This window comes from Adiantum capillus-veneris, chromosome 8 (genome assembly GCF_014529385.1).
Source record: "Adiantum capillus-veneris isolate H3 chromosome 8, ASM1452938v2, whole genome shotgun sequence".
Taxonomy (NCBI): Eukaryota; Viridiplantae; Streptophyta; class Polypodiopsida; order Polypodiales; family Pteridaceae; genus Adiantum; species Adiantum capillus-veneris.
Genome location: NC_140938.1, coordinates 1,828,608 through 1,972,786, shown reverse-complemented (window position 1 = coordinate 1,972,786; position 144,179 = coordinate 1,828,608). Strand labels below are relative to the sequence as shown.

The following is a 144,179-nucleotide window of genomic DNA, read 5'->3' as shown; positions in this document are numbered from 1 at the left end:
CAGACAGAGACATATGAATTATTCTCGCCAAGGCACTGAAGAGTGGAACACCATCATATAGTTAAAATAAGCATCATATAATTAAAATAAGTTGTTTACATGATTAGGTAGGGAATCAAACCTGCACACACACACACACAGTACAACTTGCATCACACTAGTACAATTTATCATGTGCTAGTGCATATGTATTTAACTATATTATTTAGTGCATAATTATTTAAATCTTTCCTCAATCTTCAACCACATTAGAGCCAGAGATGTCGACTAGGTTGATTGTGCGTTTGCAGACAAGCAAACGGTCAAACTCCGCCTGTAAAGCGGCCCTTCGAGAGCTATCTATGTACCCCCATGTCTCCCACTTGCCCAGAGCTTCTCGCATTGTCTCAAAGCCATCATTGAGTTCCTGGTCTCCGGTGTTGCGAGCGCGATTAAGGTGGTTGAACATCCGGATCGCCTTGTTTGTGTCACGCTCTCTCTGTGTAAACGTCTTCTTTTGTTCAAGCGGTGCATTGGGGGGGAGTTTGTGAAGCTCTTCATGGATTTTTGCAACTACCTCATTACCAGTAGTTGCATATCCTATAGGCATTGTATAAGTACAGGGAAAATGAAAAAATCTCTCTTGATTAGCACCTCCGATTCACTTGTGCAACATATGGTGCTTGCCTTGTAACATTTATATAGGATAAAGCACCATGCTCTCAAAAAGCATTGATAGTGATGGAAGAGTGGCATGTGTTAGTGACATGAGGGGTCCCACGCAGCATATGCTAACTGCTAAATTGGAGCGTGCAATAATATATGCATGATTTGTCAATATGAATATTATAATTCTCTACTACTCCACCACTAACTTTTAAAGTGGGGTGTGCAATAAAATATTCATGATTTGTCACTACGATTATTATTCCCCTATAAGATTTATAAGCATCTAAAAGTGCAATGAGTAGACAACACTAACTGCCTCTCTAAGGGCTCGGGAAACACTATGATTATTATTCTTCTATGAATACTATAGGCATATAATAGTGCAATGAGTAACCACCACTAATTGCCTCTCTAAGGGCTCGGAAAACATTATTTGTGGACCCGGCTTTGGAACCTTTTCACACGCATATGAACAGGCAAACTCTCTCTCTCTCTCTCTCTCTCTCTCTCTCTCTCTCTCTCTCTCTCTCTCTCTCTCTCACACACACACACACACACACACACACACACACACACACACGTGAGTAGAAAACGTGCACACAACCTACTTCTTCACAACAAAACTCCACTTTCATCTCAATTAAAATGTGGGATATTTATAAAATATATAAATTAAACCAACACATAAACAATTCTATACCAAGATACTAAATGAAATAATTTGAACCGGCTTGAGAACCTTCTTGCCCAAACTTGAGCCGGACTTTTTTCATTTTGAACCTATCTTTCCTCTCTCCCCCTCATCTCCCACTCTCTCTCTCTCTCTCTCTCTCTCTCTCTCTCACACACACACACACACACACACACACATGTGAGTAGAAAACGTGCACACAACCTCCTTCTTCACAACAAAACTCCACTTTTACTTAACTCCACTTTCATCTCAATTAAAATGTAGGATATTTATAAAATATATACATTAAACCAACACATAAACAATTTTATACCAAGTTACTAAATGAAATAATTTGAACCGGCTTGAGAACCTTCTTGCCCAAACTTTAGCCGGACTTTTTTCATTTTGAACCTATCTTTCCTCTCTCCCCCTCATCTCCCACTCTCTCTCTCTCTCTCTCTCTCTCTCTCTCTCTCTCTCTCTTGTTGTCGGTACTCTCACACCCCGATCCTATCTCTATTTCACAAGTATGTTTTTCTCTCTCCGTCTAATCCTTCTTCTCTCTCCTTCCCTCGGTACTTATTTAACATACCACAATGCCACCTTAGAGAGCATACATATGAGTGGAATCCATGCTTCTATAAACTCGAAAAAGCATCACATGTAGCAAAAAAACACGAATTGATTAACTCGCAAATAAAATTAACCCCTCCACAAACTGTAAAGCCGATGAATCAGTGGAAAGTTGAATCTCAAAAAACTCCACCACAACAGTTCATCAACCGAAAACCAAAATACTAATGGAGAGTTAAATCTCAGCAACCGTCATCATGCAGGTACATTTGAACAACCAAATCTAGAGATACCATCAATCTCTTTTTGCAGAAATAGAAACACAACCAACTGAAGGACAGGCATAAATTTTTCAGTTCCAGGTACCAATCACAGAGGAGGAACAAGTGCCAATAATCCAGCTCTCTAAAGCTGAAGAAGATGAACTTAAAGAGCAGATTGTTCAAGAAGTGGATGTTGAATGGAAAGTGTCTATGGATTGGGAGTTGAGAGTCCTTCACCCTGTCAATGTGACTAAGCTCACTCCCAATCAAATCAATTCTCTGTGAAATCAACATTCATTGCCTTATCCTTTGATAAAGGTGGAGCTATTGCAAGTAAAAGAAAGACTTTACAAGGATATGCAAGAACAGGGATCAAATGCTCTCCATCCCACATGGAGGAAAGTTTGGCTCAACAAAAACTCAAGGTATTTTATCTTGTTTACAAGGGCACCCTCATCAATTCAAAAGGACCCAACATTCTGTCATGTATCAAGGGTAACGACATGGCAAGCACATGAAGCACTAAGAAATAAAAGACCGACTTGGCTTGACTACCCAAAACTGCCAGCTCCAAAGTAAGGACCGACAACTGAAGAATACATGGTGAAAACCCTAATGGGCGCCATGAACTTTTTCAAGAGCCTCCCTGACCTCTTGTGTGCAATTCTATTTAAAATTTGCAGAATGCTTCTCAAATGTATCCAAGTTTTTCATGAGCTTGAACAAGCAGGAGCCCCATGGATGTCCTTTTTAGAAGGTAACCAAGGCTTATGCTATGATTTAAGTGGGCAACCTTCAGAAGAAGTCCTTTACGGCTTCTATGCCAGATGCATGTTCTTGCCATCGAGCAATATGTTGGCATTTGAAGAAGCTTTTTACACCGGGTTCTTCACATGGCGTACAAAGATTTTTGGACTAGTGATCAGTAATTTAATTGCACTCAGTAATTTAACTAACTGTAAGGTTTGTCGGATATTCAGCCAAAGAACTAAAGAATAAAGTTACTATTCAGCTTTTGCAAGTCCTTGAGAAAGAACGGTGCATCCGATATCAAAAAGCGCTTCATCGCCTCGCCAGCCGTCAACACGAACACTACTTCAGTCCATGAAAATGTGTCTAGGGACGACACAGTCGACGAGGGGGGGACAACAAGCTAACCTAACATTTTTTGGGAGCTTTATTGTAAAAACACTTATTCTTTTGATAAATTGAGAATGGTGTAACTCCTATTTGACGAGTGGATATTGTAATCTACAAGTCGAAGCTATAAGCTTCGAGATTGTATCAGTTTATCCTTGATTAGAGCTCCCAGATGATTAGTTTTTGACCTAAGAAGCCTTGGCTGAGGTCTAAAGGCCAATTTTGTAAAGTTATTATTAAGTTTTTGGATAGGAAATACACAGCGTGAGCTAACGGCGCTCTCCTCTCTCCTTCTCCTGCTTCTATCTCTCTTGTCGGTTGTCACATTGCAATGTTGTCTGTTGCATTGCAACCACAGGTAAGAGCTCTACACATTGACGTAAATAAATTATGATAAATTGTAGCATTTGACGTCGCCCACCCGTGGCCTGATTTCATCATAAGTAGGAATTTAAGCTAGAAAATCACAAAGTAAGTATAGGCGGGGTATTGGGGCATCATTGCTAAGCATGTAGATTCATTCAGGGTCAGAAACGACTAGGTCAAAATCTCACTACTGTTAATAATTGTCTTTTTTGTACTTCATAGAAAGTGATATTTGAGACTATAAGCATGTGTGTTTAGGTCTCATATACTTTTCTTAGAAGTTTCATAGCATTTGGATGTCGTTTGATGTTATAACGATCATGGTTTGCCTACCAATTGGCGATTAGCTTTTGATGACTTAGGTAATTTGAGTGTAGCTTGTGTTAAATGCGAGTTGTCTCTTGTTTGCCAAAAGATTGACACCCTCTTGTAGCCTCCATGCACTAGTCAAATCAACTTCATCCCATGGATTAACAATTATGTTCGTGATTCTCGCTTTGTCTGCAATAAGATAAGAGTGAGGTTAGGAAACCCATCCACAAAGGTAGAGGTAGAGCAAGAGCACTTCTTTAGCATGTACCTCAAAGTATGAGGATTTATGTCAAAATGGACCTTTTATATGAATCTGACCCATTCACACATGGGTGTCCACACTGGCCGATCATAGCAAAAGTAATGTAAAAATGAGATAAGTGGTGCACCTCTCATCGGCAATCACCTATGCACCTATACGACTGGCAAGCCTGGTCCCTGACTCAAATAAAGTGATAAGGCGTTTTTCAAAGGTGATACGGTGTCCGTAAGTGTAGGGTGCCCGTAAAGTGGTTAACATGCCTCCCTTCCTGATGTATAGTTTGTCCTCGCAAGCTAGTGAGATGAAGCCCATTCATTGAGTTGGAAAACATCTGAGTTTGTAGTCTTTAGCTTTCTTCAATCACTACAAAATCAACCAAAAATGGCACAGTAATTGCATTTGCATAGAACATATATAATTAAAAAGCATATGCAGTGAATAGGCACACAAATTGATTGGTAACAAAATATTAAACAATTTTGCAGCAGTAAACATTAAACTATAATATAATCAAACGCATAAGCACTTGTGAATGTCAAAAAGTAAACAAGTCTAGGGTCACTAATTTCACGGTCGAGAGGCATTAGAGGTTAACTATTGATACCATGGACAAGCTTTTCAATTCTCTCTAGTCAATTAAGTTGTTTAATTGCGAAAGCAAAGTGTTTTATGTCCGAGGGCTGACTAGAGGCTATACCTAGAAGACCTTCTAGTTAAGCTACGATAAAAGGAATAATTAATATCCACTTTATAAGAAGTACGATAAGCCTATAGAGCTGACTTCAGCTTCAAACCCCAATCTGTGTGATGAGCTTCCACTGTTTTGGTCAAGATAGAAATTAAAGTCTTGTTAGTGCTCTTAGCTTGGCCATTTGTTTGTGGATAATAAGATGTAGACTTATGGTGGGCTATCATGAAGTTTTTGGTGAGTTCCTTATCACTACACTTATAAAATAAGTACCATTATCGCTCACAATCTCAAAGGGACAACCAAATCACGTAATAATGTTCTCAAAGAGAAACTTAGCAGTTGACCTTGCATCAGCCTTGCATGTCACCTTGGCTTCCTCCCACTTTGTCTCATAGTCAGTGGCAATAATAATATATCGAGATTGAATGTTACGAGCTATCGGACTAATTGGGCCTACAAAGTCTATAGGATGTAAGGACGTCTTATCCTTTTGTTGTGTGATCTTGTAACGTTAGCAGTCATCACACCCTTTTGCAAAAAGTGATGCATCCTTGAATAAGGTAGGCCACCAATAGTCTCATTGCAACACCTTCCTAGCAGTTAGTTACCCGATTCCAGTAGGGGATTCACGATTGGGTATGCGAGACAAATGATCCACCATGACGTCTTTTATTGGTCTCACCACAATGATAAAATCAAACTCAAGAAGAATTAATAACCATCATGTAATTCTTCCCGTGGAACAAGGTTTATTTACTAGATACAACAATGCTTGATTATCCACATAGAAAACAAATTTGTTAGCAAGAAGGTAGTAGCAAAATTTCTTTACTACGTAAATCATAGCTAAACCTTCCCGCTCTATAGTGGTGTAGATCCTCTCAGCATCATTTAATCGATGACTTGCAAAGCTAATGGGGTAGTCCAATTTATGTTCTCCTGATTAAGCTAGCACCCAATAGCAAATTTTGATGCATCAATATGCACATGAAAAAGTACATTCCAATCGGACACTCATAGATTGGGAGCATTTGTTAAGGCCTTTTTTAATAACTCATAATCATGGTCACACTCCGCGGTCCAGTGGAACTCAATAAGAAGCTTGTACAATGGGCGAGCTATCTCAACAAAGTTTAAAATAAACCGTCGATAATAACCAACATAGCCCATGAACCTTTGAACTCCTTTATAGTTTGTGGGTGGTGGAAAACTGGAAATGGCTTTAATTTTGCTCTCATCTGTGGAAATTCCATTTTTGGACACTATATGCCCTAAAATGACTCCATGTTTAACCCAAAATTGGCATTTGAAAGGGTTTAATGAGATGCGATACAATCTACACTTTTGATAAACATGATAGATGTTCTTTTCAAGAAGAATAAACACAAAGGTCATTTAAAAAAGCTTCTCAAAACTCCCTCAAATATTCCCTAAAAGAAGTGTTTGGAAGGTCGCAAGGGCATTGGTTAAGCTAAAAACCATAACACAAAATGCGAAAACTCCAAATTTGGTGATAAAATAATTTTTAGCTTGGTCCTCTAGTGTAATTTTGATTTGTTTGCAGTCAGAGTACCCATCTAAAAAGCTATAAGCTTCCTTCCCTGCAACTCTTTCAAGCACATGTTCCGAATATGGCAAGGGGTAATGGTCTCAACTAGTGGTGGCATTGACCTTCTTGAGATCCATGCACACTCTGATTTTTCCATTCTTATTTGGCACGATAACTATTGGAGACACCCATTCTGAGTGCTCAATAGGGTATATGAATTTGCATTTGACAAGCTTTTCAATCTCTTCTTGAACAATCTTTGCATACGTAGGATTCATTGGGTAGGGTCGTTGTTGGACTGGTTTAGTCATGCTATTCATGGGAATTGTGTGTTGCACCACGAAAGGTGGAACACCTTTCATATCATGATATGTCCAAGCAAATATGTCCTTAAATTTCTTGAGAAGCTTCTTAAGTACATATTCCTTAGTCTCTGTCAGATCTTGGGCAATAAACTTCCATTCATAGGTGTTCTCTAGGCTTTTGTATGCACAACCTTACGCTCCTCCATGGTATAGGATTTGAAATACTCAGGTGCAGGATGTAAATCTGTGGGGTCTTGTTGTTCTATGGACTGTGATTTCTCTTCCACTTCCTTTTGTTTTTGAGCTAGCTCTCAATTTTGTCGTCTCCTTACAGTATGGCTCAACTTTGGCTTCTCTATAGCTTCTAGCTATGCGATGTCAATGGATTGTGGACTGCACCACGTGATGCTTTGAAGGTATTCACCCCAATTATCTACCAACTTACGATGAGTATCACATTCCCCCATATAACTGAGCCATTCTGTGGTAGATTTATTTTCATTTATCCTACCACGTACATTGGCTCGATATTTTCGCCTCTTGTGTCTCTTACTCCTCTTGTCTAATTTTTTATTATAGCCGATCTCCAATGAAGAGTCACTAGATGAATCGCTACTCGTGTCTCCTCCTCTCTCAGATAGATTGTCATCTAAGGTACCACTGGGCCCTGAATGGTTTGTACCCAGATTTGCATTAAGATTTAACTCAGATTCTTTGTCCTCATAGTCAATTTCAATTGATGATTCTGACTCCAAATCGTGTGGCCTATAGTCTTTTAAGATGCTACTAGTTTCAATGTCAGTCAAGACTTCATCTGTAGGTCATCAGGAGCTATATGCATTACTCCTATCATATTTAAAGGTACAAGTTGTGCCATTTCATCCCCCTCATGTGTTATCTAGGTCATCCCCCTATTTATCCAAGTGTCTATGGTTGTTGCTAGGTGGACCCAATCCACATTGTTAGACTCAGTTATCCCACTCAGTCATCTCATTGTTAGACTCAGTCATCCCATGCAGAACATCCATAAAAGGGGAATCTTCCCCAACATGAGTGTCCTTTTTACACGTGTAACAATACTGCAATGGGGCCGAGTGAATTGTGGTGTCAAATCTATGATCAATTATAAATCTGTTTCCTAGAGGATGTGCTCGACCAGTTACAAGATCAACTCAAATGACAGAGTCTTGGAACTGCAAGTAGACATGGTTTTTAGACCGATCGTGCACCATTTTTGCTTCTCTCATGAAAGGACGTCCTAAGATCATCTCAGATGACATAGTGTGCTTGGAAAAATCCATAATAATGAAGGTGTGCCTTATTTTGTGTCCAAAGACCTTGATCTCGAGATCTTCTAGCATCCCAATAGGTTTAACAATAGTCCCATTGGCCATCTTTACCACTATGTTTGTAGTTCCAGGGTGAGGTCTTCCCATAGATTCCCATCAATTTCTAGATACAATGCTAACCCAGCGCCACCATCAAGGATTCCCTTCATAGTTAATCCCTTGGTAGTGATTGGTATGGTCGCATTGGATTCATCGCCTTCAAAGTATTGTCCCAACTTGCTAACAGGTATTTCAACAACAGAATCCTCATCTAGGTTGGGTTGTGCATCTAAATGTTCCTCCTCTATTGGCAACTCCCTAGCTCCATCCATCTGGGAAAATTGTGGTAGCCCAACTTTCAGTTCTCCATTGAGGAAATCTCAAAGAGCTAAGAATAGCTCGGGGTCCCCATATAGTTTAGACATGGTGGTTCTAACTTCTGAAGCCATGAAATCTATCAATTTGGAAATATTTAAGGGGACTTTTGGGCTTCAGTCCCTTGACATGGGGAAGATGGGATCTCCATTTCTTCGATAGGCTTAGGTAATCCCTTTGTAAACATTCTCTCCAACAAGAAGGGAGTACGCCCACTTCCCAATAACTTAAAGTCACTTTCTTCTTGGATGACACTAGGTATGGCTAGTGGTCTATGGTCTTTGTGAGGTTGATTTCGGGTAGGGAACATTGTATCGGTAATATGGATCTGCCTAGGCTCTAGATCCCTTTGGGTCTCTTCTACCAAACTCATTAATTGCTTGACTCTCTCAATCTCCTTTGTAGGATTTGGGCAAGTTCCTATCTTCTTCTTGAAGGAGTACGAGCGGAAGTGCGACGCGAGAGAGAGTGCGAGAAGAAGAGCACGACGATATAGTGAACTCACTCTACTGTAATGTGTAGAGCATAGTGAGTTCTTATTAGGTTTTTACAAAAGAATATGTGTACATACCTGGCAGCCCGCCCACTTACCTGGGCGACCACATTGGGCTTTATACCCCAACAACCTCCCACTTAAAGTCCAATGTGGTACTTTAAGTGTGAGAGAAGCTACTATACAAGCTAATATACAACAGATGTACTACCCTACACCTAACTGCTTGCGAAAATGCGCAAAGCTCTCTGAGGGAAGTCCTTTTGTAAGTAGATCAGCAGGATTTTTTGTGGTGTGAACTTTGACAAGCTGAAGTTGCTTATCCTCGAGCATTTCCCTGATGAAATGATACTTCACATCCACATGCTTTGTCTTTGAGTGATAAACTGGATTGCGAGCCAATTGTATAGCACTTTGACTATCACAATATAACACAGGCATCTCTTCTTTGATTCCCAAATCTCTTACTAGTCGATTAAGCCAAATTGATTCTTTGCATGCCTCTGATGCTGCAACATATTCAGCCTCTGTAGTCGACTGAGTAACACAATCTTGTAATCTAGAACGCCATGATACTGCTCCACCAACCAATGTAAAGACATACCCTGACGTAGACCTTCGGTTGTCTAAGTCACCTGCATAATCTGAGTCTGTAAAACCCTTTACACTTAGCTCCTGACTCCCATAGCATATACGCATACTCTTTGTAGCTTTCAGGTATCTCAATATTCCTTTCACTGCCTCCCAATGTTTCTTGCCTGGGTTTGACATGTATCGACTTACTACTCCCACTGCAAATGCAATGTCTAGGCGACTTTTCTTTTGTACTTTGTACTTTTCTTTGGTCCTTCCCCTGACAACTAAGGATGTTCCTTTGCCTTTGTCCATTGTTTTTCTATTGGTTTCTACTAAGCAGACTTCCTTCTACACCTGCTATGTTCAAACCATCTGGAGGTGTAGAATTACTCAAAGCTGTGCGAAAAGTGTCCCATTTTTCCGGCAATGTGATCAACAGGAACATAGCTCTAACAGGTTCATCAAACTTGACACCTTGAACTGACAACTGACTATAAATGGTGTTGAATTCATTCAGATGATTGGACATAGCGGTCCCTTCTTTCATCTTCAAGTCAACAAGCTTTTTAAGCGAGTATATCTGTGAAGCTGCACTGTGCTTCTCATAAAGATCACTCAGCTTTATCCATGCTTGATAAGCCGACATCTCGTCTGCTACATTGAAGTAAACGCTTTCTGCCAAAGTCAGCATAATGGTAGAAAGTGCCAATTCATCCATTTCGTTCCATTCATCTTCATCCATATCTTTTGGTTTTATCCCCTTGAGCTTTATAGGTTTTATCTGCTTCTTTTGTACCAACACGTGCCAAATCTGCTTCTTCCACAATGGGAAATTGGTTCCATCCAGCTTCTTGAGATTGTAAAGAGCACTATCTTGTGATCCAGCCATAGCTACGCTTCACAGTAGTTTACTTTTCTGGGAAAAATTCGGCAGAGTTTCCGCTGTAAACTGACCTCTGAACCAATATCAACCTGTCAAATGAACCAAGAAAGCTTCAGATTCTGTAGAAATTTTGGTAGAGTCTCCTTTGTAAAATGGCTCTGGTGTACTAAAAACAGGCAAAAAACAGCTCAAAAAACACTGTGTCTCTGACACTGTAAGCTGCAGGTAAACCGGTCCTGCACCTGTACTGTCTCTCACTGTCCTATAAGCATAGACTGCGACAATGCCTCAACGGCAGTAAAGCAAAGATGCAATCCCAACTGTCTAACTCACAGTCAATACATCCTAGCTGAGGGATCGCTCCAAGACCTGTATCACCGAAAGGATCTCAACATTCGAGAATCCCCCAGCTCAATAAAACCTCACTCGACCCTCAACAAAGGCTGCACTAAATCTGACAGTACATAGACTTCCCACAAAGTCATATATCCACAAATTTCCCACTGTATGCTGTAACCGCTGCGGCGGTTGTTTGCTACGTGACTCACAGCCAGCAAACCCTCAACACACATACATCATCTCTGACAATACATCCCATGTGGAAGTACCTGCAATGTCAGGATGAAATCTGGAATATCAAGCAGCAAACACAAGCTACCTGATGAACTAGTGGATGTTGCCTACAGTCTGTGTGTAGATGCGCCCGTGTCGTATGTGACATGCCTCCAAGAACTGTGAGCCGTCCTTTGATGTGTAGACAGTCACAAATCAACACTCTGGGAGTGTCGATATCCTCAGCACCTGCAGTCGTAGGCCGAAAACCCCAAATTTGCAAAGTCGGATCTGCACCCGTCGAGACCACGTAGTCGAAAATGGCTTGCGCAGACCTTTGTCGAAGCCGAACGGTGGCCGAGATGACCTCAAAATGAAATTATGACAACACCAAGCCCTTTGGGCTTGCCCACGAGATTTGGGGCCGTGTCTTCGCCTGTCAAATTTCACTCCAATCTGAGTTGGTGACTCTAGCCTCCTGCAGTGCTGCCCCGAGCCTCGATCTGAGCTCTGATACCAGTTGAAGGAGTACGAGCGGAAGTGCGACGCGAGAGAGAGTGCGAGAAGAAGAGCACGACGATATGGTGAACTCGCTCTACTGTGATGTGTAGAGCATAGTGAGTTCTTATTAGGTTTTTACAAAAGAATATGTGTACATACCTGGCGGCCCGCCCACTTACCTGGGCGACCACATTGGGCTTTATACCCCAACACTTCTGGGGTTCCTTGGGTCCTGGCCATTGTGGCTCATGATGATCTTCCTTGTTTTTTTCTTTTGTTTTAGTCTCCATGGTCTCACTTGAATCAGCGTCGTTCATATATACAGGGTCATCACCAGTCCCTATGTTGGTCTTTGAACTGGGGTCTGACTTCGCTGCTTTTTGCGATCTTTTCCTTCGTGTTTTCTTCTACTTCGGATATTGGGCAATTGATGTTGTGTCTCTTTCTTCAAGAATATAATTTTGGTTTTGGAGCATTGATCGTGTGAGTACATTTACTGGTACTACAGGTGTACTTTGTGATGGCTCCTCTATAACGCAATTAAGTTCAATGTTGTGATCTTTGGTGCATTTGGATTATTAGGACATTGGGCAATCAAATGATATATGCCACATCGATTACACATGAGTATCCGCATTGTAGTTGTATTTGTTTGATTGGTTTGCATTAGTGTGGAATTCTTTTGTAGTCTAACAGGACACTCGGCTACACGATGTGGACCCCCACGCTCGTAGCATTGAAGAGGTGGTCTCTTGGAAGTGAAATTGATATTTTGGCCTCTTGCTGCAAGAAAAGATACTTGATAGACAGGTTTGACTCATCCCTAATAGTCCTCCATGTAGTATTATGGACTTTCTTAAAGTGCATCAATCCCATAGGCAACATTAGGGTCTAAATCATCCTCGCAATCCACACAAGCCATAGATGACTCACAACCCACTTGATTCACAGAAGTGATTCTCGGATGTGGGGTTGCGGTCCTAGCACTGGAGGTGGTAATGGTGTTGCCTGAACAGCATTTTGGGCCCTAGGGGCCATGTGTTCTGATAATTGTTCAAGAGGTGGGGCTGACATCACTCAAGGTGTGTCCATCCATGCTAAGGTTGGTCTATTGGCTGTCGCACGTTTAAATACTATGCAATCCTCGGCTTGATGACCATACCTCTCACACGCATTGCAATTCCCATTAAATTTTACTCTAAATGTAGGACATTCACGGGCACTATGTGGACCAAAGCAAATTGAGCACAATTGTTGCTCCCTTCTTGGATACATATGATTGTTTTGTGGAGCACGATTGTCTCTAAGACTTTCTTGAATCACCTTGGTGAGATCTGCTAAAGTCATCTCAGATATCTTTGGCTCTTTAGCAATAGGCTTTATGGTCATTGGATCATGTCGTGGTGCTTGCGAGCTAGTAGATTTAGGCTCAACGATACTCTTTCTCCTTGAATCATTAAATTGTCCTCCAATTGGATCGCACTGGTGGTGACTGCTTCCCAAGTGGTGATACCTCTAATGACTAAGCCATTGTAGATATCCTCATGTTGTAGTATCCTAATGAATTTATTGAGAAATTTGTTATTATTGAAGCACTCATTTGGATTACAACGAGAATTCAAATGCTTCAAGCGACCAATAAGGTATCTCACGAACTCCCCTTCCTCTCGTTGGGCTTTCTGGAGCTGAGATGCTACACCTGAAAGCACTCCCTCCCGTATGTACTCTTTCAAGAACAGTCTCCTAAGAGTAGGGTAAATCGTTTTCTCTTCCACCCCTAGGGTCCTATACCAATCCCCAACCTTCCCACTCAAGGCCAAGCTTAAAGCATCACTCTTATGTAGGTCATTGTGTTTTCCTAGGGAATCGCATATTTATTCAAATACTTTGATATGCTTTCTCACATCCCCGTCTCCACAAAATCTTTGTGTGAGCTTGGCTATTTGTATTGCCTTACTTCTGTTAGGAAATAAGACGTAGCTAAATAGATATTTGAGTAGATTACTTAATGGAGAGAGATAGATTTCACACACAAGAGATTATAGAGTAGAGAGAGAGATAGAGTACACACGATATACGTGGTTCACCCAATGTGGGCTACATCCACGGGAAAGCAGCCACTCAATGGCTTTAGTACTTCAAAATAAGAAGTACTTTACAAAGGGATTATACCCTTAATGGAGCTCCCGCCTTGCTTCACTCTCACCACCTCACTCTCAGCTTGTTGCATCAACTTCACACTATATGAAATGTGTGTAGAAATGGCCTCCTTTTATAGGCCAAAAGGGCTGCCCTCTCATGAGAGAGGCATCCATGTGTAGCCGCCCTTGTGTAGATAAGTCCAAATCGGACCCTCCAATCCGCCCATGTCTGGCCGCCCTTGAGAAGACAAGTCCGCTTTTGAATTCGGCCACCGGCCATTGAGTTCCGACCACCGGCCACCGGCCATTGACTACCAGCCACCGGCCAACCGACAGTTGTTTTCCGACCACTTTTCGGCCGTCGTTCGGCCATAATATTCCGGCAAAAAGGAATATTCCGGCGAGGGAAAAAAAAGTCCCCGAGGCCCCCAAAGTTGCCCTTGATTCTTGGCCGTGAAAATTTTGGTTTTGGGCGAGTGATTTTCCTTCACGCACGATGGCTTCTCCTCATAATGAGGGCCTTACAAATGTGCGCTTTTACCACAAAAAATTACAAGGGTAAATCAGGCTCCATACTTAACAACTTCTAGGCTCTCTATCAAGCATGTTACACATATTTTTAGTAATAAATCGACCAATAGCTTGTTGCCAAGTCACACAAGTGAGCATGTATAGTAGAGATAGGCACTATCGGGACTACATTTGGAATAGGGGTTAGGCTACGGGTGATCCTCGGGTCCCAATCTAGGTACGATGTTGTGCCATGTGGTGGTCCAAACTTCATATTTGTGACCCTGAGCATAACAGATGTGGGATGTGACATGCTAACGCTAGTTGGTATGGTCCCATTGAAATAAGGGCTTGGATGTTGTGTTAGTGGAGCATAAGTTGTTGAAACAATGGGAGGGGTAGGAGCTACATGAGCACGAGGACCCATAGGAGCATATGATTGATACGCACTTGTAGGTATTGTTGTAGGCATTGGGCCACCATGTAGCAGTGCTTTACTAGTAAATGAGGTCCATGACGTTTTTTTTGCCATGCCCATCACTGGGGTAGGCATGGTAGCTGTCGCGTCATCAAGAGAAAGTTGAGCTAAACTTGGAAAGGTAAAGCTATCGCTTATGGACTTAGATTGTATTAAGACCCCTGGCGAAACAACATATGGAGGATCCATCGAGCTTACTGAGGGAGTCTCCATTTGTGATAAAGTAGGTTTCTTAGAATTCCCTGTACCCAAGAATCTCATGAGACCCGTTGAAGGCATGTGGATCCCCTTGTTCTGCCTTTCCAGCTCAATAACCCTATGGATGACATCACAAACTCTTTTCTAATGCTCCTCTACGCTAGTAGCACCCGATGTGGATTGTAGGACATCTAACCAACCCACATGATAGGTGTGACCTGTGTATAGGTCGGTTAAAGTCTCCGTTTGTAGTTCATACTTCCAATTTTCATTTAGAAACACTCCATCTAGGATTGAGGTGTTAGGAGTGTCCTTTGAACTAGATGCAATGTGGCTCTCTATGGGTTAACCCTTTATGGTTGCTAATTCAAAAGCACTCGATTGCTGGACTAGCATGGATGTTGACATAGGGGCCTTCGCCTTTAGGTCTCCCCGTTGCTCTATCTTGCGCAAGCTCTTGATTTCTTTTTCCCTAGCTGCAATGATATATCACTCAACCTCTTGCACTTCGGCAAGGCTTCTACCATTAGGTAATATAACCTTGGAGGGGAATAGCTCTAAAGAGTCAGGGAGTGCATTGAATGGAGTATTCACATGCACACTCTCCAGGAGCGCGGGGTTTACATTGGTCATGAACAGTGAACTTACCCACCCACCCCCTTCATTTATATTGCTAGCTCCATGTTCGGAGCGAGTGGCTCTACCAAGAGTCTATTTCAAGTGGCTAAACACGCTCGGCCTGGACCGTGGACCCATGGCATACATGTCTTGTCTTGAACTATCGGGATTGAGTGTCAGGTAACCTTCCATGATGTTGTAGTCAAAGAAAGAGTCGCTAGATGCAATATGTGGGTCTTGAGTGGGTGTTCCCGCCGCTGAGGGCCTAGAGCCTAATGTGGAGGAATAATGGGTGCCCGCATAAATGAAGACACTCTCTATATGATCATCCTCTAGCACATGACCATAGCATAGGTGCATGTGACCTCAACACCCTAGAAGTGTTGGTGAGTGCCTGTGAAGGCTGCTCACCTAGTTGTTTGGGTGTTTCTCAATGTTTTGTTTTTTTGTCCTTTTTTCTAACCAAGCCACATAATATAGCATGTGATAGCTAAAAACAAGCATCTTGATTAGAGGGACGTGCGATGCTTTACAGCCCTCAATTTGATTACTTAAAGCCCTTGGAATCCTTTAAAAAAGGCTTTTTCTAATCGAGAAGAAGGCTAAAATTAGTAAGCTCAAGGGTGTAAGTGTGAAGGGAAGGGTGGAGGACTTGAAGGATTTGTCCCACATGCCCTCCCTTCACTTGAGGGGGTAGTCTTTATATATATAGTGGTGTCTATTCTATATCATAAGACTGACGACTAAGGCTTGGGCTTGGGCTTGGGCTTGGGGGACGATCCCGATCCCTTCCTTTTAATACAAGATTTTTTATTTTTTCCTTTTGTTTTTAAATTTTCTTTTTGGGTCTCATATTTTTCAAGCTTTTTTTCTCTTGAGAAAAAACTTTTTCCGCAAAAACTTTATGTGGATAAGGTGAGGTTGTGTTGCGTGGGTATCGAGCTCACGCACACAGAGCCTGTCTCATGCGGGTGCATAGCTACACTTTGTAGCTCTGTCTAAGCTACCTACAGCTAGCAGAGCTAACAAACACTAATTAGCACTGCACACACACTGCCTAACACAACACACTATCAAAATAATCAACCTGCTCACTATCTGCATTACATAACTACACTAACTACTAATAGACCTACTAAAACATGCACCTTACAGAGCATACCAGATCTAACAAAACCTGCACACTTAATAGAGCTAACAAAACGTCAATGGTATATTGCACCAATCGTGTCGGCGGTAATCCTGATGGTAAATCATTAGGAAAAACATCGTGAAATTCCTTTAATAAATTTTGTAAGTCACTAGCAGCCTTTGCTTGTTGAGAAATATCCATTGGTGGAAGAGGTGAGAGAGAAGCATGCGGCGTTGAGGAATCTTCCACAGATTCAATATTGGAAAGAAAGTGAGACAATGAGTAACACAAGAAAACTTTATCTATTTCATTATCAGAAACGAGCTGCAGAAGCTCGGATGTACATATTAGTGGTGAGGAAGGCACATCCTTCTCTCCTAACAACAACACATGTTCACCATGGGATTCAAACATCAAGATGTTGTGCTCGTAGCTACGCTTCAGTGATGGTCGTAGGCTATGCAACCATTCCAAGTACCACGTCTGCCCTCTCCATGTTCATAACCTAAAAATCCAAGGATGTGGAATAGCCTTGTATTTCCAACAGTACAGCTCGGACTTGAGTATCCCATATTTTGGCATCATAAAAATTCATCATTGCTACCTTGTAGCGGTGGGAACTCGGAGTTTGGGGCAATCTGAGTTTTTTCACTAATGCATAGTTAATGAAATTGTGAGTGGCACCGTCATCTACCAAGATGCGCACCTTGTGCCCTTGAAGAGATCCGTGCATACGCACTAACTCATGTGGACCGAAGGTCTGTTGCCACATGGAAGCTGTGATACAGCATTCATGCACCACCTCGGTGTGTGTTACTTCCACCATAAAGAATCGTGAGGAAAACTCAAGAGGCAGCAGTTGCACCGTGTGCACTGCTTTCTCCTTGCCGTGAGTAGTAGATTTCCCCTTGGGACAATCCTTTTTGCCGTGGCCGCTTCCTAAGCATTAAAAACATAACTTCTCTTTTTTAGCCTTATCAAAGTCCTCGGGAGAGAGAGGACCTTAGGATCCTCCTCCCAACCTCCCATTATAAAGGCAGGCTCCTAGCCCTTGCCCTAGTTGGATCCCCTGTCCACACTGCCTAGCTTGGCCCTTGGCCATAGTCCGTGACTCCCTGGCCTTGCCCTTGTCCTGACAAAAGGTTCGTGCGAGCCGGCCACTGGCCATTTAGAAAGGCCCTAGGTATAAATTTCAATAACTTTAATGTAAGGGGAGGCTTATCTTCAGAAGAGAAAGAGCTCTGCTTTACGTACGCTCAAGCTACAAAGCTGCTCCAACTTGTAATCAACTTTTCTAACGATTGGGTAATTAGTTTTCAATTTCAAAACTTGTATTGTGTTCCTCTCTTTTTGCTCTTTCATTTAAGTGAAAGCATTATCATTTTTTTGTGGTTCGCGACTACGCGTTTGTGAGCCTTAATTGTAGATTTGAGTGCTTAAATCACTGTTTTTAGTCATTTTGACCATAAGAGAGCGTTCTTAGACCATAGGGCAACAATTTTGGAGGGATCTGTTGCACTTTTCAGGACCTTTTTCATGATGGATCGTGATTTTGATACCTTGTTTGATTGCAACCAGACTTGTTAGGATAGTGCCCCTAGGTGTCCTAGACCTCTTCCTAAAGTTTCGTTGCATTTCTAGTCCATTCGAGTGCCGAAATGATGTGATGACCTAGAGCTATGAGAAAAGACATAGGTAGATTTCCATGATCATTGAGTGTTGGTTTGCTTGTTGAGTGTGCACGTATGTCGCACGTGTCAATGCAAGGAACTTACTGATACAGTGTGTGTGAGCCACAAATGGCTCCAAGCACACAACAAGCCTAAACTAGTAAGCTCAAAGATGGCGATGGTGTGTCACTCACCGCTCTACGCTTGCTATCATGGAGGATTTCTCGCCGCGAAGAAGAGGGAGACGCCGATACGCCGCACTCAATCGCCTCGCCGCCGTCGTGCCGCCGCAAGCTCAATCGCACTCTCTCTCTCTCTCTCTCTCTCTCTCTCTCTCTCTCCTCTCTCTTCTCTCTCGCATACACACACACACAAGGAGATGAAGAAGAAAAAGATGGAGATGGAGCAAGAGCACTCTTCAATTGCACAAATGAGAGAATGAGTGAATTTTAGGTTTAGTTGACTTTTATATGAGCTTGCCCCATTCACACTTGGGCGCCCATGCTTAGCCAACTAATCCCTTGAATGTTCCAGTTAGAGTGCGCCTCTCATCGCCGATCACTCTTACCCTTTTCCTATTGGACTGATAAGCCCCGTACCTTACTCTACCAATAAATAATATGGCATCCGTTTAAGGTGATAGGAATGTGCATGAGGGTTAACATTGAGTTAGTGTGTTTGCTTGTTAAGGTTCACTTCTTGAAATTGACGATCTCAAAGTGTTTCCGTACCCCATCCGAGTCACTTCTCTGAGTATTGACATTATGTTAGTGCTCGATAGCTATGCTATAGACGTCCGTTGCGACGAGCCACTAACATTGGTGCCGTTGCCAGGGATATGATCCTTAGATGGTGAGTGACCTAGTGTGTATTTAGAGCGTTCTTTTTTGAAGATTTGTCTCTCCATTCCATTTTCACCTTAGCAGTGAAGCAACTAGACATGGGGTTTAGTGCTTGGTAGACTCTAAAAGTCAAGGATTTGCTAGATCTATCCTCGAGAGGTAAAGAGGGTTGTGAGTGAGATAGCCAAAAGAGTTTCATTCTTTGATTTTCTCTATGCTTTTAGAGTGCTGTTCCATTTTCCATTTCAACTTTATATTGTACCGTTCTATTTGTTTTTGTTTCATGTTTCAATTCTATACTTAGAGGTAGGGTAAGTAGAAACTACCATTATCAAATATTGGCTAAAAGATTGAGGGAAAAAAGGGTGAAACCATATTTTGGTCGAGATGACCATAACTCTGAAATTCGGAAAATTAGATGGTAGAGACATCCAAAGTGATCCAAATTCAAAAATTTGTGGATCAAGGGCATCAAGCATACTCTCTAGAACCAATCTGAGAAGTTTGACCAGATTATGTGGAGGAACATGGATCGCGATCCATGTACCCCAGAGACCATTCTGGCAGAAAAGTGACTAGTGACACTGTGCATCAATGGAAAATTGCTCTGATCAAGTTTGCTTGAAAGAAAAACTCAAAAATCACATCAAAATTGACAATTAGGGCAAAAACAGCAAAACAGGCATTTCACACACAAAATTTGGGGTTTTTGAACTTTTTGGGATCCAAATTCCAAAAGAGGTGAGATTTGGCATCTACAGGGAATAGAGAACCGGCAAAATAAAATTCATGAAAAAATGCTGTGAAACATGGATCGCGATCCATGTACCTTTTGACATTTGGGACTAATATTTGACAAGTACATCCCTGATAACTAGTGGAACAACTTTGCCAAAAGAGATCAAAGAAAAAAATTGCAAAAAGTTGATCAAAACACCGTGCCAGATAGCCAAAAACCACAGGGTAGACAAAAAAACTCACTTTTGACTGGGAAAAGTTGGCCAAATTCAAAAAGATCTGGGGAAGAGTATCACCATAACATGGACTATAAGATGACCAAGTTTCATGTCAAAATGAGGTCAAGCATGGATCGCAATCCATATACCTCATCCAAAAAAAATTGGTTGAGATTTGAGCAGTAGGTAGCTGGTATCATTTGGAACAACTTTCCCAAAATAACTATATGCAAAAAAGCTGTAAAAAGTGGTCAAAAGAGCAAAAAACAGAACATTGTCAAAATTGTCACAACGCAAACTGTAGAAGTCTGTTTTGATTGGGCAAAACTGATCCAAATTCAGAATTTTTTTGTGGAGCAAGCTACAAAGATCATAAGCTATCAGTAGATCAAAGATCAAGTCCAAAAGTGGTGGAACATGGATCGCGATCCATGTACCCCTAAGAATTTTTGGATAGAAGCTTCTCCAATCTGTAGAGCAGAGACCATTGTAAACAAAAGTCTCCAAAGAATCATTGTCAAAAAAATCCAAAAAACTCATCAAAAGTCTCAAAAATAGTTCAAGGTGAAAATCCTAAAACAAACCTGTGAATTGACTTTTTCGTGATCTAGAGTGATCAAAATAATACAAAAACCACTTAGCAGTGATCAGTAGACCAAGGGGAAGGTGTGTGCCAAGTTTTAGTACCTTCTGAAACATACGTACATGGATCGTAATCCATGTTCCTCTATCACAAATTGATACCAAACTTGCACCATAGCTAGCAGACATCACAAGGAGTCTAGTGGTCTTTGCAAAACTGAATTTGGATATTAAAAACCAAGTCAAAAGCCCAAAACTGTCAAGTACTCTTACAAAGTGCTAGAACTGATCTAATTTTCAATCCAAAGGTCCATTTTCAAAAAAATTGATACCATGACCTCCTAATCATGTTGATTCTGATGGTACCAAGAAAACTCAATTTGGGCTCCAAACATGGATCGCGATCCATGTACCCATAGTGACAACTTGACTTGAAACTTTCCAGATCATTACTGCATACATAAGGAAACATATCTCCAAGTCCAATTTTAGAAAAAAAAAATCAACAAATTTGGGTCAAAAGAAAGCAAAACAGGTGACAGATTGAAAATCGCTCTGCAAACCTAGTCTTGGCCATTTGACCTGTCAAAACAAATCCAAATCCAAAAAGATATGAGATTTAGCTTGTGGACATAGTCAGAAATAAACTCCTTAGAGATCAAGTCCAGATGGTTGAACATGGATCGCAATCCATGTACCTCAACTTCAGAATTTGATGAGAATTGCTACAGAGCATGCATATAACCTCGACTACATACTGTCAAAAATTGGGAAAATTTCGAGAAAAAAATTTGACAAAGGAAAATGGATCGCAATCCATGAACCGCAGCATAGTGGGGGTATCTGACTTGGTGATCTTGTAAACATACTTGAGAACATCCCGAATCTCAAGTTTGAGCTAAAAATGCCTTCTAGACACCAATATACAAGCCAAAGGTCCTATGTTTTGGTCATGAGACTGTCTTGAGTGTTGTTTCAAGTGCAGTTCACTAAAAGTGCTCTAACTTTTGATAGACAACTCTAAATTGAGTCAGGTATACCTAGGAAGAAAGCTTGGTTTTAGAGCTGAATTTTTCTAGGTTTCCTAATTCCAAAAAAATTGGGTTCCCAGAACTAGTTTCCAGAGACCAAAGGATCCCAAAGATCTGATGAGGGACAAAAAGGGATAAGTTGCACTAAGCCAAAGTGGGCTTGTAAGAGAGTACCTTGAGAGTTTTGACTGAGCCTTAACCATAACAAATCATCCACCACCAGGGTTTTCTACTCCACTCAGAGACATGAAAAACGTAACAAACACTGCAATGCCGACAACAAGGTGATTAGGAGAATACCTAGAGGAGAGGTCCCCTAATCAACAAACCAAATGTGAGATTCATCAAAACCAACGAAGCCATGAGAGTTCCAATGGATTATGCTCATTAGGGCTTGTATAGGTTCACAAATGGAGATTCATATATCTTCTACAAGTGTGTAGAACCCAATGTTGGAGAGTTGACCACCCATAAGAACCTTTATGCATTCACGTATACAGATGCCAACAGAGTGCAAGTTTTAATGGTAGATAAGTATGGACGTGAGTACATACTTGTCAATCCAATTGAATTAGAATGATATACATACAAGGGTACTCCAATATTTACTTACTTTTAGCCAAAAACAATGCCAAAGTACACATCAGAGAGGATTCCACGGGGATTTTCTCCAAGACGAGAGGTGAGACCTAGAGACATCTTTCCAAGAGACCACGACTTGGTTAGATTGGTGACTAGATCACAATGATTAAGACCATACCAAGTGGCTCAATGTGTCAAGACAAAGTACAGTGGGTCAGGGGATCCGTATACTCATGTCTCACTCTTCAAACAAGTTTTGAGAGCTGAATAGATTGAGGATTTCCATACTCAGTATGATGGATTTGGATTGACATTAGAAGGAACGGCTTTGACGTGGTTCCAACCACTAAACAAAGATGATTTCTCTAACATAGCACAACTTTTACAAGAGTTTGTAGAGGAGTTCTCAAAAAGAAGAATCAAACACAACACAGATGAAAAAGTGAAGGAAGCTCTGCTTTGCTTCAAACAATACATAGACAGATGTTCTGTGAGAGAGTTACCGCAAGATGAAAGATTAGCAGTTCTCTTCATAGAGGGCTTGAGGAATGAAACTCTCAAAAAGGACCTACATTTGAAAGGATGCACGACGTTTGAGCAGCCATTCCCATAGGAGTTATTTGAACCCTTTGGATAGGATCAAATACTAGCGACTCTTGATGTTTGTGTAAATGATGCAACCAACACCAAATTTTGCGATGAAGATGGCTTTGACATAACTCCCTTATTTACGATAAAGGTGTTGAAGGAAGCTAACGAGGTTTGTAAGTGTGAAAGCAAAAAAAGAGAGACAGATGGCTACGTCACGAGGCATGATACCAAGTTGCACACGAAGGGAGCAGAGCAACAACGAGAATATGTCATCATTGACATACTTGAAGAATCAACAATTTTTTTTTCAAAGAAACTGACTCCAGAAAGAGTGCAAATGAAAGCAGATGAAGGAGCAAAGTTTCCAAGTTCATCAAATGCTCAACAAACGCAAGATCAAGACAAGAACATGGATAAGGAAGAAGGTCAATTGTCTCCCAGGACGATCAAATTTAGCATATGCGGAGAAACAGGAGTCAAAACCACATGTTCAGTTGTGATAGATCCAAAAGCAAAAAAGAATCTAATGACTTATGGGACGTGGATCATGATAGGAAAGCCACCAATCAAAAAGTTAGTGGAGATAGTGTACACACGTTCAAAAATACCGATTCCTAACTTTGGCTTGGTAGAAGCCGTACTCAAGTTGAGTACTGGGGAGTACAATGATACTTTCCACATAATTGGATCCCATCATATCAAAGAGAGTATAATCATGATAGAAAGATAGAGGAACATCTTCTTTCGACAACAATCAAAAATTTCAACAACAACAACGGTAAGACTCCATGAAGCTTCTCAAAGAAATCACCAACCATCACGGAAAAAGGTAAATCAAAGGTAAACGTTGAAGTATATCAACCTCGCAAGACGACTTTACCCTCAACGATCTTCCATCAAACTTCTCGCGAAACCTCTACATCAAGATCCAAACCATCAACAATGCAATGGAAACCGAAGCAAAAAGTCTATCAACAACCAAAGTTTCCATCACATCAAAGCATTAGGAAGAAGCTAAAGAGAATCAACCAAGTGTTAGTATCCAAAGAGCAGAAGCAAGTCAAAGCCCAATTTGGATACATAAGACACAAGTTGAACCTAAGCAACAAAAGGTGATAGGGTGGGTAGCATCAAATGAGTCAATCACTGCTCAAGGCTATTTCCAAGGAAACATTAATATTTGGGCCAAGAAGATAGCCTGGATGTATTCAGCTCAAGAAAGAGTTTCTAGAAGGAGCGAGCCAAGCTATCATCAGAATACAAACAACTCGCGCAAGAGAAGGAGCAACAACAAAATGCAAACAAAAAGATATTCCAAACAAGCAACACGACAAGTATGGGTGCCAAAGTCGGGACTTCAATAAAGCTAGCTAACACAAACAAGTGCAGCAGCGGATAATTCCAATCAAGCTACTCGAAGCACAAGGATTTTGTGAAGGTAACACACAAATATGGTTACCAAAAATTGTAGCTCAACCTGGAAAAATGAAAATCAATCAAGAAGCACAAGGATCCACCCAAAGGCACACAATCAATAAGTAGAGCCAACAACCAACCACCACTAAGGATGCTACAACCTCCAGATGGATACCTTGTCATCAACTACAAAATCAAGGCTTCTAGAATGGAAATCATCAAATATGGCTACCGAAGCCTAGTGTCCATCAAGTCATCAAGCAAAAGAAGCAAATGCAAAAGACGGTCACATGCGGACCAAAGACAAGGTGGGTTCCAAAATCGCTCGTGGAAACTCAATCACAGAGAACCCACACATCTCGATAACCGCTTCTCATGCGAGATAAAGCAAAGGCTACATCAGTCCCTACAAGAGCTGAAGGACTTGTTTCACAAAGCAGTGTGAACATACGACAAGAAAGTCAATAGGACCCAAAATTTGCCAACCTACTTGAAAAAATGGTGGCATCCAAAGACCAACACAATGGAAGATGCCTAAATTTCCAAAACTTATGGAATTGGGTTTCTGGCCTTGAACAGGTACGTCCAAGTCGCCATTAAAAATATATGGCATTACAGTCAGAGTCAGGCAGTTGACCCACTAAATCAGCGAGGCATTATTCCCAAACCTAAATGTAATACTCTCTGTGGTCTAAGCATCTTATCTATTCTAGGTATTGCTCAAGCTGGAAGAGTTGAGCATATTTATGTTGTGTCACTCATGCTGGTATAGGTGAGCATAAGAGTCGAAGTCGTTGTGGTATAGTGGTAAGTGAAAAAGGAAGTCCAAAAGACCCTCATACACTCAGCACAGTGAGGTATGAGTGGAGAAGCTTCTACATCAAAACCCCTTCTTGGAAATGTGGAAGCTATTGAGATGTCCTTTGATATCACATGTGCTACATTTGTTCCTTGATGCACCAATATACTCCATCTTCCACACTGCATGCTTTTGAAAATTTCTCATAAGCATATAGTGTCATAAAATATAATATCTAACTTTACCAAATGATTTTCTCGTATTAAACTGATCATTTAATGTGGGAGAATAAACGGGAACTAGAGTTAGAATAGAGACTTGTGCTTCTGGACCTATCTCAACACGGGACCAAAAGGAGAGATGGTTGCATCTCAATAGGGGTCCAAAAGGAGATGGTCTATAAAAGAGCAATGTGCAACAAGCACTTCTAGACTTACCTCAGCAGGGGACCAAGAGGAGAGATGGTTACATCTCAATAAGGGTCCAAAAGGAGGTAGTCTATCAAAGAGCAATGTGAAACTAATGGAGCTTAAAAGACCTTAGGGTTAGCTTCATTAAAGACCTCCAATGGTTAGTGGTAAAAGTCCTTTGACCTTAGGCAAGCTAGGGTTGAGCTTGAGGTAGGAACCCGACCTAAACTTACCTTTCACCTTAGGCAAGCTAGGGTTGAGCTTGAGGTGGGTACCCGACCTAAACTTGCCTTTGACCTTAGGCAAGCTAGGGTTGAGCTTGAGGTGGGAACTCCACCTAAGCTGCTTGTCATGCTTGATGGCTACGGTACTTGAGGTACTTGTCATACTTAATGAGGAAGGTGCTTGAGAAGCTTCCTATGCATGGGGGGTAAGGTGCTTGAGTCAAAAAGAGACCCTACAAACTTAATGAGGGAGTTGCTTGAGAAGCTTTCTATGCATGGGGGGTAAGGTGCTTGAGTCAAAAAGAGACCCTACAAACTTAATGAGAAAGTTTCTTGAGAAGATTCCTATGCAAGAAAGTCCCAAAGTTAGGGGAATCTTTGACCTAACCTTCCACTCACCCAAAGGGCACCCCTTTTCTAAAAGGGCACATGGGACACATGTCAGACCCTCCCTATGTTTAACCACATGGTGTGCTTGAATGCTATCGGTTGGGCTAAAGAGGGGTCCAATGAGCTTCTAGTTCCATCCAACAAATATCTAGATATTTTCAAGCTCTCTCTCTCTCTCTCTCTCTCTCTCTAAGGGGTAAGGAGGACACTTGTCAAAAGACTGCCCATGTACTTGATTGCATGCTTCATGTGATTGGCTATGGGGAGAGGGGTCCAATGAGCTTGTAGCATGTGGAAAAGTTGCAACTCGCCCCAAGCAAGCAAGGGGGGTACTGGGGGGATATACACCACACACACACACACACACTCACTCATTTTGTGGATTGATTCTCACTTGGTGAAAGTAGAGGAACTCCACCTCCTTCTCCAAGCTTGTGAGAAGTAAGAGCCTACACCAATACTATTGGCTATGGAATGCCAATACAACCAAGAGCAATGCTTCAATGCTTAAGCTTGCCATCTTCTCCATCTTCATTACTATGCTATTATGTATGCTAGCAAGAAGAGCGATGATAAGTGAGGAACTACTTCTTTCTCCTATGGAATGTTTCTTCTTCGTCTTCCCTATCCTCATTCCCCACTAGCTCTCTTCACCTTCAAAGGTGTTTGAGGCCTTGGGCTTGAGGCTTAGGATAGTTAATGCTTTCTACAAAGTTTATGTTATGTTTGTGATGCATGAAGCTTTCCATCTTCATTGCATCACCAAGGTCACAAGGAACACGAAGATTGTATTGTACTAAGTCTCTCTTGATGGGAGAAACTATAATACAAATGCCTATTGGAGGGGGGACCGGCTTCGTATGAATCCGGTCCTCAATTGTTGTCATGTTTTCTAAACTCTCTCTCTTGCAAAAGTATTGTTCATGCCAAGTTAACTAAGTACCATGTTTATGTTGCTACCATCAATCAAGTTCACCCGTTATGCTCTCAAAGTAATTTCACAAAAGTGCTTTACCTAATTTCCTAATTCCGCTACTCTAAAAGTTCATAGGCCATTTTCATTACATTGGTATCATAGCATTTGGTTTCTCTTTTCTTTCTTAAGAAGAGAGGTCCTTAAGTACCCTCTTAATGGTTGATTTGGTTAATTATATTAGGGTAAGCGGGACTGGGATCTATTATCGATTGTGTTGAGCCCACTATGTGGGATATGGTGCACACCTCGGAAGCTTTGGTCTTAATAATGGAGTCTTTTTAGACTTGCCTATGGCTTTACCATTATTGAGCCATAAGAAGTTCGAAAGGAGCTATCCCTCGACAACTTCGCTATGTTAAACTCACTCCACTACTCTCTATAATTAACCAATTCGATGTGTGGGTGTAGATACTTAAGTGCCTATTTTCAAAGGCTAAGAGGAGTAGCAACTAAGGTTTTGAATTGCCAAAGCATACACTAAGTAACACTAAGTTTAATTAACATGGCTGACAATAACCAAGAGAGTAGAATGAACATTCATAACTTTGATTTTGCACATGAAGGTGTTAATGATTATGCCCCCATGTTTGTTAATTATCTTGTTACTAGGTTGCAACAAGCTATGGGAAACCCCTCTTTGCAAGTCGAAGTTACTCAACAACTTCGTGCTTATGGGATTTCCTTTCCTCTCAAAGAGGAGAGAGAGCTTAAGAGGCCTCTTGGTGAGACCCCCAAAAGAAGACTCTCTCCCATACGAGAGGAGGAATCTAAGAAGGAGAAAGCAATGACTCCCTAAGTTCTTCAAAAGATGTGGCTCCATGAAGATGGTGGTTTAGATGATCGACATGTCCTCCCAAGAGGAAACGGTTAACCCATAGTCCTTCTTCTTGTCGCTCTAAAAGGGAACAGAGGTAACAAAGGAAGAAAAGGGCAAGAAAGAGGTCACCCTCTTCTCTTTCTTCTTCTCCTTCCTCCTCTATCGATGAAAGTTGTGGCTATTCTCCTAGATAATACAAGAGGGGAGGACATCGCAAATCTTACCCTGCATGGCGAAGGTCACAAAAGCTAAAGAAGTTCAAAGAGGAAGGAAAGAGTATCTCTTTTCTCACCTATGATGGCACCTTTGGTGCTACCGAAAAATTATTGGCCTTCATCCAACAATTTGATGCGGCCTTTGGAAACGAGGGCTTCACGGAGTCCTCCAAGCACACCATGTAGCTATGCACTTCCAAAAATCGGCTCGTCAATGGTGGGCTAGCCTTCGTGGCAACGGTGAAGCTCCAAAGACATGGAAAACTCTACAAGTTTCCAACATGAAGCAATTCCTTGCAAGTGATGCAAATGACAAAATGCTTACCAAATGGTGAAATTTAAAGCTTCTCTCTCATGAATCTATCCACAAATATGTGGACAAGTTTTGGGATTTACATCTCAAGGCTACTATCTTTCAAAAGATAGACTTTTTCGAGCAAAAGCAACAATTCTGTGCGAGATTACCCAAAGAGATGACCAAGTATGTCAACTCTCAACAACCTGGTTCTATCACCAAAGTAATCCACCACACCATGGTTGCTTCGCGCATCAATTTCCAACAAGGGGCTAGATGGAATGGCAAGCCCATGGAAAATAAAGACAAAAGTGATGCCAAGGGGTAAACCGATGTCCAAAGTTCTTACCAAGGCTATTCCAACAACAACAACAATCGGTCCAAGGAGAAGGGAGTTTACAAAGGTAAATATAAACTCTCTTCTAAAGAGTTAGAAGCTTTTCATAAGGACCACAAATGTTTTAAGTGTGGGGAGCAAGGCCATGGTTATCGTCCTTGCCCCAATAGAATTGCCCAAAATGAGACTCCTAGAGCCTCTATGTTTGAAGCTCCAAAAGAGGATGCTCATTGCCAAAAGGATTTCTCCTTTCCTATGCTTGGGAAAAGATGCAAGAGCATGATGTCTTTATTTTGTTTGACCCTGGTTCAACTCCACGGAATTGACCACCAAGCTAGGCATACAAGCCCACGAGATGGGAGATGCCGATGGATCTATCAAGGGACAAGACATCTCAGTTACTCCCTTAATTGAAAAAAGGAGGCTTCATGTCCAAAGGTATGTGGACAAAAAGTATTTCTTCATCTCCCCTCTCAAACATGAGAATGTTATCGTTGGGCCACCATGGTTTAATCGCATGGCCTCCAACATGAATTTCCTTGAAAGGAGAATCTACTCCACCTACAGGGAAAAGAGCATGTACATAGATGCTAATGAGTCGGGGAACACCATATCCTTACAATAAAAGGAATCAAGAGGAATTAGAGTTGTCTAATTTCCTAAATGGATCCCAAGATATTTTCATTGATGACATCCCTAGTGAGATACCTCTAAAATGAGGGATGATCACCATGCAATTGAGCTCCTACAAGGAAGTTCAGTGCCTAACAAGCCTCCTTATCAAGTTTCACAAGCTCAACAAGAGGAGATCATGAGGCAAGTGCATGAGTTGGTGGAAAAAGGGATGGTGAGGTCTAGCTCCTCTCCATTTTGTTCAACATTGCTTTTAGTGCATAAGAAAGACGACACATATCACATGTGTGTCGACTATAGAGCACTAAATAAGAGTACTATCAAAAATAGATTTCCCATGCCGTGAGTAGAAGATCTATTTGATAATTTACAAGTTTTGGCATGACAAATGCTCCAAACGCATTCAAACTCATGATGGACAAAAAACTTCAGGCCATTCAAATTCTCTTGAGGAGTACAAGGGACACCTCCAGGTAATCTTTCAAGTTGTGAGAGAGAATAAGCTTTTCATTAATTTTAAAAAAAAGTGAATTTTTCATACAAGAGATTCAATATTTAGGTCACATTATCTCTAATGATGGCACTCGTATGGATCCAACAAAGTTAGAGATAATAAAATAATGGCCTAATCCAAGGAATCTACAGGAGGTACGAAGCTTCATAGGTATGTGTGCATATTATAGATGCTTCATAGAAAAAATTCTTGCTAATAGATAGCCCATTACATGACTTTAAAAAAAAAAAAAAAGTTAAGTATTCATGGACTTCAAAAGTGCAAGAAGCTTTTGAGAAGCTTATCTCTCAATGTGTGCTCACACTACTAGATCTCTCAAAGCCATTTGAGGTCCAATGTGATGCTTGTGGTGATTGCCTTAGAGCTATTTTTCTCCAAGAAGGACATGCCATAGCATATGAGAGTCAAAGACTCAACTTCAATAAGTTGGACAAATACGAAAAAGAGCTACTAGCTATTCTATATGCCCTAAACATGTTGAAACACTATCTCTTGGGAACTCCATTCATCGTACAAATGGATCACAAAGCCTCAAGAACTTCATGACGCAAACCAAGCTCTCCGACAAACAAATGAGGTACGCAAATTTTCTTTTTCAATTTAAATTTCATATTGCTCACATGGCTAACAAGCACAATCAAGTGGTCGATGCACTTTCACAACGACCAAGGGTAAATGTGGTGACTATAGCAACTCACAATGATCTATCTTTTATGATAGATGAGTATGCTACTTAGGGAAGAAAAAAAGAACCATTCACCTTGAGGGATGGTTATCTTCCAAACGGCAATAGGCTATGTGTTACTCACCCATACAATAAGAAAGTCATGTATGAATCCCATACTTCTTCTTATGCGGGGCAAAGAGGAAATCCATAATCTACTCTTCAAGGAGTAGAAATGTATTTCTGTTGGTCTACCATGAAAAGTAAACATACAAGAGTATGTTTCAAAATGGGTGGTATACTAAAAGTTGAAATTTGATCGAGGGAAGCAACTTGGATTGTTTCAGTCGACAGGCTTAACAAGAAAACACACTCTATGCCTGTCAAAAAGACTATTAAGGCACATCAAATGGCAACCCTCTTCAGATCTCAAATTTTGAAGCATCATGGCTTTCCGACACTATGGAGATCCTAGAATGACCATTAAGTTCTAGAAGGGTCTCTTTGAGAATCTAGAAAGTAGATTAAATTTCTCTTTCGGCCTATCATCCACAAATGGATGACCAAAGTGAAATAACTAAATCTAACAATTCTTGATATACTAAAAGCCTATGTCATGGAAGTAGATCAATGTTCTCAATGATAGAAGTACCTACCTCCTATAGAGTATGCATACAATGATATTGTACATACTTCTATGGAGAAAGTACCTTTTGAGGTTAAAGAAGGAAGATCCATAAGTCCCTTAGTACTTAAAGTACATGGGAAGATCTTTGCTGCTAATGAATATAGCGGAGACCTAGAAGAATCTTTTCCAAAGATTAAAGGGGTTATATCTATCCCACAGGAAAGGCAAAAAGGGTTGCTGCACAGAAGAGCCTTAGCCTTTAAGGAAAATGATTGGGTCTTGCTAAAGTTTCTCAAGGCTCATCTGAGGCATACTACGGGCAAGAATCCTACAGACCACCAAGAGTCTGATGCTAAACTAGCAAAAAGATACTATGGTCCTTCAAATTCTTAAAGCCAGTCAATGAGATGGCTTATCAATTGAAGTTGCCCAACCATTAGCTCATGCACAATGTTTTCCGTGAGAACCTACATAAGCCTTACAAAGGAGCACCATCAAAAGAAGCAATAGTTGCAGACCCTCCAAAAATCGAAGATCAAGAAGAAGTACTTCAATCTAAGTCCATCCTATAACATGAAGACAAGGTATTAAGAAACGGTAAGATTATCTGACGATATCTTATTAAGTTAAAGAATTATCCTTTTAAAGATGCTAAATGGATGCAAAGAACATAGCTTAAGGATAATGTGAACCTTGTCAATGCTTACAATGTTGCACTAGAGTAAGCATATGAAAATGCATTTTAAACGAAAAATGTTTTTGTCTTATAAGACTAATTCTCTTTTTATTGTGCACAAATTTAAGTAGTATGCATACTAAGAATCATGTTTGGGATGACGATGTCTCTCAAACACCATGTAGAATTTGTCACTCTACTTGGGAGGATGAAATGGACTAAAGAGCAGACATGCTTGTGGCAGCTACATCTCCCAAGCACCAAATGGATTAGTCATCCATCTTGGAATGATGTCGAAGGGTAAAAAGGGATCCTCTACCCGCTAAGTAACATGGACTAATGACTAGGCTTTATCTTCTCTACCTCATAGTCGAGGACGACTATGATTTCAAGAGAGAGGTAATGTCATAAAATATATATCTAACTTTACCAAATGATTTTCTCGTATTAAACTGATCATTTAATGTAGGAGAATAAACGGAAACTAGAGTTACAATAGAGACATGTGCTTCTGGACCTATCTCAACATGGGACCAAAAGGAGAGATGGTTGCATCTCAATAGGGGTCCAAAAGGAGATGGTCTATCAAAGAGCAATGTACAATAAGCGCTTCTAAACTTACCTCAGCAGGGGACCAGGAGGAGAGATGGTTACATCTCAATAAGGGTCCAAAAGGAGGTAGTCTATCAAAGAGCAATGTACAACTAATTGGAGCTTAAAAGACCTTAGGGTTAGCTTCATTAAAGACCTCCAATGGTTAGTGTTAAAAGTCCTTTGACCTTAGGCAAACTAGGGCTGAGGAGCTACCCGAACTAAACTTAACTTTCACCTTAAGCAAGTAGGACCGAGCTTGAGGTGGGAACCGGACCTAAACTTGCCTTTGACCTTACGCAAGCTAGGACTGAGCTTGAGGTGGGAACTCCACCTAAGGTGCTTGTCATGTTTGATGACTAAGGTACTTGAGGTACTTGTCATACTTAATGAGGTAAGTGCTTGAGAAGCTTCCTATGCATGGGGGATAAGGTGCTTGAGTCAAAAAGAGACCCTATAAACTTAATGAGGAAGTTTCTTGAGAAGCTTCCTATGCATGAAAGTCCCAAAGTTAGGGAAATCTTTGACCTAACCTTCCACTCACCCAAAGGGCACCCCTTTTCTAAAAGGACACATGGGACACATGTCAGACTCTCCCTATGCTTAACCACATGGTGTGCTTGAATGCTATTGGTTGGGCTAAAGAGGGGTCCAATGAGCTTCCAGTTCCATCCACAAATATCTAGATATTTTCATGCTCTCTCTCTCTCTCTCTCTCTCTCTCTCTCTCTCTAAGGGGTAAGGAGGACACTTGTCAAAAGACTACCCATGCACTTGACTGCATGCTGCATGTGATTGCCTAGGGGGAGAGGGGTCCAATGAGCTTGCAGCATGTGGAAAAGTTGCAACTCGCCCCAAGCAAGCAAGGGGGGTGCTGGGGGGATATACACCACACACACACACACACACACACATACACACACTCATTTTGTGGATTGATTCTCACTTGGTGAAAGTAAAGGAACTCCACCTCCTTCTCCAAGCTTGAGAGAAGTAAGAGCCTACACCAACACTCTTGGCTATGGAATGCAAATCCAACCAAGAGCTATGCTTCAATGCTTAATCTTGCCATCTTCTCCATCTTCATTACTATGATATTATGTATGCTAGCATGAAGAGTGATGATAAGTGAGAAACTATTTCTTTCTCCTATGGAACGTTTCTTCCTCCTCTTCCCTACCTTCATTCCCCGCTAGCTCTCTCCACCTTCGAAGGTGTTTGAGGCCTTGGGATTGAGGCTTGGGATAGTTAATGCTTTCTACAAAGTTTATGTTATGTTTGTGATGCATGAAGCTTTTCATCTTCATTGCATCACCAAGGTCACAAGGAACACGAAGATTGTATTGTACCAAGTCTCTCTTGATGGGAGAAACTATAATACAAATGCCTATTGGAGGGGGGACCGGCTTCGTATGAATCCAATCCTCAATTGTTGTCATGTTCTCTAAACTCTCTCTCTTGCAAAAGTATTGTTCATGCCAAGTTAACTAAGTACCATGTTTATGTTGCTACCATCAATCAAGTTCACCCGTTATGCTCTCAAAGTAATTTCACAAAAGTGCTTCACCTAATTTCCTAATTCCGCTACTCTCAAAGTTCATAGGCCATTTTCATTACATATAGAGTGTCCCATAATTCACATTTGCATTAGGCACTCTTCCTTTGTTTCTCCCAAGCACTCACCATGCATGACATGTATTTCAAGTCCAAATGCTCAACTCCAATAAGAGCATATACCAAAGGCACTTTTTTTTCACCGGGTTTTTTCCCTTTGGTCATCCAGGTCTTACACCCTAATCTAGAATCACATCATCTTCTTGTATAAGTTCCTTCTACATTAGCAATAAAGAAATGGCTACCCAAATCAATCAATCAACAACGACTTGGAGAAAAAATCACAAGTCTCCATATGCTTATCAAGAGAATCTTTTATCTCCAAGGTCCACAACAAAGCTCCATCAAAGAATGGCCTACAATGACAAGCAATGACAAATCCAGCAAGAGAGTCATCAACAAAAATCAAACGTAGCTCACACAATGATTCAATATTGGTGACTTATTTCAGACGACTCAAATTACAATGGACATGGAAAGCAAACACATCATAAAGTCTACACCACAAGGAGGCTCAGTTCCACAAACTCGAAAATGTCAAAATCCATCTTCACGACGGCCAAGATTGGCAACAAAGAGGAGAATGCGCAACAAGAAGAAAAGTTGCCTCAACAATCAAGCTCAAATCATGTACCAACAACACGGCAACTATGAATCACTCTAAGAAGGGGGGAGCGTCATCAATGACAAAGTACTTTCCAAGCTGAAGACCAACCTTGAAGACAAAGCTGAAGGCAACCCAATGACAAGAATGCACAAGGTCGTATCAAGGGATGACACGAGCTAGGAAGGGGGGAATGTTTGAGGATTGATCGAACGGGCACCCACCTGGCCGGACACCACTTTTGTAGTCTATTATTTTGCCGAGCTAGTGTAGTAATACTCTGTGTAAATCTTGATTCCAGAGTAGCAATCAATTCCCTGAGTTGTAATGATGTCATGATAATTGTAAAGGTTTGTGTGAGCCAGCCACTGGCCATTTAGAAAGCCTTAGGTATAAATGTCAATAACTTTAATGTGAGGGGAGGCTTATCTTTAAAAGAGAAAGAGCTCTATTGTACGTACGCTCAAGCTATGAAGCTGCTCCAACTTGTAATCAACTTTTCTAACGATTGGGTAATTAGTTTTCAATTCCAAAACTTGCATTGTCTTCCTCTCTCTTTGCTCTTTCATTTAAGTGTAAGCATTGTCAGTTTTGCTATGGTTAGCAACTACGCGTTTGTGAGTCTTAATTGTAGGTTTGAGTGCTTAAATCACTGTTTTTAGTCATTTTGACCATAGGAGAGTGTTCTTAGACCATAGGGCAACAATTTTGGATGGACCTTTTTCATGATGGATCGTGATTTTGGTACCTTGTTGGATTGCAACTAGACTTGGTAGGATAGTGCCCCTAGGTGTCCTAGACCTCCTCCTAATGTTTTGTTGCCTTTTGATTCCGTTCGAGTGTCAAAATGGTGTGATGACCAAGAGCTGTGAGAAAGAACATAGGCAGATTTCCTTGATCATTGAGTGTTGGTTTGCTTGTTGAGTTAGTGTGTTTGCTTTTTAAGGTTCACTTCTTGAGATTATCGATCTCAAAGAGTCTCCGTGTCCTATTCGAGTCATTTCTCTGAGTATTGACATTATGTTAATGCCCGATAGCTATGCTATAAACATCCGTCGCACCGACCCACTAACAATGATAACGTTCAACCTCTTTAGAAGAAAAATATTTCTACCTTTGTAGCCTTTTTCTTTTTCCTTTCCTTTGCTGTTGTTGTTGTTAACCTTGGGAGAATTCTGCATTGCATTGTTCCTTTCCTTTGACTCATTTAATTTCTTGGCTTTTGTTGGCTTTGAGCCCTTCTTGGTCCCTTGTTGGAGATGAATCCTTGAGGCAACCATAGTATGATGCATGACCTCCATAATAGTTTTAGGTCTTTGTGACTTGACATATTCACTCTTCTCCTCAGTTAGGCCAGCATAGAATTGTTGTTTTTGTTCCGCAAAGTCTATCTTTTTGTAGATAATGGCTTTGAGATGTAGCTCCAAAACCTTATCCACATACTTTTGGACAGCAACCTCGTATAGGGCTATCTTCAAGCTTCCCCATTCCATAATAAGGACTTTGTCTTTAGCATCATTTGCAAGGAATTGCTTTGTAATAGCAATCCTCAAAGCTTTCCTGTCTTTGGAGCTTCGTAATAGCAATCCTCAAAGCTTTCCAGGTCTTTGGACGTTCACCTTGACTACATAGGCTTGTCCACCATTGACGAGTTGACTTTTGGACATGCATAGAAATAGTTCAAAGATTTGAAGATTCCAAGAAAACTTCATCTCCAAAAGCTACATCAAATTGTTGGATAAAGGCCATACTTTATCAGTTTCTCCTAAGGTTCCATCATAGGTAAGAAAGCTAATGTTCTTTCCTCTCTCTTTGAATTTCTTCAACTTATGGGACCTCTTCCATGCCGCATAGCTCCTCTGTTTACCTCTTTTTGGGTGGCAAGTTGTTGTCCTTTGTATTAGAAGATGGTGATGGTGATGAAGAGGAAGAAGACAAATATGGTGACCGCTTTCTTTGCTTACTCTTGCTTGGATTTCTTTTTCCTTTCTTTGGATTAGCATGGGAGGGAACACTTGATGACTTCCTCTTCTTTTTGGGAGGAGTAGGTGATCGCCGTACTCGCTGTCTTCTTGAGGTAGCATCACTTTCACAGGTAGGTGGAGTGTCACTTTCATACCTCTCCTTGTAAGTTCAGGGCACACTTCTTCTTCTTGAACAGTTTGCCTTGGAGGTCCTTCCGGTATCTCCTCTTCATTACCCAAAAAAAAACCTCTTTTGGAGATCTTACTTGGAGGCCTCGTAAGAATTCTCTCCTCTTGGGAACTTGGGGGAACTTGAGCTTGAAGGGCTTGAATTTGGCTTTGAACCTTCGCTTGCAAAATAGGGTTTCCCATTGCTTCTTGTAACTTGTCAACAAGGTAGTTGACAACTCTACAACCATCATCAAATGCTATACCATAACCCAAGTTGTAAATATCAATTACATTCTCTTGATTCTGTTGGGCCATGATTGTATTTCCTTATATGTGTATGCTAACTCTTTCCTTGGAACTTCCAAAACTTTGGCTACCACTCCTCTTATCCCTTAAGAATTAGCACTCGAGTAACTACACCCGTGGTTTAGAATATTGATAACTACAAAGAGTAGTGGAGTGGGTTTAACAGTGCAAGGTCCCGTGCAAGGTTGGCACCGATTCCCATCGGATGACTAATAGCTCAATAATGGCAAAAGACATAGGCAAGTCTCAAAAGACTCTATTATTGAGACCATAGATCCCGATGGTGTCCCCCATGTCCTATAAATAGGCATACCAAACAACATCATAAATCCCAGTCCAACTTATCATATTGCAATGAACAAGTCCAACCTTTCATAGACTACTCAAGGCCCTCTCTTCTCATGCAAGAAAAGAGAAACCTCAACTCTGGTACCAATGTCAAAGAATCTAACACTTACTTTTAGATTCAACAAAATTTAAATATGAAAGGAGAGAGTTTTCTTAAGAGAAAGATAGCAAGGAGAACATAGCTTGTGTCAGACTTATTTCTTTACACAAACACATAGTAAAAACACTATAATCATGCATATAATATAAAAAAAAAGAAAACCCAATTAAAATTGACAACTCGATGATGACTGAATTTGCTTGGAGGCGGTCCCCCCTCCAAAAGGACTTGTATTATAATCCTCTCAAAAGAGAGATTTATTACAATACATGTTTGTGATCTTGCGGAGCTTTTCTTGAATCAAAGAAGATGATGTTCTTCAAAATTCCATGGTATGACCCTCCTTCCCAAATCCTAAACATCCTAACAGGGAGAAAGGAATTACGGGAAAAGAGGAAAACAAGGGTGAAAATAAGTATTTTTCAAGCAAGAGAATGGATTCTTCATATACGCTTGCTCATGTGAAAACTCTTAGCATAGCTTAGTATAATATAATAGTAGAGATGGAGAAGAAGAAACTTTCATTGGCTTGGATTTGCATCCATAGCCAAGAGCTCCCATGAGAGAGGGAGAGAGAAAAAGAGCTTTCTTTGCCAATTGGGCACTTGAGAGAGCATGTGAAAGGAGCAAGAAGAGCCAAAAAATACCCACATGCCCCTCCTTGCTTTGCCGACTCGGGCAATTGAGAGTGTGTGAGAAGAGCAAGAAGAGCTAAAAATCTCCATGAGCCCCTCCTTATATGCTTGTGCAACTGTGTAACTAGTCTTGAATTAGAATGCTTCACACTTGGGCAATGAGGTGGGAACACCTCATAATGCAACTCAAGCATGCCACACACTTGTCCACTCTTGCCTTGCATGCTAGAACTCCCCCCCCCCCCTCTTTCTTCGTGGGACTTGTCTTGGCAAGTGGAGACACCACACACACTTGTCAAGTTCACTCAATGCAAATGTATGCTACTTTGGACATGTGGCCTAATGAAGCTTGAAAAACAAAGACTAAAGTCAACTTACTAAAATAGGAAGGTCCGATCTAACTTTAGTCTTTAGATTTTCCCTTTATCTATACTATATATTAAAATGACAAGAGTGCCATCCACGTGGCTGTAAATCCTCAGAGCCACAATGGATGGTGCTCCTCTCACCATCCTATATTTGTTTCTTCCTTTTGACGTGGTTGCTACGGTGACCTACCTCTTCCATCGTGGGTTGCTAGCGTAGCACAATGACTTCTTCCACTCTCGAACAACGGGTTATCAACTGCCACACTGGAACTCCGGAGCCTTGACCTGCAAGAAATCCTGTTTTGGCCTCGCCACCCTTGAAGTGCGGGTACTGGGGGGTTATCAACTGCCACTGGAACTCCGGAGCCTTGACCTGTGGGAAATCATGTTTTGGCCTCGCCACCAACTGCCACACTGGAACTCTGGAGCCTTGACCTGTGGGAAATCCTGTTTTGGCCTTGCCACCCTCAAAGTGCGAGAACTGGGGGGGGGGGTTCCTATAAACCTCATTGAGCCCGATTGAAGGGATCACTGGCTATATCGTCGCTTAGAGCAACGATGCCCTCTCAACAGGCAACGTTCTGCATTGCTACATTGTCCCTGCTGTGCAACCTATCATTTCTACCTCCGCTACCATTTTTGTTTTGTATTTTCATCGTCTTTCTCAAAGCTTCAATGGAACGCTCACCCACAGATCTCTCTCTCTCTCTCTCTCGCCGAGTCAGCCAATCAAGAAGGGTAGATGAGAGGAGGACATTCGTGTGGAGATTATAAAATAAAAGCTTTCAATATACACAATGGCAAAGCAGGGCGACCTGTGTTCGTGAGGGTGGAGAAGAGAGAAGAGAGAGCGCGAGCTAGAGAGAGAGGTGACGGGCAGCAATCCCGTGTGGGAAAAGAGAGGGGGGAGAGCTGTGTGGACGGGGGTAGCCAAGAAAGGACACACAGAAGAGAGAGAGAGAGAGAGAGAGAGAGAGAGAGAGAGAGAGAGAGAGAGAGAGAGAGAGAGAGAGAGAGAGAGAGAGTGGGGTCATGAGTGTGCGCCATCATAACTTTCGCATGTGTAGGTCAGGGCAAGAAAAATACATTTTTTTCTAACCAGTAGAAATAAGGGCGAACTTGAAATTCTCTCCGTTTTTAGGTCAAAGTTTGCAGCTTTTGCGGGTAATTATGCACGCATGCGCGCGCGCACACACACACACACAGGGTATGTTACCATTTTGTCATCTTCCCCTTTGACCTTCAAGACTTCATGGATCTTGCAAGGAATGCTGATGGAAGTCAACTCTAGGCAAACAACACTTGCCACAACAGTCTTGACTCATGTGCACCACATGTCCAAATGTAACAAACAACACACAAGTAAAATCTAGATTGTGACAAAAGGGTTCCGTGAGAGATATATGGTTTTGCTATGCCTTTACTGATAGTGATGCTAGAGTGCGCGAGGAGATATTGAAACGACAAAGAGACGATGGTGCAAAGGAGGAGGTGGAGATTATGCCTTGGAGCTCCCACTACCTTTGGAATGAGCCAATCTCGATGATGCTGGTTGTAATGACGAGCCTAGCATGTGCACACCCGGCCCTAACAACGGCAACCGCTCAACAATAGCCTGAATGGTGTCCCTTCTGCCCTTTCTTCTCTCTCTCTCTCTCTCTCTCTCTCTCTCTCTCTCTCTTCATGATTCATATATGACTCTACAAATTTTTTCCCTTCTTCTTCTTCTTCTTCTTCTTCTCATCGGCCCTTTTGGCCTTTTGAAGATGGTTAAGCTCCACCAAGTTTGTATCAATTTGCTCTCATCAGTCATGAGAGAGAGAGAGAGAGAGGCTGCCGGAGGTGGCCGGCCATACTAGTATTCAATAAAAACCATAAACATGCCTTTTTATTAATTAGCTCGGGTGCAAGACCTTTGCACAAACCCTTGGAGGCTTATGAAGTTGACCCGAGGCTGCATCCTACCTGCTAATTTAGGACCAGCTAAATTAGGATAATCTTTGGTGAAAATAAAACTCATCCTTTGGGCTTTAAAACTTTCACCTCCTGTGTAAAAACTTAGTACAATGCTTTTGAGGTGCCGCCAAGCTGGTTCCAAAACCTACTAAATTTAGACAATTTGTGGCAAGTCAAAATTTCACCCTAAGGCTTCCAAGACTTCATACTTGGAGTCTAAAGAGTTATTCTAATGACTTGAGCTTAGCACAATCACTTTCTATTTTTAGACTCCTATAATTGCTCTCGATCATCTCCTATGTCATGTACCTTTGATCAAGGCTGCTCCGGATACATTTATCCTTCCTCGACGTGTACCTATGACTGAGATAACTATTTAGAAATTACCCTAGCTCTTTGATGGACTTTCCTCTTTTTGGTCCCAAGCCTTAATCGTTGGTCCATCAACACTTAATTAATTTCACTAGTTCTCTTTTTATTTTCCCTATACTTAAATGGCCACTTTAAGTTGGAAAATAATTTTAGAAGGTTAGAAATTAGTATTCATGACAAAGAACTTGGACTTCTGTTATCTTTGGCCTGCACAAAGGGCAGAAGCCTTAGAGGTTACTCTTCTTTTTGGTTGGGTGAACAATACATTTTGTTGTTTTTTTAAATTTAGAGAACTTAATGATTGGTTGTAAAGTTAGTGGGCATTCATAAGCAATGATGGAGTGTTCCTTTCCTTAGAAGCCTTCAATGGCATTCAAACATTATTGGTTGTCTAGCCATTACATGAGTTGTTGCTCATCACGATGACAATGGGTTCTCCACGAGTCTAGGCTCTAGAAGGAGATCATATTGATACTCATCATGCGAAATTCTGGCTCAGCTGGATGAGTGTGGGTGGCTTGGGCTCGGGCTCTTTCGAGCATGTCTCCCTTGCCCTCAATGTGCTCGGTCGCTCCCTCTTCGCCATCGAATCCTACCCCACTCCTCAGCCTCCATGCAACGCCTGCTCTTTGTTGCTCCTCAATGAGCTCTTCCTCTCCATGCTCCTCTATGAGCTCTAGAAGCCTTGACGCTCCTCTGTACATGGTCCGATGGTGCCCAAGGTTGTGCAAGGACTAGAGTAGGGCTTGTCTTCCAACATCTGGTCATTGGGATGCACATTGGTCAAGATGTTGTAGGGAGGCCCAACCTCTATATGGGCATTTGGTGCCTTGTGCCAGCAGTGGGTTACTTGTGTGTTGGGTCTTCGACTTCAACTTGGGTGTGTGGAGTGCACCTGCATGGGGGGTCTTTAGAGCTGGATTTCACACAACTTAGCCTCATTCTTGGTAGGTAGCGTAGTGCAGGTCAGCTTTTAAGAGCACACATGACAGCTTGAATGCAGGAAGGTAGCTTTCCCAAGCTACCACACTTGCTCATTGTGTCTCAGAGCCCATGCCCGTGCCTTTGGCTTCTCAACTTGTGCGACAAGCTCTAACTTGGGTGACCCCCAAAGGCTCACAGGAGATGATTACTACTTAGAAACTTGCTATGGCTATCGCAATAGTGTTGTCAATGGGGGAATTGATTCGGGCCTTCTCTTAGTCCCTAGGCTCTCTTAGCATCAAACTAGATGCTACAAGCCAGCTTAATGAATCTATGCCCTCAGCTTCTATTAAGAGTGACTAGAAGACGAGGGAGGGGACAATGGGAATGCAGATGCTCATGGTGGTGGAGGTGGCAAAGGCAATAATGATGATGATGCTACTAAGAACGCTAATCAAGAGGACAAGAATGAAAAGAATTATCTGCCACTTTGAAACTCACCTTAGAATATGCTCTATAACTTGTTGGAGTGGGTGGAGCAATTGGATATGCAAAAAGTGAAAGCGTGAAATCAGTGACTTCTAGAGCTATCTTTACTGCAATCTTGTAATCCCTACAAATCTAGTATTTGCATCATCCCTCGGATTAGGTATAACTGCTCTGTTCTGCAAGTGCTTGGGTAGACCGTATTGACCAGCTGATGGCTTGAAAACCAAATAAAAAATTGTGCATCTTATAAACATATCTAATAGCTTTGAGAAAATACTATTGCCTAAGCTTTTACAACCATTGAAGTTTTTAGTGTTGGGGTATAGGCGTCTGTGCCTTGCCCGGCCGCCCAGAGTCTGGGCGCCCACTGACTTGTATACCTTATACATAGCATAAGTGTATAGGGGGCTGCTCACTCTTTTGAGTCTCCCCACCCACATCGTGTGTGTGTCTCCTTCTCTCTCTCTCTCACTCTCCGTCTGTGGTGCTCCCCGATCCCCTTCAATTGGTATCAAAGCTATGGTGACCGCGGAGAGCACGACGGCTTTGAGAGCTTCGAGGCGATAGCTCGCTCGCTCTTGACGGTAGAGAGATTAAGAAAGCTTGGAAGCTTTGTGAGAATGCAATGGGAGCTTGTGAGCTCAGTTGAGAGTGATGTATGCTCTTGTGGAAGCTCAGAAAGGAGTGTGGAAGATTGTGTGTAAGTGAAGGTGCTGCCCTAAAACTGTGTTCGCAGCAGCACAGTTTTCAGATTCGTTTTTCTCCTTGTAGAATGCAGATATGAGAATTCTATCCTATGAGCCCATCCGTTTTGACGTGGTCTACAACTTTGCAGAAGAAACTTTTTGCAAATTCCTCACCGTTTTGCTGATATTCAGCTCAGACTGACTGTATATAGAAATTCCAGATTTTCTGTTGTCGCATTGTGTGCGAGTTTGATGCACTTTTGGAAGCACGGGAGATGCTTGAAGTTGAGTGCATAAATTCCGAGCTGAAGATGCAATTGCAGCTTGTGTTAAGCTTGTGGTTTGAGGGTTTTTTGGTAGACTTGGGCAACGAAGTACGGAGGCGTTTACACACCACCGAAGCTGTCTCTTGAGAGACGCAGTTTCTTGGAGCACACAGGTGGAGCTTCTTTCACTGGTTTTCACAGGATACTTTGGCATTGATTTTGTGCTTGGATTCATGGTCTTTGTGGATGGTTTGCATATGGTTATGGCACATGGTTGATGCCCATTATACATGCATTTTGACGAGCACTTTCAAGTGCCGGTGAGCTCTCTTGAGAGCATTGTTTTCGCATCGATCAAGTTTCCGGATTGCAAATCTTTTGGCGTTTGCTTATGCGCGGTCACTCCGTTGATGTATGTTGAGTGTACTTTGATGCGCATTGATTGCTCATTGTATTGAGCTTGCAGGACAATGGTTATTTTGTGTTGATAGCCATTGTGCGTCGAAACTCTGGCGAAATTTTCCCAGGAGTTTTATGCGTATCATTTATGTGATCTAGGTAGAGATTGCGGGTTGCACTCAGCATTTGCATGCGGTGTTCTCTGCAGGTGGGAGATTTGTGCGTGTGTATGCATCGATACCGCACAGTGTGGGCTTGGTGATTAGCTCACAGATTGCAGTGTGATACTAGAGCATGCGAGGCTTGTATTGACATTGTGGGAGCTCTATTTTGGAGTGTGTCTCACAGGTTTTACATTGTGTTTCTGGCCATATTTGTAGACAGTTTCCAGGTGTTGTTGGTGAGGTGGTTTTGGTTTCTAGTTTGCTACATTGTGCTCATGGCAGAGACAGGTGATCGATCAGATTGTGACCTCTCACAGATGCGCATGTTTGATGGGTCAGACTTTGCGGCATGGAGAGAGTGTATGCTTGACGCATTGACACAGCGAGGGTTGCATCGACCATTGAGTGGTGATGCAGGTAGACCTTCAAACATGTCTGACGATCAGTGGCAGGAGCTAGAGGAGATGGCACTATCTACGCTCTCTTTGCACCTTGCAGAATCTGTATATGCTCTTGTTATGTATGAGACTACTACGAGAGCACTTTGGCGCAGATTACATGATATGAATGATAGATCTGAGTCATCACGGACTTGTGTGAGACATGTACATTCACGAGCACGCCGACAGGTGACATGTTGGTATTGTGGTCATTCTGGACACGTTAGACGACGTTGTTTTTGTCGTATGCGACATCGTAGGAGACATGGCAGTCTCAGAGATGTATGTAGTGATGCCATGGACTCAGTTGCTTTGACAGTTGAGGCACATGTAGTGCCGGAGTATACTAGTGACGGGGATGTCACTTTTACCTCGAGCTATGCACGAGATGCTATACATGTGGATAGTGCACTCCCTTCGCAGTGGTTGCTAGACGCAGATGCTATGTTTCATGTCACGCCGCATCGTGCATGGTTTTGTAGCTATTCTAGTGGGATGCTTGGCAGTGTACGTTTGACCGATGGATCGGTGCATGCGATAACAGGTGCAGGAGATGTGAGACTGTCATTACCGAGTGGTGCATCTTACTTGTTACGACATGTGCGCTATGTACCAGATTTGACAGTGAGTTTGATCTCGATTGATCAGCTTAGAGATTGTGGATGTCAGATTTCGCTACGAGAGCGAGATTTTGTGATGCATTTGGGTTCGCTAGTGATTGCGAGAGGTGCCAGGAGTGGTACAGGTTACCCATTGCATGTGGATCACGCGAGAGACGGTGTTGTCTCTGTGATCATGCAGCCAGGTAGAGAGCGAGAGAGCAGGCGAGTCTCTTTTACTTGTGGGTTGCAGGATGCTTTGCATGGAGTGCAGAGTAGTGACCTTGTTGTGCAGGTTGCGTCTACGGATGCACAGGTAGAGCGGGATAGCTCTAGTGAGTCACAGCAGGACGAGTCATCAGAGGTGATGACAGAGATGACTCACATGGATGCTAAGATGTCGGCTATTGTGGAGTCATTTCTTGATCTGCTTATGCCAGAGCTTGATGCAGATTCAGGACAGATGGATACTCTTGGTACACATGTGATATGTGGTGGGCACGAGGAGTCACTCCAAAGCTCGGAGTCAGAGTGCCATGGTCTCTATGATAGGGGACAAGATTGCCATGAGTTGAGTTCTGAGTTGGAGGTGGCAGAGGTTGCCAGGGTTGCATCAACGTTCGGTGTCCTCATGTACAAGATGCTGATCTCGAGGCCCGACATAGCAGCTGCAGTGGGAGAATTTGCAGCAGGGTTGATCAGTCGTTCGATGACTGATCTCGGCATAGAGCATAGGGGAGGTTTGCAGGTATTTGACCGATACTTGCAGGAGTGCATGAGCTCTTGTAGACTCTTTGCAGAGCTTGGAGCTAGCTCTGTGTGGCTTCCGCAACAGGATGTTTGTCTATCAGTAGAGCCGGATGCACTAGCTCATCGAGAGTCAGTGGGCATAGGTTGAGAGAATATCTCACCTTCTATTAGTTGTACACTAGTAGATCTTGCTTAAAGGCACATTGGCCTTTAAGTGGGAGGTTGTTGGGGTTAAGGCCTATGTGCCTTGACCGGTCGCCCAGGTCATGGGCGCCCGCCCACTGTTACCCTATACTTATAGTGAGTATACTGTATAGGGGGAGTTGCCACTTCACAGTCTCCCCACCCACATCGTGTGTGTCTCCTTCTCTCTCTCTCACTCTCCGTCTGTGGTGCTCCCCGATCCCCTTCAAGAAGAGGGGGTTCAATTCATATACAAGCGCGGATGTGTCCAAGAAGGTGAGAGCATTATCAACTAGTTGCTAATTTTGAGCCTAACAAACCCTTCAAGTCGTGATGTAGCTTCAGGTGTGTACATGTTAGGGCAATTCAACTTGCCCATCCTTCACAATTTTACCATAGATAAAAGTACAATATTGTCTTTCGAGTCCACTACAATCTTTTTGGATGAATTCCCAAAGTATTCGCATGCATTATATCCTCACGAGTATTCTTCACCTCATTCTGTAAGCTATCTTAATGTTATCACCTATATGATTCTTGTTGGCGATCTCATTATCTCAATATTGTCACCAATTATTAATTATTTTTGGCAAGTTGGCCACCATGATCTTATCCACACACACACACACACACACACACACACACACACACACACACACACACACACACACACACACACACACACACACACACACACACACACACACACACACACAGAGAGAGAGAGAGAGAGAGAGAGGTGGGTACTTGTCAAAGCTTAGGAGAGGAAGGAGTGGTCAAGCTCTAGCTAGTAAAGGTTGTAAAATTAAGGAATCTAATTACAAAATTAGTACACTATAGTATTGCATAATTTATTCACGAGTAGCAGTGCATCTTCGAATGGGTTGTAAGGGAGTAACTTCATGTGTGTTATAACAAGCCTAGCCAATACAACTAAGAAAGAAATAGTCATGTCTAAAAGGTTTTTGTATGTGTCTCATCATTTGTTTACTCTATCTTCTACATGAGGCCACTTGGCATGATCGAGGCCATGGCATTTGGACTCAAATTGGATGGCACAGAAAAGCAACATAAAGAAAAGCACTCTCCTTTTGAAGGAAGATCTGCTTTTGCTTCTCTTCGAAGTTGGCATCTATCGTGTCTAAGAAGCTGATCTGCTGTTGAGATGCCCTTGCATCTTTGCGGGGAAGGAATGCATTTATCTCTCTTTTCTGGTGCATGTGAAAATTTGATGCTCATACCTTTGCTTCAACTCTGGAAATGTCCGATTTTTTGTGGGTGCCGGTGGGAGCGTTCACTACCTCTAGATTTCTGTGCTCTCTCTTTGCCCATTGTTTTGCTCACTCTCTCCCCCCATCCACAGTCTAGTGTCCGAGAAAAAAGGCACACAAGACACATGCACGCACACAAGGCAACAAGATCGAGATGAGCTTACAAGCACTATGGAGTGAACGAGGGCAGAGATTGGGGATGAGTGTGGGCAGTTGAACAAAGTCAGAGGCACACAAGACACATGCACGCACCTAAGACAACAAGATTGAGACGGGCTTGCACTTAGGGAATAGCCACATAGAGGTAGATTTGGTGGATGGATTGCCGACGTCGATGGTGCGCATGGACAAGGGAGGACCTACAGACGATGGATGGATAGGCCACAGAGGGAAGATGATAAACTTGCAAGGTTGAGCCGGGGCAATGGGGGAGGCGTGGCTATGGCAAGAGGCGGCAAGTGATGGTGAGAGCTCACGACAGTGGCAAGATCTATTTCATGTTTATTTACTTGGCAAGACTTGTGTGCAAAGAGATTATGAGCATATATGACTTGTTACTTAATGTGGTTTTCTAGTTCTCGAGATCAAATTAGGCCACTTGGCATGATCTAGGCCATTCGCCTCCATGCAAAATCACGACGATCTAGGCCATTCGCCTCCATGCAAGATCACGACGATCAAATTAGGCCACTTGGCATGATCTAGGCCATTCGCCTCCATGCAAAATCACGACGATAAATAAAAAAGACAGTAGGTTTAGAACATTAAATAAAGAACTTATGTTTTTTTGTTGATCGCCATCGTTGATCACATGTTGCAAAAGCTAGAGCATCAACGGGTCCCTCCACACAACTATTTGGGATAAACTTTGCAAAAGCTTTAAAGAAGGAATTATGGCCCAATGGCAGCGTTGTCCAGCTATGGTGGAAAAAGTATGCAACCTTGGGCTAGCCCATGTGCATCACCAACTGTTGAGTATTGCAAGAGCAAAATCTACGTGTTGGGGGGGATGTTGCAGCATCAATGATGTGGGTGTTTTTGGTAGGGAGGTCTAGGACGTGCAGCAGCAGGAACAATGGGTTTTGATCTTGAGTTGTGGCCAGCGGAGTTCTTCTATAAAGCGAACGAACGCCCATATGTAGCTGTTGAAATAAAAGGCTACCTCTATGCCGTCTCCAAATTAGCAGGCCACATCAGCTGTTATTAAGAGCACGTTAAACAATGGACACCTTGACTTCATATCCTAGCCATCTTTACATTGTATTTCTTTGCATTCGTTAACACACTTTGGCCTCTAGGCTACAAAAACCTACAAGCTAGAATAAATGTACAGCTCAACATACTGATAGCTAAGAGACAGTTCACGTGAGAGATGGGTTGCATAGATGCTCGGTGGCATTGAGCTCAAAGCAACGCCTTCAAGGAGACAAAAAGTACATATGAAGCCCAAAAGTAGCTTGAAATTCAACTACCTCCTCATGAGAGTGCAAAAGAAGCAAGACATAAGAGAAGTTCTTTAAAAGAAAATCAAGCACATAAACTTCAACTAATCAATGTTTACTTGTTTACTTGGTAAGCCTAATGTGCTTCCCTGGTTTCTTGAGCCCAGAGTTGGTTGCTTGGCATGGAGCTTTATGTAAAAAAACTTGATTGTATTTAGTATTAGCCTATCAAATCTTTTTTTGTTAAAGATGTCTGCATTGAAAGACACTCTCGCAACGGTGACACACTTTATGAGGACTTCGTCTTAAGTTTGTGCACATTTAGCATGTCTACTCTGATATCGCGACCCCCCATGTCAACTATCGCGCTCACTGCGAGTGTAGGTTTAGCACGAGAGCAAGGTTGGCGGCAAATGGCAGGTAAAAGCCCGACGTTGGTGCTAATGAAGCAGCGGCAACAAACAACAGGAGCGCTCCTTGCTTGCTACCTATAGAGCGTCGGGTAGTGTGAGGTAGCATCGTAGATTTGGCGAAAGATAGAGGAGGTAGCAACAAACCTCTCTGGCATGGGGAGGAGTAGCTGAAGGAGAACCAAAGATTTGCAAAACGAGCTTGAGAATGAGGCTAACAAAAGTAAGCACTCATAATCACTTTTCCTTGGGCTTTCTGAGGGAGAATAAAAAATATGCAAAACAATCTTAAACATGAGCCTAAGTTGAAAAAAGAGGAACAACATAGAAGCATTGGTGATGATAGACATGATAGCATTAGTGAACGCAAGAATTGACATGATGAAAAGCTATTATAGTAGAGATAATGAAGCAATAGTCAAGGGCCCTTGGATTAACATGTTGCGCTTGGTAATTCTTTGTTCGGTGTGCATGCCAACTTTAATGGTGCCCTTAGAAAGGCACAAAAGTGTGTACCGTGGCATATGCCTCAAGATGAGAACTTCATGAATGCATTAAAGAAAAAATTTAATGGTGCCCTTAGAATACAAAGTTAGTATTGATTGAACCATTCTACTGTAGTGATTACGCTGGAGCTTATGAACTGAGAGCTCATCACTATAATAAACCACTTCGTCTATGACGTAGAACATAAAATTACCTCTGCTTCTTTTTAAGTTAAATCTATCTCTTGTATCTTTTTGTATTTATCTTAACATGTGTTTTGTGTCTGACAGAGAGGACATATAATCATAACAATGGACGTTTCGATTGCACAAGCATGACTCCAGCTTGACAACACTACAAAGTCCATTTTCTACATCCAATTCCCCAAGCCTATGCGTTTGCTTGGCGCAACACATAAATGCTATGGGGCAGGGCATGGCTTTTGTTTCTGATAATTTTTGGAGAGACCACAGTGCCAACTCTCCACTATACTTTTGTATGGCACTTCTGCATGACATGCAATCATTTTCACTTTGTGACGCTTCATTGCAAGACAAAATGTTTCACTATTTACATTGCTTTTATGTAGCTTGACTCAAACATTGTCCTTCGGCTTGCACAATTATACGATTATCAGGTGGGTAGTGCAATCTAATTTTTATACTTTGTCGATGCTTTCTATAAATTTTTTAAATTTTGGCAATGCTTCCTTAAGTTTAGTTTAGCTACATGTTTTCCTCAATAGTGCATGCTCAATCTCGATCATCATATCTATATATCAAATAGATCGTACATATTTCTTTTCTTATAGTTGGACAAATCAACTTATGTACCGCAATACTTGATGCACTCTGTACATGTTTACTTTATTCCTAGGTGGTTGATGTCAATCTACATATGTCCTTGTTTGGAAATGCATCTTATATATTGTAGGTCAACGTTCTCCTTTGCATAACCGTTCTGTAGCATGAAGACGATTCTTTATCCCAACGTTTCCCTCCTTAGATATGTTTTGCACAAGGTTCTGTGATCGATAGCCAAGACCCTCCAACTATAAAAACACAACTCTCTCTCTCTCTCTCTCTCTGTCTCGTTCTACAAGCAATAAGAGAAAATTGACTACGCTTGACTCATAGTAAGATGGGTGCCTCAAAGATGGGTCCCCGATCTAGAGACTAAATAGCCAAACCAGTATGAATGATAACTACCAAAGTAGGTTAAGGAGTAGGGTTGAAGCATAATGATTAAGCTGCAACCTTTTGCTCGATTTAATCATCCACTTTAATAGCCCTCTATTGTATAGTGAGCCCTATGGGACACAACTTGTTTCTTCCTAATGGTCATCAAGTCCCAATCTAAGCCATTGTTGTGGCCTGTCAATTGGTTCTACTCATCCGCTCACATTTCACAACAAAAGCCGAGGCAATTGCAATCACAAGAATCCAAGTAACATGTATGGCAAAGAGTAGTGCCTTGGTCTCACTGCTGAAACAATTGTAGAGAAAGTCGTGAAATTAGACCATTTTAGAGACAACTATAGAGGTGTTCAATGATCATAAATGTTTAATAAATACGCATGCAATTATTTTTTAAAAATTTGCCAATTCACTTTGTACTTGTTTACTTCAATGCTAGATGCTCGATGGCAATGCCCACCAAGCAAGATTAGTTTTTTTTAGAGTCGCTCGAGTTTTCTTTCATTGATCACCCTAGGCAGACTCTGTGCTCCTTCTTAGCCTCTAGGCTCTAAGGTAATCGAGGCAAGCATATTTCTGCGAATTCTTCCCCCAAACACACACACACACACACACACACACACACACACACACACACACACAACACGCGCGCGCACATACACAAGCACTGCGTCGATGGAGAGAAAGATCGAGGAACGAAGCGACAGGAAGAGCCACAAGAGAAAGCATGGAGATGGCGATGCGGCTTCGACGGATGGCCACAGGAGCTCCAAGCGACAGATTTCCGACGACGGGCATCGAGGCCCTTCACGGTCTGATGTCCGAGGGCATGTTGACATCCTCAATAGCTGTGTCTCTTCCTCAAAATCTGATCGAGCGGCTGCTCGTCGTGCAGCACGTGCTTTAGGCGAGCTTGCTATGCAAGGTACATTTCTAAGACACAACAAAATACTGACCATGCCTTGTCTGTTTAAACATAACCGTTCTGTTTTTGTGCCGTTTTTGCCAATGTCCTTATTCTGTATTCTGACGTATGTTTAATTTACTAATTCATGAGTGTAGTTCATCACAGGCAGCACATTTGCAACAAGTAATCCGTTGTATCAGACTAGAGAATTGTTATGCGAGTGAATTATTGCAAAGTCACTTTGAGATCCTCCAAATTGTAAGCCTTTGCGGTAGCAATGGAAAGATGACTCCCAATCTTGTGGCTATGAGCTTTTTGTCCTTTTGCAGCTGGTTTCTATTACTTGAAAAACCCTTTAGAATCCACGCCATTTATGGCTTATGAGTTTTGTATTTCAGTGTCAAGGTTTTTACAATTTTACTGTTCACTGAGAATGTGACAAAATCTGGTGCCAAACTAGTATATCAAAAGTGACTGAAAGCAAAACTTATTGAATTGGAAAGGGATCGATTCCAAGGTTCTGCAGTATTGCACACCATTGCCATTTGGTTCCTAGGTCTTTTGGCCAACAATTATACTGCTAGTTGTGCTTGCTGGTTGCCTCTGCAAAAAGTATTTGTGAACTTGCATGAATATCTTGTTTCTCATTCGTTGGACAATTTTTTTTTTCGGAACTTTTTCTTCTGTCAGTATTGCAAACTCTCATCTCTGGCCACTGAGGCATGAGCAAGGGCTGGAGGTTGCACTGCCCTACTGTTTTGTTTCAAAAGTCTCTAATCTTTCCAATTAACTTGTTTGGGCATATTTTTGCAGCTGAAAATTCTGGCCTCCTGGTTGAAGAAGGGTCGATTGTTGCTTTAGTAAAACACTTGAAAGCCCCAAGGAGCAAGGGTTCGGATGGGTTTGTTCCATATGAATACGAAGTAGAAAAAGAAGCAGCTTTTGTAATTGGATTGCTCGCTTCAAAGGTGAGCTGTGAATTACTGTCTTGTTGTGCAGAATATATTATGGAGATTTATCCAGCTATAGTTTGAATTTGTTTCATTAAGAAGTTAACTTTTATTTGTCCTACATACTCCTCCTCATTTCGAAAAATTGAAGCATGGTAACACAGTGATTGGTTGTGTCTTTGTAATACATGTTCTCCTCTTTGATGATACTTCTAGTAACACTCTTTTTCTTTTTGTTACTTCCTCAGCCTGAATATCAGAAGCTCCTTATTGAGGCAGGTTCTTTAAGACCATTGGTGGCCTTATTGCAAACCAAGGCCAATGACAGTAATGAACGGGTGGTCAATGGTGCTATTCGCAGAGCTGCTGAGGCTATTGGTTGTTTGGCACGGGATAGCAGGAGTTTACGAACTCGTTTAAGGTATTCTCTTCATTCATAGCTTTCAGTTAGTGCGTAAAATTATTGTATGCCAGGATCTCTTTAAATTTGGAAAACACACACACACACACACACACACACACACACACACACACACACACACACACAGAGAGAGAGAGAGAGAGAGAGAGAGAGAGAGAGAGAGAGAGAGAGAGAGAGAGAGAGAGAGAGAGAGAGAGAGAGAGAGAGAGAGAGAGAGAGAGAGAGAGAGAGAGAGAGAGAGAGAGAGAGGTGGTGCTACCAATACTTGGCTCGAGCCTCGTACCTCTCTTGCTAACTCGTAGGGTCACCTAAATACTCATAACAAACTGGGTTGAGCAGCCTAAATCTAGCCCCCATGACCTTGATAAAAATGAAGCTGAAGGGTCACTTATTAGTAAATTTAGAGTCTACTAATAAGAGGGATTCACACGCCTATATGCTGAATGACTACTGTGCAAGAGAGGTAGTCTGTCCAGACTAAAACCATGTAGCTGAAACCATGATTTCATTTGTGCGTACCAACAAGATAACTCCCTGTGAGATCAACTGTCGAGAAGACTCCAAGGCTAGGAGAGCATATCTATCTTTGGGGAGATCCTAGATACTGTGAATAAAAGAGACTGACCTGGTAAGTGTCTCTATGACCAGCGGGGGAGCAACAAGCTCTGCATGAATAATCTCGTGCGGTACAGAGACCTTGGCCCTAATCATCTGAGAAATTATAGAGACCAGAGGCCTCTCCATACATCTCCATCCATTAGTACTGCGAGCTCCACTATGACGGTCTACTGATGGTCCCCATATCTGCACCCCATAAAGCATAGCTGAGTTAACCAAAGTGTCAAAAAGCCAGAGCTTTGTTCAAGGTGCTGCGGATATTTGGGTTTTCATGTTGGGATTCATGTGTCTATGGAGCAACAATTGTCACACACTGATGACGTGGCATGACCACCCGCGGGTGGACAAATGACGTGGCAATAGATAGTACGGATTTCAGAGTCCAGACAGTACGGATTTTTGGATTTTGCGCATGCATGCTTACATGGCAGACAATACGGATTTCCGCGTTTTGTGCTGACAGCTGTTGACGTGGTAGGCTTTACGGATTTTCACAAATTACACTAACTGCTTTTCTGGTAGATTTTTGAATCAAGTTGCTTTTGGGCCTTTTTGCTTTTGAGTTTACTGCTTTTGGGGCTCTGTTTTTGGCATCCTTTGTAAGAATAAAAGAGCCCCAAGGGCCTCACTTCTCAGAGCATCTGGATGCATTGTCTGAGAGCAAGTACCCACGGGAGTTGTACTTTTGGTCAAAGATTAATATAAAAGAAATATGAAAAGGGGCGCGAGTCTTCGGGGCCAATCTCTCTTGGCACGGAACTACGTCGAGCCGTGTCGACTCTTGAATTGTGAAGTGTTTTGAAGTGAATCTCTTTTGTGTCGCGACAGAATCTAGACTTGGGGCGCCCAAGTTTGTTACAACAATTTTATCCAGTTTTATAGTCTATTGGGAGGAAGCTTTGCCATTCGTCTTCCTTGCATTTGTCTTTTGGTTGACAGAGCCTTTGTGGTGAATCAGGTACTTCTTGCGCCGGCTTGGTTCACTACATCGTGCATTACTCTTCATTCTGGAGTGATGATCATGGCATGTTTGCGGTGCCTAGTGTGCAACTTCTTGTAGAGTGGTTTTGATGGATGTATTGACACATAGCCCCAAGTTCATTGGGACACAGTGATATTGAGAGGAGAGAGGCTTGGGGATTATTGATCCACAGATGTAGAGCAAGGCATTGCTTTGCCAAGCTCACTATTATGGGCCAAAAATTGGCGCCCCAAAAGCTGTAGCACAACTTGCAAAAATCGCCACGTCAGCAATCATCACGATTGTGGAAAATCTGTACAGTGTTGCCACGTCATTAGCCTTTACGCAAGTTTGTGGGTCGTGCTTTATTTTAAGGGTTTTGGGCCCTTCGGCCATGTTTTGATTAGTTGGCAGGGTTAGGATTTAAAAACCTAACCCTATTTATCTTTTCGGCCACTCTACAAGAATCTGTAAGCTGATAAAAACTTCTTCTGCTTCTTTCATAAGGGTTAAGGCCCCTCGGTTCTTCCTGTTAGGCCATGGCAAGTGCATGTCACGTCATTGATTTGTGACATCAACCATAACGTGCTACTTTAGTGGTCAAACCACAGAGATAAAACGATCATCAGAAACCGCTTCTGAGTAGAGAAATTCAGAGCTAGCGGACACATTTCAAATAGAGATTCTTGTGTCGGAATTTCATTGTGTGCAAAGAGGCGCTCAAGAGAGGTATTTCCATTGCCAATCCACTTTCTGAAAAGGAAGTTGGCTTACTCTCATTCTGTTGAGCAAAAAAAAAGAAACTGTTTGGTAGTTGACCCACCTTGGTAAAAAGGTCTGCGTCTTCATGCATTATCCATGTACCTAAAGGTGTACATAATACTCATGTTGTGTTAGAGCTTAGGTGTACTCGGGTGATTGCCTTCCCTAGTCAAGATCTTCAGAGCGAAAATGCTCAACTTGATGATCCCTCGACTCAAACCTAGAGCAAACCTGCTCGTCAAGTAAAGTGGGTATTCGATCGAGAATTTTCTCGAGCGCAGGCCGTAGCTGGCTCTTGCTCCTTCTCTCATTGAGAGAGTTCATATACTTGTGTTCTACGCACTACCATAACTCCCACTAACTGGTATGGGTTTTGCGTGTAGAAGGTACTTAAGCTTAGGGAAAGCTTTTCTTTGCGTGAAGTTGCTAAAGGGTTCATGCCGAGTATCTTACCGGTTGCATGAGTACGTATGTACTGATGAGTATAGAACGGTACATCCGTTCGTTACTGAACAACATGTATGGATTCGTGCAGTACTCCCCTCCCCTTCCCTCCTTGCGAGGGCGGTTGGTTGGGTGGCTTATGTGACTATGAAAATAAAAAAAAAAACCTCATTAAAGTCGAGCACAACCACAAAACAAGCCACTCACTATCACCTCTCCGTGGGAGATACCTAGATCAAGAAGACAAATCCAGAGACATGCCCATACTCCATAGTTGCCACGGAGTTTCGAAACGTTTCGTTTGAAACGAGTTTCAAAAGTTTCGAATCGGTTTCGTCCGTGAAAGAAACGCCGAAACAGAAGTTACGTGCAAACTAAAGAAATGTACGTAAGTTTAAGTGGTATAAGCTGAGATCTTAGACATGAAAAAGAGGGAGAATAGGACTAACTTTCATCATTAGAAGCAAGACAGAAGCTACATTCATGACATTGAGGATTTCATGACATAAAAAAATCAACACTACAGCCTGATGTGCAAAAACTTACGAGCCTTGACTTTACCTTTGAAACGTCCAAACTCATACAGAAACGTTTCTGAAACGTTTTGTAGGTTTCATGAGTGAAGAAACACGTTTCTTGGCAACACTGCCATACTCTAATGAGCGTTCTCCACGCAAAAAAAACCACACAGGTTATTATAGTTATGTAGTTGTCTATGGAGCACGGTCATTGCAGACATTCTGTAATGGATACATGACTGATTCTATGTAAAAATGTAGAATTTATGTTTTTAAAAAGGGTACGTACTGCCACGTACTTTAAAATTTTATCAGTTCAAAGGTAGGTACCTTACGCATTGAATCCAAATTGTATCTTACACCTTGCTACAATAGTAGGTAATCTGATGGAGAACTATTGGATCTGTCACAAACGAGAGCGCATAACAATATAAAATATACTCGGATAAATAGAATTTATCACTTAATACTGAAGCCAGAGGATATATATATATATATATATATATATATATATATATATATATATAGAGAGAGAGAGAGAGAGAGAGAGAGAGAGAGAGAGAGAGAGAGAGAGAGTGATTAGATCGACACAGTACTGGGGACCAGAAGATGGGCTGGTCCCCCCCCTTATAGAGAATCCTTTATTAGGGACAATCTTTTTACAAGCACAAGAACTGGAGAAAACCCCTCCGTTCTAAATCTTTGACTCGATGGTCGTTCCTTCCCTTAAGGGAAATCCGAGAGACGAGCTCTCAATCCTTTTTCCGTCTGTACTCGGAGTTGAGACTCCGCAGACAATTTCCGAATTCCATTCCCGGAATTCCCAAGCGTAGGCCGAAGCCTTCTCGCTCTCCTTCGCGATGAAGTACCTGCAAACACACACACAAACACGCGACAACAATTCGTATGGCGAATCCACAATGGATACCTGTCGCTCTTGCGCGGGAAAAGCGACTTCCGTGCTCCGTAGTCTCGTGATCTCTTGCGTTATCTGGTGGCAGAGTCTTCTTTTGTTGACGTTGGTAACTCCTTTTCAGTGAGGGCATGTGGTGCTTTTATAGCTCCTTGGCCACGGCACGAATAGCTGCTCGTGTAGAGATCGCGGCCGTTTTTTTTCCGGTTTTCCCCCTTCCCTCCCTCGGCGTTCTACCCGAAATAGGTTCGTTGGCTTGTTTTGTTGCTTTATTTTCTAAGTGGCTGCCCACTTATTAAGTGGGCGGTCGGCATATTTTAAAATTGGTATGAACTTGCCCTAAACCTTATAAGTTTAAAACAATGCTTTTCACAACACTTCCCAGGCGTCCCTGGATGCAACCACATGCACAAATGCAATGCAGACATTGATTCCTCACGGGAAAGCGTTCGCTCTTTCCGGAAAACTTGTTAAAATATTCCGCTTTTTAAGAAAAGCTTCTCAGAACCCATCTTTATTCTTGTGCTTGCGTCTTTACGCGTATTCCTCTTTTCCAGTTCGGATTTCCTCTCGACTATGGATATGCCCTTTCCGATGCACCGGTCACCCACCTTGTGACGCATCAGGAATACCCATCACCTAGTCCTTTCCTACCGAACTTACGGTACAATCCCCTTCACGATGCTCTATGTCACCCATCCTATGACGCATCAGAGATGTCCGTTCTCGGATGGTCGGATACTTCTTTCCGATGCTCCCTGTCACCCATCTGAAGTGACGCATCAGAAGTACCCGTTCCTGGTGGCCTTACAGATATTCCCGTTCTCAGTGCTCTCGTCATTACTTTGAATGACGCACTAGGAATACTCTGTACTCGGATGTCTCCAGTGAGAAAAACCCTCACTTAAAATTCCAAATAATTCATTTCGAATTATTTTTCCATGGTGTTCCAAGCGAGAAAACCCTCTCACTTATAAATAAATCCAATAATTCATTTAGAATTATTTTTCTGTCAGATAAAGCCAATTTAGCAACATCCCTCTCACTTATAAACAATTGTCCTCAACTGTAGAGGTCCAACTGAACTACCCGGGAGAAACCGGAAAATTTCAAATCTTGGTCAATGGTGAGTTGAGCTAGTCCTTTCCCAAAAGAGAACTTAGAAATTAAATTAAACAAAAATTCAATAATTCAATACTTACCTTACCGGTTCATGTCTTTCCTCTAGTACCTCGAGGATATCCTTCACCAATCATAAACTTACGAGCCACGTAAGAACTCATCATTCACTTCTTTCCGAGAATCTGTTAACTCACTTTCGCCTTCTCAACCTCCAGAAAAATATTCCTCCTAGAAATCAATCTAGGTATTTGTCCTTGCGCATAATCATGTGCTGTTAGTCCAGAGGATATTAAACCTCTTGTGTCCTCCCACATAGGGAATGCCCAAGTCATAGAGCATTAAGCTCGATGTCTTTCTTTCACAAACAGAGTTCGCTAAAGAAGGTTCTTGTTTTGGGCTGTCGCTCAACGTAGGCAGACGGTTCTAATCCGAAGATTCCTTGTGCACGGCGGCACTTCTTTCCAATCTTTTCCTCTTCCGAGTTATTACCACCAGCAGTGTTTTCCACTACTTGCTTTGACTTGCTCGTGTTCCTATTGGGCAAAACGATCCCAATCTTCTTAGATGTCTTCCTCAAAGCGTAGAGGAAAAAATTTTGTCCGAAAATTCAGCCTTGAATTGAATCCAAGTCTTGTTGTAAGTTCTTTGCAAAGCTTTGGTATACCACCAAGTACTTGCAATCCCCTTGAGGTGTTTGGTTACATGCCTCACCTTCGACACTTCTAAGAAATTGCCATTTGCAAAGGCAACTGTCACAAACGGGAGCGCATAATATATACTCTGATAAATAGGATTTATCACTTAATACTGAAGCCAAAGGATATAGAGAGAAATAAATAGAGAGAGAGAAGATCGACACAGTACTGGGGACCAGAAGATGGGCTGGTCCCCCTCCTTAAAGAGAATTCTTTATTAGGGAGAATCTTTTTACAAGCACAAGAACCGGAGAAAACCCCTCCGTTCTAAATCTCTGACTCGATGGTCGTTCCTTCCCGTAAGGGAGATCCGAGAGACGAGCTCTGAATCCTTTTTCCGTCTGTACTCGGAGTCGAGACTCCGCATGCAATTTCCGAATTCCGTTCCCAGAACTCCCAAGCGTAGGCCGAAGCCTTCTCGCTTCTTCTTCGCGATGAAGTACCTTCAAACACACACGTAAACACGCGACAACAATTCGTATGGCGAATCCACAATAGATACCTGTCGCTCTTGCGCGGGAAAAGCGACTTCCGTGCTTCGTAGTCTCGCGATCTCTCGCGTCTTCTGGCGGCAGAGTCTTCCCTTGTTGGCGTTGGTAACCCCTTTTTCAGTGAGGGCATGTGGTGCTTTTATAGCTTCTTGGCCATGGCACGAATAGTTGCTCGCACAGAGATCGCTGTCGTTTTTGTTTTTTTTGTTTTTTTTTTGGGCTGTTCTACCCGAAATAGGGAGAGAGAATTCGCTGGCTGGTTTTGTTGCTTTATTTTCTAAGTGGCTGTCCACTTATTAAGTGGACGGTCCGCATATTTTAAAATTGGTCTGAACTTGCCCAAAAACTTAATAAAACCTTATAAGTTTAAAACAATGCTTTTTACAACACTTCCCAGGCGTCCCTAGATGCAACCACATGCACAAATGCAATGCAGACATAGATTCCTCGCGGGAAAGCGTTTGCTCTTCCCAAAAAACTCGTTAAAATTTTCCGCTTTTTAAGAAAAGCTTCTCAGAACCCATCTTTATTCTTGTGCTTGCGTCTTTACGCGTATTACTCTTTTCCAGTTTGGATTTTCTCTCGACTATGGAAATCCCCTTTTTGATGCACCTGTCACCCATCGTGTGACGCATCAGGAATACCCATCACGTAGTCCTTTCCTACTGAACTTACGGTACAATCTCCTTCACGATGCTCTGTGTCACCCATCCTATGACGCATCGAAGATGTCCGTTCCCGGATGGTCGGATACTTCTTTCCGATGCTCCCTGTTACCCATCCGATGTGACGCATCAGAAGTACCCGTTCTCGGTGGCCTTACAGATATTCCCGTTCATAGTGCTCCCGTCATTGCTTTGAATGATGCACTAGGAATACTCTGTACTCGGATGTCTCCAGTGAGAAAAACCCTCTCACTTAAAATTCCAATAACTCATTTATAATTATTTTTCCTTGGTACTCTCACTTATAAATCTAATAATTCATTTAGAATTATTTTCCTGTCAGATAAAGCCAATTTAGCAACATCCCTCTCACTTATAAACAATTGTCCTCAACTGTAGAGGTCCAACTGAACTGCCGGGGAGAAACCGGAAAGATTCCAAATCTTGCTCAATGGTGAGTTGAGCTAGTCCTTTCTCAAAAGAGAACTTAAAAATTAAATTAAACAATAATTCAATAATTCAATACTTACCTTACCGGTTCATGTCTTTCCTCTAGTACCTTGAGGATATCTTTCACCTTTCATTAAAGTTACGAGCCATGTAAGAACTCGTCATTCGCGTCTTTTCAACAGATTGGAAGTTTCCTCATCCGAGAATCTGTTAACTCAATTCCACCTTCTCAATTTCGACAAGAATAATCCTCCTAGAAATCAATCTAGGTCTATGTCCTTGCGCATAATCCTGTGCTGTTAGTCTAGAGGGTATTAAACCTCTTGTGTCCTCCCACATAGGGAATGCCCAAGTCATAGAGCATTAAACTCGATGTCTTTCTTTCACAAACACAGTTTGTGATAACATTAAAGAAGGTTCTTGTTCCGGGCTATCGCTTAACGTAGGCGGATGGTTCCAATCCGAAGATTCCTTGTACACGGCGTCACTTCCTTCCAATCTTTTCCTCCTGCAAGTTATTACCACTAGCAGTGTTTTCCTGATGCCTATTAGACTCTCTTTCTTACAGAATCATAAAAAATGATTCACCTTGCGAGCATCAATGATGCCTTGCAAAATCTCAGGCAGATAGGATTCTAGCCATAGCATTTTCTGAACGTACGTTCAAACCCGGTTCACGATAGAGCAAACCCTCTTTGATTCTTACCATTTTGAAACAGTTGGCGAACTATATTCTTACGAACATAATAGTTCGAATTTATTCCAAAAGCATGTAAATGCTACTTGACCTGCTCATGGAGAAACATATACCGCAACCAAAAGTTGCTACTGTAATGGTAAAAGCACATAGCATACTCAATGATCAACGACCATAAGAAAACCTCTTCTCCGTAGAGAAACTCAAATTCCTTCTACCGAACATATCTCAAATAGAGATTCTCGCGTTGGAATATCCTTGCGCGCAAAAAGGCGCTCAAGAGAGTATAACAAACTCTCATCCAGTTCCTTGGCATAGGTCTGCATCTTCGTGTGTTATCCATGTACTCAAAGGTGTACATAATTCTTAAGCTGTGTTAGAGTTTCGGTGAACCTGGGAAATTTCCTTCCCTTCGTAAGATCCTTAGAGCGAAGACGCTCAACTTGACGATCCCTTGGCTCGACCTTAGAGCAAAACCCGCCCATCAAATAAACTAGGATTTCAATCCTTGGATTCCTCGAGCACAGGCCGTAGTCGTCACTTGTTCCTTCCCTCGTAAAGAGAGTGTTCATTCACTTGTGCGAAAAGCACTACCATGTCTTCCCTGACTGGGTAGGGGGTGTTGGTTCATAAGCTTAGTGAAAGCTTTTCTTGGTTGAAAGCTCGGAATGGTTCATTCACTTGTGCGAAAAGCACTACCATGTCTTCCCTGACCGGGTAGGGGGTGTTGGTTCATAAGCTTAGTGAAAGCTTTTCTTGGTTGAAAGCTCGGAATGGTTCCTTCCTTTCTGCCGTCCTACCCGCAATAGCACGTAATTTGTTGGTGAACTACCAGATACGAGATCAATAGTTGACCTTCCGGATGGTTGAGCAAACCAATTCATCTCAGAAAACAATGTTTTAAATCTATCCTACTAAATACTTGAGAGTGATTGTCCTGGTTAGACACATGCATATCTCGTGCATAAATGCAATACGCATTTTATGTGTTCCTCAAAGATTTAACTTTGATCAAAGACCTGCCCTCTCACTTAATGTTTGAGGGTCAAAAACTAAGGAGTTAGATTGATCATTGAATTCCCTTACTCCAAACTTTCTTCGGATAGCAATGTATCCTTCGCGGAGAGGTAACAAAAATTCGTTGTTTCTGTGCTCAATGGTTCTTGTCCCACTGCGGGGATTGTATTCTATGTACACTAAGGTGTACACTCTCAGCTTTTATTGCTGACTCCACCACCATCTGTTGCAAAGTATCTTGTAGATGCGTTTACAAAATTCGGGCAAAAGTCTTTCGTTAAATTTGTTCATCTTTCCTTCATCAGAGAGGATCAAGAATGGAGCTACCTTGGCAAGAGTGAACCACTACTTGCTTTGACTCGCTCGTGTTCCTATTGAGCAATCTGATCCCAATCTTCTTGGATGCCTTCCTCAAAGCGTAGAGGAAAAAAATTTGTCGGAAAATTCAGCCTTGAATTGAATCCAAGTCTTGTTGTAAGTTCCTTGCAGAGCTTTGGTATACCACCAAGTACTTGCAATCCCCTTGAGGTGTTTGTTCACATGCCTCATCTTCGACGCTTCTCAGAAATTGTCGTTTGCAAAGGCAACTTCAAACTGTCGAATAAAAGCGGTAGCTTTCGGGACATCTTCCGTTCCGTCAAAAGTATCAAACTTAACCGGAGTGTTCTGAGGTCTAAAGACCATCTTCATATCCTTCCCGGAATGACGGGATTTCTTGGCTATCGTTCTGGATTGACGTTCATGGATATTTTCTGGATTCTGAAGGATCTTGAATCCCAAGTCTTGTGTCGAATTCTTGCAGAGAGAAAAATTTTCCCAACTCTGCGAGCTTTTCCTGCAGGGCTTAGGGTTCTGCCTGTTTACTTCTCTCTTTGCTTGTCATGGCTTCTTCCCGTATCTTTCCAGAATCGTCCTCCTTTACAGAGAAAGAGAGGAGACCATGCTTTGATACCACTCTCACAAACGGGAGCGCATAACAATATAAAATATACTCGGATAAATAAGATTTATCACTTAATACTGAAGCCAAAGGATATAGAGAGAAATAAATAGAGAGAGAGAGAGAGAGTGATTAGATCGACACAGTACTAGGGACCAGAAGATGGGCTGGTCCCCCCCCTTAAAGAGAATTCTTTATTAGGGAGAATCTTTTTACAAGCACAAGAACCAGAGAAAACCCCTCCGTTCTAAATCTCTGACTCGATGGTCGTTCCTTCCCGTAAGGGAGATCCGAGAGACGAGCTCTCAATCCTTTTTCCGTCTGTACTCGGAGTCGAGATTCCGCTGACAATTTCCGAATTCCGTTCCCGGAACTCCCAAGCGTAGGCCGAAGCCTTCTCGCTTCTCCTTCGCGATGAAGTACCTGCAAACACACACGCAAACTCGCGACAACAATTCGTATGGCGAATCCACAATAGATACCTGTCGCTCTTGCGTGGGAAAAGCGACTTCCGTGCTTCGTAGTCTCGCGATCTCTCGCGTCTTCTGGCGGCAGAGTCTTCCCTTGCTGGCGTTGGTAACCCCTTTTTCAGTGAGGGCATGTGGTGCTTTTATAGCTCCTACCATGGCACGAATAGCTGCTCCCGTAGAGATCGCGGCCGTTTTTTTTTTCTTTTCCCCCCCCTCCCCCTTTTTTTGGCGTTGTTCTACCCGAAATAGGGAGAGAGAATTCGCTAGTTGGTTTTGTTGCTTTATTTTCTAAGTGGCTGCCCACTGATTAAGTGGGCGGCCCGCATATTTTAAAATTGGTCTGAACCTGCCCAAAAACTCAATAAAACCTTGTAAGTTTAAAACAATGCTTTTTACAACACTTCCCAGGCGTCCTTGGATGCAACCACATGCACAAATGCAATGCAGACATAGATTCCTCGCGGGAAAGCGTTTGCTCTTCCCGAAAAACTCGTTAAAATTTCCGCTTTTTAAGAAAAGCTTCTCAGAACCCATCTTTATTCGTGTGCTTGCGTCTTTACGCGTATTCCTTTTTTCTAGTTCGGATTTCCTCTCGACTATGGATATCGCCTTTTCGATGCACCCGTCAGCCACCTTGTGACGCATCAGGAATACCCATCACCTAGTCCTTTCCTACCGAACTTACGGTACAATCTCCTTCACGATGCTCTATGTCACCCATCCTATGACGCATCAGAGATGTCTGTTCCCGGATGGTCGGATACTTCTTTCCGATGCTCCCTAGACCTTGTCACCCATCCGATGTGACGCATCAGAAGTACCCGTTCCTGGTGGCCTTACAGATATTCCCGTTCACAGTGCTCCCGTCATTACTTTGAATGACGCACTAGGAATACTCTGTACTCGGATGTCTCCAATGAGAAAAACTGTCACAAACGGGAGCGCATAACAATCTAAAATATACTCGGATAAATAGAATTTATCACTTAATACTGAAGCCAAAGGATATAGAGAGAAATAGATAGAGAGAGAGAGAGAGTGAGAAGATCGACACAGTACTGGGGACCAGAAGATGGGATGGTCCCCCCCGTAATAGTATCTTTATTATTGAGGAGAAGTCTATACAAGCACTTGAACCGAACGTATTACCACGTTCGTTCTAGAATAAGACTTGATGGTTCCCGGAAGCCTTAGCTTTCGATTCCTAGGGCAAAACCCTATTCCAAGGAACTTCCGTTCCTTATTCCAATTCCTCGAGAATCAAGGTTCTCGCCTCTGGATCTCACCTGCCAGACTCGGGGCATGGCATCCCTGCAACTCTTTTCCAACTCTCTTTCCAGAGTCCTCTTCCCGCAGAACAACTCTGCTTTCCCGGACACGAAGTCCTTATGTCACGATTGTGATGTATTCTTTACCTTCTTTACGTGATTCTCTTGTAGATACAAAGACGTACCAAATCAGAGACCCCTATTCTTGAAAGGATGCGTCTCTTTGACCAAGAGTTGCACCTGTTCGGCCAATAGCCATGCCTCTTCAGCGAATGGCTGCACCTTTACGCCGAAGGGTTACAACTCTACAGCAGAGGGACACGACTATTGGCCTAGAGTCATGTCTATTGGCCTATGGTCATGTCTTTTGATCGTGTCTTTTCAGATTCTATATAAGAAACCCTCTTGTAACAGATTCAAGCAATCAAACACACATTCCTCTCTTGTGTCTTTGTCTCTAGTCTAGTTCAGTTTTCAGTTTTCATCTAAGTACAGTTAAATACACACTTAGTAGTAGTGTTCTTCACAGTGGTATCAGAGCAATTTTTTTCTCGGGCCTGTGGACTTGGCATCTGTAACAGACTTGGACACTCCAAGTCAAGAATCAACCGCGACAACACCAAATAACCACTTCAAAACAATTCACAGATCACAATAGATTTGCACTGGCCCGGCGGAGTTCCGTGCCTAGAGATATTGGCCCCAAAGACTGGCGCCCCTTTCGGTATTTCTTTTTATATTAATCAATCATCAAAGTACAAGAGAGCGGTTAGGGTTTCACTCTCAGACACTGCGTCCAGATGCTCTGAGAAGTAAGGCCCTCACCACTAATTTAAAGGTTACAAGGGATGCCCAAAAGCAGAGCCCCAAAAGCTTTTAAAATCAAAAGCATCAGTTCTCTCTCTCTCTTAGAGAGTCTTTTCTCTTTTTTTTATAAAAAAAAAGCAAAAGCAAAATTCGCGTCGCTCATCATTTTCCAAAAAAAAAATAAAAAAAATAAAAAAAATAAAAAAAATATATTTTAATAATCCGCCTCCGCGATTTCCGGAATTTAGGGTTTTTGGCAAAAATTAGGGTTTGCAAGAATTTTAGGGTTTCTGGTAGAAATTAGGGTTTTTGCTGTCCGCCACGTCATCACTTTGTGACATACCCCCCTCTTGAAAGCATTGTAATCGACCGCGATTACGCCTGCAAAACCGACAAAAGCTATAAACCGTCTTAGCAGACACTGACTGTTAGTACCTACGTACTAGGAACGCACATCTAGCACATGTACAAAATCGACAGTCACATTACACGACATCACAGGACATCACCAGACATCACAGGACATCACATGACATTCAACATTCATTCGGATCTTAGACCATGATTTATCGACAATGTAGCTAGCAATCACATCTAGGTCCAATCGGGACCTCATCGATGTCCGATTGACTAACCCCTATTGCAACCATGTCTATTCGAGATCAATCAGACCAAAATGCTGCAGTCATTTCGGCTATCAGTTCCTGCACTCACAAGAAGTCCAGAACAAATCAGTTTCATAATCAGGAGTTCCATTTCATAAAGTCATCCAGCAGAATACTGTCAGCTCTCAGTATCCCTGAAGCTCAAAGAGACATTAGTGACTTTAGTATCAAAATCGAGGCATCTATTGACAAAGGAGTGGAGTAACTCCCCTCTTGTGCATCCCACTGCACCAGATCTTCGGCCAAGCTGAATTCTGGGTTCCATTTGGAGTAGACTATGCTAAACCAAAAGCATCGAGGTAAAGTTTCACAATCTGAGGAGTATCTGCTAGGTCCTCCTCCTCCATCCACTTCGCATCAAGTGCAGGATAATTCTTGAACTTAACCAAGAACCGCCTTCGGACTTTACCCTTATTCTTCGTATCCTTATGTGCCAAAATCTGTTCAGGAACAAGGATCTCCTCGTTTTCTTCCACTTTGGGTTGCTCATCAGGCTCCCCATCATCAGGCACATCACCCTTAACAGGTTTCAAGAGACTCACATGCAATGCATTGTGAATCCTCCAAGTATCTGGCAGTTTCAATCGGAAGGAGACATCATTTATCTTGTCAGTAATCTGGAAAGGTCCGTAGTATCACATACTAAGCTTTGGAAAAAGCCTCTCCTTTCCCTTTTTCTTTCTTAGGCGTGCCTTCTCAAAAGTAAGAGCACCCAATCATCCTCCTTCAGTTTCTAGTCGTGACGATGGCGATCCGCTTCCTTTTTCTGTCGTTCTTGAGACTCCTGCAAAGTCTCGCGAACCTTGGCAAAAGCCGTATCCAAATCTCGCGAATATTCATCCGCTTCAAATTTCTAATCTTTCGTGCTCAGGAAGGATGGAACCTTCGCAGCAGTTTCAACAATCTCTCATGGCGTCTTCCCCGTCGAAGAGTGTATCGTGTTATTGTAGGCAAATTCCACCAAAGGTAAGTTCTTTTCCCATTGAGTCTTCTGATGCGAGATACAAGACTTCAATAAATCTAAAATCACTGAATTGGCAATCTCAGATTGCCCGTCAGTCTGCAAGTGGAATGATGACGAGAACTGCAACCGCGTGCCAATGTTCTCCCAAATTGCCTTCCAAAACAAACTCATAAATCTGGGGTCTCTGTCGGAGACAATCGTCTCAGGCATGCCATGTAATCGGAAAATCATCGTGATCATTTTGTATTCTCGGGAGATAAAAAAAAATGAAATTCATTTCAATATTTTCCCAAGGGCAGGTGGGTATGGGTAAAGGCTGTAACACTCCCTGTGCCTTATGCCTGTCAAACTTGACCTTCTGGCATACCAAGCAACTGCGCACAAACTCTTCCACATCCTTCTTCAGTCTCCGCCAAAAGAAATCTCTCTCTACCCCTTTCATGGTGGTAGCAATGCCGCGGTGACCCGTAAAATGTGGATAGTGGCAATCAGTCATAACCTTTTCCCTCAACGGCTGTGTAACGCACAACATAGTCTTTTTCATCAAGTAGCCTTCCCGAAGGGAGTATCCCGCTACTGTCTCCCCATCCCGTATCCGTGTGAAAATATCTGCAAAATCTGTATCTGTGGCATACTAATCGACCATATCCTCGAAGCTCCTATGATGTATCGCGGAAATAGCCAGAACCAACGGTTTCCGAGACAAAGCATCTGCCACCACATTCTTCTGTCCGTGCACATGGACAATCTGGAAGTGAAACTATGACAAGATGTTCGTCCACCGCATCTGCTTTTCCGAAAGCTGCTTCTATGACAAGAAGTAGCGCCAACTCTGATGGTCTGTAAAGACAGTAAAATCCGCTCCGAGTAGGTAATGCCGCCACTGAGTAAGAGCATGGATAACCACCAAAAGCTCTTTCCCATAGATCCGTGCGGTCATCTCCGGCATAGAGAACAAACGGATCTCGTAAGCTATGACATGGCCTTCTTGCATCAAGACCGTACCCATACTACGACCACAAGCATCACAAAATACTTGAAATGACTTCTGCAAGTCCGGCAAAGTCCAATCTGGTCCTGTAGTGAATTTCTCTTTCAATGTCTGAAAGGCAGTCACCTCTGTGGGTCCCCACGAAAAAGGTACTCCTTTCTGTGTCAAGGTATGCAAAGGGGAAGCAACCTCTGCAAACTTTCGTATGAACCGCATGTAGTACGAACACAGTCCCAAGAAGCTTCTAACTTCATGGACATTCCTCAAATCGGGCCAATCACGGATAGTCTCTATCTTGGCCGGGTTCATTTGCTCTCCTGCTGTTGACACAATGTGTCCCAAAAAATGTATCTCTGGTAGGAAAAATTCACTTTTCTTAGCATTAATCACTAATGTGTGATCTCGTAATGCCTGAAAGACTTGAAGCAGATGATCTCTGTGTTCGCCTTATTCTTCGAGAAAACAATGATGTCGTCAAAGAAAGTGCCAACAAATAGCCTGTACTCTCGAAAAATCCTATCCATCATCGGTTAAATGTCGCAGGAGCATTGGTAAGCCAAAAGGCATCACCAAAACTCAAATAACCCAAAAGTCGTCCGAAAAGATGTCTTGTAGACATCTCCTGGCGCTTTTTGATCTGATGATATCCGATCACTCTTCAAGTCAATCCTGATAAAGCACGAGGTCCCTGTAACATGTCGAGTATATCATCAATCCTAGGAATCGGAAATCTGTTCTTGATGGTGATTTCGTTGAGAGTGCTATTATCGATGCACATTCTCCAAGATCCGTCTTTCTTCAAAACCAACAACACTTGAGAGCAATACGGTGAAGTACTAGGCTCGACAAGATCCTTTTCCAAGAGGTCTTTCACTGGGTTCATAATCTTTTCATTCTGTACTCGGCTCACACGATAAGGTGGCCGATTCGGTGGCGTGCTTCCAGATATCAGATCAATGGTATGATCTTCAGGCCCTCTCAAAAGCAATCGGCATAAGCGTGGAGAAAAAAATCTTGGCGTTCTTTTCTTCAGGTCAAAACATATTCAACTTTTATCCATCGTTCAGTTCTCCCAAAAGAATGAGTAAGAAAACTGAAGTTCATCAAGTACAATCTCTAAGCCCTTCATTTATCAAAGTCGCTTTCTCGGCCGGGTAGTCAACCACGGCGTAGTTCTTGTGGTACCAAGGGATCCCGAGTAGAACGTCACTCGCGTGCCCTGAACACCCCTGTCATTGCAAACGAAGTTTGCCAATGCTCGGTGTAATGGCAACATCCCATCCGGGTGCCAGTCGAACTACCTCCGCCTGTAGCGTCAGTCTGTCGGGCGTAATTCCAAATCGAGCCGCCAATTCCAAGTGAAAAGAAGTTGGCCTTGGCTCCTTCAAAAGAGCTTCTTGATCCTTCACTTTGCCCCGAAAGCGGCAAAGTTTGTACTTTCATTCATTAGATTCGGTGCAGGTCCCACGCCATGTGGTACCAGTTCTGCTTTTCTATCTGCCTTTTCTGCCACATTCCTCACCTGCTCTCGAACTCTCAGACCCGTCGTCGTTTTTATCATTCTGTTCTTTCTGTGCCTTATCAGGGCACTTTGCGGAAATATGTCCATGTTCCCCGCATCCAAAGCACTTCCCCTCTCTGATGAAGCGAGCTCTCTCCTCAGGAGTACGCTTGGGTTGTGCATCCTTTTGCTATGGGTTGCTCTTTTTCTTTCTACGTTCATTCCTAGAAGTCTGTTCGGCTCGTTGTGTCATGGCCTTATCTGTGGGGTAGGTCAAACTGCCAGAGTGAATGGCAAAGCCCCGCTTCGCATGACTCATCAACTCCTGAATAGAAGATGACTTCTATTCCAAGCAGTGATCTCGAATCTCTGTAGGTAGACCCAAGGTAAACCGCTCAATCTGTTCTCTGAACGAGATCTTCTTGAATGAAGAGGCGGGTAGAAAAAAGCTCCAGAATCTTTCACAATAAGCATTGATTGTATCTTTCTTGGTCATCCGAAGATGGTTCCAAGCAGCTCGTATATCTCGCTCAAACTCTTGAGTCAACCAAGAAGAAATAAAAAGCCTCTTGAATTTCAGCCATGTAACTGGCACAGTCTTGCTTAATAGAAGCGTGGACCACCAAGTACGAGCATTCCCCTTAAAGTAAGAGGCAGCTCTCTGAATCTTGGAGTGCTCTGAATAGCGTCCTCCTGCGAAAGCGATGTCAAACTGCTGTATAAAAGACAAAGCCTTCGAAGCATCTGAGTATCCTGAAAAGTATCAAACTTGATCGAGTGGCCACCTTCCTTAAACTCTCGGACTTTCTTGCTTTTATCTTCGAGAAAGTCATACTGGTTGGCTTTGTAAAAATTCTTCTTGTTCGCATAAAACTTTCCGTCATCGGAATCTGAGCTGTCTGTAGACGAGTCCTCAGTAGAACTGTCAGTCTCTGGGCGAGATTTAGCCTTCTTTGCCTTTCTCTTGCCCTTTCCAAAGCGTTGCTTCTTGCTTTGCTTTTTACCTTTTCTGTCTTCTTCGCTCGAATCCGAGGAGCTAGAAGAACTGTCAGAAGAAGAAGAAGAAGAACTGGGTAGGTCTTCAAACTTGACGCGCTTCTTCAATTTCTTTGCCTTGTCAAATGTCGACCGACGACCTAAATATCCCGGGAAGTCAGTGCCTTTCTTCTGCTTTTTGCCGTGCTTTTTGGCTTTCTTTTGCGTGTCAAAAAGCTGAGCAATCCGTGTATCAACCACATTCTCTAGTTCCTTCTCCGTATATTTCTTGGAGGCAGAAGGTTTCTTGAGAGCGGGTTTCGGGAGTGGTGTTGTGGTTCTCTGCCACTCCATCTGTACCTCTTTCAAAGAGGTCTGGTTCATATATTTTGCCATCTTCGGGGCCTTGGCAAAATTGAGCATCATCTTTGTTGCATCGCCAATCAATTGACGATGCTCCATCTCTCTTTGCTCCGCCTGAGTAGGCCGAGGCGGGCCATACTCTCTGTCTGAATCTTCGTTGTGATCCCAGCCCGCATCTCCAGATGCAGAGGGAGTCGACTGATCATTGCCTGAAGCCATAGGTGCCGCGGAAAAAAAAATATCGGGGATCGGAATTCCCGTAGAAGAGAAATCGGCCGTGCTCTGATACCACTGTAACAGACTTGGACACTCCAAGTCAAGAATCAACCGCGACAACACCAAATAACGACTTCAAAACAATTCACAGATCACAATAGATTTGCACTGGCCCGGCGGAGTTCCGTGCCTAGAGATATTGGCCCCAAAGACTGGCGCCCCTTTCGGTATTTCTTTTTATATTAATCAATCATCAAAGTACAAGAGAGCGGTTAGGGTTTCACTCTCAGACTCTGCGTCCAGCCCGCATCTCCAGATGCAGAGGGAGTCGACTGATCATTGCCTGAAGCCATAGGTGCCGCGGAAAAAAAAATATCGGGGATCGGAATTCCCGTAGAAGAGAAATCGGCCGTGCTCTGATACCACTGTAACAGACTTGGACACTCCAAGTCAAGAATCAACCGCGACAACACCAAATAACGACTTCAAAACAATTCACAGATCACAATAGATTTGCACTGGCCCGGCGGAGTTCCGTGCCTAGAGATATTGGCCCCAAAGACTGGCGCCCCTTTCGGTATTTCTTTTTATATTAATCAATCATCAAAGTACAAGAGAGCGGTTAGGGTTTCACTCTCAGACTCTGCGTCCAGATGCTCTGAGAAGTAAGGCCCTCACCACTAATTTAAAGGTTACAAGGGATGCCCAAAAGCAGAGCCCCAAAAGCTTTTAAAATCAAAAGCATCAGTTCTCTCTCTCTCTCTCTCAGAGAGTCTTTTCTCTTTTTTTTATAAAAAAAAAAGCAAAAGCAAAATTCGCGTCGCTCATCATTTTCCAAAAAAATAAAATAAAAATAAATAAAAATAAAAATTAAATAAATAAATAAATAAATAAATAAATAAATAAATATTTTAATAATCCGCCTCCGTGATTTCCGGAATTTAGGGTTTCTGGCAAAAATTAGGGTTTGCAGTAATTTTAGGGTTTCTGGCAGAAATTAGGGTTTCTGCTGTCCGCCACGTGATCACTTTGTGACAGCATCTACCTAACTTCGCCGTTGCTCACCCTACCCGCGACAATCTACGTGTTGTATGGCAACAGAAGAACGGTGGTACACACACGAATCTGAGTATGAGGTAACTTAAGTGTTTTATCCAATTCATACTTATACTATACTACAACATACAGTGATGTGTGTGTGCGACATACCCGACAACTCGCGAGTCCTTGTTCAAATTGGCCGCTGGTACCCTTTTGCGTGAAGGGTTTTTGCCATCGGGTACACCCCTTTGACATCAAGCGACGTAACAATTCAACGTGGCTGGATTTTACGCTACAGCAGCATTTGATCGCTGGCTGATTTTTGCGCTGATTGAAAGGCCACGCTGGCTGCAATTACCCCTTGCTGGACCCTTTTACGTGGCTAAATTTTATTCACTGGCTGAAATCCACGCTACAGCAACAAAAACATTACGTTGGCTGAAAGCTTATACTCACTTAAACTTATTTAAGTTTCTGTCCGCCCAAAGTTTGACCGGCCGCCCAAAGTCAATTGGTTTAATTTACCTAAGACTACATTTAAAAAAAAAAATGACAGCAGTGCAATCTTCTCACGGGAAATCTCCAGCGTTGGCTTTCCGGCACACACACTCCCTCGTGGTGATTCTTGTGTGCCAGTCTCGCATTCCTCATGGAGGATGACGCTTACGATGTTCCCGTTCTGTACTTGTCGTATGTAGACGAAGTGCCAGAAGAAATTCTCCCAGAGAATCCCATTCTACCAGAACCTGCTTCTGCACCCGTTCCTGAACCCATTTTAGTTCCGGAAATTCCCGCAGCCATTCCATCGCCGGCGTACTCTCCTGAACCACAGAACCCGCTGGAACGTGAATACTTAGTACACATTTGTCAGCGCCGCTTTGGCTTCCAGCGTTGGTCGATTTGGAAAGTGACCATTCAGTGTCAACAGGACGAGTTACAGCATTACGAGTTCATCCTTACTTGTTTCCCGCACTTGGCACACCATATCCCAGCTTGGTTCGTCGATAGTCTTTCGGAGATTCAGACTGCGCACACGCTGGTCCCTTTTCATTCGGAGGAAATTGTGCCAGATTATACTCCTCTTACCCTAGAGCCCGACGAGGTCGAGGATCTCACAGAGGACGACCCGGCATTTGCAGAGTTCATAGAGCCAGTTCACACACCGCTAACTTTGGCTACAGGGTGGAGTTTTTTAGATTCGCCTCGATACGAACTCTGACTTCATCATGTCAAAGACAGACCCAGGACAGGGACAGATAGATGCTGTTGCACTCTTGGCAGCTATCCAGCAACAATTTGCAGTCCAAGCGTCACGTCAAGAGCAATTTGAAACACTACTTGATTCCTTATCAGCAGAGGTCAAATCATTGAAGCAATCGACTTCTTCGCCAGATTCTAGTGCAGCTTCTTCCGTGAAGGGCGGAAATCATCCGATGCCAGATCAACCAGAACAAGTTAATAATCCTGAACTCCAATATCTTTTGCGCTTACTCAGAGAATCTAATAAAAAGAAAGTAGACATTAAACCGCCAGAACCCTTTGATGGCCGCCGTAATAAGCGAGTCATTGACCAATGGCTGTTCAAAATGGACACGTATTTCAATAATCTTGACTTGCCGGATGACAAGAAAGTGGCCTTAGCTGCTAGTCTCCTTAAATTCCTATGGTGGCAAAATCGGGTAACCTTAGGCAAACACACATCAACGTGGGCAAAATTCAAGCGAGCGTTGTGTAAGGCTTTCGTGCCAGCTAGTGCCGATTTCCATGCACGCTCTGCTTTGCGTCACCTATGCTAGACAGGCTCAGTGGCTGCATATGTATCTCAGTTCCAAAGGTTGAACTTGGAGGTAATGACATTTAGTGCTGAGGACAAATTATACTATTTTGTCGACGGATTGGAGCCCACTTTACGTGATGATGTACATAAGGCTAATCCCTCTACACTTGAAGAAGCCATCAGTTATGTGGAAAGATTAGGAGACTATCGTAGAGAAAATTTTCCGTCTGGTAGAGCCGGTGATCGCCCATCTGGTTGCGGACCCCGTGCTCCTTTTCGCAACCAATGAGAAATCTCTTATTCAGGCAACAGACAACAAAATGGCCCTAATTCTATGCAGTCACAATCAACTGCTAGTTCTTCATCCAGGTCTAATGTTTGGAGTTCTAGAGCGCAGAACGGTATACGTAATTTCCAAAATGATCGGTCTCTTTTCAATTGACGTCGTCGAAGCCGTCAAACTTTTCGGCCAAATTCATATTCAGACAGACGTTCGTATGGCAATCAAGCTTCAACTTCTGCCGCTCCTCCTCAACAGTCTACTTCACAACAGTCCAAAGATGGATTGTGTACAATTTGTGGTGGACCACACAGATGGTACCAATGTGATAAGAGACCTCAACCGTCCAATTTGCGACGCAATGCTAATGCAGAGACACCTTTAATGTTACCTTCCACTTCTTAGCAATCTACACCACAGCAAGATAAAGGCAAGCGTGTGGTTAGTACAATTGGTGTTTCTAAGGTGGCTACATTTCTTATGAAAAATGCCAATAATGCTAAGACCGTTCCGAACACCTTGTCTAACCAGGTTTTAAGTCTTCTTGGCTTCATACATGGCAAACCGATTAACATTTTGGTCGACAACGGTTGTTCTAATAACTTTGTGAGCACCAACATAGTGCATTGACTTAAATTGCCTACGGTTCAAAGTATTCAACCCTATGATGTTGAATTAGCTGATGGTTCATTTTTGACATGTAACACAATTGTTCAACACTTGCCATTTGACGTCCAAGATTATCAAGACAGCCTTTCTTTTGAAGTAATGCCATTATCCACCTATGATATGATTCTTGGCCAATGTTGGTTATACCAATATGATCCTCTTATCAGTTTTCGAGGACATACAATAACACTTTGTAAGGATGGTCAACTTATCACGATGAATGGCTTATTTCAAGTACAACCAATAGCTGTTGTTTCTGCTTTGCAAGTTAAGCTGATGGTACGAAAATCTGACAATTTTACAACACTCTTAATGATACGTAGCACAGATGATGCTTTATTGGATACAATTCAATCCACACCAAAACCCAATTCAGCAGCTTATCTTGAGCAACCATTCTATAAACCATACTTGGACCTCTTTCCTGATGAATTGCCGAGCACCTTACCTCCTCGTAGACCAGTGGATCATCGGATCATCCTATTGATTTAATTCCTGGCAGTGCTCCGCCTACACGAGCTCCATATCGAGTCTCATATTCCGAATCTCAGGAAATTCAGCAACAACTCGCTGATTTGCTTGATAAAGGTCATATTCGTCCAAGTAAAAGTCCTTTTGGTGCTCCAGTTTTGTTCGTAAAGAAAAAAGATGGTTCTATGCGCTTCTGCATAGATTACCGTGCGTTAAATAAGCTGACAATCAAAAATAAATTTCCTCTTCCAAGGATTGATGAACTTTTTGATCAACTTTTGGGTGCTAAGATATTTTCGAAGATTGACTTGAAGTTTGGATATCATCAAATCAGAATCAAAGCAGGTGATGAGTATAAAACTGCATTTAGAACAAAATATGGACATTATGAATTTTTGGTAATTCCTTTTGGACTAACCAATGCTCCTGCATCGTTTATGATATTGATGAATGAGATTTTTGGTCCATGTCTGGATAAATTCGTTATAATTTATTTGGATGACATTCTCGTTTTTAGCAAGAATATTGCAGAGCATAAAGAACATCTTTGTTTGGTGTTTTTAATATTGCGGACTAATGTGCTTTATATCAACAAGGAAAAGAGCGAATTTTTCAAGGATCGGATCGACTATCTTGGCCATGTTATATCAGCTGATGGAATAGCAGTTGACCCTCAGAAAATCAAAGTATTGTCGAGTGGCCTCTTCCAACAACAATATCTGATGTTCACTCATTCTTGGGTTTGGCAAATTTCTACCATACCAAGGTTTACAAGTTTTCGGACATTGCTGCTCTTCTTTCAGAGTTGACGAAGTTTGAAAAGCTTACATGGTCCACATAAGTAGAAAAGTCTTTTAATGATCTTAAACAGGCTTTGACTACTACTCCAAGCATGGCCATTGCAGATCCTCTCAAACCATTTTTAGTAATGACAGATGCTTCCGATCGTGCTTCTGGTGGAGTATTAATGCAAAATGACAGAGTTATTGCCTTTGATAGTAAAAAGTTCACTACTATACAGATACGTTACCCAATCTATGACAAAGAGTTCCTCGCCATTATCCATGCCTATCGTACATGGAAACATTACCTTTTGGGAGCTGACTCTATTGTCAAAACGGATCATCAATCATTGCAGTATATTTTTACACAACCAGTTATGAATCCTCGTCAAGGTCGATGGGTGGAATTCTTGGCAAATTTCCACATGACTATTGAATATGTTCCAGGACTTCAGAATTCGGTAGCAGATGCACTCAGTCGAATGCCACAAGCTACAAACATGGCAATATCTACAATTACTTCTGATATTCGTGATTGTTTCAAGAATGAATATTTGACGGATTGAGATTTTGTTGAAGTATTTCGAGTACTTCGTACAAATACTCCCACACAAGCAGAAATGAATCTGGTTGCAGCATATACATTAGAAGATAATCTGTTATATTATGAAGACCGAATTTGCGTACCACACAATTTATGCATGAGGAAGATGATTATTCAAGAACATCATGAAGTTCCTTATACAGCTCATCCTGGAATCAATAAAACGTATAAATTATCGGCAGCTGTATTTTATTGGCCTCAAATGAAGCAAGACGTAGTGAACTTTGTTAAAGCTTGTCACTCCTGCCAAACTATGAAGGCCTCAAGACAGTTACCACAAGGATTATTACAGCCTTTACCAATTCCAAATGAACGTTGGGAAAGCATTAGTACGGATTTCATTACAACGTTGCCTAAATCATCAAAAGGCAATACTCAGATATTGGTGATTGTGGATCGATTTTCAAAGATGGCACATTTTATACCTTGTAGAATTACTGCTTTAGCACCAGATATTGCCTCGTTATTTGTGCAACATATATTTTGAATCCATGGATACCCAAAATCAATAATTTTAGATCGAGATCCCAAGTTCACAGGACATTTTTGGACTTCCTTATTCAAGTCATTGGGAACGAATCTTTTATTCAGTTCAGCTTATCATCCACAGACTGATGGACAAACTGAACGAGTGAATCAAATATTGGAGGAAATGTTGCGACATTACATACAAACCCGCCTAAATTCTTGGGAAGAATATTTGCCTTTGGTGGAGTTTGCTTACAATAATTCTTTTCATTCAGCGATTGGAATGACTTCTTTCCAAGCAGCATTTGGACATACACCATTGATTCCCGCAAACTTTGTGATTCAACATAAAGTTGCTTTAGCGGATCAATTGGTAAATGAAATGCAAGATATCCTTCTTCAGATCAAGGACAGATTGGCACATGTTCGACAGACTTATCAAAAGCAAGCAAATAAACACCGTCGCCATACAGAATTTCAAGAAGGAGATTTGGTGTTACTATATGTTGCCTCGCATCGATACAAAACAATAAAGTCTGTTTTCCCCAAGTTACGGCCTAAGTATTATGGTCCTTTCAAGATTTTGAAGAAGTATTCTACAGTTAGTTACAGAATCGAACTTCCAATAGCATGGGGAAAGATTCATCCAACATTTCACGTTTCTTGGTTAAAGAAATATATCCCAGGAGATTCAATTATTCCAGATGTCTCATCCTATGTTCCAGAAATTGAGGAAGAACACTTGATTTTAATCCCATAACTTATTCTTGATGTTCGACAAAAGGAGACAAGAAGGAAGATTATTACCGAGTTTCTAGTCAAGTGGATGGACCTTGAAGAGTCAGACTCTACTTGGCAAACGGATGAGAAATGCAACAATACCCTAATCTTTTACAAGAATTTTTTGATAAACGCATGACAATTATTTAATAACAGGGTTTTATTTTAAATGGGAGGGAATGTCTCGATTGTGACGTATTCTTTACCCTCTTTACGTGATTCTCTTGCAGATACAAAGACGTACCAAATCAGAGACCCCTATTCTCGAAAGGATGCGTCTCTTCGACCAAGAGTTGCACCTGTTCGGCGAATAGCCATGCCTCTTCAGCGAATGGCTGCACGACTATTGGCCTAGAGTCATGTCTATTGGCCTATGGTCATGTCTTTTGATCGTGTCTTTTCAGATTCTATATAAGAAACCCTCTTGTAACAGATTCAAGCAATCAAACACACATTCCTCGCTTGTGTCTTTGTCTCTAGTCTAGTTGAGTTTTCAGTTTTCATCTAAGTACAGCTATGAATAAACACACTTAGTAGTAGTGTTCTTCACACCTTACTTGGGAATCCCAACTTCCGGATCACAACTTGAGAGACTACCTCTCTCCGATCCGTGGATCTACTTCCCAAACTCGAGTACGAAACCCCTGGGCTGATCTGGCTCTAGTTCCTCAGAGCGCTTTCCTCCTGCAGAGGCTCATACCTTCCTCTGCTCCTACTCCCTCACTAAGAGGAAGTACACCTGCAAACAAATACTCAGAGTTCATAACATGAAAATCGTTACCTTCAAAGTCTCGACGCTCGAAACGCAACTCCGTTCTCGAAAAGCAATTCCCCGGAAGAGATCTCTCCATAGAAAATCCTCTCTTCCAATCCTACACACAAAAGAGGTGTGTTCTGCGGTTCCTTCTCATAAATCAGCCCCGTCTACGACGTTTAGGGGCTGAAATCAGAGAAAAACAGCAGCTTGTCGCGATGGAAACACGCTCCCTAGGCACTTCTTCGCGAGGGAACTTGCGCATTGGGTCTTGGCGACATCTGGTACACTTGGGGCAGCCATGGGCATCACCTGCAACGTCTTCTTTACGGCTGAAATTTGCAGCAGCATCTCCTCCTTGCAAAGATTGGTCCTCCCCTCTGAGTAAGGGCATGTGATGCTTTTATAGCTCCTAGCCACGGGCACGAATAGCTGCTCGCGTAGAGATCGCGGCCGGTTTTTTTTTTTTTTTTGAATTTTTTTTTCGTTTTTTTTTCGCTTCTCTGCTAAAAAAAGAGAGAGAGAAAACGCTGGCTGATCTGTTGCCTTATTTATCAGATGGCTGCCCACTTATTAAGTGGACGGTCGGTCACCTTTAAAAATGGTCTGAATCTGTCCAAAAACTCAATAAAACCTTATAAGTTAAAAACAATGCTTTCACAACACTTCCCAGGCGTCCCTGGATGCAATCACATGCACAGTTGCAATGCAGACATAGACTTCCTCGCGAGAAAGCATCTGCTTTCTCGAAAGGCAATCCCGCTTTCTCAAAAAGCATCTGTTTTTCCTCAAAGTTTCCTCTGAACCCATCTTCATTCAAGTGCTTGCTTTTCCTTGTGCACAATTCTAACACAGTTCGGAATTTCCTCCCGACTATGGATATTCCCTTTCCGATGCACCCGTCATCCACCTTGTGACGCATCAGGAATACCCATCACCTAGTCCTTTCCTACCGAACTTACGGTACAATCTCCTTCACGATGCTCTCTGTCACCCATCCTATGACGCATCAGAGATGTCCGTTCCCGGATGGTCGGATACTTCTTTCCGATGCTCCCTGTCACCCATCCGATGTGACGCATCAGAACTACCCGTTCTTGGTGGCCTTACAGATATTCCCGTTCTCAGTGTTCCCGTCATTACTTTAAATGACGCACTAGGAATACTCTGTACTCGGATGTCTCCAGTGAGAAAAGCCCTCTCACTTAAAATTCATTTAGTATTATTTTTCCTTGGTGTTCTAAGCGAGAAAACCCTCTCACTTATAAATTCAATAATTCATTTAGAATTATTTTTCTGTAGATAAAGCCAATTTAGCAACAAAAACCCTCTCACTTAAAATTCCAATAACTCATTTAGAATTATTTTTCCTTGGTGTTCCAAGCGAGAAAACCCTCTCACTTATAAATCTAATAATTCATTTAGAATTATTTTCCTGTCAGATAAAGCCAATTTAGCAACAACTTCTTTAAACTGTCGAATGAAAGCAGTAGCTTTCGGGACATCTCCCCTTCGGTCAAAAGTATCAAACTTGACCGGAGTGTTCTGAGGACTAAAGACCTTCTTCATATCCTTCCCGGAAAGACGGGATTTCTTGGCTATGGTTATGGATTGATGTTCATGGATATTTTCTGAAGTCTGAAGGATCTTGAGCATTCCGCTCCTTGGATTCCCTAGGTTCTTGAGCATCATGCTCTTGTCGCCTTCTCAGAGAATCCTAAGTCTTGTGTCGACTTCTTGCAGAGAGAAAAATTTTCCCAACTCTGAGAGCTTTTCCTGCAGGGCTTAGGGTTCCGCCTGCTTACTTCTCTCTTTGCTTGTCATGGCTTCTTCCCGTATCTTTCCAGAATCGTCTTCCTTTACAGAGAAAGAGAGGAGACCATGCTCTGATACCACTGTCACAAACGGGAGGGCATAACAATATAAAATATACTCAGATAAATAGAATTTATCACTTAATACTGAAGCCAAAGGATATATCTATATATATATATATATATATATATATATATATATATATAGAGAGAGAGAGAGAGAGAGAGAGAGAGAGAGAGAGAGAGAGAGAGAGAGAGAGAGAGAGAGAGAGAGAGAGAGAGAGAGAAGATCGACACAGTACTGGGGACCAAAAGATGGGCTCGTCCTCCCTCCCCCCCCCTTTAAAGAGAATCCTTTATTAGGGAGAATCTTTTTACAAGCACAAGAACCGGAGAAAACCCCTCCGTTCTAAATCTCTGACTCGATGGTCGTTCCTTCCCGTAAGGGAAATCCGAGAGAGGAGCTCTCAATCCTTTTTCCGTTTGTACTCGGAGTCGAGACTCCGCAGACAAGTTCCCGGAATTTCAAAGCGTAGGCCGAAGCCTTCTCGCTTCTCCTTCGCGATGAAGTACCTGCAAACACACACGCAAACATGTGACAACAATTCGTATGGCGAATCCACAATAGATACCTGTCGCTCTTGCGTGGGAAAAGCGACTTCCGTGCTCCGTAGTCTCGCGATCTCTTGCGTTATCTGGCGGCAGAGTCTTCTCTTGCTGACGTTGGTAACTCCTTTTTAGTGAGGGCATGTGGTGCTTTTATAGCTTCTTGGCCACGGCACGAATAGCTGCTCGCGTAGAGATCGCGGCTGTTTTTTTTTTTTTCTCTCTCTTTTCGTTCTACCCGAAATAGGGAGAGAATTTGCTTGCTGGTTTTGTTGCTTTATTTTCTAAGTGGCTGTCGACTTATTAAGTGGGCGGCCGGCATATTTTAAAATTTGTCTGAACCTGCCTTAAAACCTTATAAGTTTAAAACAATGCTTTTCACAACACTTCCCAGGCGTCCCTGGATGCAACCACATGCACAAATGCAATGCAGACATAGATTCCTCGCGGGAAAGTGTCTGCTCGTTAAAATATTCCGCTTTTTAAGAAAAGCTTCTCAGAACCCATCTTTATTCTTGTGCTTGCGTCTTTATGCATATTCCTCTTTCCAGTTCGGATTTCCTCTCGACTATGGATATCTCCTTTCCAATGCACCCGTCACCCACCTTGTGACACATCAGGAATACCCATCACCTAGTCCTTTCCTACCGAACTTACGATACAATCCCCTTCACGATGCTCTATGTCACCCATCCTATGACGCATCAGAGATGTCCGTTCCCAGATGGTCGGATACTTCTTTCCGATGCTCCCTGGACCCTGTCACCCATCCGATGCGACGCATCAGAAGTACCTGTCCTGGTGGCCTTACAGATATTCCCGTTCTCAGTGCTCTCGTCATTACTTTGAATGACACACTAGGAATACTCTGTACTCGGATGTCTCCATTGAGAAAAACCCTCACTTAAAATTCCAAATAATTCATTTAGAATTATTTTTCCTCGGTGTTCCAAGCGAGAAAACCCTCTCACTTATAAATCCAATAATTCATTTAGAATTATTTTTTTGTCAGATAAAGCCAATTTAGCAACAGGATCTGCCCCCGCAAATAACCATGAGGGTCCGGGTCCTGAGTATGAATGAGCATTCTCAAACATCATTTCTCACTACTCCACCCGGGAGTTAAATCACCAATTATTGAAACCAGTATTAAAACCAGAGTCAAACAATTGAAATCGGCACTAAGATAGGTTCAAAACAGATACCATCCATTTCAAACAAATTCCAAAAAGTATCACCAAACAAGTTCTCAATAGAACTCAAAGCAATTTCGACATTAGCTGAGCTCGAATAGTCGACTGACTTTCCATCATGAAACCTGCACCAAAAAAATTAGGGTTAGGTTCCTTTCATAAGGTCGTAGCTGACCACACCATGGTCCATAAGCTTTTGAACAAACAATGTTCCTGTGGCGGTGATCAACAAGAGACACCTGTTGAGAGATATTTAGAAATTTCAAGTTATAAACTGTTAGGGTTTCCATGGCAAGGATTTCAGGATACTCGACTCTACCAGAAGCTACACTCCGAAGAAAGATGTCAGAAACCATATAACTTCGGGCAAATTTTTTCTTGAAAGCTTGCCAAGTCCTTCGAGTGTGCGGCTTGGTAGCTATAGACATTAACATTTGCATGGCATTGCTTTTGAGAAAAACAGTGACTCGAAACAAACCTTGGATCCTTCTCTTGCAAGTGATCTTTTTGGCTTATGCCCTAAAAGACATGAGCGATGAAGACAAGAGCACGTCCGATGCGCGATGAAGTAAGGGTGGGAGTGCTTAATAAGTTTGCAGTTGAGAATCGAAGATAATACTTTAAATAAAATTCCAATAGTCTCTGGTTTGCTCTGTCTGCTCTTTTGTAGGGCCGGTATGCTTTCAGAAAAGCATATGCATGATGCTTTGATACCACTGTCAGAAGACTGGCACCACGTGCCAATAGAAAAGAACAGACTGAACAACTTTAAGCACTTCAAGTAACGACTGAATTGAAAAAGATACACGACACAACATGAGACGGGGAGTGGCGAAGTTCCACCTCAAGAGAGCACTGACCCCAAATGCAGGCGTCCCTTTCGGTATTTCTTTATTATTGTTGAATCGCAAAGTACAACAGCTGGGGAGCACCTCCTTTGCAATCTGCGCGTTGAAGAGTGCCAGAGAGGGCCCCCAAGGCTCATATTTAAACGCCCAAAGCCTAAAAGCATCAAATATGATAAGCTGACCCGGAAAATTACTTTTCTAAAATTTCGGGATTTTCCTAAAAATCCGCTGCGAATTGCGGAACGTCCGTACAGATGCCACGTCTTCATATTTTGCTGTGCAAAGTCTTTTGAGTGTATTTTGCTTTATTTTTAATGCCTTTATGTCACTTGGGCCCCATTGGACGGGGTCCCATAAGTTGGTGGGAACTCTTCTTTAAAAAAATAGGCCACTTGTCAAGACTTTGTAAGTCTGTAAAACTACTTCTTCTATTGTTGCTTATTCTTAGGGTTTTGGCCGCTTGGCCGGGATTTGAGGTTGGCTCCGTTCTTCAGTGGCTTGACACGTAGCAGTTTGTGACACATGGAGCGCAACAGTTGGAGATTGGAGCGACAATAGATGAGCCGCGCCAATTGCCGTTCTTCAGTGGCTTGATACGTCAGTAGTTTGTGACACATGGAGCACAACAAATTCGGAGATTGAAGCGACAATAGATGAGCCGCTCCAATTGCTTTGTTGACAGTTTGTTGCGAATTTTGGTGTGGAGAAGTGCGTATGCGGACCAATTTCGCTTGCATGCACTGGATGAGCAATCCTATATTATATTCAAGAGATAGTGAGTATCGAGTAGAGGGTACCCAATTGTAGAAAATAAAAAATTACTCTCATTAATTTTAGACGTAGAAGGAAACCTTTGCACTCGAAGGAAAAGGGAAGGCGCGTGGTGGCGACTGGGCTAGGCCAAATGGTGCGCAGGGTAGGCATGTCGCTCAAGAGGTAGGAGGAGATAGGCAGCACCATGCAAAGGTGTCCCGGCTCGGGCGAAGAAGGGAAGCAAGGTTGCGCGCAGAAAAGCTTGTTTTTTTAGTAAAAAAAAGCTTTGCACGATCGACAACAAGTGCGCGATGGTGTGCTGGTCAGGCTGCGAGATTCACCATGTGACCAACAGAGTTCAATTTGCAGTCACGTACACCACACAATTTTGCTTGTGAGGAGAATTGTCTACCCGGATGTCGCGAGGAGGGATTGGGAAAGATTCGAGCTAATAAGATTAGGAAGCTGCCAGTATGTATGCTCGATATTAATTAATGATTAATATCATTAATCATGAGTAAGAGAGATTCGAGAAATTAGAATGTAGAAAGACATTACTAGAGAGAGAGAGAGAGAGAGAGAGAGAGAGAGAGAGAGAGAGAGAGAGAGAGAGAGAGAGAGAGAGAGAGAGAGACACGTGATGCAGTTTTCTCAGTCATCACTAGTATTACACTATGGAATATTTGGAGAGCTCGTTGTCTTCACATTCTCAGTGCGGCTCCACAGCTCCTTCAGGATATCCTCACTGCCATTTGGCTGGACACCATTCACACCCTGATTTGGCAGTGACGAATACATCTAGAGCAACCGAGGCTCGTCGATTTGCCTTCCTTCGGCGTTGGGCACGATCCCCACTCTTCTTCACACTGACAGGTGGTCAGATTACTTGGCATTATGCCCCTCCTCAGTGGTTTCTCCTCCACTCCTCACACGGACCACCATGAGATTGTTCTAGTCCAGTAGTCACTATACTGGCTCTCCTCCTTTCATTCAGCTTGTACACCCCACGTGATAGGCTATTTTGGCATCCGTTGGGATTATTTTGTACTCAGTAATATACAGCCCTGACTTTTTCCAAAAAAGAGAGAGAGAGAGAGAGAGAGAGAGAGAGAGAGAGAGGCATAGTGCAAATTAGCAAAAAACATAGTGACGACTTGAGAATGGAGAGCAAAGTAGATATCGTGTCCCATCGGGTGGACCATCAAGAATGGTTGATGCCTCTATTTCCTTGTATGCCTCCTCCATGAAGTGGTGAAGAAGGCCTATGGTAGATCCGTCCATGTCGGTCATTCGGAGCACTTTGTAGATGGGCAAGATGGCTACCACTAGACCCTTCACCTCTTTCCAAAATTCTTCTTTGAGGGAAAGGTGTTGGATGACCTTTGCTTCTTGTGAGGTTGCTTGGTTCTCTCCTTCATACCATTGCTTGAACTCATCGGACACCATGGTTTTTTGCACTTTGTTTTGGACATCGTAGAGGCGCTCAAGAAGAAGCCACATGGAGGCAAATCGTGTTGCCGAGGGTTTCTTCAACTCCTTGTCGGAGTACGTGCGATGAATTGCAAGTACTCTCACCTTGGCATTGATGAAGTTGACGATAGTGAGAGGTTGGGTGAGAATGGCCTTCACCCATTCTAGTTCTCCTATCTCTTTCATGAGAAGATCGAGGCAATTGGAGGCACAAGGGGTCCATACAATGTTCTTGTAGTCGGCTCATGCTGGTGCAATTGGATGCATTATCGGTGATCACTTGCACCACATTTTCGGGCCCGACCTACATTAAAGATAGAAAAATTTAGAACACTTATCAAGCGGGCAAAAAGTAGTAAGTACATACTACACATTGCACAAGAAGAGGGGACAACTTAAACTCTCACCTCTTCTGTTGCCGCCTTGACGTGCAAGTAGATGAATTTTCCCGTGACCTTCTTGCCTCTTGCTCCCACATCAACCACTCACAAGAAGTAGGTGCCAAGAGGGCACGACACGAATATGTTGATGATGCCCCTCTTCTTATACTCACTCCACCCATCGGAGAGAATGGAGCACCCATATTTTGCCCATCCGGCTCGCACGGGCTCAAGGGATTTGTCGATTCTTGTCCGCTCTTCGTCGAGCTTTTTGGTACGCATGTCCTCATAGGATGGACTCGTCCACCCCACGTGGACCGACAGCTGCAATGGCTTTCACCATCCTCTTCCATTGCTCTAGTCGAAGGATGTTGAAAGCAAGATTACACTCAACGATGGTGCGTGCAATCTCAATGTCCGCAAGCCTTTGTCTCTCTTTGAGGAAAGACAATGGACCGGAGCTCAAACCCACCGATTGTGAGAGAGAGGCTTGCCTTGCTTGCTTTGGAGGACCCATTGCAACCGGTGACGCAATGGCAAGCTCAATGGCTACCATGACGAAGAAGGCGGCGACAAGTGGTAGAGGGAGAAGGGCCGCTCATATCCTCCTCCGAGTCGGTAACATCAATGTCGGGCGTCACTATCTCCTCTTGGGCGCTCTTCATCTCCACCTTGCGTGTTTTCAAGGGGAGATACTTCTTCTTGCACTCTTCCAAAATATCGTCGACCGACTTCACCTCCCATCTTCGTCAAATGCATGATGAGTCGAGTGGAGGAGGTGGTCATGATCTTGGGACAATACTTGCAAGTCCACCTACAAACGTTTCGTTTTTCCCTCACCCTCTCATAGGAGCGGCAATGCTTTTCAAAAGCTTCATGAAGAGGGGGAGGCGTGATAGAACATTTGAGAGATGTAGAGCTTGAGAGGTTTATGCAATGGAGAGCTTGAGAATTTTCGGTAATGGAGACAGGAGGTCTGAGAGAGGAAGACTCAAGAGGCAAGCTTCTTGCTTGTAATTGAGAGGCTAGAGCTTCATGAAGATTCAAGAGGATGATTGCTTGAGAGCTATGAGGGAGGAACGGAGAGCTTGAGAGGATAGAGCAAATTGCAATTTCTCTCGACTCATGAGAGAGCTTGAGAATGACTCATCAGCTAGAGTCTTGAGTTGAAACTTAATAAAGAAGAAGAGAAAGAGGGCATCCTTATATAGATGAGAATGAGAGGAGCCTAATGGAATTAGAATTTGGTATCTAAGGACCAATGCAAAAAGAGAGAGAGAGAGAGAGAGAGAGAGAGAGAGAGAGAGAGAGAGAGAGAGAGAGAGAGAGAGAGAGAGAGAGAGAGAGAGAGAGAGAGAGAGAGAGAGGCGAGCAACCCTGCGCGAACCTCCTTGCGTCTCAGCCTGCGCGAGCAACCCTGCGCGAAGCTCCCTGCGTGAACCTGTAGCCAGCCGCGAGCATCACTACACGCGCTCCTGCTGCTGCCGCGTAACCCCATCCCTGCAGCTTGCACCCACGGCGTCTCCTGCCTGTAGCCCGTCACCTCGCGTTCCTCCTCGTGCTTTGCTGCTTGCGCGTCTCAGCCTCAGAGAACCCTAATCCTTGAAAACCCTAATTTCTCGAAACCCTAATCCCTAAAAACCCTAATCCCTAAAAACCCTAATTTCTTGAAACCCTAATTCCCTGAAGAACCCTAATTCTCCGAAACCCTAACAGTCCGCCAACCCAACCTGTTTCAAACCTTCACTGTGTGCATCGTTCTACTACCTGCAAGGGAAGGAGAGAAAGAGAGAGAGCGTGAAAGAGTTCAAGCTTCACTTTGGGTCTTGCTTTTCCCGTTTGCCAGTCTCGCCCATTCTTCATGGCGGCTTTGCCGGTCGTGAGTGCCACACACGGCGCTCCATCACCACTTGCCTGTCGCTTGGATTGTACTGGTGACCTGTTGACACGCATTGACTCCAAAATTCAACACTTGGCACAACATGCCTTGGTTGGCCGGATGATTGGACAGTCTCCACCTCGCTCTTCTATACGTGATTGGTGTCAGACTGCAGTGGGCACTACTCAAGGACGGGTCTCGGAACTTACATTACTTGGCAGAGGCATATTCATGGTACGTCTTTCAGATCCCGCCACTGCCTCAGCTCTCGTGGCTCGCTCTCCGATACTCTCTGATCGCAGAATGATATACTTGACGAGGTGGTATCCAGAGTTCACTAATGAGGAGTTTGATAGCCGGCGTCTTATTCCCAGATTCCCTCTGACACTTTCCTTCTCGGATATGCCTCTCAGCATCTCCTTCAGATGATTGCTGCTCATTTTGGCACAGTAGTTCCAGGATCCTGTATCTTCTCATCTGGTCCACCTCGCATTCAGGTCCTGGTGTTTGGGGATACTTCATTACCAGATAAAGTTACTGTGGCTGTGCGTGATCGAGACTACTCTTGCCGAATGGTAGTCACTGGTCGCCCAGGACAGTGTTTACGTTGTCACGAGATGGGACACTTGGCACGCGATTGTCCCACTCAGTCACGCCATCGGTGACAACAACAGCCAACTCGTGGCACCCACACTCAGCCACGTGGTCAGCATCCACAGTCGGTTCCTACTACTACTACTCGAGCACCTCAGCAGCCTAAGGGCGCTCCTAGAGCTTCAACCCCCCATGTTCCTCCCTCTGCTTCAGTTCCTACTGAGACTGCATGGCAGACAGTAGGTCGTAACCATTCCTTCCGTCCTCGTCAACAACCCACCCCGCAAGCAACCCCCAGTGTTAACTCTCCTGCTCCCTCTCAAGTTTCCGCCACTCCCTTACCCCCACCTTCTCCTCGCCATTCTTCTTCTTCAGCCCAGGATCACTTACCTCTGCTACCAGCTCCTCCTTCACTTGCCATTCCCCTGCCTGCTCCTTCCCCTATTCCCGAGGTCCCTATTCCCATGCAGATGGATCATTCATCGTTGCTACCTCTCCCTTTTCCTCTTCTCCCTCGCCCTTACTCCCCCCCCTCCACCTTCTGGTCCACCCCCCCCCTTAGCCGCTCATACTTACGTCCCACGCAGTTTTCTCAGCTCTTGCCCTCTTTCTTGGGGCACCCATCGAGCTGAAATGTGCGGTGACTTAGAAGGACCATTGCGGGTGCAGCTCTACCTTATGCACCACAAGCCAGGTTGTGTTCCCTCTTTAATAGGCAGTCGCTCTCAGCCTACCCATTCCTTTTTCCTTCCGTTCCATGCAGCTCAGGAATGGTCCGAGGATCAGGTTCTGCATTTTGTGCATGCACAAACTATTGCTCAACTTAATTTATGGTTGTCTACTTCCGCTCCATATGTATTGTCTTCACACTTCCCTTCGTGTATTGGTGCAATGGAATGGAGTGATGTTTATGCTTGCTATTCATTGCCTATGATCATTCATGTATCCTCAGATGTGGTGCTTCCTATGTCTATGCGCATTTGGGGTGTCAAAGCTGCAGCATCGGTCATGCAATGTAAACAAGCTGAGGTCCGCAGTTGGTGCAATGAGACGCCATATTTTAGAGAGGGCTTGCGGGTTGCTTTCCTCCCGCCAGAAGCTCATCCCTTGGATGGCCTAGCTGCCTCCAAGAAGATGCGCAGTTAGTCAGATGCTTTACCACTTCCTCCATGCAGACTATGGATTTACATGTAGTTTCTTGGAATACTAATGGTTTACAGACTTCTCGGGTAAGAGGTTCACGTAAGCTTTTACTTCGCAGAGATTTACATGCTCATGTAGTAGGCACTGTGGATATATTACTAGTACAGGAGCATAAGATTGCCACTCCCTCATGCCCTCGGGCGCTCACACTTTTTGGGAGCCTGCTCTAGGCATTCATGGACAGAGTTGCGGTGTATGCAATGCAGTGGGGCCACGATACTTGGCATCGGTTCAGCAGCATGGCACACCTATCGCTGTCAGAGCAGTCTATGTTTCTATCCGGATTCGGGACTCTACCATTGGCTTTATGTCAGTATATGCACCCACTACTCCTCGGGAGAGAGCTACTTTTTGGTCCTCCTTGGTTGCTGCTCTACCTGCTGTGGACTCTTGGGTTGTTGGAGGCGACTTCAACAACATCGAGAGCGACTCTGATTGGCGATCGCTCACTCCTCGAGTTCTATCATCCATTTCTCCAGATGAGCAGCCAGCTTGGGATCGATTTCTTCTAGCTATTCAAGGTGTTGACGCTTGGCACATACCCTCTTTTGGTCACCACCCTGCTACACTTCATTACTCGTGGGGGTTTCAGAGACAGCAGGGAAGACTATTAGAGCGACATGATCGTTTTTACATTGGCCCTTGGGCAACAACTCTAGGTGGATTTACTACTATTTGGCGAGGGACCAGCCTCTCAGATCATTTTCCGATCTCATTGTTTATCTCTTTCACTAGATCCGCTGCACAGAGACGAGGCTGCCGCATCCCTGACAGTGTTCTCACCACTGATGTTTTGCAGCAGCAGATTCGACACTTGTGGTCCAGTGGTGATTCTTATTGTGGTCCCCCTGGAGAGTTCCTTGCCCGTTGCATTACTCAGTCAAGTATTTACTGCCGTGATCAGACTGCTAGTATTCATTGTCAGTTGAGAGTACGCGAGTCTGACCTCCACATTCCTCTTGGTTCCACATAGCGCTTGCTTGAGGAGTGGCCTCAGGATGCTTATCTCGCTGCTAGACAAACAGAGCTCTCACAGGAAATTCGTTGCGTACAGGAGGCTAGGTCTGAGTTCACTCATCATGCTTCAGTATCTCATTGGACAGCTAAAGCTGATCGAATGAATAAGGACTTCTTCACTGCGCATAAAGAGCGCCCTCCTGGCACCACCCTCAGGACTTTGTGCGATGCTCAAGGAACACTTCATATGCATCCTGATGTTATTCTTGATATGTTTGCAGATTATTTTGACGCATTGTTCATTGCTGATGTATGCACTACTGAGGTTTTACTTGCCTGTGAGCAGATTTGGCATCACACCCGACGTCGTTGTACAGACACTATGGCAGAGATCTTGTTGGCCCCATTCACACTTGCAGAGCTTCATGCTGCTATCGAGAGTCTAGATCCATCTTCCTGTCCAGGCGAGGATGGCCTCACTAAAGCTTTCTTTTTGACCTATTGGGATGTATTGCATATACCATTGCTTCGTGGTTGTCAAGATATCTTTGCATCAGGCTATATGCATCTGGATCTTTGTTCGGGTCTCATATCTCTTATTCCGAAAGGGGGTGACACCACTCAGCTTCGCCAGTGGAGACCTATTATCCTACTCCCTTCGGTCTATAAGATATTAGCGTTACTGATCAGCCATCGCTTGCGACCGTTCTTACCAGATATTATTCACACTTCTCAGACGGGCTTTGTCATGGATCGATGCATACTGGATAATATCTTCACTTTTTATGAGGCAGTAGAGTGGGCCAGATCATCTTTTGAACCTCTCGCTTTCTTCATCCTTGACTTGAGAAAGCATACGATTGTGTTGAGTGGGAGTTTCTCGAAGGATCATTAGCCAGGATGGGTTTCCCTTCGAGATGGATCTCAGGCATTTCCGCTCTCTTCAGGACTGCCAGCAGTGCTATTACTATTGGTGGTCGTGTCAGTCGCAGTTTTGAGCTCTCCCGATCTGTCCGTTAGGGATGCCCTTTAGCAGCATATCTGTATCTGTTTGTGGGAGAGACTATGTCCGACTTTCTTCGTGCTCAAAGTCATGCATTTCGTGGCTTGACCATGCCAGTACCTTCAGCTCCGAACCTTATCGATCAGGAGTTTGCTGATGACACTATGCTGATGTTGCGCTATTTGCTAGCAGCTCTTGATGCCATGCGGGGAGCCCTGGAGGTTTTTTGCATTGCCAGTGGTGTACGCATTAACCGGCATAAATCCTATGGGTTATTGGTTGGCAGTGATGACATACCTACTTGGGGGGTAACTGATGGTTTCACATGGCTACAGCAAGGTCAGACATGCAGATATTTGGGCTTTCAGGTTGGATTTGACGTTTCCTCACAGCAGCATTTTGCACCCGTACTGCAGTCTATTCGCATGAAGCTTTGTCATTGGTCTTCACGTCATCTGTCGTTGGTTGGCCGTGCATTGGTCGCCAACCAGGTCATTCTGGCTACAGTATGGTATACGGCCTCCTGTTGGATGCTACATTCTGGAGTGATAGCTCAGCTCCGCAGACTCGTGCGGAACTTTTTATGGAGTGGCACAGATGGGACTACTGATACTCGTGCTCGAGTTCGCTGGTCCACGATTATTCGTCCTAGATCAGAGGGTGGCCTTGGCATTATTGATCCAGAATAACAGAGCCGCGCCCTTCTTACCAAGCTTATTGTTCGGGGTCTTTTTCCCGGCCAAGAACCTTGGAAGATGCTTCTTCAGGCTGCTCTTTCCACAGCGACTCCGCGCCGCGGCACTAGAGATGGCCATACTTGGCAAACAGGGTATCGTTCTCTTTACGGATGCCCCCTTGTGCACCAGCACTCTCTCACCCTTCATCCGATCGCTCCTTCATATTTGGGTATCCATGCGACGAGCTATCAAACGCTCACCTCCCTCCTGCCGTGAGGAGATTGAGCGCCAGCCTCTCATTTGGAATGATGCAGTTCTTGATTCTTCGGTTAATCCACCCCGTCAGCTTGGAGAGAGGACTCACATTGATTGGGCTGCTTGGGACACGTATGAGACACGTATGCTGGATGCAGATTTTGTGGCAGAACATTATGACATTGGTCGCGGGGTAATAGACAGACTGCTTGAGATTGGCTCTGCCATTCCTTCACACTGGGACGCAGTCATGCGAGGCACAGTTCAGATGCCTCCACATTGTGGCTGGGAGTCTTTACTCAGAGCACTCTCTTATTTGTTCGTTTCGACACCATGCTGTTCACAGTTGATACTGACTACTCTTCGAGGATGCATGCTAGGCTGACATATGCTACTACCTCTCTGCGCCTTGTCTACCCCGGCGCTCGATGGGAGGCCATACGAGTAGTTGGCTCTCGCAGGAAGTGTCGTTGTGTTGACCCCCGTTTCGCTTCCGCTGATGTTGCACTTTGGAGGCTTTGGGTGTGGGAGGGTCGTGCCCTATCTCAGCTTTATTGGGACCCAGGAGAGTGGCATTGGCCTCACTCTAACCCCTGCGCGCACATGTATCATTCTTTGAGTACACAGTCAGAATTGGAAGATTCGCATTGATGAGACAACACCCAGAGCAGCCCACTCGTATGCGTTTCTGGTTACATTCAGGTCTCTCCCATGCCTATCTACAACAGTTTTGGTCAGCCATCTGGGATTTACATGTGGCTCGTCGTATTTCCTTTTTCCTGTGGATGATTGCACATGCCGGACTTCTAGTTGGGACTTGGTTAGCTTCTATGGGTCATGATCCGTTATGTACTCGCTGTTCTTTGCGCCTACCAGAGTCACCTGCACACTGCCTTTGGTCATGCTCGTCTTCTCATGCAGTATGGCTAGCAGTTTGCTTTTTACTTAGCAGAGCTGGTGTTCAGCATGGATTTCTCACTTGGGGATCTGTCTCTTGGTTGATGCCGATGCCCGGACCGCATCTTTTCTACGAGGGCTCAGACACAGATCCAGCTCTTATGCTTACCATGATTGGTTACCGGCGAGGGACTTTGGCTATGTTACCATAGATTGCTTGGCAAGGGGATCCTCAGACACGTGATGAAATGTTCTCAGTCATCACTAGCATTGCACTTTGGAATGTTTGGAGAGCTCGTTGTCTTCATATTCTCAGTGCGGCTCCCCATCTCCTTCCAGATACCCTCACTGCCATTTGGCTGGACATCATTCACACCCTCATTTGGCAGTGGGATTCTTCCTCAGGTACATCTAGAGCAGCCGAGGCTCGTCGATTTGACTTCCTTTGGCGTTGGGCCCGATCTCCACTCTTCTTCACACTTACAGGTGGACAGATTACATGGCATTATGCACCTCCTCAGTGGTTTCTCCTCCACTCATCATACAGACCACCATGAGATTGTTCTAGTCGAGTTGTCACTATAGTGGCTCTCAACCTTACATTCAGCTTGTACACCCCACGTGATAGGCTATTTTGGCATCCGTTGGGGATTATCTTGTACTCAGTAATATACAGCCCTGATTTTTCCAAAAAGAGAGAGAGAGAGAGAGAGAGAGAGAGAGAGAGAGAGAGAGAGAGAGAGAGAGAGAGAGAGAGAGGTAAAGAATCCTAAGCTAGGAATCCTAAGCTAGGTGGGAGGTATCCAAAGCCAAAAAGGTAGCCCAAAATGTCCCCCAAAATAGCGCAGTTAAACGGTCAAATTGTCCGTTGCCCAGTCAAACGGACGTCGAAAACTGCGGACGGGTCGGACGGTACTAATGGACGGGACGTGGCCCGACGTGATTGGACGGACCGATCGGTATGTAGAACGAGAACAACCTTGCGCGTACTCATTCGAGAGCTGTCACTGCTCCAAAATCATCGTCTCATTCTTAATTCTGTTCTCTGTTCCAAAATTGCAAATTCTTTCATAAAACATTAGTTTGATTCAAAATTCAGAATCATATTTCAAAAAGTCTTATTTCATAAATTCATAAAGCAAAATAATGCTAGTTCATCCAAAATATTCTATCTAAAATCTATTCTGGAACAAGTATCGCCTCGTCTTGCTATCCTTTCAATGTGTTAGTCGTCCTGATTCTTGTGCCTATTTGGGGCACCGTGTAGCGATATGTCCTTGTTCTCCACATTCAAAACACTTTCCTACTTTGAAATATTCATCTCTCCGGTCTTCTGTCAGGGGAGGTCGTATATCTCTTTGTCGTTTGTTTCTGCTATGACTTGTTGAAAGTTCATCTGATGGGTAAGTCAAGTTACCGAATGTATATCAAATCCCCACTTTGTATGTCCCATCAACTGTTGTATGGACTCAGACTTCCTTTCAAGACAGTAGTCTTGAATTTCTTTGGGAAGTCCACAACAAAACCGCTCAATCTGCTCCTTAAAACTAATCTTCTTAAAGGACGAAGCACGTAGAAAAGTTTCCCAAAATCTTTCATGGTAAGAATCCAAAGATACTGTCTTGATCATTCAAATACGATTCCAGTCAGTAATCACGTCTCATTCGTATTCTTGCGTGAGCCATGAAGAAATAAAGAGTTTCTTCTTAAATTTTAACCTTTTTGTCGGCGTTTGTTTCCTTAACAAAAGAGTGGACCACCATGTCCGTGCATTGCCTTTCAATAAGGATGCTGCCCGTCTGATCTTGGAGTGCTCTGTATAGCGGCCTCCAGAAAATGCTATATCAAACTGTTGGATAAAGGCTAAAGCCTTGCGAGCATTTCGAAAACATGAAAAGTACTCAAACTTTACTGCTTGTCCTCTCTCTTTGAATTCTTTGGCCTATTTGCCCTTGTCGTCAAGGAAATAATACTGATTGGCTTTGTAAAAGTGCTTCCTTTTTGCATAAAACATATGATCTTTCCGTCATTTCTTGCCCTTTCTATCCTCATTGCTCGAGTTAGAAGAAGATGAGTTGTTTGAGCTGTCAAAAGAAGATGAGGACGAACTGGATAATCCTTCGAAGCGCACACGCTTCTTTTGTTTCTTGGCGTTTGCAAAAGTGCCCAAGTAACCGGGAAAATCAATTCCCTTGTTACGTTTCTTCAATTGCTTTTTCGATGGCTTCTTCGTGTCCAGAGGCTGATTGATTTGGGTCTGGACCGCATCATGGAGTTCTTCTTCAGTAAACATTCTCGGAGTAGGAGGTTTCTTGATTGCCGATTCGATTGCTAGCTTGATGGCTTTCTACCATTGGGTCTGCAGTTCAGTCATCGACTGCTGGGTAAAAAATTTCGCAAACTGGGGATCTTTGGCAAACTAAAGCATCTGCTTTGTGCACTCGTCAACCTGCTGTTGATGTTGCATCTCCATGAGTTCATACTGTGTGGGCCGGGGTGGCCCATATTCATCTTTTGCTAAGTCGCTTGAATTTTCCATATTGCCTCCTCTTGCCTCAGCGGTGGCAGAAGAGGTCAACTGATTCTTCTTGGAATCCATAGGTGCCGCGAGAAGAAGGATCAGATTTTCCGGTAGAAGAGAAATCGGCCGTGCTCTGATACCACTGTAACAAACTTGGACACTCCAAGTCTAGATTCTGTCGCGACACAAAAGAGATTCACTTCAGAATAATTCACAACTTTGAATCACAGTTCAATTCGTGATGACACGGCTCGGCGTAATTCCGTGCCCAGAGGTATTGGCCCCAAAACCTGGCGCCCCTTTCGGTATTTCTTTTATATTAATCTTTGAGCAAAGTACAACTCTCGAGGGACCTTTGCTCTCAGACTCTGCGTCCAGATGCTTTGTAGAGTGAGGCCCCCAAGGGCTCCTTATAAACAGTACAAGGGATGGCCAAAGCAGAGCCCCAAAAGCTTGTAACCCAAAAGCATTCAACCCAAAAAGCAACTCACTCTAAAAACTGCCAAAAAGCAGTCAACGCAATTCATGGAAATCCGTACAGCTTGCCACGTTAACATGTTAGCGCAAAAAGTGGATGTCCGAACTGTTGCCACGTCAACAGTTCGTACAGTGCCATGTCGGCAGTCCGTACAATCTGTCCACGTCATCTGTTCTGTTCGCAGGGTCATGCCACGTCATCAGTTTGTGACATCGTCAAACTCATCTTGTGAGTCGAGCTACTGCCTTTTTGCACTCGATTGTGCCTTCTTTTTGATGGCTGACTTGAGAGGTAAAAGGGTGGCATCACGCCATTGTGAATGGACCTTGTCAAGTGGGTGGTTCTTCAAGTACTTCCTGTACTTTGGGTTCTTGGAGTACTTGATCATTCTTTTGGCACAAGTGTCAACCTGGAGTTGATGCCGGTATTGTATCCGTGGCTAGATCTCCAAGTGGAAATGGGCCATGCTCTTCCCCAGATTCCTCATAGGAAGGTCTGCCCCCGTCGAATTCCTGTTGGTATTTGTTGATCAGGATTGGGTTGACTTCATCTTCACGAAATCGGGTAGTCGATGGCACAATTTCCTTTGCATTGGATTCACTACGAGAAACCATGTAGAGCATATATTGGTACCTAGTTCTACACCCATTATTGGGCACTGACGATGTTAGTGGGGATGTCGTAGTATTTAGGGAATACTATGCATGATAGAGCTGATGGTTATATTGTTTTGTGGGTGACTACCATGAGTCTATACTTTGCACTTTCCTTTTAGGGTGAATCTTGGCTTATTCTGGATTCATCTAGGTATATTTTTTTAGTCGTAGTTACGATCGGTTGAGGTTGTGCTACTTTTATCTTCTGTGGCACGTATGCCTTTGTCAACTACCTGATTTTTGTGCCTATTTTTCCTATTTAATGCTTCTTTTAGTGCTAAGCTTCATTATGGCTTAATTTGCCCTGCATCTCTTCAGTTATGACAGGAACTTAGTACGTAGACGTTTGTATTGATGTATGCTCATGTCACGACTAACCTTAGTTGTTGGTTTCTTTCCCTTGATTTTTATTTAATTTTTGGGACCCTCTTCTTGAAGTCACAAATGGTCGGACATTGTATGGCCAGTGTGAAACAGTCGATGCGCGAGAGTTTCACCCGTAGCAGTGATCTCCAGGTTGCCATGAGTTGGATGGACCGATCGGCATTGGAATCTGAGTAGTCTCAGTTTGAAGTCATTTAGGCCCACACGACACTTTATAAGTTGGTGGGTACTAGGAAATCAACTCAAAAGGGGAAAATTGGACACATGGTGGCCTGTGAGCAATCTACAAGCTACATCATTTGGGGACCCCTATTTTGAGGGAAAAGGCTGATTTTGGACTGCCTTCTTCATTAGGTGTGAGTAGTGGGTGCAGATTTACAGATTTAATGGAAAGTTTGCCTTCTTCCTTGTTCTATGTAGCATGATGATTCCGCTCTTGTGCACCTCTCTCCCTTTTTGAATACAGAATCGGGATGCCTAGCTCAAGGGCTACTCATCTGTATGTAAAGTTTTGTGGGTTCATGTGCGATTGCCGAGGCAAGAGCCTCTTTTACAGGTACTGGATTAGCTAGTTGCTAATCCCCCGCACGTACATGTTGATTCGGAGAGATTTCTCACGAGAAATCTCGTCCAAATCAGAGGGCAAGTAGCCCTACAAGTTCGGGAGCTCGAGGGCTTGCTACGGATGTGACCAGCACGCAAAACGGAGCCCAAAACAGGGAATTACAGCCTGTTGTGTTTTTCTGTAGGTTAAGAAGGGCTTTGACCCTTTTTGATCCCTAATAGTCCCAGGAACTCTGGGGCCAAAGCGGTGTCACTGTCTGCTTGGGAGCACTCTAGCTGCCAAGCTGTGACGTGTTTGAAGTGTTGAATTCGAGTCACATGTTTGTTCGTGAAGTCCTTTGTGTCATAAAGTTAAAGAGTGTAAAGATTGGGTGAAAACCAAAGTCTACCACCCTTCAATGAGTCTATGGTGCACTTTCCTTTAAGGGTGAATCTAGGCTTATCTTGGATTCATCTAGGTAAATGTGATTAAGTGTTAAAGTGTGTTCAACCTTCATCTTTGGGCGCGTGGTGCCGATAGATGAAGGTTGAGAGAGAGTAAAGGGGTGGATATATATTAGTAAAAAGAATACTTGTGACTACCATGAGTCTATAGTTTGTACTTTTCTTGAAGGGTGAATCTAGGCTCATCCTAGATTCATCTAGTATATTTTTTTAGTCGTATAGTAGACATGTAGATTGAAGTTCTCGTCTGAGTTACGACCAATCGATATTGTGCTACTATTTTCTATCTTTTTTGGCACGCATGCCTTGTCAACTAACTGAACTTTGTGCCAGTTTTTCCTATTTAATGCTGCTTTTAGTGCTAGGCTTCATTATGGCGGAGTCTGCTATGCATCTCTAGAGTTATGACAGAAACTTAGTATGTAGACATTTGTATTGATGTATGCTTGTGTCATGAGGCTGTGACAACCACTAACCTTAGGTGTTGGTTTCTTTCCCTTGATTTTTATTTAATTCTTGGGACCCTCTTCTTGAAGTCACAAATGGTCGGATATTGTATGGCCAGTGTGAAATGGCTGACATGTGGCCGAGAGTTTCACTCGCAACAGTGCAGGCCAGGTCACCATGAGTTGGATGGACTGATCGGCACTGGAATCATAGTAGTAAAAGGTTGGCTAGGTTGAGTTGAAAGTCATTTAGGCCACTACGAAATCAACTCAAAAGGGGTAAACTGGACACATGGCGGGTTGTGAGCAATCTGGGGCGCCCAATTTTGAGAGAACTGCCTTCTTCTTCATTAGGTGCCTACAATGTGTGTGTGAGTAGTGGCTGTAGGTTTACAACTTAATGGAAAGCTTGCCTTCTCCCTTTTTCTATGTAGCATGATGATTTCGCTCTCGTGCACCTCTCTCCCTTTTGAATATAGAATCGTGATGCCCACTCAAGGGCTACTCATTTGTATGTACAGTTTTGTGGGTTCATGCGCGATTGCCGAGGCAAGAGCCTCTTGTACAGGTACCGGATTAGCTAGTTGCTAATCCCCTACAAGTATAGGTTGATTCGAAGAGATTTCTCACGAGAAATCTCGTCCCAATCAAAGGGGCAAGTAGCTCTACAGGTGCGGGAGCTCAAGCGCTTGCTATGGATGCGATCGGCATGCAAAATGGAGCCCGAAACAGGGAATTATAGCTTGCTGTGTTTATTTGTAGGCTTAGGGCTTTGATTCTTTTTGATTCCTAATAGTCCCAAGATCTTCTAGGAAGCTAGGGAATTTCGAAACAGGTGACCCGGTGCATTTTAGAGGCAAAAGACACAGATTTTAGCGTGCCGTTTTTTCTCGCTAGGTTTGTCAAAGTGCTCCAATGCACACATGAAGTCACCTAGGGAATGGGGATTTTGTCTGTGAAGCCTCGTATTGTAGTTATGTTGCCGAAATTGGGCTAGAGTAGGTCATTTTCAGCCCAATAAAAGTGTTACAACACGTAGGAGTTTTCATATTTTCTCCGAAGTTTAATTGAATAAAGAAAAACCAAAACGGGGGCCAACCTGTGGGGCCAATGCGGTATCACTGTCTGCTTGGGAGCACTTTAGCTGCCAAGCCGTGATGTGTTTGAAGTGTTGAACTCCAATCACATCTTTGTTCGTGAAGTTCCTTTGTGTCATAAAGTTAAACAATGTAAAGATTGGGTGAAACTTGAAAGACAAAGTGTACCACCCTTTATTGAGTCTACAGGCTGGTTTTAGCTCGTGTGTTTGTGGTTTGCGTGTGGGAGCATATATTGGTGCTTAGCAAAGTTACCCGGAACGGGAACGAGGGCCTCCGGAACGTTTTCGGAAACACCCCCCGCCCCTCCCCCCCAAAAAAGAAAAAGGCGGAACGGAACGGGAGCCAGAACGGTAAGTTTAAAATGTACTTAAATTAAGTTGGATTTAACCTATATGTTAGTAGAGAGCCATACACACCCATTAGTCCAAGTAGAATCCTATTTAGGCATGCTCTGCAATGATTCTTCCTGTCTTCTTAGTTGTCGCAAAATAAGCATTAAATTGATGCAACCAAGAATGAATAACACTAGCGTCCATCTTACCATCATACTTACTGAACGTCAACTTCTCGGTGACGGGGTTGTTGGAGTCCGAATCTCGGCTTGCGCTACTTGATGAACCACCAACTTCTTTGGCCGGTTCGGGTTTCAAGGTGAGGACATGTAGTACCAAGTGGTTCATGCGTTGTTCTCTCTGGGCCTCACGCTCTAACTCCAAAGTAGCCCTTCTTTCTTTTGCCGCTTCCCTTCTTGCGTCGGCCGCCAAGCGAGCTTGCTCCAAGCCTTTCTTGCCGCTTTTTTTTCTTTCCATTCCTCGGCCGCCAAGCGATCACGATCGCGATCGCGAGTCGCCTCTTGCTTTGCCATCATGTCCATCATTGTCTTAACCAAAGCTACCATGGGGTTTGATGCAATTCCTGGCGTAGATGGCGAAGGGGGAGGGAGGGTCAGGAAAACCTCCCAGTTGCTGAAATTCTTCTTCACTACTTTCTTGCCCATCACTCTCATGCCCGGTATCCATTCCGCTTCGGGTGATGACCATGCACTGAAGTTGTGGGTTCTTAAGTTCACGAGGAACTTGGGTTCTTGCGGGTCTTGGGTTCTTGGGTTCTTGAGGGTCTTGAGTTCTTGAGGGTCTTGAGGTTCTTCTTTTGCTTACAATCTGTGTTAGAGAAGGATCTTCTCTTCACCCGAGTTCTGCTCTTTTCCGCGGGCGCACCCCTTGGCGGCCTTTGCGCTCACACCAAGGTTGCTTTTTCCCACCTCACGGCGATTGGCCGGCCGCTAAGTGCACGGTCCGCTCTCAATGAGTGAAAAGAGGCACAAGGGGAGGTTGGACAAGCCCTTCTTTCCTGGGATTCCTGTCACTCTTCAAAACGACCCGCCCAAGCGAACTTTGGTTTGTGCGACTGCAACAAGCAAAAAAAAACTGTGGTTCTTGAGGTTCTTTCCTTTAGTGATACAGAACTTGCCAAAGCTCTGATACCAATGTAAGGTGCAGCGGAGTGAATGTTTGAACTTTGCTCAAGATAGTGCTCCAAACTGTGCTCAAGGTTCCTTTTGTTCTTATGGAAGGGAGAGCCTTCCGTTCTTAATGAGAGAGTGCAATGAACACAAACAAAGTGAATGGACACTGTGCGTGAAAGTGTATGAGACCAAGGTGGAAAGGTACGGAGTGTACGGTACGTAATCAGTACGTAAGGTACGTACTTCTGTACGGATCGTCCTTTAAGGTACGGGACCAGTACGTAACATTTGTAACAACAAAAAGAATAGTGGCTTCAATCTTTTTCAGCCTATACATACTAGTAACTATATAGAGTCTAGACATAGATACTGCTCAAACATCCATTAGAAACTGCTTCAATGTCCATTAGATACTGCTTCAAATATTATCCGTACTTAACTCTTAGAATACATCACTTAGTTTAATTTCAATAGCACTAAACATAAGTCACGATTGCGAAAAGTTAAAACTTGAAACTTCCAACATACTAGATTCCAGAATCAAAATACTTAAAACATCAAGAGTCAAGACTGAGGACTGATCAGTGATTATCTAATATCAATCGTCATACAAAGATGGATACATCATAGAGAGCGACCAGTCTAGACTCTACCATCAAAAAGACAGAGAAATGGGTTTACCCTTGGCTTTACCCTTGGTTTTACCCTTGGTTTATAGTGCTTGAGACCCCTAAGGTAAGTCCCCCCCTTATCTACAAACTCTCAGCGCTGTCCAACCTATTTTCGCCGAGAGTGGGCCCGAAAAATCGATTTTAAAAAAAGTTGGAAAATCTGCCGTACAGTACCTATCCGTACGTACGGATCCGTACGTACGTACAGATGCAACCTTGTATGAGACTGAGAGATAGAGAGAGAAGAGAATACGACAATAGAGACGTAAAACTGTCACAAGACGGGCACCACATGCCAATAGAAAAGAACATGCTGAACAGACTTTTAGCACTTCAATAACAACTGAAGTGAAAGAGAGAGACGACACGCGACACGGAGTGGCGGAATTCCACCCCAGAGAGTATTGGCCCCAAACCTTGGCGCCCCTTTCGGTATTTCTTTATATTGCATCAACACAGTACAAGCTGGTACTCCAGACTCTGCACCTTCTCCAGGAAGCATGCTGGAGAATGAGCCCTAGCCTCATATTTAAAGGCCCTTGGCCTAAAAAGCAATTACAGTGAAAAGCCTTCAAACTCAAAAGCATTTGGTCCAAAAGCAAAGCCAAAAAGCTGCTAGCGTAAATTTTGTAATTCCGTATAGTTGCCACGTCATCAGCCAACACAAAACGCGGAAATCCGTACAACCTGCCACGTCATCATGCCAACGCAATTTTCGGACATCTGCCACGTCATCAATTTTTGTGTGTGTGCGGGTCCTGCTTTATTTTAATCCTTTTGTCACTTGGGGCCCCATCGAAAGGGGTGCCCATAAGTTGGTAGGACTTCTTTTGTTACTTGTTCTTCTTAGGGTTTAGGACTCTCGGCCACATCTGTAAGTTGGGTCCATTCTTTAGGCTTTGACACGTCAGCAGTTTGTTACAAAAACCCTCCTCCGAGGGCCCCACTCTCGTTGGCGAGAGTGGTCTACTATTGATTGCACAAACTCGTACAAGTGGATGATTGAGAATTGATGCAAGTCTAGGCTATGTCGAGGTAGACGACGGGGATGACGAGACCGACTCTATGGCTGAAACTGATGCACTTTTATGTGTTGTCCAAAAACGCCAATGGCTGAAATCTGCTGAAAACCAAATACGCTGGTTTGGGGTTGATTCCTGCTGGCTGAAAACGCTGTTTTGGGCTGTCAAAACTGCTGAATTTATGATGCTATGCACTGCTGAAAATGCCAGGGAAGTGGCGATCATGGTCTGCTAAAAAAACGCCAGCAAGGGGAGGAACTATGGCGATGAGGCTGTGGATGAAAAACGTTGGATGCTGGGAGGTCTTGGCTATGAGGATCTTGTTGAAAACGCTAGCAGATGGGATGAAAAACGCTAGGTGCTGAGGGTTCTTGCTTGGAGGAAAAACGCCAGATGGGATGAAAAACGCTAGGTGCTGAGGGTTCTTGCTTGGAGGAAAAACGCCACCAAGGGGGGATCTTGCTTGAGAGAGAAGGGGGGGGGGACCAGCTGCTTGTGGCCTGTGTTCTCCTTCCTCTTCTGCCAAATAGTGCTAGCCTAGGTTTGCTTATATACAAACTTACTCAATTTGCCCTACCTACTTAATAAATAAGTGAAAAATGTCAAAAATAGGGAAAATAGGTTAAATGCATTGGAAAATTCCCCTGAAGGATTCTGATGGGAATGCTTATGATCATGCTGTGTGCAACCGGAGGATAAATAAGTCACTTAATAAATAAGTGAAAAATGTCAAAAATAGGGAAAATAGGTTAAATGCACTGGAAAATTCCCCTGAAGGATTTTGATGGATTCTGATGGGAATGCTTATGATCATGCTGTGTGCAACCGGAGGATATGCATCTACACTGAGTGCCTGGGCATGCACGGTATGCGAACAGACTCACAAAAGTGCCAGAACACTTGCTAATCTAGATTGACTGGACTGACGGAACCCTTGTCGCTTGTCCACGGACGCATAGGGGTGGATGTGTCACGTGACATTCGGGGGTTCTACTGCGGGTATTGAATGCTGAAAACTGAAAATGTTGGTGTTCGTTGATGTTCCGTCGCGGTGAATCTGCAAAACGCGGAAGTGTGATGCTGATGCAAAAACGCTAGGGGCTGAAAATCTGACTTGCGGTGGAAATCTGCTAACGCTAGGGCTGATCTGCTGTTGCTGTGCAAATCTGTTGATGCTAGGAGTCTTCTGCTTCTAGCTGTCGCCAAGTTGTTGCCAATGCAAAAACGTTGGCTGATCTGGTCCAAAAACGCCAGTCTTCTGCTGTGATGCAAAAACGCTAGGCCTCTTGGGGGTTCTGCTGAGAAGTTGCCTGTTGAGCGTGTGCTCCTGCTGCCTCTTCTGCCAGAAAGTGCTAGCGCTAGGTTTCTATATATACAAACTTAGCAAAATTGCTCTATCTACTTTCCAACAAAAGTCACTCAAAAATAATAAGTGAAAAATGTCAAAAATACGGGAAATAGGTCTATGCACTGTAAAAATGCTACTGATGGTTTCTGACTGGAATTTGATGGTCATGCTGTGTGCAACCAGAGGATATGCATCTACTCTAAGTGTGTGGACATGCATGGTCTGCGAACAGACTCACAAAAGTGCAAGATCACTTCCTATTCTAGACTGACTTGACTGAACTGAACTCTGGTCATGTTGTAGCTTGTCCACTGACACATAGGGTTGGATGTGTCACATGACACTTGAGGCTCAAAGCCTTGAGGCCCAAGGGAGGCACAGAGAGTGCCTTGGGAGAGAGAGAGTGCCTTGCCTAGCGGACTTGCCTTGGCCCTCGACTCTTGAGAGAGGAAAGTTGAGGGGCTTATGCTTCATTGCCTTGAGGCTTGAGGGCCTTCGCTTATATAGGAGAGGGGAGAGGAGAAGACCCCCTCTCTGCCATCTCCACCCAAAACCATGCAAGGCGTTCAAAAAATCCCAACAGAATTTTTTTTGAATTCTGTTCAACAGACAATTTTTTTGAACCGGACGTTTTGCCAGCCCGTTCCGCACGTTCCGGTGACCGTTCCGATTTGCCTGCGTTCCCGTTTAGACTGCCCGACCCCTTTGGGAACGTGTTCCGAGAACGGGAGGGGCCCGTTCTGCCCGTTTCCTGTTACTCTGATGCTTAGTTCTACACCCACTATTGGGCACTGACGATGTTAGTGGAAATGTCGTTGTATTTAGGTCAATACTATGCATGATGGAGATTATGTTAAGAAGGATTAGGGGCAATTGTGGTTTTCCATAAATAACCTCGAAAGGAGCTTTTTCAGTAGAGGAATTCACAATTTTATTATAGGCAAATTCTGCGATAAGTAGATACTTCTCCCATTCTTGTTGGTTATCTGAGACATAACACTTAAAAATATCTAGAACTGTGGAGTAAGTGATTTTGCCTTGTCCACCTGTCTGAGGATGATAAACTGAAGAAAAATTCAGCTTAGTTTCTAGGATCGTAAAAAGTGCTCGCCAGAAATTACTGGTCATTCATGGGTCTCGATCACTGATAATCGTTTTGGGTATGCCATGATGCTTAAAAATTTGGGCCAGATAGAGCTTGACCATGTGATTTGATGGTTTTTCTTACTGAAATGAAATAAGCTTGCTTACTGAAGGTGTCTATAATAGTCCAGATTGCATCATTTCCATTCGGAGTTCATGGTAAATCCATTATAAAATCCATGGCAATACTTTCCTAGGGTACCTGAGGTACTGTAGGGACTGAAGCAAGTAAGAAGTCTATCATACTTAGCTTTTTGGCATGAACACATTCTCTGACATATTTGTCTATGCCATCTTGTAGTGGTCGCCAACAAAAATATCTTTCTAAGGCGTGTGTTGTGGACATTATGCCTCTTATCTCTTGTGTAAGGAGAAGCATGCGCTTCATCCATCACCTTTGTTCTCAATGGATGCGCCACACAAAGAGCCTGATGAAAATAAAGGTAACCATCTTTAATAGAGTAGGGAAAGATTTCTTTACCAGTTTGTAGCTGTTCCCAGATTTCACCGAAATGGGGGTCGTCAAGGTACATCTCTGGTAGAGATTTCAATTCTTGATGATGTATACTTGGTATAGCATTCTTAGGGCCGTCGAGAGAGAGTATCTGCCACCACATTTTTGCTTCCAGAAGTGTGTATTGAAAATGAAACATGGAGAGAAAATTGGCCCACTGCATTTGTTTTTCAGACAACTTGCTTCGAGAGAGAAAGTATTGAAGACTTTGATGATCCTTCTTGATCGTAAAGTTTGCTCTTAGAAGGTAGTGTTTCGAAACTGAGAGAGCATGAATAACTGCCATGAGTTCCTTCTCATAGATGGAAGCATGAAGCTTCGCATCACGAAGTTGTCTACTTTCACAAGCTACTGCATGGCGGCCTTGGTTTAGAACTGAGCCAATGCAATCGCTCAAAGCATCACAATGTACTTCAAGTGGTTTTGGGAGATCAGGTACAATAAGGATGGGTCCATGAGTGAGAAGATACTTAAGCTTTTCAAAAGCTTCCTTCTGCTTAGCCCCTTATACAAAAGATATCTGTTTCTTAGTAAAATCGTGGACAGGTGCAGCAACATGTGTGAAATGGCGAATAAAACATCACAGAGGCCAAGGAAACTTCGGGCATCATGAACCGAAGCAAGCTGTGGCCAATCTGAAATAGCTTGAACCTTGGCTGGGTCCATGCGTGCTTGATTATGGGAGACAATGTGTTCTAGATAGTGAATCTGTGTCAAGAAAAATTCACTCTTCTTAGCATTAACTTGAAGTTTATGCTAATGCAATTCTTCAAACATAGTCTGTAGGTGTCGTATGTGTTCCTCCTCTGTGTGAGAGAAGCATAGTTACAGGGGACGGGGGGGACGGGCCCTAGGGCCGGGGAACGGCCGTAACCGGGCCGGGAACGGCTGGGAACGCTGAGGGACGGACGGGCGGGTCGCAGGGGGACGGGCCGGGGACGGCCGAGGCCGGACCGGGGTCGGACGGACCGGACGGGGATGGCAGGGGTCGGCCGGGGTCGGATTCAACAAAGTGACCGTTTTTGACCGTTTGCAACGGCTCTGTGCAGCCCCAACTGCCATATTTTTTAAGCCTTGGCCCTTGGGAGGCTATAAAAGGCTCCCTTGGGCCTCTTAATACTCATAGTCTCAATGCTCAATGCTCATTCCATTTCCCTCAAGCTCAAGGCTCAAGTTTGAACTTTGAAGCTCTCCTCTCCCTCTTCTACCCACTTTGAAGCTCTCCTTTACTCTCTCTCCACACAAGCTCTCCTCTAACCCTTCTAACTTCTACGCTCTACTCTCTCGAGTCTCTCCACCATCATGTCATCTCAAGCCAACTCCACTTCTCAAGCCGTTTCTTCTCGAAGGAGGCCCGCCGTGCAAACGTGGTCGTGGTGGGATGAAGTCGATTTAGCTCGCGTGGCAAAGGTGGCGGTGCAAGACCATGGACGTGCAAGCTATATCCATACAAGAGATCGGGTGGTTCAAACAAAGTGCGAGCCCATCTTCTTCATGAACCCAGTCACGAGGTGAAGTTTTGCCCTCATGTAGCTCCCGAGAAGAGGTTGGATCTTCTTGAGAAACTCACGGTGTATGAGGTTGCGGAAGCGGCCAAGAGGGGCCGTTTTGTTGCCGTTGATCCCTCCGCCACGGCGACACCGCGAGAGCAAAGGGAAGCCAACCTTGACGACATCTCTCGAACCTTCAAGAGCCATGGATCTACACCGTCCTCTTCCCTTCCGCATCGCCAAACCACTCTCAACAAAAATTGGAATCCTAAATTGAAGGAAGAGGTAGATAGGTCGGTTGCCCGATTCTTCTTCCACGACCACATTGCCTTCCATGCTTCGCGGTGAGTTTCCCTTGGCATATGCACATTGCAATCTTCCATTTTGTATTCATAATGGGTTATAATTTCTGGACTCTCCATACTAACGCAACATGCTCTATTTTGTGTGGATAGGTCTCCATACTTTCGAACCATGGTTACGAAAATAGGGGAATATGGCTCCTCTTATGTGCCACCTTCATCGGAGAGGCTTCGCACCACCCTCCTTGACAAAGAGAAGCTTGCCGTGGAGCAAGCGGCCCAAGCAACAAAGGATTTGTGGGAGACCAATGGCGTCTCTCTTCTTGTAGATGGATGGAGCGACACCCGCAAGCGGTCCATCCACGGGGTGGTGGCCTACTCTCGGGGGGGGGAGATGTACTTTGTGGAGTCACATGATGCATCCGATAGTGGCAAGGCCGCCGAGATGCTTGCTGCGGAGTGGACAAGCACCATAGAGATCACCGGCCCGGAGAATGTCCTTTGTATGGTTGCAGATGGAGAGGCGTCAAATAGGGCAGCCGGAGCTATCATTGAGGGCATGTATCCCTGCATCCATGTCACATTTTGCATGGCGCATTGCCTCAATAACCTCCTCAAGGACATAGGGAACTTGTCATGGATTTCACCCACCATTGGTGACGCCTCTCGAATTGTCTCCTTTGTGCTCAACCATCAAAAAGTGCGCCATGAATTCTCAAAGAGGAGCCACTTGTCTTTGCTCAAATATTCAGAGACAAGATTTGCATTCAATTGGCTTATGCTAGGCCGCTTGTCTACATGTGGCGGAGCCTTAAGGGGCCTCTTTCTCAGTGATGAGTTCCAGGCCATGTCGGAGTCTACATCAGCAGTAGGATTGAAATGCCGAGAATGGGCCGACGACGCCGCTTGGTGGGAGGAGGTGAAGACTCTTGACGCCATGGTGAAGCCTATTCTACACCTACTTCGAGTGGTGGATGGCTTGCAGCCATGCATTGGCAAAGTCTACGAAGCCATGGATCGGATGATCAAGGCACTTGAGAATCTTGTGCCTGACCCTGTTCAGTATGCGGAGATTCATGGCTTGTGTGAGTCGAGGTGGAATGGATACTACTCTCCACTTCATGCGGCAGCTTATGTGCTTGACTCTGAGTTTCAAGGAAGGCGTTAAGAGACCGACAAGGAGGTGAGCAAAGGATGGCGGCTTGCATTGGAGCGCCTTGAGCCTAGCAGTGACATTAGGCGCAAGATTAGAGACGAGCTACTCAACTACAGGCAAAAGAAGGGCTCCTATGGATGTGTAGATGCACAGCTTGATCGCAACAAGATTGGCTCGGTTTTGTGGTGGGAGGACTATGGAGGAGATGGCCCACATTTGCAGCGCTTGGTTGTTCGTGTCCTTAGCCAAGCATGTACCACTAGTTGCTTGGAGCAACTATGGAGTGTGTACAGCCACATTGCCTCTAAGAAGAGGAATCGCCTTGGCGTTCAGAGGGCCAATGATTTGGTGTTTGTGAGCGCTAACTTGCGCATGCTTGCCAAGAGCGTCACACACAAGGCAGATCCTTTCACTGAGCGGGAGATGGCACAAGAGAATCCATCTATGGCCGATACTCTTTTGGAGGAGCTAGAGGAGGATTTCGAGCCTCAATGCGAGCCTCCCGAGCCGGAGCCCTCATACGTTGCTGACAACCTTGACTACGACGACGATGTGGAGATTCAGCAGGCGAGCACTTCTTGAGTTTGATGATCATTGATCACTCGACTCTCGAGTCTAGACTCTTGAGTCTACGACTCTACCTACTACATAGCCCTTTGTACTTTTTGTTATCCTTGAGGCCTCAGGCTTGTCCTAAGTCCTTTAGGCTTTTTGACTCTTGAGCCCTTGTGGCATGCACTTCTCATTTTGTATCCATCGATCATTGATGTTTTATTAGCACATTTCAGCCTATATGACTCGTGTTCTTTGGTCTATTTAGTGTAAATTTATGGTCAAAGTGATGCTCTATGTGTGTGGCATGTGTGTAGGTCAAAAAATGCCAAAAAAACTCTCTTTTTTTTTTTGCCGTCCCGACCCCGACCCGCCGTCCCATGTAACTATGGAGAGAAGACTAGAATGTCACCAAAGAAGATGCGTGTGAACTGTCTCGATGAGAATGAAAAATTCGGTCGATTGAAAGTTGTTGGAGCATGAGTAAGACCGAAAAGCATTACTAAGAACTCGCATAAGTTGTACGAATGTAGTCTTATGTATGTCTTCTGGAGCAATACGAATTTGATGGTAGCCGCTCTTGAGATCTTTGCGGTTGAAAATTCGTGCCCCTTGTAGCTTGTCTAAGATATCATCGATTCGGGGAATTGGAAATCTATTTTTGATCGTAATCTTATTGAGAGAACGATTGTCGATGCACATTCGAAAGGTACCATCTTTCTTTTGAACAAGCAATATTGATTAACAATAAGGAGAAGTACTAGGGTGAACAAAACCCTTCTCCAAAAGTTCATTCCTTTGTTTAAGAATTTCTTCTTGTTGTAAGAGACCAACTCTGTAAGGTGACTGATTTGGGGGTGAATTGCTCGGAATTAGATCAATTTGATGATTATGTTAATTTGACAAGACTTTTTCAACACTCATCTCTTTGTCTTTGACAAAAATCAAGTAAACAGAAAGACACTTCTTTATTTCTCTTTTAACAGTGATGTGATTGACCATGGGTCCAGGCCAATCACTAGCACTTGCATCTACATCATATTGCTGTCCTTTGAAAGTAAAGGACAATTTCTTATTTACATAATCTGGGAGAGGATGAACTCTGTAATGCCAAGGCATTTCCAAAATAACATCGCATCCTTGTATTGGAGCAACTAGGAAAGACTCGATATGAATACTTCCCAATCTTCACATTTAAATGCCCTTGCATTGGAGTGGAATTCGTAGTGAACCTTTCAAAGAATGATCCTGAACTGATTGGAGTACCTAATCTCTCGGGAGTAAGTCCAAGAGATTCTGAGGTATCCAAGGAAATGAAATTGTCGGTGGAGCCTGGATCAAATAAGATCTGTACTCTCTGCCCATTCAAGCTGCCCACCCTTTAAGTAGCTGCCTTTTTTCTCTCTCCTTCTTGGTGTTGGCTTGGACGTGAGGTACTGAATTTGATGCAGGAGGATGATAATCTTTTGTAAGCTGTGGGCAATGTTACAAGACGGGGACCGCGTGCCAATAGAAAAGAAAAGACTGAACAGACTTTTAGCACTTCAATAAAAATAGAACTCAGAGAGAGAGACGACACGCGACACGGAGTGGCGGAATTCCACCCCAGAGAATATTGGCCCCAAACCTTGGCGTCCCTTTCGGTATTTCTTTATATTGCATCAACTTAGTACAAGCCGGTACTCTAGTCTTTGCACCTTCTCCAGGAAGCATGCCCGAGAATGAGCCCATGGCCTCATATTTAAAGGCCCTTGGCCTGAAAAGCAGTTACAGTGAAAAGCCTTCAAAACTCAAAAGCTTCTGGTCCAAAAGCAATGCCAAAAAGCTACCAGTGTAAATCACGGAATTCTGTACAGCAGTCAACGCAAAACGCGGAAATCCGTACAGTCTGCCACGTCATCATGACATCACAATTTTCGGAATTTTCCGTACAATAGCCACGTCATCAGTTGCTCCGCCTACCTTTTCTCTGTGTGTGTGTGGGTTTTGCTTTATTTTAATCCTTTATGTCACTTGGGGCCCCATCGGACGGGGTCCCCATAAGTTGGTAGGACTTCTTCTTCTGTTACTTGTTCCTCTTAGGGTTTAGGCCCCTCGGCCGACATCTGCAAGTTGGCTCCCTTCTTCAGGGCTTTGACACGTTAGCAGTTTGTGACAGGCAATCTGTTTCTTGTGGCCTTTCTCGCCACAATAGAAACATTTACCCTCTTCCATATAGGCCTTCAATTGAGAGTGAGCGAGCAATTTACTCTTCTTAGCTCCCTTTGGCTTCTTTTCTGGGCCTTTGGGTTATCTGAAGTCCTCAGTAGCGAGAGTCTTCTAGTTTGCATGAAAGGTACTAAACTCCTGCTTACGAGGAGTTCCCTTTTGAATGCAAGTTATTTGCTTTGATGGTTGACTGCATCATATTTTGAAGAATGTTTCGAGGTTACAAATTCGTGCTTTTCTGAAGTAGCGGTTGGAGTCCAGTTTCAAACTTGTGCATCTTCTCTTCATCAGAAACTTTCATAAAGGGAGTAACTTTAAGGAGGATCTTTCAAAATTTGTTAACGTAGTCGAACACAACTTCATTCTCTCTTTGGGAGAGTCAATCCCATTCTTTCTACACATCATCGACAAAGTTGGGGAGAAGGAACCGAGTATAAAACTCCTTTTTGAACTCCTCCCAGACTTGGGTTTGCGCTTTTCCAAAATTGTGGTAAGCCACTAGTTGCTAGCCGTATCTTCCAGATACATGCTAACATGGCGTAGTTTCCAGCGCTCTGAGAAATTACCTTTTGCAAAGGCCACTTGAATCATCGAATGAAAGCAAGAGCTTTTGTAACAACCTTGCTTTCATTATAGCATTCGAATTTGACATCCTTATCTCCAGTTGTCACGTGACACATCCAACCCTATGTGTCCGTGGACAAGCTAGAGCATGATCAGGGTTCAGTCAGTCCAGTCAAGTCTAGATTAGAAGTGATCTGGCACTTTTGTGAGTCTATTTGTAGACCGTGCATGCCCAGTCACTTAGTATAGATGCATATCCTCTGGTTGCACACAACATGATCATCATTATTCCCTTCAGAATCCATCAGATTCAGTCAGGGGAATTTTCCAGTGCATTTAGCCTATTTTCCCTATTTTTGATATTTTTCACTTATTATTTTTAAGTGACTTTCCAACAAAAGTAGGTAGGGCAATTTTGCTAAGTTAATATATAAGCAAACCCAAGTTAGCACTTTCTGGCAGAAGAGGCAGCAGGAGCACATGCTCAACAGGCACCTTCTCAGCAGAACCCAGCAAGAACCTTGGCGTTTTCCATTGCGTCATCGCCAACACACATCAAGCACCCCTCAGCACTCACCCTAGCCCTAGCGTTTTTGGGTTTTCCCCCAGATCCCTGGCGTTTCCATCCCTTGCATGATCGCCATCATCTCCCAAGTCCCCTAGCGTTTGTAGGTAGATCCACCCAATTTGCAGCAGAAGTACCAATTTGACCTAGCGTTTTTACTAACGCTCAGCCAACAGTCCAGCGTTTTGATTTTCAGCCAAAATGCAGCAGAATAGGCAGCGTTTTCAGCATGCTTGATCAACAGCAGATTCAGCCCTAAGTACCCGCAGAGGACCCCCACTTTCAGCCCTCGAAAACGCAGCCAAAACAGTCATTTTCAGCCACCCAAAACAGCCCAAAGTTGCAGATTTTCAGCAGTTAGAAGACCACAGATTTCAGCCCTAAAGTCGTCGTCGTCATCACCGTCGTCGTCATCGGCATAGTCCAAGTTGCATCAGTCCATTGCATACGCATTGTACCACTTTGTGCAATCAATAAGTAGACCACTCGAGTGGGGCCTTCGGAGGAGGGTTTTACAACGTCTTGGTGTCGTATCTCTCGTCTCTCTATCTCTCAGTCTCATACACTTGCACGCATATCGTCCATTCACTTTGTTCGTGATCATAGCACTTTCCATTAAGAACGGAAGGCTCTCCCTTCCATAAGAACTAAAAGGAACCTTGAGCACAGTTCGGAGCACTCATCTTGAGCAAAGTGCAAACAATCATTCTGCTACACCTAACACCGGATTTGAACGTCTTCTTCTTCTTCTTCTTTGTGGTGTCGGGACCGCTTTGGTATCTTTGTGCATTAGAATTCTGCGTCGATTCTTCTATTGGTCCTCATCTTGCTTTTCTGCTTCTGGTGGTTTATCTACAACCTCGTTTGGGGGTAACTCAAGTTCCTCGTCAGGAATGATATTATCTATAGTCGTATAGCGGACATGTAGACTTCACATTGTGAAGTTTTCGTCCGAGTTACGACCAGTTGATTTTGTGCTAATTCTTTCTATCTTTTGTGGTGCGTATGCCCTATCAACTACCTCATTTTTGTGCTAATTTTTTCGATTTAATGCTTCTTTTAGTGCTAGGCTTCATTATGGCTGAGTCTGCCCTTGATCTCCAGAGTCATGACAGAAACTCAGTACGCTGAACTTTGTGTCGATGTATGCTCATGTGTGTGTGCGTGTGGTGTGTGTTGTGTTGGGGAGCATATGTTAGTACCTAGTTCTACACCCACTATTGGGCACTGACGGCGTTAGTGGGGATGTCGTGGTATTTAGTCAATACTATGCATGATGGAGCTGATGGTTATATTGTCTTGTGGGTGACTATCATGGGTCTATACCTTGCACTTTCCTTCAAAGGTGATTCTGGGCTTATCCTAGATTCATCTAGGTATATATCTTCATAAAATAGTAATTTGGCGAGTAGTTCGGCGAATGGATTTCTTCTTGGTCGTACTGTCGGGAGGTTTCTACTGCACGATCCCTCTGAGGTTGTGTTGGGGCCCCAGTTTGAGGTTTTCCCTGAGTTGGTACTGGGGGATTCTAAGGTGGCTCTTTCACCATCTTTGAAAAGGATTGTTGATCGTCACTAATGCGAATTGTTGTTTTCACGTGGTGATTGTTTTCTTTTCGGTTTGAAAAGGCAAGGTTAAAGAAGACGAAGGGCAAGGAAAGGTTGTTTCCCAATGTTACGTGACACATCCAACCCTATGTGTCCGTGGACAAGCTACTTCATAACAAGGGTTCCGTCAGTCCAGTCAGTCTGATTAGAAGTGTTCTGGCACTTTTGTGAGTCTGTTCGCAAACCGTGGCACTTAGTGTAGATGCATATCCTCTGGTTGCACACAGCATGATCATAAGCATTCCCATCAGAATCCTTCAGGGGAGTTTTCCAGTGTGTTTTACCTATTTTCCCTATTTTTGACAATTTTCACTTATTATTTTAAGTGACTTTTGTTGGGAACTGAGTAGGGCAAATTGGGTAAGATAATATATAAGCAAACCAAGGGTAGCACTATTTGGCAGATGAGCAAGGAGAACACAGGCCCTTGGCAGCAGGTTCACCCTCTCTCTCAGCAAGACCAAGCCTTGGTGATTTCCTCCAAGCAAGCACACCTAGCGTTTTCATCAACCAGCCTCTATCGCCTAAAGACATCAGCCCTTGGCGTTTTCAGCAAGCAGCCATCGCCATAGCCTCACCACCTTGCTAGCGTTTTTCCTCCAAGACGGATTTGCAGCCCTAGCGTTTCCAGATCCCCCAATCGCCCCCCTTTTGGCATGGCGTTTTCAGCAGATAAGGGACCGTCAGATTTCAGCCTTTGAACCCCTAAAGACCAGCAGATTTTCAGCTATAAAGACCACCAAAATCAGCGTTTTCTCTTGTGTTTTCAGCAGTAGCAGAATTCAGCCAGCAGCGTTTTTGGACAGCAGTACAAAAACAGCAGATTTCAGCCCTTAGATCGGTCTCGCCATCCCCATTGTCGTCGTCGATCTAGCCTAGACTTGCATCAGTCACATGCATCCACTTTGTACCAGTTTGTGCAATCAATCGTAGACCACTATCGCCAACAAGAATGGGGCCTTCGGAGGAGGGTTTTACATCGCCCTTGGTGTCGTATTTCTCTTCTCTCTCTATCTCTCAGTCTCATACACTTGCATGCACAATGTCCATTTATTTTGTTTATGATCATTGCACTCTCTCATTAAGAACGGAAGGCTCTCCCTTCCATAAGAACAAAAAGGAACCTTGAGCATATTATGGAGCACTCATCTTGAGAAAGAACAACATTCATTTCTCTTCTCTCTCTCTCTCTCAGTCTCATACACTTGCACGCACAATGTCCATTCATTTTGTTTATGATCATTGCACTCTCTCATTAAGAACGGAAGGCTCTCCCTGCCATAAGAACAAAAAGGAACCTTGAGTATATTATGGAGCACTCATCTTGAGAAAGAACAACATTCATGCCGCTTCACCTTACATTGGTATCAGAGTTTTGGCAGTGTTCTGTATCACTCAAGGAAAGAACCACAAGAATCACAAGAATTTTTTTGCTTGTTGCGGTCGTACGAACCCAAGTTCGCTTGGGAGTGTCGATTCCTAATCGTGTTTTTGAAGAGTGACAGGAATCCCAGGAAAGACGGGCTTGTCCAGCCTCCCCTTGTGCCTCTTTTCACTCATTGAGAGCGGACCGTGTACTTAGCGGCCGGCCAATCGAAGGGTCACGTTAAGAAGGCTTGTCCTAAGACATCCCCACCTAAAGAACCAAAGGCACCCACAACAACCACAAGCACTTCAATGAACCAAGCTGAATCTTCTCTCGACTCTGACATACACATTGATAAGTCTCTCATGAAGTGTTATGGTCATGTAAAGGGTCAGCGTTTTATCATATTGTTTGATCGAGGCAATATGCATGATGTGATTAGTGCCTCTCTTGTTGAGAGAGCCCGTCTAGAGGTTAGTCAGAAATCTCTTCTCGAGGTTTCTGGCTTCGCTCTTAGTATGGACTCTCTCATCACGAAAGAGTGCCTTGATGTGATGTTTACCGTTCAACAAGCTGCTTTCCGTCGGAAATTTCTTGTGTCTCCCTCTCTCATGATGTGATATGATTTTGGGCATAAGATGGTTTCGTGAGCTTAATCCTCTCATTGATTAGGAGGCTAACACTCTTACTTTAAATGCCAAAACTGACTCCCCCCTCATCATTCGTGCTGAGGAGGGCTTGCATTCTTTGCCTCTCATCTCTCATGTGCAGGTAAAGCGTGAATTACGACGAGGAGCACAAGCGGCATTCATCTATGCTGCTTCAGTTTCCTAGAGCATTCAGGCTCCAACTAAGTATTCAGATTTGTTTACCAAGTTTAAACATCTCTTTTGGCAGAATGATCTTCCACCTCGTCTCCCACCCGAGCGGTTGGAGGACCATCGCATCGAGCGTATGGAGGGGGCACAGCCTGTCAGTAAGGCTCCCTATCGTTTGAACAAGACACAGGAGGAAGAGTTAGAGCGACAACTCACGGAGTTGGTGGCTAGAGGATTCATACGTCCTAGTGTAAGTCCTTTTGCTGCTCCTATTTTGTTTGTTCGCAAGAAGGATGGTTTGTCTCGTTTGTGTGTTGATTACAGGGCATTAAACAAGATGTCAGGTGCAACGGAAGACTGGGTGCTTGCCTCCTTGTGTCCCTACTTATTCTGCTTCTACTAAGTGCCCAATGGGTTTCTTTTATAGATCTTTAGCAATTTGCCCTACCTACTTTTCCAACAAACTTACAAAAAGAATTCCAAAAGTCACTTTTAATAAAACGACTGATAAGAAGTGATTCACGCGGTAAAATGTCTGCATTATGAAATGACTGTTCTTGTGCAAGAGAGGGTGTGCAAGTGTGACCGGCATGGGCATGCACGTCTTGCTAGAGGCTCAGAAAGGTGCCTAAGCTAAGACTCATGCTAGACTATGATAGAAGCGTGTCCACGTGGCGCAAGTCAAGTGCGCACGTTACACAAGATGACCGTCAAGAACAAGTTTTCGATGCCTCGCATTGAGTATATCTTAGATAGGCTCAATGGGGCACAGGTTTTCAGCAAGGTCGATCTCAAGAGTGGATACCATCAGGTATGGGTATTCAAAGGCGACATCTTCAAAACCGCTTTTCATACCAAGCGAGGGCAATGGGAGTATATTGTTATGCCTTTTGGATTGACAGGTGCCATGGGTACATTTAATCGTCTCATGGTAGGTCGTTTCGGCGATATGGTCGGTGTATGTGTGTTCATCTTTTTGGATGATATTCTCATTTTTTTTGCATTGTGGGAACAACATGAAAGAGATGTCGAAAGGGTATTAACCCGTTTGGATGAGTGTCAGTTGTACATTGCAGCTAAGAAGTCTGAATTTTTTCTTACTGAAGTCACTTATCTAGGTTATATCATTTTTGCAGAAGGCGTCAAGCTAGATCTCGCGAAGGTGGAACAGGTTCGTAATTGGGATTTGCCCAAAACTGCATATGATGGGTGTTCTTTTCTTGGGTTATGTCAAGCATATAGTTCGCACATAGAGAATTTTGCACGCATTGCTGCACCTATGACTGATGTTTTGAAAGGGGTAAAGACTCGCCGTCAGCGCGTAGACTTGCCCGAGGCAGCCATTGAGGCTTTCGTAGCTCTCAAGGTTGCGGTGACAGAAGCACCGTGTCTTATCCTTGCCTCTTGGGATGATCCCTTTGAGGTATGGATCTTACTTTAAGAGGAATGCTCGTACTTGGTGGTCCACGCTTCTTTTAAACAAGACTGTGCCAGTTAAATGGCTGAAATTTAAGAAGCTTTTTATTTCTTCTTGGTTGACGCAAGAATATGAATGAGATATACGAGCTGCTTGGAACTATCTTCGGATGACCAAGAAAGATACACTCAATGCTTACTGTGAAAGATTTTGGAGCTCTTTTCTACCCGCCTCTTCATTCAAGAAGATCTCATTCAGAGAACAGATTGAGTGGTTTACCTTGGGTCTACCTACAGAGATCCGAGACCACTGCTTGGAACAAAAGTCAGCTTCTATTCAGGAGTTGATGAGTCATGCGAAGCGAGGCTTTGCAATTCACTCTGGTAGTTTGACCTACCCCACAGATAAGGCCATGACACAACTAGCTGAACAGACTTCTGGGAATGAAAGTAGAAAGAAAAAGAGCAACCCAAAGAAAAAGGATGCACGACCCAAGCTTACTCCTGAGGAGAGAGTTCGCTTCATCAGAGAGGGGAAGTGCTTTGGATGCGGGGAACATGGACATATCTCCGCGAAGTGCCCTAAAAAGGCACAGAAAGAACAGAATGATAAAGACGACGACAGGCCTGAGAGTTCGAGAGCAGTTGAGGAATGTGGCAGAAAAGGCAAATAGAAAAGCAGAACTGCTACCACATGGCGTGGGACCTGCACCGAATCTAATGAATGAAAGTACAAACTTGCCGCTTTTGGGGCAAAGTGAAGGATTAGGAAGCTCTTTTGAAGGAGCCAAGGCCAACTTCTTTTCACTTGGAATTACGCCCGACAGACTAACGCCACAGGCGGAGGTAGTTCGACTGGCACCCGGATGGGATGTTGCCATTACACCGAGCATTGGCAAACTTCGTTTGCAATGACAGGGGTGTTTAGGGCATGCCAGTGACGTTCTACTGAGGATCCCTTGGTACCACAAGAACTACGCCGTGGTTGACTACCGGGCCGAGAAAGTGACGTTGATAAATGAAGGGCTTAGAGATTGTACTTGATGAACTTCAGTTTCTTACTTATTCTTTTGGGAGAGAACTGAACGATGGATAAAGGTTGAATATGTTTTGACCTGATCAAAAGAACGCCAAGATTTTTCTCCACACTCATGCCGATTGCTTTTCAGAGGGCTTGACGATCAAACCATTGATCTGATACGTGGAAGCACGCCACCGAATCGACCACCTTACCGTGTGAGCCAAGTACAGAATGAAAAGATTATGAACCCAGTGAAAGACCTCTTGGAAAAGGATCTTGTCCAGCCTAGTACTTCACCGTATTGCTCTCCAGTGTTGTTGGTTTTGAAGAAAGACGGAGCTTGGAGAATGTGCATCGATTATAGCACTCTCAACGAAATCACCATCAAGAACAGATTTCCAATTCCTAGGATCAATGATATACTCGACAGGTTACAGGGATCCTCGTGCTTTAGCAGGATTGACTTGAAGAGTGGATATCATCAGATCAAGATAGCGCTAGGAGATGTCTACAAGACAGCTTTTCGGACGACTTTTGGGTTATTTGAGTTTTTGGTGATGCCTTTTGGCTTAACCAATGCTCTTGCGACATTTAACCGGATGATGGACAGGATTTTTCAAGAGTACAGGCTATTTGTTGGCACTTTCTTTGATGACATCATTGTTTTCTCCAAGAATGAGGCAGAACACAGAGATCATTTGCTTCAAGTCTTTCAGGCATTACGAGATCACACGTTAGTGATTATTGCAACGAAAAGGGAATTTTTCCTACTAGAGATACACTTTTTGGGACACATTGTGTCAGCAGCAGCAGGAGTGCAAATGGACCCGGCCAAGATAGAGACTATCCGTGATTGGCCCGATTTGAGGAATGTCCATGAAGTTAGAAGCTTCTTGGGATTGTGTTCGTACTATAGGCGGTTCATATGAAAGTTTGCAGAGGTTGCTTCCCCTTTGCATACCTTGACACAGAAAGGAGTACCTTTTTCGTGGGGACCCACAGAGGTGACTGCCTTTCGGACATTGAAAGAGAAATTGACTACGAGACCTATTTTGACTTTGCCAGACTTGCAGAAGTCATTTGAAGTATATTGTGATGCTTGTGGTCGTAGTCTGGGTACGGTCTTGATGCAAGAAGGCCATGTCATAGCTTAAGAGAGCCGTTTGTTCTCTAGGCTGGAGATGACAACACAAATTTATGAGAAAGAGCTTTTGGTGGTTATCCATGCTCTTACTCAGTGGCGGCATTATCTACTTGGAGCGGATTTTACTGTCTTTACAGACCATCAGGGTTTGCGCTACTTCTTGTCACAGAAGCAGCTTTCGGAAAAGTAGATGCGGCGGGTGAACATCTTCTCACAGTTCCACTTCCAGATTGTCCATGTGCAGGGATAGAAGAATGTGGTGGCAAATGCTTTGTCTCGAAAACCGTTGGTTCTGGCTATTTCCGCGATACATCATAGGAGCTTCGAGGATATGGTCGATCAGTATGCCACAGATACAAATTTTGCAGATATTTTCACACAAATACGGGATGGGGAGACAGTAGTTGGATACTCCCTTCGGGAAGGCTACTTGATGAAAAAGACTATGTTGTGGTTACACAGCCGTTGAGGGAAAAGGTTATGACTGAATTCCACTGTCCACCTTTTACGGGTCACCGGAGCATTGCTACCACCATGAAAGAGGTAGAGAGATACTTCTTTTGGCCGTGACTCAAAAAGAACTTGGAAGAGTTGTGCGCAGTATGCCAGAAGGTCAAGTTTGACAGGCATAAGGCATAGGGATTGTTACACCCTTTACCCATACCCTCCTGCCCCTGGGAAAGTATTGAAATGGATTTCATTTTTGATCTCCCGATTACACAGAATGATCACGATGATTTTCCGATTACATGGCATGTCTGAGACGATTGTCTTCGACAGAGACCCCAGATTTATGAGTTTGTTTTGGAAGGCAATTTGGGAGAACATTGGCACGCGGTTGCAGTTCTCGTCATCGTTCCACTTGCAGACTGACGGGCAATCTGAGATTGCCAATTCAGCGGTTTTAGATTTATTGAAGTCTTGTATCTCGGATCAGAAGAGTCAATGGGAAAAGAACTTACCTTTGGTGGAATTTGCCTACAATAACACGATACACTCTTCGACGGGGAAGACGCCATGTGAGATTTTTGAAAGTGCTGCGAAGGTTCCATCCTTCCTGAGCACGAAAGATGAGATATTGGAAGCGGATGAATATTCGCGAGATTTGGATACGGCTTTTGCCAAGGTTTGCGAGACTATGCAGGAGTCTCAAGAACGACAAAAAAAGGCTGCGGATCGCCATCGTCGTGAGTTGAAATTGCAGGAGGATGATTGGGTGTTCTTACGTTTTGAGAAGGCACGCGTACGAAAGAAAAAGGGAAAGGAGAGGCTTTTTCCAAAGCTTAGTATGCGATACTACGGACCTTTCCAGATCACTGACAAGATAAATGATGTCTCCTTCCGATTGAAACTGCCAGATACTTGGAGGATTCACAATGCATTGCATGTGAATCTCTTGAAATCTGTTAAGGGTGATGTGCCTGATGATGGGGAGCTTGATGAGCAACTCGAAGTGGAAGAAAACGAGGAGATCCTTGTTCCTGAACAGATTTTGGCACATAACGATACGAAGAAAGGTAAAGTCCGAAGGTGGTTCTTGGTTAAGTTCAAGAACTTTCTTGCATTTGATGCGAAGTGGATGGAGGAGGAGTACCTAGTAGATACTCCTCGGATTGTGAAACTTTACCTCGATGCTTTTGGTTTAGCATAGTCTACTCCAAATGGAACCTAGAATTCAGCTTGGCCGGAGATCTGGTGTAGTGGGATGCACAAGAGGGGAGTCACTCCACTCCTTTGTCAACAGATGCCTTGATTTAGATACTAGAGTCACTGATGTCTCCTTGAGCTTGAGGGGTACTGAGAGTTGACAGTATTTTGCTGTATGACTTTATGAAATGGAATTCCTGATAATTATATTGATTTGTTCTTGACTTCTTGTGAGTGCAGGAATTGATAGCCGAAATGAGTGCAGCATTTTGGTCTGATTGATCTCGAATAGACATGGTTGCAATAGGGGTTAGTCAATCGGACATCGATGAGGTCCCGATTGGACCTAGATGTGATTGCTAGCTACATTGCCGATAAATCATGGTCTAAGATCCGAATGAATGTTGAATGTCATGTGATGTCCTGTGATGTCTGGTGATGTCCTGTGATGTCGTGTAATGTGACTGTCGATTTTGTACATGTGCTAGATGTGCGTTCCTAGTACGTAGGTACTAACAGTCAGTGTCTGCTAAGACGGTTTATAGCTTTTGTCGGTTTTGCAGGCGTAATCGCGGTCGATTACAATGCTTTCAAGAGGGGGGTATGTCACAAAGTGATGACGTGGAGGACAACAGAAACCCTAATTTTTGTCAGAAACCCTAATTTCCGAAAATTGCGGAGGCAATTTTTTTTTTAAAAGTTTTATTTTTTATAATGATGAGCGACGCGAATCTTGCTTTTTCTCCATGCCATGAGAAAGAGAGAGAACTTGCCTTTAAAAAAAAAAAAGACTCTCTAAGAGAGAGAGAACTGATGCTTTTTATTTTAAAAGTTTTTGGGGCTCTGCTTTTGGGCATCCCTTGTACCTTTAAATACGTGGTGAGGGCTTCACTTCTCAGAGCATCTGGACGCAGAGTCTGAGAGTGAAATCCTAGCCACTCTCTTGTACTTTGATCTGATTAATATAAAAAGAAATACCGAAAGGGGCGCCAGTCTTTGGAGCCAATATATCTAGGCACGGAACTCCGGCGGGCCAATGCAAATCTATTGTGATCTGTGAATTGTTTTGAAGTGGTTATTTGGTGCTGTCGCGATTGATTCTTGACTTGGAATGTCCAAGTCTGTTACAGTATGCCAGATGAAGATCAACCAGAAGTTGAGGAACTTGATGAGATCTTGGTACCTGAGTAGATTTTGGCACATAAGGAGAGAAAAGTTAAGGGACAAGTTGCAAGACGTTATTTGGTGAAGTTCAAAAACTATCCACCTATGGACGCAAAGTGGATGGAAGGAATGAACTTTTGGAGTCACCAAATGTATTGCAGCTTTACCTCGAGGCCTTTGGGTTACAACCCACGTATGCCCCGACTTGACGAGTTCACAAAAGGGGTGATAATGGAGCTAGCTAGCACATCATATGTACATACGGATTTAGTGCAATAGAAGTGTGCGTTGCTCAACAAGTGTGAAAGGTATAATGCTCACTTCTATCATAGACAGAAATTACAAAAGTATGAGTTTTCATGAAGTCATTTGTATCTATGTTTATGACCTTCTTGCGGATATATGTGATGATAAAAGGGTGCTAATCACACTAAATTATCTATGGCATGCATATCTGGCATGCAATCGAGAATGTGTTTGATTTCAAGAGGGGGGTATGTCACGAGGCTGTGACAACCACTAACCTTAGTTGTTGGTTTTTTTTCCTTGTTTTTTATTTAATATTTAGGACCCTCTTCTTGAAGTCACAAATGGTCGGACATTGTATGGCTAGTGTGAAATGACCGACAACCGAGAGTTTCACTCGCAATAGTGAAGGCCACGTTGCACGAGTTGGATGGACCGATCGACACTGGAATCCAAGTAGTAAAAGGTTGGCTAGGCTCAATTTAAAGTCAAATAGGAAATTAACTCAAGAGGGGCAAACTGGACACATGGGGGCGTGTGAGCAATCTGCAAGCCACATCAGCTGGGGGCACTCAATTTTGAGAGAAACGGCTGATTTTGGACTAGGCAAGCTTTCCATTAAAGCTGTAAATCTGCACCCACTACTCACACCTAATGAAGACGAAGGCTCTCTTTTGTTCTATGTAGCATGATGGTTTTGCTCTTGTGCACCTCTCTCCCCTTTTGAATACAAAATCATGATGTCCAACTCAAGGGCTACTCATCTGTATGGACAGTTTTGTGGGTTCATGCACGATTGCAGAGGCAAGAGCCTCTTGTAAGGTACCGGATTAGCTAGTTGCTAACCCCTGGTAGGTATAGATTGATTCGGAGAGATTTCTCGTGAGAAATCTCATCCAAATCAAAGGACAAATAGCCCTACAGGGGCGGGAGCTCGAGGGCTTGCTACGGATGCGACCGGCACGCAAAACGGAGCCCAAAACAGGGAATTACAGCCTGCTGTGTTTTTCTGCAGGTTTAGGGCTTTTGACTCTTTCTGATCCCTAATAGTTCCAAGAGCTTCAGGGAAGCTAGGGAATTGTGAAATAGGTGATCCGGTGCATTTTAGAGGTGAAAGACACAGATTTCAGCGTGCTGTATTTTCTCACCAGGTTTGTCAAAGTGCTCCAAAGCGCGCGGGAAGTCACCTAGGGAATGGGGATTTTGTTTGTGAAGCCTCCTATTGCAGCTATGTGGCTGAAATTGGGCTACAATAGGTCATTTTCAGCCCAATCAAAGTGGGACAGCACTTAGTAGTTTTCAGATTTTCGCCAAAGTTTAATTGAATAAAGAAATACCGAAAGGGGCAACCTTTGGGGCCAACACGGTGTCGCTGTCTGCTTGGTAGCACTCTAGTTGCCGAACCGTGGTGTGTTTGAAGTGTTGAATTCCAGTGAATTGTTTGTTTGTGAAGTTCCTCTATGTCATAAAGTTAAACAGTGTAAAGAACGGGTGAAAGCCAAAGTCTACTACCCTTTAGTGAGTCTACGGGCCGGTTTCCTTGTGTGGCTATGTGGGAGCGTATATTGGTGCCTAGTTCTACACCCACTATTGGGCATTGACGATGTTAATAGAAATGTCATAGTATTTAGTCAATACTATGCATGATGGAGTTGATGGTTATATTGTCTTGAGGGTGACTACCATGAGTCTATACCTTGCACTTTCCTTTAAGGGTGAATCCAGGCGTTCAACCTTCATCTTTGGGCATGTGGTGCCCAAAGATGAAGGTTGAAAGATAGTACCCAAAGATGGTTGAGAGATAGTAAAGGGGTGGATAGATATTAGTACAAAGATTTGACTTGTGACAGGGGTGTAGGAGAGTAATATCTATTTCTTAGTGTAGTAACTTGTTAGAAAGCATTTGAAGGATTACCTTTATAGTTTTTAGAATGAAGACGGTGAGATGTTTGCAGTCAAGATTGGCGTTAGAGACCTTTTATTGCCTTGTACTTACAAGGAATAATTTCAGTATGATTGTTTATCAATAATACAAAGCAGTTTCTGCTTGTCCTCTCTGCCACCTCTAGTGTTTATTTAGAGTCTTTGTCAGGAATTCTTCCTACGCATCTGTTTTCTACAAAGGTTGTGTCAATATTGTCTTTTGGCTTGGTTGTATTTTTCTGTATGGTCAATCCCTTATGTTCAGCCTTTTTACAGAAACGAAGGCGTAGTTGCACTGTTTGAAGTGCTTTTGGAGTCTCCAGATCGCAGGGTGCAGCAAGCAGCATCTGATGCATTACAAATCATTGGTTCAAAAACCGAGGAGAAAAAAACTGAGGTATAGTGCTTTCTCTTTGCATTTGGCAAGGCTTAGTTTTGCTTTGATCCTTGAAGGCTTGAGGGAAACCCTTATGTCTGGTGCCCATGTTTGTTCAAGCAAGTTAAATGATAGGAATTTAAGCTTGTTCTTGTAATGGTTTAAATTTCTTTTTAATTCTTTATCGTACTAACAGTACCATACTAACATTGGATGGTACTTAATGTACATAATCATAAATATTAACCATGGGTGGGTGCTATCAAATTCTAGATATTAGTGCTTGAACGTGCGTTCAATTTTTGAGTGTGTTTTGATGACAGTGACAAGAGTCTATGGATTCTAGTCATGGAAACAAAATGGTTTTATTATTTGAAAAGGCAATGTTATGCCTAACTGTAAAAGGAACCTGAAGTAAGCATGTTTAATCTAGACAGGAAATAAATTTTCTTTAGTGTGGTGGTTATTGTGCACAGAAAAACATCAATGTTGGCTTATTTTTGGGCATTTGAATTTTCCGCAGTCATATGAACGAAATGGGGCAAAAGTAGTGGCAGCAGATAGCAATGAACACCTTTCTAATCAGGTTTCTGTTCTCCCTCTATCAATCATACGTGCGAAAGATTTTTTTGATCCCCTAGTATATCCCATTTGTTGTATTATGTCTGCAGCAAAAACCTAGGGGTGATCTTTGCTATAGGAAGTGCCTTGAGAGGTATGCATTTTACATGAAATCACCTCACTTAATGGTGCATTTATAAAGCAAGTTAGCTTGCTCAGAGTAAATTACTGGTAGCTGATTGCATGCATTTACTTACAACAATCGCTCAGTTGAATTAATGTGCAGGGCCTAAATCTGTACAACTTTACTTTTGAAATGTGTGTCCAGATAACAGCATTGTTAATTTGATTGAAAGTCTCGTACTGCTCTTGCTTTGATCGATGAAATTGAGTTCTTGCAGCTGTTGTTTTTGGTGGTAGTTTTGTTTTAGTCTCTGCGTACTGTACATGCAAAACAGCAGATTTTTCAGCATGATTGTAGGCAGATTTTTCTTTGCCCTTTTTATTTTCCATTTCTCTTTGTTTCTAAGCATCTTTTAGCATGATGTGCCACATAAAATGCTGCCAAGTGGGCCTTGAATTACGGAGATCAATAATATTCAGTCTCCTTATGATATCAATGAAGCCAAAAATCTGATTCTGTTGGTTGAGGTGGAAAGCCTGTAGGGGGAACGTGTTTTTGTGCAAGCAGCACACATGCTCTATCGTTCTTACTGAAAAAAGCTAACATAACAGAGGAACCAACAGTGCATGCCACCTAAACTTCAATCCTGTATGCTACAGTGGTTCATTGGGCTGTTGTCTTTTGCAAATTATATGTATACATTGAGTTACTTAAAGGATGCAGTTCCTCAGGCTAAGAAAAGGTAGCTATACAAGGAATTTGATCAACTTGGATTTGAGACATTGCAAATATGTTCCAAATGCTTGAAGCACTTCAATCTTGGCCATAAAAAAGGCAAATGGCTTATATTGGGCCTTATTTTTACTGTTGCTATACATCAAGTTTTTTTAGCTACTTGTGGCAAACCTTGCTATTAAGGATGCATTCTGATGTCAGGTATCGGCAAGCAGCTATGCATCAGGTAGATGAGAAAACACACTATTCTTTGGCAAGTAATTGTATAAGAATGGTCGTATGAGAGTTTTCTGAGCTCAATAGTAGTAAAATAGTAGTCTTTTAACTTGGAAAAAAATGTTATTACACTAACTACGTACGATCTTCCTTGCTGGTTTAGTTTCTTTGAGCTATCATAGCTCAATGTCTCTTCTTGACTCTCTGTTTTCTGCTATCACTTCGAATTTCTTCTTCTTGCATCGAGAACTGTTTTTGTTCCAAGTGAGCTCTAATTTTTGTTTCATCAATCAACTTTGCGGTGATTTATTTGGAAGTTTCAATTGTTTTCTTTCTCTCTTTTGGGTTATCTTTCATTTGTTTGAAGTATCCTGCTCTAAACTGCAATGCATGACAAAGTACTGGTTACACCAGTGTCTTATTGAAAGTTGACCTTAAATTAAAACAGCTTATGGTTTGGTTATATGTACGTGTATGAGTAGTTGACATTTTGGACTCTCTTAATGTCTTCAGCCTCTTTTTGTTCGAGAATCCCCCTTTATCAAGAAAGGCATGGCTTTGAGCACAAACTTCTCTCTCATTGTTTTTGCAATACAAAACCTTGTGTGTCAATTATAGTAGTAGCATGTGCAATATTTACCAGTTTTATCTTTGTCCTGGATGAGGCTGCAGTTTTTCCTTTTGAAGGCTTGAATGCTTGTAGGCATATGATTGATGTGTGCCATTGTGCAAGCGCGATTGTTCATAACAAACACTAGCTGATTGTTTATAGCAATGAGAACATATCGAATGTGGCTGGTCACCAAATAAGAGAGCCCCTATTTGTGAAGATGCCCCGCTAGCTAGACTGCTAATGGAGACTCTTGGAGGTGCTAGTCCTATTGCATGGAGGGACGTTCTAAATAGTCTAGGTAGCTAGGAGGTGTTTTTTTACTTATTACAAATTTTAGTCAAACACTGTCTCAATTCTAGCGAGATTTTTCTTTCCAAAACTTTGTTGTTCAATCTTACTGTCACATTACTTGTTGGAAAAGGGTAATTGTTCAAGGGGATTCGGGAAGAGTTCGAATCTTCTTGCAAAGTTGCAACATAGTAGGTTCTCTTTTGTTTGTGGTTCATGGTCAAATTTCAGTATTTGCTGGAAAAGGACTTGGTCAAGAGGATTCTGGAAGAAGTTTGATCTTTCTTGCAAAGCTGCAATGTAATAGGTTGTTTTCCCTTTGGGTGTGTTCAAGTTATAAACAATAAACTTAACGAAAGGTCTCTAATGTCATGGCCCATCACCTCTAGTGATAGAAATTGATTACCTACTCTTGGGCGCTGACTATGTTATTGCTGTTGGCCAAGCTATGCATGATACTATGCAATAATCTTTCACTTCTTGTTTGGACAAGTAGTGAAATGAAGGTCGCACAACGTTAAGTTATGATGTCTGTCTGATAAATTTGTTGTACGATGCTTCGTTCGGATCTTTCTCATTCTTGGTGTAAACAAACTTTGTCAAAACTTGATGACTAAAGTGTAAGCAAGCTTCCCATTTATTTAGTCTCTCTTTTTTAATAATTTGAAGGAAAGTCATTTCGTATATCTTTTTTGTTTGTAGTAGAATGTAGTTTCTTTCTTTTCGTTTCGGAAGAAATTATGAAAATTTGAAGCTATTTTATACTTAATTTTACAATTCTGTGAAAGGTTTACTTGTGTTTCTTGAATGTGCATTGTTTTCAAGTGTCTTTAGCCCGTCTTAGTATTCGCTGCTCTAGTGCTTGGTTCAGGAGTAGGACATGGAGGAGCTTGCTGGCTAGCAGTACTGGTTGATGCAATCTGTGTGTGAGATTGCACATTTGTGTTTGCTGTTGAGGAGACTCCTTTCAGAGCACAGGCTCGAGCAGGAGAGAGCTCTTTATTGCGACTTGGTTTTTGTGTTCTATTTTTTGTGAGATGAGGAATGGATGCTTTGAGTGATGTATGAGCTTTTGCATTTTTTAGTAGCATAGTTGAATTTTTTTTCTATCAAACAAGTAGGCAAGGATGAATGGAATGGACGAGGCTACTGAAATGTTGATCCCGCTATGATGATCTTCTTTACATGGCCTGTCCTCAGAGGACAGTCTCATTCGAGCGTTCATAGCCACAGCCCTACCATTGTGCACCAATTGAAGACAGGTGCTTGTTTTCAAGTTTCATCCCTTAGTGCTCACAAGTCTCAACTTAAATGTTGAGGCACTTAGTAGGTGAGACCCATTTTGACAAAAAATTTGAGAGGAGAGTCTAGGCAGATTCTCTCTCTCTCTTTCGCAGGTTCAGCTCCAGGAATCCCGAACAAAGCTCTGCCTCTTTGATACCTTGGTAGCTTCAGCTTTGCTCTATGGGGTTCATGTTTGGGGATCCTCTGTGGGTCAGGATGGGTGGAGAGGTATGGAGAGGCCTTGGTATCTATGATCTCTTGGCTGGTTAGAGCCAAGGCCTCCGTGCCACACGAATTAGAGCGGAGTTAGTAGCCGGTTTAGAAATAGGGGCGCTTACTAGATTAGTTTCCTTTATGCACAGCTTAGACTTGAGTCCTCGAGACAGCTTTACAGGGGGACACATCATGCTGGTATGGAGAGATGTCATCATGGTTCCAGATACATGGCTTCCTGATAGATAGCTTGTGCCTCCCTTCCAATACTCCCTTGATGCATCATCGCTGTCTCTTACACAGGTGGAGATTACTAGACTCAATTCGCTAGGACCTGACCCAGTTGGACACCAGGAGGACATGGATAGAGCTGACAAAGGAGTTGGACACGAAGATGGCTTTCTATAAAGAGCTTCTCTCTAACTCACTGGGGATGGGTTTGTGATTCGACCCAACTATATGGATACACATCTATCTCATGGGTTACGGTGTGCCATTGGTTAGATACGGACATCTTCACACCAGCTTGAGGTTGAGACTTGTAGATTCAGAGGGATACCAGCAACTAGCAGGATATGCCGTCTATGCCATATAGAGCCAGAGACAGAGATGCATTATATATGTTAGTGCACAATGTATTACGAGATACGGGGTCGCTTCCATTGTCTATTCAGAGAGGGCTTCGGACCATTCTCTAGAGTCATGAGCTATCAGGACCAGAGATGTCTTGGACTTGATCTACTTGAGTTACGCAGACACAGAGATAGTTTACTGAGGAGATCTGGAGAGAGACAATCCCAGAGAGAGTTTACAGATTTCTTCACACCTAACACTGGACAGATAGAGGAGTAGCCACCATTGCAAAGCTTAGCTCATACTCGCACCTGCAATACTTTGTTAGGAGAGACGGGCACCACGGGCCAACAGGAAAGAACAGACTAAACAACTTTTAGCACTTCAAATAACAATTGAACCGAAAGAGATGCACGACACGAGACGGGGCGTGACGGAATTCCATCCCAAGAGAGCACTGGCCCCAAACCTTGGCGCCCCTTTCGGTATTTCTTTATATTGCTTGAACTCATTACAATGCCGGTAGTCCACCCTCTGCACCTTCGTACTGAAGTGTGCCACAGAATGAGCCCTCTGCACATATTTAAAGGCCCTTGGCCTTGAAAAGCAGTTACAAGAAAAGCTTCAAACTCAAAAGCATCTTGCCAAAAAGCTGCCAGCGCCAAACAGGGAATTCCATATTGCCACGCCAGCACATGTCAGCGCAAAACGCGGAAATCCGTACACTCTGCCATGTCAGCACCGTAAAATGCGGAAATCCATATAGTCTGCCACGTGGCACTGCAACGTAAAACGCGGGAGTTTGTATAGCTGCCACGTCAGCATGCTACTAGCAAGAGATTGAGTGCGTGTGTGTGCGGTCCTTCTTTATTTTAATGCCTTTAAGACCCTTGGGCCCCATCGGACAGGGTCCATAAGTTGGTGGGAACTCTTCTTTAAAAATAGGCCACTCGACCAAACTTTGCAAGTTGGTGAAACTTCTTTTGCTGCTTCTAGGGTTTAGGCTTCTCGGCCGAGATTTGCAGGTTGGCTCCGTTCTTTAGTGTCTTCACATGTCAGCAGTTTGTGACAGTACTCTCATTGAACGAGTATTGGAGCTAAGGAGATCGAGACGCCCATGATTGAGGAGAGGAGCTTCACAGCATGGACGGAGATTGCAACAGAGGATTTGAGCCATACTATCTCGACATCCAAAGTACACATAAGGATGGATTCATCACCCATTATATCATTCTCTTGTATTGGGCACCCATTGTATCAGTGGTCACACATACCCCACACAGTTCTAGCTAGTAGCACTTATAGATTCATTTTCGTATCTCTTTTTTTGTATCCAGACATTTTTTTGTACCCAGACATGGTATACGATTCACCAGTTTGTAACGGATTGGTCTCATAGGTCATTTTGGCCTTTTTGAAGATGTTAATCTCTCTCTCTCTCTCTCTCTCTCTCTCTCTCTCTCTCTCTCTCTCTTTCATTTCATTTCTCTCTCTCAACACCCCCCTATTAGCGCAGGATGGAGCTAGCTAGCTTGATGCATCTGCATGGTTGTACTACCTTGAGCATATAGACATGCACACATCCCTAGTACTAGAGCCCTTCATCACCACCACCAATAGATCCCATCATACACCAAGGTTTTCTCTTTATTTTGTACGAGTTTGGATTGTTTTGTCTTTTCCGATAGATGGAAGACACACACATGTATACTTGATTTGTCTCATAGGCCGACTTTGGCCTGACATAGACTTAACAAAATCTCTCTCTCTCTCTCTCTCTCTCTCTCTCTCTCTCTCTCTCTCTCTCTCTCTCTCTCTCTCTCTCGGCGCAAGCTTAGGGGAGGGTTAGTCCCTCAACCCTGCCTGCCCCTCCTCCTCAATCCGTGGTCGCGCGCCACTGCCGACCTTTCCCACTGCTCACTGCTGTCCAGCCACAGAGCTCCGCCAAGAAGTCATGCATTGACAGCGTTTTTTTTTGGTGGAGTTGAGGATACTTTGGTGTACAAAAGGATTAACCTCTGCTCGCTGTCTTCCAGTCAGAGAACAAGCCTCGTATCTCTTGTGAATGTCATGGCAGAGTTCCTCACTCGTGTGATTTGATTTGTCTGTTGTGAGCGCGACAGAGTTCCGTCTCCATCAAGGGCGGGTGTCCTAGGTCGGGGGGGCGGGAAGTACAAGATACATTTCATGCACATCCAGCTCTACAAAGATCTGCGGAGACCGCTGTTCCAGCAGCTTCGTTGCCGCTACATAGTTCAAGATATGTCTGCAAAACAAGACAAGATGAGTAACCTAAATTTTTTGACCCCGCGGCAACCCCGCCCGACCTTTGCCACCATCCTGGCGGCATCGAGCAAGGCGGATCGCATCGGGCAACTCCTGGCAACTCTTGACAGGGTGATGGAAGAAAATCGTGACCTCAAAGCACGTCTTAGTGCGCTTGAGGGGCGTTTTGACAACATGGTCGGGCTCGCCACTAACAAAGTGAAGGAAGTTGAAGCCAAGGTTACCCGAGCTCACACAATTGCACTGACCAAGGTGGAAACCTGTGTGAAGGCAGAGTTCCGAGAATGACACCTTCAAGAAGAAAACACACTCAGGGTCCGCATTGGGGGCCTACCCCAAGCTTGGGACAAGTGTGAAGACGACTTCTTTGAACGCATCAACTTCCTCCACGAAACTCTCAAGCCGATCCATGTGGACTACGACATGGTCGAAAGCATCACCAACAAGCTCAACCACAAAAAAAGCACCAAGCAGACATTCCATCCTCGAGTTTGAGAACAAAGAAGGACGACTCTGGCTACTCCAACAATCGCGCCTCCTCAAAGGCACTAGCTTTTGGATTGCAGAGGAGCTCACCACGACACAACTAAAACACAAAGGTAGCGAACTCAAGAAAGTGCACGCGGCAAGAGCCCAGGGGAAGTGGGCAGTATACCGCGGAGGAAAGGCCCTCATACAAGAGTTTCGGTCTCCCAAGCCTCCTATCACACCGTTGGATACCACCCCGTAGCCCCATAGTTCCCATTTACTCTACTGTATTTTATATTTTGTATTGCATCCTAAGGTTGTTCCACCTATCCACTACTGACCCTTTTTTTGGTCGCACATGCTAATGTAACAACCATTACCCTCTCCTTGATGAGAGGAGACATCCTTTGTACGCATGTTTTGGTCCCATGGGTCATATTTGACCTCCGAGGACGATAATGACATCTATCTGTCTATCTCTTTCACTGGAAAAGAGAAATGAGAGAACGCATCTAGAACTGGATGTTCTCTCTGCTTGTTGCATGGTGTACCGCATGCCTTCAAGGTGCAAGCATAGGTGAGTGCAGAGCCTGTATAGAGGACCCCTCTTGATCTTCCGCCTTGCCATCGAGTACCTCATTGTGCTTGCATAGCACAAGCACCACTGATGCACCTGTCAGCCATGAGCAGCACCAGCAACCTCCCGCTGCATGTTTTTAAAATGAAACCCTCAGAAGACCTACGAAATGCAAAGCTAAAGAAAGATTAAGGGGTTTTGTCCTGCTGAAGGAGTAAGAGTCTGCTTCTCGCAAGACATAATCATGATTCACGAAACATGCGCGTAGCCACTCGAAGGTCTGTGCGTGTGCGTGTGTGTGTGTGTGACTTTGAACGCCGTAAAGCGACACCATTGGTCCAAACAAGTTTCAGAGAATATTTACCCAGCATGCAGCGAGAACAAGGGTTTATTTTCTTTTGTTTTCTGTAAAAGTGTTTGAAGAGAGTAGATGAACCTTTTGCATGCCGATATCTTTGTAATTTATCTTGCGTGGAATTCTTTGGATGTATGGCCTCTATTTATGTTGATTTGTGGCATCCTGTGGACAGTTTGTCAGTATTTGTGTTCAACGATGGAGGAGTTAAAGTTAGAATTTGACATGACATTCAAGCTGGTTTGTAGTCAGAACAAAAAATATTTTGGACTTGTTGTCAAGTTGTTTTGGACAAGTAGTCGTGTTCTTAAAATCTTGTGCGATCCTTCAGTGCGTCATAAGGCTTGCGTTCTCCTCCTTCGATTCATGTACTCTTAAGGTGAAACTGGCATTGCTGATTTGGCTAGGTGGTGCTGCAAGCTAACACTGACCAAGTTAGACAGCATGCCCATCGGTACAGATAGTTGAAATGACTTTCCTAAGCTTCACATCCCCATGTTCTTGTTAGAAATCATTCAAGATAGTGATTGAATAACAAACACGAGGATGTTTCTGTTATGTCCATTCTGTGAGGATTTGCTGAAAGATGATTTACGCTCAGGTGTTAATTCAAGCAGTAATAATAAAGAGAGCGAATCTCAGAGGATGGAGGTTGGGAGAAGATTCTTTGGTGTGTTCCCAGATCAGCAACCTTCTTCTCTTTTGTAGAACATTCATGGCTTGGCAATATATTCAATAAGTGGTGGTCAATTGCTCTTACTTTGGAGCTGATGAACCCTGTTTAGGTTTTTAAAACTAAACTCCTGTTTTGGTGAAGAAACAGACTGAGTATTTTAAGACGGGACTCCTAGATTCTGGAGGAGGAAGCATTGAATTTTGTTCATGGTTTGGGAGTCCAAGTTGTTGTAAGAGCTCAAAGTCTAGGAATCATTGCGTTTTCAATCTCTGTAAACCTTCTTACTCTCAGCTATGTTTTCATTCAGTTATTCTGTGCTTGAGCACCATTCCTTGTTTTTCCCTTGCACTCAACCTGTTATATTGGACAATTCAGCTTTCTGTACCTAATTGATGCTCTCCAATTTGACTTAGGGGCAGCATAGAGGTTATACCCATTCTCGTTAATCCTTGAACATTAGTTGCTTAAGTTGAAGAAGGGTCACTGTAGAGGTTCTTCGCGTTTTTTGCTCTCTTTGCAATGCCCAGCAAGGGTCAAGAAGCCCTACATCACCATGGTTACTAACCAGTTCAAGATTTCAGCAGAAACGTGCATGCTAATCAGTCTAGAGGTGCAAAATGTGCAGTTGGTGCACGATTTGAAGGCTTGTGTTGCGTCATACCTGCTGCGCATGAAAGCAGCTTCTATTACGACAGTGGGTATTGTAGACAATGCACTACAAAATCTGCAAACAAACCGTTACAACTTGAAGTACTGAAGCAGAATGAGAGAGAAAGGAAAGAGAATCCAATGTGGGTACTCTAACCCTCGATCAGGTAACCCTAGCCTTAAAATCTATCACAGCTCCTGTCTCCAAATAAAGCCCCTTAAATTGACCTTCAAGTGACCTACCTTGGCCCGACAGAACGGAAAAACTGATTCTAGTGGTTGCTGAGACGAGTTACGTAGAAGGTGCAATTAATTGACTTAACGCGTCATGCCCGATCTCATGTGGATTATACGAGAATTAAAGGCTTGAATTAGAGACGAGAAAAACGTAGTCTAATCTAGACTATATAAAAAATAAGCAAGGCAAGGTGAAACTGTGTTACTTTTTTTCGCACATAATCAAAACATATAGGAGGGGTTAATGGTCATGAAGTCTGGCCGGTCTTTGCCATTTGCAGGCCAATCACGTGACAATAAGCTACTATCTTTTCTTGCTTTTGGATTTCTATTTCTTGCTCGATCATTTATTTATGCCTTTATCATTTTTTTTTTCAGACTATGCAAAACTGAAGTGATTTTAAGTTATTCTCGACAGGCCTAAGGACCCTTTTTTAATTTTCCTTATTTCTTTTACTGGTTACCAGGTCTGTTTTGAAGCTTGTTTTGGCTATATTTCTTGACAGTGGTTTATTTCATCATATTTAATACTTCTGAAGTATTTCCTTGAGAAGGTTACAGTGTTTAGTACATTTGCCTTGACAAGTTAGGCAGTACATGTAACATATTCAGGGGTTTCGTTTCGGAAGATCCCAGTGTTCTGCCCTGTTTAATTGTTTTGCTGCTTTGGATTTTGCTAGTTCAGTATGTTCTTACCTATTCATGAACATATTTTCAGGGAGCAAAAAATGTTAGTACTGCGGAGATGGCTGCTCAAGGCAACACCGCAAGTCAGAGTGAGGATCAAAATTCAAATTTCAAGGGATGGAGTTTGACGCCAGAGGCTTTATCAAAGGCTAAGCTGACATTGGAAAAACAGAAGATGCTTGCAGAAAAACTGAAAAAAATTCCTAAGGTAGTGTAAGATTTTTTGACACCTTCAGTCAACATTGTGTGTCTGATTTTGATCCTGCTAACGAGACTTTCTCTCTGGTTATCTTTTGAAAGGCTATTCAAGCCACAGCCCAGATCTCGAAAGCATCTTCCTCTTCTGCAGTGTTAACACCGTCGACTCACGTACGCAGTACTGCTCAGACATTGCCAGCAAACAGTGCGATTGGAACAATTTCTGCAACCACAAATAATCTTCCAAATTTTCCAGGGCTAGTTCCTGGTGTGGCACCGTTAAATGATGCACTAAAGAAAGTCCAGGAAGTGGCTGCACGTCTTGGCATTTCTCAACCCACAGATTCATTCTTCTCCATGATGCAAGGAAATGATTTTGGAACAGTTGGTCAACAGAGGGATGTGAGAAGGCCAGTCTTGCGGCTTGATGCCCAGGGACGAGAAATTGATGAGCATGGAAATGTAGTGGAACGAACCAAGATCAGTAATCTCAGTACTTTGAAGGTATTATATCGAGATTTCTAAGCCAGGGGTTCTAAGAAGGTGATTGTTTGAGTCTTCTATTGTAGCTTTGACACCGTTGTTCTCTTGTTTTTGTAGGTCAATATAAATAAGCACAAAAAAGAGTCTTTTCAGATACTCCCTCCAGAGCTTGAGGAAGATCAAACTGAAAATAAGTTCTTTGATCCTGACATGGGCTTGGACAAAAAGAAACTCTTGAGGCAGAAAAGGCCTTCTTTTCAGTTTGTGGTAGAAGGCTCTTTAGCAAAGCAAGCTGAGATCTCCCGAATGAAGGTAACTTTCTTCACCTGAACTGGTATGTTTCCTATTGGAGAATCAATGAATGCTGGAGGTACTTGTGCAGGGTTGCATGTGAACATTGGAATCAATTATATGTTTCACGTCGTCTGCAGAGTCGTTATGGAGAGGCACAAGCAAAGGAAATAAGGCTAAAGCAGGCTGCACTTGCAAAGGCAAAGTCAGAAGCTGATATCAATCCAAATTTAATCGAGGTTTCTGAGCGACTTCCTGTCAAGGAAAAGCCGAGGGATCCTATACCCGACGTTGAGTGGTGGTATGCGTTTTAGAGTTGAAAGAGTTTTTCTATTCTGTATTTATAACGGGTTTCAGTTTTTGCTCTAATTTTTCACTTGTGTAAAACAGGGATGCTGTTATTCTGCCTTCTGGTAACTATCCAGACTCCTTTGAAGGTGAGCTGAATGTGAAAATGGAAAAATTGACCATTTACGTAGAGCACCCTGTACCCATTGAACCACCAGCTGAACCTGCGCCTCCTCCACCACAACCCTTAAAGCTGACGAAGAAAGAGCGCAAGAAAATGCGTACGCAGCGCCGTTTGGCAAAGGAAAAGGAGAAACAAGATCTGATCAGGCAAGGTCTTATGGAGCCACCCAAACCAAAAGTGAAAATGAGCAATCTCATGAAAGTTCTAGCAGCAGAGGCTACTCAGGATCCAACAAAATTGGAGATGGAGATTCGGTCTGCAGCTGCAGAGCGGGAACAAGCTCATACAGATCGAAATCTTGCACGTAAGCTGACTCCGGCCGAGAGACGCAAGAAGAAAGAGCGAAAACTCTTTGACGATCCGAATACTCTAGAGACTATTGTGTCTGTTTACAAAGTGAATGACTTGTCGCATCCGCAAACAAGGTTTAAAGTGGATGTGAATGCGAATGAGAACAGGCTCACAGGTTGTATAGTTATGTGTGACACCATGACTGTAGTTATAGTTGAAGGAGGGTCAAAAGCCATTAAGAGATATGGGAAGTTGATGCTACAGCGGATAAAGTGGGCTGCTGCTGTGAAGGAGAGCGATGAGACAGTTGGGGAGATGAATTCTCAGCAAGTGAATAAATGCGTCCTTGTTTGGCAGGGCAGTGTTGCAAGGCCAAATTTTGAGAAATTCACTGTTCAGCAGTTTCGAACTGAGGCAGCCGCTCGAAAATTTCTTTCAGATGCAAAAGTTGGCCATTATTGGGAATTGACTTCAAATTTTATCGAGGAATAGTCACGCCATGGACATTGGCGCCCCTTTTCATTCCAGCAGCCATTAGAAATCTCCAGCCAGGTAATTTGGGTGACAAGATCACTGTGGCTAACCCTGTTATAACATTCTCAAGTTTGTACTCTGGGGTCTGAAAAGGTGTCCTGGATGCTGCTGATTCTTCACATAATGCTTTAAGCTGAAAGATCGGATGTATGTTATATTGGTTTTGTTTCCTCAGTTGTCTGGGTGTTCTTGTAATATGGGTCTTACCCTTGTTAGCAGCTGGTTTTTAACCTCCTTCGGTGAAGATAAGGTTGTAGGATAGTCATCTTTATTTGGCCTAATAATCGTGGCAATAAAAATTCAACTTCAAGCCAAGTCTCTAAATTTTTTTCCCAGTGTGATATGCGCCTTTGAAAATTTCTATTCCAGTTTACTGCAATTAACCCGACCAGTTAATAGAGTAGTATAGTTTTTGGATCATGTAATCAAGGCAAGTTTGAGAAGTTTACCCGTCATTTTGTGAATCTCAGTAGTCAGAACTAGTGTCAAGATTCATAGTTTTGGCCAAGGCCAAGGCGAACGAGGAGCATTTAGATACTTGAGGTGACATAGTAGTCCACTTTTTTGAAACCTTAAGAAGTCGAGCTATGTGCAAGTAATAGCTAACAGAGTATCTATGTGATCACAAGGAATGGGATATACTTGCACTGATGTGATTGTTGTTTCATCCTTTAAATTAAGCACTCTCCCTAGAACTCGTTTGGCAATACAGTCCACCCATGGATTTTGAGAGCTTATAATGACTGCATTGTGAGCAGACTTTTGCTGTTTCTGCAGACAGGACAGGAGCTGCTTTGCACATAGAGAAGAGCGGCTGCTAACCTGAAATGGAATCAGAGCAATCTTGGTCGTCAGTATGGCAATTACATACAAGGTGGGATGGGAGTTTGAACTCCACATAAGGTTCAAAATTCATGGTGGGGTCTAATGCTTCATGGTAGATAACGTTTCTTTCTATTTATGACAATGTAAACAGACACCTTCAAGGCGCATGGTGGATATTCTCAAACTTTAAATAAGCGGTTGGGGTTGCTCCGTTGAATCCCGGTGCAAAATGTGAGTTGCAGGTGGGCCATTTTGGTGGAGCAAACCCGGGATGAGGGACATATATGCTGTTGATATTGTGGATTCACAAAATAAAATTGTCTGTGCCATGGGGCGTTTTTCATAGTTTCCATGGTCTTTTGGGTCGGCGTCAACCATTATTTGTGTTGGGGGTTGAAGGGGCATGGCAATAGCCCAAACTCTCATCAACAGAGGGGGACCCGATGCCCACAACTTGAAAATTCCTAATAATAAGCAACCCCCCTACTTGCTTATGATGCAAAACTCACTTATATACATGGCAACCTACTTGTTGACACTATATAGGCGTGTGCATCTGACACAAGAAAAAAAAGGCCCACAAAAGAAACTCTTACACATTACTCCTTGGCATCTTCATATGCACAAAATATACATGAGAAGGAATCTTCCAAATGTGCCTAACGTGTGTGCTATCTATTGGGAGGATAAATTCAAAGTATTTTCCATCTTAATTTGGTACTTAGAATTTAGGAAAATAAAAAGAGAACAAGTGAAATAGATTTGCTGATGGACCAAGATCCAAGACACATACACAAACAGGAAACCTTGCAGCGACGAGTGAGGGTAAAATGCGAGCATAAAGGCTATCTTTGCCATAGTTGTCCTTGTTATTTGGACTTATTTGAACTCTACTTTTGCCTATAATTTGGCTATTTGTTCACTTGAAAGCCAAACGATTACCTAATTTAGTACACGTGTTGGGGTGTGGAGATTGTAGCACCTCACATGTGGGAAAACCCCCTAGCTTGGGAGTCATGTGGAATATGTGTGTGCCATTGATAAAGGCAAGAAGTGCGTGCTAGCAGGAAGCTTGTGTGTGTGAAGCATGTGTAGAAGACAAGGTCTATGTGAGAAGTTTGTATAGAGAAACCCTTTGTGTTCAGAAGCTTTCTAATGCAATCACTATGCTCTCTTTCAACATGAACAATTCTCTTGTCTATCTACCTTAGCCTTTCAATTGGTATCAGAGCCATAACAATGCTTACTACTTCCTAATCACACCCTAGAGCGTATTCTCTGTCTCCTCCAGGCTAGACATTGTGTGCTGCACATTGTCGTGAACTAATTTTTTATTTTCTAATACGTACTCTATTGTTGAACTGGCAAAGTTTGGGCAAGATGGTCATTTTATAAAGCCACTACCCTTCTTGAAAAATTCGACATTGATTATTGTATGTGTATGCATTTAGCGTGTTTTTTAGTTTGCATTGATTGTGTGTAAAGAAGCCCCTTGCGAAGCCTCTTTTTTGAGTTGTTAAAGAGTTCCAATCCGAACTAATTTGGCTTTACAATTAGAGCGAGAGATTCATGCAAATTTTTTGGGTCTTCATTTTGTGCTAATTCGTCTAATTAGCATCCGATTTTTATGTATTTGGCTTGATTTTTTGCTCAAAATCAAGAAAGCCATACCCGTTCAATTGTGTGGGTTCTTGAGCTCCTTTGCAACAGATTTGTTTAGAGCCCCTAATTGGTCAATTTGGCTTAGTTTTGCATCACTAATAATCTTGCTATAATTAGGTGTGTGCGTGCGTGCGCGCACATGCATGTGTGTGTGTGTGTGTGTGAGAGAGAGAGAGAGAGAGAGAGAGAGAGAGAGAGAGAGAGAGAGAGAGAATATTTTTTAGGGGGGTGTGAATGTGACTTGTGGGGGGAGCCAGGAGCCCTTGTATTTTCTTTTTAGGCAGAACTTCAATTGGTTAAATAAGAAGGGGATATAGCTATCAAGGAAACTCAGAACATTATGGGGGTGTTTAAAAAGAAAGCTAGGGAAATTCGGGCAAAGAGAAGTATGATGATAAGGGCCTAGATAGAGGATACATAATCCTCTACTCCTCCCAATTGCCCACCTTCTCCTCCCCTCTTAAAGCTCAAAGAAAAGTTGAAGGAAGAAGAAGTTCTTGCTGCTAGGGCTTCCATCCTACTAGGATGGCAAGATAGATAGACTTGATAAAAACATGTTTGCCTTGCTAAAAAAAAGAAAAAAAGTAATTTTATCCCCTTTTTGAAGGATCATGTTGGTACATTGATTTTTACACTCTCTCAAAATCTTCAAGTGGTTAAAGACTATTATGTAAATATTTCCTTCAACCCCCCTCAAAGAGGGACTGACTAGACTGTTGTCAAATAGCCATAATAAGGGAAAAAATTATATCCCAGCATGTGGCCAAAGTCTTGGATCAGTCCATCATAGAGGGGAAATTGAGAGAAACTATTCTTTCCCTTAAGGTTGGTAAATCACTTGGCATGGATGGCATACCCAATAAATTATTTCATCAGTACCATGAGTTCCTAGTCCCATATCTCTTGTCTATATGGATGGAAGCCATTAGCACTAGTTTGGTACAAAAACAGGACACTTAAGTGTCCTTTTTTTACAAGTTTAAATTAGATGCTACTTGCATTAGATGGGTTATTTAAGAAAACCCTCTTGATATGTTTAAACATGTTAGCTAGAGGGTCTTTTAAAAATATAACCTTGCATTTTAGAATCTACCATGATTAGGAACTATACTCATCAAGTTGACCCTCGTAAGACTACGATTGATGGTTTGAAGAAATCGACTTTACAAGCTTAAGAGAAAATGAGGCGACTCTGTAAAAATTTTTAGGTGTCTTTTCCACAATTTTGCTATGGATAATTGAAAGTTTTATGTAGAAAAAAATTGACTTGGAACTATATAAAATATTGAAAAGTTTTATGTGTTTGATACATCCATTTCAAGCATATTGTTGTATACAAAGAAAAATATATTTTTGATGTATTTGTGAGTTTAGAAAGTGATACATTGCTTACCCTTTACATTGAGGACTCAAGGTGGCAAGTAGAAGGGCTTTGATATACAACAATTACTGGATTATTTAAAAATTCAAAACTGCATAAGAGAGAACTTTGATAATTTCATTCTTGAGACAAAGCATTCAAAACCTCAGATAATACACAGTTGGGTGCCCAAAACCTTGGTTTTAATGTTATTGTGGAGAACTCAAGATTTTCAAGTGTTTTTGCACGATAAAAAATTCAAGATAGAGTTCAAGCAACAAGATTTAATTGAGTTAGGGAGCCCAATAAATACGTAGTTTCTTGGTTTCAACATATAAAGTCATTTGTAGTTGTCAAATTGCACTCAAATAGCCCCAATTCCACGAGGGGACCTTTAGAAGATCAAAATTATGCACTTATTCAGCACGTGCTCAAGTATGAAATTATGTCTATAACTTGCGTGTGACTTGGAAACTTGTCTTAAAGTGCACTAAGTGTTAACACTTGGTTTTTATAAACATAAAAAAGGCCAACTCTACAAAAAGATATAATAATTTTATGATTTTTTTGGCAAACAGCCTAAAATTTCACTAAAATTAATGACTTAGAACTTACCAGAATTTTATCCATACGGATTGTATTTTGACATGGAGAAAAATCCAGTGTTTTCTTTCCCTTATAACCAACTTATGGTTGAAGCAAGGTATAAAAAACTTGTTTCTAGCTTGACAAAATAAATTACCAAAACATGGAAGGAAAACATGACACTTTAGTGTCTTAGGACACTTAAATGTTCAATCACAGAACTAGTGTTAGAGTAGGTACTTTTCTTCCTCCATAAACATTGGAGTGGTTAAGCTCATTCCATAAGAGGGGAGAGAAAGAGGACCTAGGTAATTGGAGGCCCATTACATGTTTGACTTCAATATATAAGATCTTTGCCCTTTCTCTAGCTAGGAGAATAAGTCCCTTAATGGACCAAATCATTCTTCCTCAACAGAAAGGCTTTATAGGAGGCAAATTCATATTGGATTCCATCATTACTCTTTGGGGAGCAGTTAAATTTTCTCAAGACAGTGGTCAAGATTTTATCTTCTTTAAACTAGAATTTGACAAAGCTTATGACAGGATGCAGTGGGACTTTATTTATCAGTCTTCATTTATTATGGGTTCTGGAAAGAATTTTATCAGATTTGTCCATATCTGTTTGGTAATGCCAAATCCATGATTGGATATAAAAGCTGAACTCAACTGGAACTGTTCCTCAACTAATTACTGATGTAGGCTGTACCTCAATAATGGATGGACAAGTGTTCAGGTTACTGGGGATCCCAATGGGTTTCAAAGTATCTCTCAACCAAAGGTGGGAGTGGATCTTGGAAAAAACTAGACAAAGGGTGTTGCAGTGGCAAAGTCACCCCTTCTCTAGCTTCTAGAGCTTTTGTTCTTAATCATTTTATTCTTATAGGAATGATCTATTTTTTGTCCTGTTGGACCCTAGCCAAATATCAAATGAAAAAAGTCCATGCTTTAGCCAGGGGAGATGAAAATCATCAGAAAGTACCCAAGGTCTCTGGGACACCTATCAACTGCCAAAAATCAAAGGGGGACTAGGTATTTTGAACCTGGACCAAATAGCTACAAGGATGGAAGCAAAATGGATTATAGGTCCTCAAGCTCTTCTTATGTCTGGGCTTTGCTTA

The 144,179-nt window shown here is 43.1% G+C and overlaps 1 protein-coding gene and 1 pseudogene across 3 annotated transcripts; both read left to right on the top strand.

The window, feature by feature from the left end:
* The first annotated feature begins 41,619 nt into the window (after nucleotides 1-41,619).
* LOC147451560 (uncharacterized) lies at nucleotides 41,620-42,464 on the top strand (annotated as a pseudogene).
* An 8,588-nt stretch (nucleotides 42,465-51,052) lies between these two features.
* LOC147451559 (protein RDM16-like) lies at nucleotides 51,053-140,097 on the top strand. 3 transcript variants are annotated; one of them, XR_015188792.1, is made up of 12 exons: nucleotides 51,053-51,477; nucleotides 52,273-52,427; nucleotides 52,658-52,830; nucleotides 125,720-125,840; nucleotides 126,343-126,405; nucleotides 136,392-136,568; nucleotides 136,661-137,062; nucleotides 137,159-137,353; nucleotides 137,473-137,633; nucleotides 137,723-138,647; nucleotides 139,407-139,503; nucleotides 139,606-140,095. XR_015188792.1 is itself a non-coding variant. In XM_086517481.1 (10 exons), exons 1-10 carry the CDS (start codon nucleotides 51,228-51,230, stop codon nucleotides 138,585-138,587), a joined length of 2,562 nt encoding a protein of 853 aa, XP_086373607.1. In that variant the 5' UTR covers nucleotides 51,053-51,227; the 3' UTR covers nucleotides 138,588-138,944. The 3 variants fall into 3 exon arrangements, 1 of the variants encoding a protein (XP_086373607.1); XR_015188791.1 differs by having other exon boundaries at nucleotides 139,407-140,097; XM_086517481.1 differs by lacking the exons at nucleotides 139,407-139,503; nucleotides 139,606-140,095 and having other exon boundaries at nucleotides 137,723-138,944.
* Nucleotides 140,098-144,179: the final 4,082 nt, after the last annotated feature.

Excerpts from the sequence above, each read along its gene's own strand:
- LOC147451559 (XM_086517481.1), top strand. The coding sequence starts at position 51,228 with ATGGAGAGAAAGATCGAGGAACGAAGCGACAGGAAGAGCCACAAGAGA. Across the intron at positions 52,428-52,657 it reads TTGGATTGCTCGCTTCAAAG|CCTGAATATCAGAAGCTCCT; the intron begins GTGAGCTGTGAA and ends TTACTTCCTCAG. Across the intron at positions 137,634-137,722 it reads ATACCCGACGTTGAGTGGTG|GGATGCTGTTATTCTGCCTT; the intron begins GTATGCGTTTTA and ends TGTGTAAAACAG.